Raw genomic sequence first — 138,300 nt, forward strand, 5'->3', positions numbered from 1 at the left:
GTGGCGACAGTGTAATATATGCTTCATGTGGGCAGTGGTCTGAATGAGCTGTGCCTGATGTATGCTTCTTCAAGCTAGTTCTGGATGGTGCCTTTTTATAGAACCTAGTTATGAGGAAGAGAAATGATCCAGTAATTGGAGACTTGTTTCTACCTCTGCCATTGACAAACTAGAAACGGAGGTGATGGAGTTGGCCTCTAGGTGTCTCGATGTCTTCGGCAGCCTGTAGGGAATCACTCCATCAAAACATTGTCTTTTGAGTGTGTGTGTGTAGTCAAGAAATGTGTATATTTATGGGTGATTATATTTGTATATGTTAGTATTTATTCACTCCACACCATGACATTAAATGTCTCTACTATGCGTTCATTCTCAATGCCTCATCTCTCTCAAGGGAGATTCCCACTGAAGAAGAGAAGATAGGTTGAGTTGGAAATGAGAAGCCTACGTGGAGGCATCCAACAAAAGCTGTGAGTGCCCCCAAGAAAAGGCTGGCATTGCCTTGTTCTTTGACTCCCATGAGGCAGTTGGCACCTGGGAACAGGAGGAGTCAGATTTCTGAGGCTTATCTGAGCCAGCCTTGTGGAGAGTGTAGTGGAGTTCCTCAGCCCTTATCCCAGCTTAGAACACTTGATCTTTCCCATTGCCCCACTGCTCCCTGAATATGAAAATGGAGCAGAGGAAAAGGACATCATTGGGTAGAGTCATGAAGGACGGTGGAGAGCAGTTAAAAATTGGCTAGGTTCAGAACAGTACTCTGGGACTGGGTTTGTGAGAGCCAGGCGCAGGACCAAGCCCTTGCTCAAAAGGATACCGCCCCTTCACGAGCCAGTACTGGCTCTCTGGTCTTCCGGTGCCATGCTGTTTCTTACTAATAGGAGGTTGCTTACTAAGTCAGAGTCCTTAGCTGTAAGAAACAGAGACTAATTTTGCCTGATAAGGGAGAAGAAGAGTTTTTAAGCTGGAAAGTTGAGCACCTGGGTGGGTCAGTCAGTTGAGCAACAGACTCTTGATTTTGGCTTAGGTTGTGATCTCAGGGTCTTGACCTAGAGCCCCGCCATCCAGCTCCACACTTAGCAAGGAGTCTGCTTCTCTCCCTCTCCCTTGGCTCCCCACCCCAACCTCATGCAAACATGCAATGGAGCTTTCTCTCTCTCTCTCTCTCAAATAAGTAAATAAATCTTTTTTTAAAGATGATTTTATTTGTTTATTTGACAGGCAGAGATCACAAGCAGGCAGTGAAGTAGGCAAAGAGAGGGAGAAGCAGGCTCCCTGCCGAGCAGAGAGCCTGACGAGGGGCTCGATCCAGGGACCCTGGGATCATGACCTGAGCCGAAGGCAGAGGCTTTAACCCACTGAGCCACCCAGGTGCCCTTAAATAAATCTTTTTAAAAATGTTTTTAAGAAAGATATTGCCAGGCAAGAGTTACCAATAAATACAAATCATTAAAGTGAAAGGTTTTTAAGAAGATATTCACAAGAGGAAAAGTAGATTTCTTACTATAAGATTACTTGCCAAAAGAAAAGACATACATTTACAGTGGAGAGATCTGGCAGTGATCATCCTAACCAAGTGATCAAATTTAGAATCACAGATAATGGAACACTATCAGTGATATACACAGCCCTGCCTGTGAAATACACTCCACAGGTGTGGAGCCTGCTTAGGATTCCCCCCTCCCTCTCCTTCTAATCCTCCCCCTGATCTCTTAAAAAAAAAAAAAAAAAGTCAATCTCAAGGATAAACTTTTAAACTTTTAAAAATGAGAAGTACTCTAGGCTAAAGGAGACTACAGAGACATAACCACCAGTTAAAATACTGAACCTAGATTGGATCCTGTTTTTGAAAAAAAAGAAAAAATGTAAAAGATACTCTCCTGCCGGAGGAATTTAAATATAGACTGTATTCCAGATAGTATTGTGAAATTAATATTAATTTTCTTGGGCTTGGTAAGTGTCGTGGTTCTGCAGAAGATGATACCTGGGCTTAGGAGATGTGCTCTGAAAGTATTTAGGAGTAAGGGGTCAGGAGGCAGACGGCCTCCAGGCAGACAGCATTCAAGTGGTAGAGCAAAAATGAGAACCAGAATGTACACATAGCCGGCAGAGGAAGGCATAAAGCAAATACGGTGAAAGAAGACTGGTTGCTGAAGCTAGGTGGAGGTAAAGTGAGCATTCTTCAGAGAGGGTGGAGGTTATCAGTGATGAGAGGGAGGCCGAGAGCATAAGGCTGAGCTTGCCGGAGCAAGGCCTGACTCACCTGACGCAACTGGCCAGGTGAGAACTCACCTTTGCGGATGGTGCCTTCCTAACCACCAGAGGACAGTGCTTTTATCTGCCCCCACTTCTGCACCAGGAATTTACCCTGAAAACCAGCTGGGTAAATCCCCCGTCACCTCTGTTGCACCAAGCGGCACACACCTGGGCCACGCACCACCCCAGCAAACATGGAAACGCTACCCATGGGAGTTTTCTCGGTTGGCTCAGATGAATCAGTCCTACAGGTGGATCTGTTGGTGGAGGCTAGTTCTCACGCCCGCGTCCTGGTTGCCAGGTAACCTGGGAATTGGCATATTGATGCTTGTCTCGGTGAGGCTAGCAAAAGATGACAGGCAGCCTTCGATCTAATTGGTGTTGGCTCTGCAGGGTGAGAATGTCCACAAAAGAGCTGAGGGTCCAGGCTCTATCCTAGTCCTACCCATGACTGCAGCGTACCTCCAGGTGAGAAGAACCATTCTGCCCACTCTTTGCCAATTCCATACACAGCACTTCTTTAATGTCGAGTCCTGGTATAGGAGTTTATTTATGAACCAAGTATGGGACTTATTTATTTGGGCACGTTGCCTTGTTTGATTATCAAGTGACTCTCTTAGCTGTTTTCTGTTAAAACGCCGAGAGGCCTTGAGCCATGGATTGTCCATAAATTATAATGTATTATGACTATTATGACTATTATTGTTCACAGTGGTTCAAAAATATACTCTGTCTCCTCAGAACGTATAATCAAGACACTGCATACAGGAAAGTTTTTAAGTCTTTGTGTTTTATCCATTGAAAATCTAAGAGAATGGCAGTGAGGTTCTTCTGGCAGTTGGTGATAGATTAAAATACAACTGAATTCATATTTACCATGACCTAATATTAATATCCATTAACGTATCTTATATTGATAAATTCAGAAAGGGAACTCGCGGTGCTCTCTCGGAGACTGCTGGGAAGCAGCTTCCACCCGTCCATTTGTCATCATTACGGGGAAGAGCTATGGTCCACAGCTTATCGTCTGTTTATGGTAGTGAATCCAGCGAAGAAGGCGAACCGGGCAGTGAGGCTGCTGGTTCTCCGTCCTGACCCCTGTCTCAGGGCGTGGCAATGTCACACATCCAGATCCTCAAGGCACAAACCTAGAAGGCATCCCTGATACCTTCCCCTCCCTTACCACACCCCACGACCCAATCCATCGCTAACCCTGTTGACTTTAACTTTGAAATCTCTCTCAAATCCAGGCGCTTCTCCCCGATCCCTTCAATAGCAGTCCATCATTTCCCCTGTAGCAACGGCCCACAGACCTCCTGCTCTCTCTTCATCTGCAACCTCAGGGGCCTTTTAAAAATGGCAATCAGATGGTATATTTCTCTGCTCTCTTCTCCCTAACCAACCCCCCCGCCAAAAACACCTAAAAATTGTTTCAGTGGTTTCTGATTGCCTGTACAATACAATCCAAAATCCTTAGTGCTTTGTTGGCTGTGGTCACTCCCCACCTCCTCAGCAACCCAGTCCCATCTGGCCCGCCTCTCCCCGCAGGGCCCTGGGCTTCAGCAACCCCTGCCACCTCCCAGTATTTTTCATGCTCCAAGCTCCTCCTCCTCTCCAAACCTACACATGGAGTGTTCCCTCCGCTTGATATTTGTTCCTTCCCCACCCGTACCCACTCCTGGGTATGCCATCCACAAGCCAGCTCTGTTCTACATTCCCACAGTGCTCTGTCTTTCCTTTTTTTGCATCCATCATTGAAATTACACACATGTTGGGGTGATTGTTCACTGACGTCTATTTTCCCCGCTACACTTCTATTTTCCCCTGCTATAATGGCAGCACCTTGAAGTCTGGCACAGTATTTCAATCTCTTTGCATCTGCACCTCACACACAAAGCCTGGGCATAGAAGGTGCTAAGTAGGTATTTCTTGAATAAGAGAATCTAGGAACAAATGAATGAGTGGAAGTGACCACATTCTGGTCCAAAGGAATAAGAAGACCTAGATGACATTGAGATGGTGCTGTGGGTTGACCACAGTCCTTGAACCAGGATTTAGAAATAAAAGCCATGTATGCTGGTCTCTTCTGGTTTTCTCAGGGCTCCCTCCCTATCTCCCCCCACACCCCCCACTTCCCCCCAATAAGAGGCTGGGTGGGTCCTTTCAGATGTAGATAACTCTAGAGATTTGAAAGGTATTTGAAGGCAGTATAAGCTGACTCACAGACCTTGGTAAGATTTCATTCCATCCTTGGTTCCCGTGATTGAAATTTCCATAGCCACCTCCCCTGAATTGCATTCAACTTCCCTAAATGAGATTTTATGGGAACTGATTGTGATTAGATAAATGGGTGACTCCACTAATGTATAATACAATTTTCCATTACAGCGTATGTACAATAATTTACATTTCTTGTTTCGTGGTGTGATATTTATGTGACATATTCTGGATGAGACCCGGCTGCTGTTTACATAATGATCCTGCTTTTTCTCTTAGAGAAGATCTGGCTTTCAATTTTCTTTTTGTGCTGCAAGGTATTGTCTTTCCAAGATAAACATTGTATATTCTAGGATGTGCAGGTGAGAAACATCAATAAAGTAATAATCTAGATGGGTTTTAATAATTCTTATTTATGCCACTGGATTAGGTAAAAGAATGGTTCACCTTTCATAAAAGGTTGGAATAAAAATGTCCCTAAAATTACAGTAAATTTTTTGTGATCTGCTTACTATGATCAGTTCTGTGGCCAGGTGCCACTGAGTAACAAAAATGAGGGCTTCATCCAATATATTTGACCATTAATAACATAATATTCATCACCAAAACACTGGTCTGAAGTTGAAATGATGTCAAGGGAAAATATCTTTCTTTCTGACCTTTAAGTCTGCATGAAACACATGCTTTTATGCAGCTAGCCCCTCCCAGTTAGACAAGATTGACAAAGGAGAAAATAAGTCTCAATTAAATGCATCTCAGATAGATAGCTCTTCTTTTTTATTTTTTTTTTTAAGATTTTATATATTTACTTGAGAGAGAGCAAATGAAAGAGAGAGAGAGCACAAGCAGGGAGGAGGGGCAGAGGGAAAGGAGAAGCAGGTTCCCCACTGAGCAGGGAGTCCAATGCAAGACTTGATTGCCAGACCCTGGGATCATGACCTGAGCTGAAGGCAGATACTAACCAAATGAGCCAACTAGATGCCCCTGAAAACTCTTTTTAACATAGGGAAGGACATCACAAAGGAGAGAGATGAAATGAGCCCAATTTGGGGTTCAAGACCCCACAAGTACCAGGATATATAGTCTTGAAGCCAGGGGGCCACAGCTGGTACTGGGGGTCACATCTGGTACCGGCAGCCCTCCAGCCTGCTTCAGCCAGAGCAGCTCTCCTTCTATCCATGTTCTGTACTGGTGCTCCCAGTAAGAGCTCATTCAAAAAGGAGACCTGGCTCTTTTTAAAACTTAATCAGGAAAAGAACAAAGACACTTAACAGTTCAAGAGCACCGTTCTAGAAGTCAGCTCTCTGAGCCCCATTTCCTCATTGACAAAACGAAGAGTTTGTGTGTAACATTTTCTCCCATTCCCCTATTCCTCAGTAGGTACTGTTTTATATTCCAGGCCAAAACGCTAGTGTAGATGTGGCTATTATTTGGTATAACAATCTAATTATGCCATGTTATCAAACAGCATGCTTGCCTCCCTTTTAACATAACAAGGGAAGTAAAACATCCAGGCGTGGAACTGGCAATATATCAACAGAGCTGGTCTCAGATATAAAATGCTCACTTTAACATCGGTCACTGGGAAGTAGTCAGATAGCCCTCGCAGATTTTAGACTGCAGGGTAAAATACTGTAAAAGACTCCTTAAGACTTGACCTCATTCAGATGAGCCCAACACTAGATTAAGTTGCAAAAAGACCTATAATTTTACTGTAATTAAAAAAATCTTTATCATTTGGGATAGTGGTTTTTTAGTCATGACTTAATCTAGCACTTAGCAGTTTGTTGAGTTTCTCCTCCTTTCTGCAAAAAACATAAAAACGAAAACAAAAAACCCCACAACTAAATGATTATGGCAAAACCATAAAATCAAATACTGTGCAGCCATTAAAACAATGGGTGCATATTTGTTGGCATGAGAAAATGTTCAAAATATATTAAGTAAACAGGGCAAATAACAAAGCAGTGTATATAGTTATTACTTCATTGTGGGGGGAAAAATTACATATTTTCATGTACCCATAGGAAAAAGTTCTGAAGGATGGCCATAGTTATCTCTAAACAACAGGATTATAAGTCATCATTATCTTCCTCTTTATTATCTTCTTGTGTTCTGAAATGTTTTTCAGTATTGAGGTGAGGGGAAGCAAATTTGGAAAAAAGGGAACTTCACTAATTTCTTACCCCATATGTTATTTGGAAAATGTACAGTTCTTTTTTTTTTTTTTTAATTTTTTTTTTTTTAAAGATTTTATTTATTTATTTGACAGACAGAGATTGTAAGTAGGCAGAGAGGCAGGCAGAGAGAGAGAGAGGAGGAAGCAGGCTCCCTGCTGAGCAGAGAGCCCGATGCGGGGCTCGATCCCAGGACCCTGGGATCATGACCTGAGCTGAAGGCAGCGGCTTAACCACTGAGCCACCCAGGCGCCCCCGGAAAATGTACAGTTCTTTAGAAAAAGTGGGTGATCAAGAATTAAACAACTTTCTCTGTAAAGAGCCAAATAGTAAATATTTTAGGCCTGAGGGCCATGCATAAATTTTATAGCCCTACTCAAAAGCCTCCATAGACAACAGGTAAATGAATGCATGCACCTGTGTCCCAATAAAACTTTACAGAAACAAGGATGCCCGGGTGGTGCAGTCACTTAAAGATCTGGCCCTTTGTGGGGTGCCTGGGTGGCTCAGTGGGTTAAGCCTCTGCCTTCCGCTCAGGTCATTTTCCCAGGGTCCTGGGATTGAGCCCCGCATTGGGCTCTCTGCTTAGCAGAGAGCCTGCTACCTTCTCTCTCTCTCTTTGCCTGCCTCTCTGCCTACTTGTGCCTCTCTGCATACTCTGCCTACACAGACTTGTGATCTCTGCCTGTCAAAGAAGTAAATAAAATCTTAAAAAAAAAAAAAAAAAAAAGATCTGGCCCTTGGTTTGGGCTCAGATCATGATCTCAGGGTCCTGGGATCAAGCCCTCAGTGTGGAGTGGACTTGTTTTCCTTGTACAGAAAAAAGAAAGAACAATGCTTCCCTTGAAGATTTGTGTGAGAAGGCACATGTCATGAAACAGTGCACACAGTTAAGTGGTTGTTTCCTGCCTTCTTTCTTTTAATAGCACAACTGGGTGGCTCAGGTCATAATCCCAGGGTCCTGGGATCGAGCCCCACATCAGGCTCTCTGCTCAGCAGGGAGCCTGCTTCCTCCTCTCTCTCTGCCTGCCTCTCTGCCTACTTGTGATCTCTCTCTGTCAAATAAATAAATTTAATAAAATAGCACAACTGGGGAAAAAAAGTGTGTTAAAGTAAGATTTTTTTAGTAAACTACTTCTAACACCAACATTTATCCACAACAGAACTATTTTGTAGTGGGGCACCAAGGTGACACAGTTGGTTTACCATCTGACTCCTGGTTTCCAATCAGGTCATGATCTCAGGATCTTGAGATCAAGCCCCAAGTCAGACTCCACGTTAGCCATTGAATCTGCTTAAGATTCTCCCTCCTTTTCCCGCTGCCCTTCCCCCACCTCTCTAAACAAAACAAAACAAAAACCTATTTTATAGCTAAAAGAAGAATTTATAGGGCAAACTATGAAGTAGGTTAAGGAGAGGCAAAATGACCTGGTTGGAGGCCTCTAGTTCCTCCTTCACTGCTCCAGGCTGACAATGACTACAGAAGGCTTTGAGCAGGTACCGTACCTTTAATTTAAAATAAGTACAATATATCTAATAAGGTGCGTGTTGAATATACCCTAAGATAAAAGTCATCCAGAACTAGAAGCATTGAACACTGGCTCCAGTACTTTCAGACAGGCTGACTCACACACCTCCTCTGTGAATGTGTAATGGGCATCGTCAAGGATTCATACTAACAATCACTGAGACCCTTAGCTGCTGCTTTTCTTTCCTGGGTGTTGGTAATGATATCTGTTGTCCTGCACCTCTCTCCCTAGCAATAGAAAGTGGGAGGGACATTTTACAAATGATCAGAATATATCAACCCCTCATTTATTTACCTGCAAAAGTAGTTCTTATTTGTGAGCTCAAAGCTCTTTGACCACTCACCGTACTTCATTAGTTTCTGTCTCTATGTCCAAGAAACATGTCTTTTATGTTTTTTAAATTTTATTTATTTATTAGAGATCATGAGCACAAGCATGGGGGCGGGACAGAAAGAGAGAGAGAAGCAGACTCCCTGATGAGCAAGGAGCCCGATGCAGGGCTCGATCCCAGGACCCTGGAATCATGACCTGAGCCGAAGGAATTAGAGATCATGATTCACGTAGGTGTCAGGGCCAGCTCTGGTGGTCTGTATTCAGCTACACTGCTTAAATACAATATTGAAATCCAAAATAGGTCATTGGTGCTTATTCCTGTTCGTTTTCAGAGAAACAAGGTCTGTAGTAAGCAGCTAGCCCTCTTCAAATGAGAAGTGCTCGCAGGAGCATGATGTCCAGTGGTCTGTAGGTGGCACAAGCCCGAGGGACGTGGGGGTGGGGAGGGGAAGGGACAATGGCTGGCATCCAGCACCAGCTCCTAATTACCGAGAAGGAGTTGTAAGAGCTGGCTTCGGCTGTGGGCGCTTGGGCAAATTCATGTGATCCCGGATAGAGACATCACTAGAAAATCTAGGTTTCTCCTGGGAATCAAAAACCCAGGATGAGAATAGTTCAAGATAACAGGGGGGCTGCATTGAAAGGCCAAACTACATAGCGTTCTGTCATACAATAAACAGTTAACCGATGTTTCTAGTTAACCTCTAGAAACTTACACTCTAGCCCGACATCTAATGTAATGACATACAACAGTATCAATGAAAGGATGGAGGAGATAGAGAATAACTCATGGGGGGCGTGATGCTGGGAGAGGAGAGACAGGCAAAGAGGAATGGTTTGGGAGGGCTTTTTAAAGGAGAAAATGGTGCCTGGGGGTTAAAGCGTCTGCCTTCGGCTCAGGTCACGATCCAAAGGTCCTGGGATCGAGCCCCACATCAGGCTCTCTGCTCAGCAGGGAGCCTGCTTCCCCCTCTCTCTCTGCCTGCCTCTCTGCCTACTTGTGATCTCTGTCTGTCAAATAAATAAATAAATAAATAAATAAATAAAATCTTTAAAAAAAAAGGAGAAAATGTTTGATCTACGCCTTGACAGATTTCACCAACTAGACAAGGAGAAAAGGAATATTTCCTGTAAAGGACCAGCATGCGTGAAGTTCAGAGGCATGGAACTTGCCAGATTTGGGGGAGAACAAATAATGTCTTGTGCCTGGAATGAGGGCTGACTGCAGATAAAATTCAGGAACTAGAGAGAACGTGTTGTAAGGGGTCTCTGAACTTGGCCAAGGTGTTCAAATGCAATCCAGAAGGCAATGAGGTTGACTGAAGCTTGCTTGTAGATTTTTTTTTTTTAAGATTTTTATTTATTTATTGAGAGAGAGGTAGTGAGAGAGAGCATGAGCAAGGAGAAATCAGAGAGAGAAGCAGACTCCCCATGGAGCCGGGAGTCCAATGCGGGACTCTATCCCAGGACTCCGGGATCATGACCTGAGCCGAAGGCAGTCGTCCAACCAACTGAGCCACCCAGGTGTCCCTTGCTCGTAGTTTTAAAAGATATCTTCGCACATGTAGCTTCAGGAGTGGGCTTCACTGCATGCAGACTTTAAGGGATTTGGAGAAGACTAAGGCAAACCTATTTTGTTTGTTTGTTTGTTTGTTTGTTTTTATAAATAAATTGTACCAATACTGTTTGAAGTATTTTTGCATCAACTCCCTTAATCCTCACAACAACCCTCAGAGGTAAATACTAATATTTTCCCTGTTTTATGGAGAAGGCAACTGAGGCATGAGAGGTTAAGTAACGTGTCTGAGGTCACACAGCAAATAAGTGGTAGAGGCAAAATAAAAGCCCAGGAAGAAGGCTGGCTCCAGGGTTTTACTCAAAACCTGTCCACTTAGTTACCTGTCTTGGGCACTGAGCCGAGCGTGCAGCTCATGGTAAGTCTTTGGCAGATGCTGGCACTGACCTAACCTCCCGCTGCTCTCCCCTCTCTCAATAATTGTCTTGTTAGTATCATCCCATCATCTCTCTACCTTGAAGCATCTGCTGGAGGTCATGAAGGAGAACAAGGAGCACCTACTTTTCATTTATTCTCTTTCGTGGGTATTCACCTCCCATTTACACTGTGTGAAATGGTTTCAACAAGGCAGATCCGGGGGCTTAGTGAAGAAATTTAAATATACCCATTTTTATATTTATATATGGGTTTTGGTCATGGATTTTTTTTTTTTTAATTCTGCGAGCTATCCTTTGAAAAAACCCTTTCAACTACTATTAACACTTTTGACATGAATCTGTAAAATTGATTCAGACAGTTTGCCAAAGCCGCCAGTCTTAATTAACGACTTACTATAACCTCCTGTTTTATTAGATCTATATTTCTAGTATATTGGCACATATATTAATGACTGACCCGTGAATAAACTGACAGTTCTTAAAATGATATGAGATAACTTGTCTCCTTACGGAGAATTCACTTTTGCCTTGAACTTACAGTAAAATGATTATTAGTTCAGTAAATTATGACTCCAATGTTCTGATGATCACCTTAGCAATAGAAAGACCATCTGGATTTCATTTCTTGGTGAAATTCTATTTTGGATGAGTCTGTGGTTAATCACATGCTCTAGCAAATAGAACTAGCTTCAGAGTCATAAACTTTTCATGCAGAAAAACATTCACTGAGGATCTGCTAGTTTCCTGTATTAGTGATATCCAAACCCGGTTTAACAATACTTTACAGTATGTTCCGATATCTTAAAGGATATGTGTGTGTGTGTATATATATATATATATATATATATATATACACATATATATATTCAAAATTATTTGGAATTTTATTTAACTTTCAATAAAATGCATAAGTAACATTTTAGAATGAGATTGACTCTAATAAAATAAACAATGAAAAGGAGCTGGTTATCTACTTTCTAACTTGAAGCAATTTGTTTTATTCCCACAAAAGGGGGCACCAGATATGCTAAGCTTTGTATTTATGTATTTCACGGACAAATTCTGGTTGAGAAGTGGTAGTAGAAGCAAAAAGTTCTGAATTGCTGTTGAATTACAATATGTCCCAGGCTTTCTTTCCCAGTGTGGTGCCTATTTTTTTTTTTTAAGATTTTATTTATTTATTTGACAGAGAGAAATCACAAGTAGATGGAGAGGCAGGCAGAGAGAGAGAGGGAAGCAGGCTCTCCGCTGAGCAGAGAGCCCGATGCGGGACTCGATCCCACGAGTCTGAGATCATGACCTGAGCCGAAGGCAGCAGCTTAACCCACTGAGCCACCCAGGCGCCCCAGTGTGGTGCCTTTTTGAAAGGTAAACTTTGAAATAAGTGTCACAACTCAGACAACGAGGGTAATATACAGAGCTGAGATTTTTCTTTTGAAATTCACCCCGACAGTGTGAATCAGGCCTACAGTAAAGTAGTCAAATGCATAGAGGTTACATTGTATTTGAGGGTTATTCCCAAAGGCGTAGCACAATTCAAGACTAGCTTTCTCTAGAGCAAACAATAGCTATTGTTTCCTAGTCGGAGTGGCGCCACCACGTGGCAATAGCGCAAACACAGTTTTACAAGTCACTCAACCTGGAGGCTTCAAAATTAAGAAATTTTGACACTTTTTTTTTTCCCATTGAGGAATATCGCATGATTTAAAACTTTCTGCATAAGGAGAGAGTCAACCTCTATGTTCATATTATGTGATTTCAAATTAGCATATTTCGAATTCCCATGAAATGTGGCCATGTTGTGTTCTTATACAGTCAAATGCAGAGTGATGAAGAAAATGCACTTTGGAGCTAATTAGTCTGATTTGAACTCCAGCTCTGCTCCTTACTCTCTGCAGACCTTGGGCAAATTACTCAGCCCTTCCAAGTCTCAGTTTTCCCAGCTGTAAAATGGGGACAGTATTAGTACCTATCCTAACGGACTGTTATGAGTATTGAGTTACTTTAAAACACTTAGAACAGCCTGGCTAAGTAATCTAGAAGCTTTTTGTTATTGCTTTTCTATTAATTTCATTAAGCTTGAAGAGACTTTTATAAGTTGTCTGTTTCACCTTTCTAACTCCATTCAGGGTGCGGTCTAAACCAACTCATGAGAGATCAACACCAATGACCAAGTTAAGAGAATAGACCGCTGCTATTTTTTACAGTTTAAAAATCAGTGTCATACCATGAACTGATCATTTTAAAACAAATCAAAATAACTTCAGTGTTTTTGTGTCAGATTACATCATTTAAAAGCACGATTATAAATGACTGAGCTTCAACTTAAATGACTGAATTTCAACATTTTAATGAAATTTATTCTCCTAGACAAAAGCTTCTCAAACTTTAATATATGTGCTAATAACCTGAAACTCTGATCGAAATGCAGATTCCAGTTTAGTAGATCTGAGTGGTTTCTGAGATTTTTGCATCTTTTACAAGCTCCCAAATGATGCTGATGAGGTTGGCCTTTGGAGCACGCTTTGAGTAACGGCACTCTAAATCACTGAAATTCATTTCCATTTCCCATTGTTATTATCTTCCCTTGTCACTCAGAAAAACATGGTAATTTAATAAGTCAGAGAAAGCCGCAGGAACCAAGATAATATCTTGTGTACTCTTCACTTACTCTGGTGGTGGCAGCTAAGGGAAGGCTAAGTGCCTAAAAGAACTGGGGTAAGTATGTAAGGACCAAGGTTTATCACAGTTGCTGAGTTCTACCAGGCCAGAATTACCAGGGAATTGGAAATGGGGTAGCTCACATTTATATAGATCTGCCTCCTATGTGAAAAGTAGAAGGGACTGTACAGAGCCCCCTGAAGGCTGAAGCAGGGACACCATCCTCCTGGGGACTATACAGGTTGAGAATCATGACATGTACATAATCAGCCTTTCTAACCTACCCAGAAGGAAGATAAGGGGTTTGGTATTTGTGAAGCAATGCCAAAAAATGCTGTAACTTTAAAAATTCTTTGGAAATCCACATAAGTGTATCTAAAATAAATTAGTTAAGACCGAGGCAAACCAGATACGCTGTTATTGTCAAAATCAGAGATTAGAAAATGACAGTTCAGGGGCACCTGGATGGCTCAGTCGGTTAAGCATCTGACTGTTGGTTTCAGCTCAGGTCATGATCCCAGGGTTGTAAGATCGAGCCCTGTGTCAGGCTCCACGCCAGGTATGGAGCCTTCTTGGGATTCTCTCTCTCTCCTTCTGCTCCTCATTTCTCTCTCTCCATCCCTCTCTAAAAACAGGAAAAGAAAATTACAGTTCAAAAACCAGGAGATAATGAAAAAGACCTGAGAAACTGAGAGCTTTATGGGGAACGTATTGTAAGGTTCTGATAGCATCAACTTACACCAAATGAACTTTAATTTCCAGAAGCTCAAAAAATAACTATAAGAGCATCTATGTGCTTATTTTTTTTTTTACAGATGCAACATTTATGTTCTGTAAAAATCGTATCTTAGCAAAAGGAAGTGTTATAAATATATGTACATGGGAAAAGATTATGAAGATGTACCATAAAATGTCGAGAATAATTAACTGACGGGTGATTTTTATTTTCTTTTTGTTTACCTGCGCTTTGTTCATATCCCATAATCAGTGCATATTATTTTTGTAAAATGGGGAAAATTTTACTTTAAAAAAGAAAATCATCTCCCAAATGCAAATGCTTTATTTTTTTTTATTTTTATTTTTTAGGCAAAGAAGAGGGGAAAGGGGCAAAGGGAGAGGGGAAGAGTGAAACTTTTAAAAAAAATTTTAGGTAGTTAACATACAGTGCATTATTGGTTTCTGGAGTAGAATTCGGTGTTTCCTCACTTACATATAACACACAGCAAGTGCCCTCCTCAGTACCCATCGCCCACCTAGCCCTCCCCCCACCCACCTCCCCTCCATCGACCTTCAGTTTGTTCTCTGTCATTAGAATCTCTTATGACCTGTTTCCCTCTCTCCTTTTTTCCTTTTGCCCCTACCCCTATGCTCATCTCTTTTCTTTCTTGAATTCCACATACGAGTGAGATCATATGGACTTGTCTTTCTCAGACTGACTCACTTCACTTAACATAATACACTATAGCTCCATCCACATTGTTGCAAAATGGCAAGATTTCAGCTTTTGATGGCTGAGTAATGTTCCAGGGTGTGTGTGGGCGTGGGTGGGTGTGTGTGCGCACGCACATTTTCTTTATTCATTCATCAGTCGATGGACATTGGGTTCTCTCCATAGTTTGGTTATTGCTGATGATGCTGCTGTAACGTCACGTTGCATGTATCCCGAATCTGTACTCTCATATCCTTTGGGTAAAATACCTAGTAGTACAACTGCTGGATCGCACGGTAGTTCTATTTTTACCATTTTGAGGAACCTCCATAATGTGGGAGAGAGAGGATCTTCAGCAGACGCCACGACCCTGAGATCATGACCTGAGCCGAAGTTAAGAGTCTGACGCTCAACATCTGAACCACCCAGGCGCCCTAAATAAAAGTACTATAAAAATTTACTATTTAGCAATTGGAAAACTTTATACGATACAGGTAACCCTTGCTCTTCAAAAGTCCACGTCACACCACCCATTCTTGAAAGACCTACATGAATACCTGTGCTCACTAATCAAAAGAAATCCGAAGAGTATTTTGCTTTTTCAAAACAAGGAGAAAAACAAAAATAGCGTTCCGGGGGATTCACAGTCAGCCTTCCCAGAGGCAGGCTCACCCCGAGCGGCGAGAATGGCGCCACCAGGCTGCTTCCCCGGGAACTGCTCTCAGCAGCTCAGCCTGAAGACGCTGAAGCTTCCAACCGTGTCAAACCCGCGGGCTTTATCTTGATTTATTTTGTGCATCTGTCAGCAAGATATGTCCTGAGGTATCAGAAAAATCTAAAAGAGGTTATTTTTTGGCCTGGAAATGCTAAAAAAGATTTCCATGTAAATTAATGGTCACTTGATGCCGTTTTGGCTTACAGAGGGTTTCATAGGCATGTTCCTCTTTCAGATAGCAGGGGAAACCTATGTAACCATAGCTCGTGATACACCTCCCTATACTTATTGCTAATGGCTGAATTACTGAAATATAATTTGATTCATTTTTAAAAAAGCAAATACTAGTATCCAAAATAGTGTCATAGCATATTGAGAATTTCGCCTGCTGATAATTAATTCTGTGTACTCTTTGGGTTCTAAAGGACCCTACAGAAAATCTGAAGTTAGAAAACTACCGCATTTTTGTTCGTGTCAGGTTCTTGTGGCTCGTTACTATGGCTCCATTTCAAGTGCACCTGAGCCTTCAACACTGAATTTCTTAACTTTCTTGACTATAGAAACATTTCCAAGGCACACTTGCAAGAAAACTGCTTCAAATTGGAATCCTTCCGCTCGGGTACAATCAGGCAAACAGCCAGCAGAATTTATTTAACCTTCAGCCAACTGCTCAACCAACTTGAAATTATTGATAGCCCATCAGCAATGATCAAGATGGAGAGGCTAAATGAAGAGGTGCCTTTTTTTTTTCCTTCTCTCTCTCTCTCTCTCTTTTTAAAAAAAAAAAAAAAAGAGAGAGAGAGAGAACCATTGAGAACCATTGAGCTGGTAACAGGACTTGAAATGCCGTGTCAGCTCAGCTCGCATGGTCAGGGAGCTCAGCTGCTGGAGGGAAATAAAACTGTTCAGTTACGGCCGCCCTCCAATCAGTCACAGGGGTAATGGTGTTTGGCTTCAGTCAGGTTGTATGTCAGCAAATATACATCTCTTCGACAGCCCCTAAGAGTGCCTTAAGATCATGCTTATTGTTTTATATAGATAGGGGTCGGATGCTGATAGATGGTGGTCATAGGCCACCGAAATAAATTTTACCATGTTTAGCAGGTAAAGTTAATCTCAATACTGGGGAATGAGAGAGCCGTTTTGATAGAATATTCATTCCATTGACAGTGATGGGACATTTTTCCTCTCTTAAAGCGTGGTGCAGATCATATGAAAGTAGGTATCTTCTGTTCCCTGCTCCTCAGCCCCCACGATGTGAGGTCCACGTGCAGAAAAGGGACCTCAGGTACAACTGGGAAATTTACTAAGGTTGAACTTTAAAGACCCGAGTTTGTTTGAAGGCGTTCTCCAGGAAACTGAACATACTGTTGCACTACCCTGCTATGGTCAGAGTGACACAGTCATCATATGCAGAATTCAAGAAACACAGGCTGTCACAGTGAATGTTTTCTGCCCTATCCTTAGTCCAAAAGAGAATTGGAAGCAGCATTATGGGGCACAAGGGTAGCCACCTCCTTCCAAACCTATCAAATGGTAGCAATCGGCCCCAGTATCCTTTTACCACTGAGCCCAGATGAAGCTCAGAACCTCAATCCAGTGTCTCCAGCACTCAGGTTAAAACGAGTTGGCTATCATCACACTAAGTCTTTAAAATCTGGAAACCTGCCTTCAAACGTTTTAAGAAAGATAGTGAATCTTCTAAGAGCTTCCCAAAGGACAGTTAGAGGCCAGCTCCTCTGTGAGAGCCTGTGAAAACAGAGTATGATAGGGTCCTTCAAAGACGATCTGCCTGTCTGCAAAAGATTTTTCTTGGGAGTGATAAATGAGACCCGGCAGAAACGGGACACTGTGCTCTTCATTGGAGAAATTAGAAGACTTTTTTCAAAGGATTGGATCCTTTTACCCCAGGCCAACAGAGTCGACTAGCAAGACTCACGGATCTGAGTCAGAGTGACTTCAAGAGCCCCTCAGAGCCAGTCTTCAGTAGGAACTCTTAGAAAGTTTGAAGGTGGAGAAGGAAAGAAGAAGTATTAGAATGTGAACCTCAGAACTGCCTTCATGTTTATGTTCTGGCAGATAAACTTAAAGAAACCAACCTACTCGCAGTGACTTCAGCCCTTGTAGGAACTGCTGTAGATGTGGGACTTGCCTCATCTCCCTGGCCTACTGGTTTATCAGACTGCGTTCCTCAGATGTTATGACTTAGAGCATGCTTGGAAATGAAAAGAAATAAACTAAATTCTCATTTTCTTTAATTTAGTGAGAGTAGGTCTTTGTTTTATTAACTTGTTCACCTTCTTGCTCACTACTTTCTTGAGGGTAAAGTGTTGCTCACATAGCTTGGGGTCTTGGGGGCAGATGGTGGGCACCCAGTTCAGTAAAACCAGTGAGTTCATTCTTTACTGCCTCCCTTTCACAAAGAAGCCCTAAATTAGGCTGCCATATGGATTTTAAAGCTTAGTCTACCTTAAAAAGGCCAATGTCTGCATCTAGGCCAAAGTATGTGCTTATCTTAAGTTCATGTTCCCTAAAAAAAGAAAAGCAAAAAAACAAGAGACTAGACAGTTCTAGAATTTGAAAAAACAAAACAAAAAACACAACACTTCTTAATATTTTGATCCAAAATTACTCCTTAAGCACAAGTTCTTTTTTATAATAAAAATGTACTCTATGGTGTTCTAGTAAGAAAATGTCCCACAGGATATAAAGGAAAGGCCATTCTGAAATGAGACTCAACAGTAGACTTTTTTTAAATGCCCTTTAAAAATGTTTTTAAATAATGAAAGTTAATTCTTAATGAAGTCCTGTCAAACACAAGTCCTAGAAGACTTGCCTTTGATGCATAAATTAAGGATTTTTAATTCACTAATTTAATGGCTTCCTTGAGGAAGAAACTAGCATTTAATGTAACCTCGTGTCACTTGTAGTGCTCAGCAAGCTGCCTTGAACCAGGGCAACACCAAGGACCTAGCCACTGATGAGATGAATGTGCTTGTAAGGACGTGCAAAAACCATTGGCTCTCTTGAGTAAACATTTCTTCTGTACTTTTGGGTTTTACAGTGTAATTGCCACCTTAACCAGAGCAAAGTTCCATTTTAGTCCCATCCATGAAAGAGTGATTGTAAATTCCATACAAGTGGGATCCAAATTCCTATCATTTTACTTGACTTTAAAATGTGGCACTACAACTTAAGAGTCTTAAAAATAGGCTCGACTTTCACTCATTAATTTCCCTTCTAGGGATAGTAAATAATAATGGATTGCATAACCATTCTATAAAAGAATGTCTATCACTTGGAAGCAACCTAAATGTCTACATATATTTGGTGAAATAATAATTGGCCTTTAAAAATTGTCTTGAAGGTAATCATTTAGTGACTTGAAAGATAATAACTATATATTACTTGGGTTTTGGTTTTTTTTTTAATCAACTTAAAAGTGACAGAGCAGGGGTTGGGTGTTGGCCGCATAGAGACAGCTTAAGCAGATTAAGAAAAGTGGGTTCTTGCTGTCAGAAAAGAGAGTTACAGATATAAAAAGAGGAAGGATTAGAATTAACCCTGCAGTGTTGAACTGAAATTGGAGATACTGGTGTGAGCTCATTTTATTCGAAATGCATAAACATAAAACTAAATATAAATGTATATGTGTATATGTATATTTCCTGATTTTGTCCACTCTTCATTGCCTGGGCACATCAACATTCTAGTAAAAGGGCATCAGCACTGGAGTAGCAGTAAGGACACCACTGCTGAGGTCTGGTGTCTATACCACTTTCCATTCAAAAGGGAGGATCCTTAGAGACATGGCTGATTCTAGGGCTAGGGCAGGGAAAAAACACAATAAGCCTGGAATATCTTTGTTCCAGAAAAAAAGGTAGTGCTTAGAGAACAATGGGAACATGTCAGAAAGACATGTAAGCTAGCTTGCAGGGGCTCCCACTGACCAAATTTGGGATAATTTAATTGTCAGAATAATTAATAACAGTAATAGGTTTTACCTCATTGAAAATAGTAGAAATCTGTGGATCCATTTTGTTATAAATTAATGAATGAATACATGGAAGAAGAAAAAGCTCTTCCTTACAGTAGAATGTCAACTAACAAATGTAGAAAAAATAATAGATGTAGAAAATCACCACTTGGTAACTATCATAGTAATAATAAATTTAATTAAGAAACATCAAGGAATGCTAGAACTAGCGGAAAAGTATTGGTTGAAGAATGGGATATATATGCAGCCTCAGAGTATCTGCACCCAAAATATTTATGAATTACAAAGGAAAATTAAGAAGTTTATAGTGGGAAAACCTGGCAGACACCCCCTTACTCAAGTAACAAGAGTCAGCCCTACCACTAATGAGCCAGTCAAGTACCATCTTATAAGAGCCCAACAGCTCTCTGAGATCTGCCTGCCAAAGATGCATCCGCTGCATCCAAATCATGAGGAAACATCAGACAAACCAAATCGAGGGACAGTTGACCAAAAATTAATGATCATAATCCTAACTAATAGTAAGGTCAATAACCATAATCTTCAAATGCATCAAGGTCATAAAAATCAAGTTAGGAATGGGGAACTGTCCCAGAATGGAGACTAAAAAGACAAGAGCAGAGCAACAACTATTTCTGGATTGGATCCTTTTTGTATAAAGAACATTTATTGGTAGTTGGGGCGCCTGGGTGGCTCAGTCGGTAAACGTCTGCCTTCGGCTCAGGTCAGGATCCCAGGATCCTGGGATCAAGCCCCACACCGGGCTCCCTTCTCAGCGGGGAGCCTGCATCTCTCTCTCCCACTCCCTCTGCTTGTGTTCCCTCTCATAATCTCTCTCTCTCTCTCTCTGTCAAATAAATAAATAAAATCTTAAAAAAAAAAAAGAACATTTATTGGTAGTTAAGTAGGATCTTTAGATGATGAGTTGATGAGTTTAGGCAATTCTTTGTTCTGTACTTCCAAAATTTCTTAAGTTTTAAAGCATTTCAAAATTTTTTAAAAAATGGATATAAAACAAAATACAACTACAATTCCATTTTGTACAAGTTGTACAACAGAATGTATGTGATACATAGAGGCCAAAGAATATGCATTAAATATAGTAATCTCTTGAGTAATGGACTGTGTTTGCTTACATTTTTATTTTCATTTATGTTTTTGTTCACCTATATTTTCTAGTTGTCAAAGAAATACTATGTATGGTCTTTACAAAAATAAGCAAAAACTTATTTTTGCTTTTTAATGTATATTCATGCACTTTGGTAGTTTCCACCCTTAAACGGATAGATTATATTACAAGACATAATTGCTTCATCTATAATTCAGTTAGCCTCAACAATATATAATGTACTTCTGAGACACTCAAGATTACCTCCCATTTCTAAAATGTGGAAAATAGTCATATTTGGGAAACATTTATCTTTTCTCTTTATTATATTGTCTGTTATTCATTGATCATATTCCTGAAAAAGAATCTTATTATAGTTGAAACACTGCCTTTCACATTTTTATGATAGAAACTTTAAAATAGATTAGATCTTCTAATTACTATTCCTCTGGATATAAAAATTACTAAAATAACTGTCTTTTGCTATTATGAGCGTCAACATCTTTTTATTGCTTTTCTTAATTTACTCAGGGTCATATTATGATTATAAATTTCATTTTAAAGAATAATTATAAATACTAACAAGACTGATTAATTAGTAATGTTGCCAGAGTACACAGTATCCCTCTTATTTAGCGAACTCATACTGAAAGGATTTATGATCCTGTTGAATCATATCCATTGAAATGAAATGTGTTTAATATTCTTATCTTTTGCAAAGGCAAAACACTTATACATTGGCCATGACTCTTAGAAGAAGAATCTTGAAAATGGATTTGAAATCATATCTATGAAATGGGATTCTTGATCAGATTCCAAAGAGTAAATTTGCACGTATGGACATTATTCACTTAATGTATAGAATCCAACATTGGAAATGTACACTAAGTGCATTTTTTGCATGAAGACTTCAAAAAACATCTCCTGGGTCAGGTTAGCTGGAAAGAAAATGAGGGCCTTTGTGATCTATTCAGACCCGGATGCACACATACATCTCCAGTTAACTGAAACAGGAATTCCCAGCATGCTTCCAGTAAAAAAGATATTTTTAATCATGTCATGGTATTTTGGCAGGTATTTTTAACTATGCAAGTCAGAATGTTATATCATGAATCCAGAAATTTGAGCAGCAAAACCAAGTCAGAGATACAGAGTTCTAATACTAACTTCAACACCCCTCCCTGGATAGGTCTCTATACCACACACTACCTTACTTACCAGATCTATAAGACAGAATCAATATTACCATGTGCAGAGGCAGAACGATTTGAACTTGGCTTATAAAAATTAAATCATACCATATATATAAACTCATACAGCACTCAGTAACACTTCTACTACACTACAGCTACTCCTCAAGCCAAAGTCTTAATCAGAGAAAGATGCAAGGTGAATCAAATCTGTCTCTTACAAATGTCCAGGGCAGTAACAAATTAAGATAGTTAATTTAAAGACTGTGTTTAAATTTAAGATTATTTTAGCTACAAATACAGAAAACCTAACTGAAAATGGCTAAAGCAAAGATCATCTACCAACGGTAACAGCCTCAAGGAGGCTGCAGGCAAGGCCAATTTAGTCCTTCAACAGTGACATCAATGATCCAGGCTCTTTCTGAATTAAGGCTCAGTAATCTTCAGTGTATTATCTGTTACCCTCAGACTTGTGCCCTCATTGTAGCAAGGTGGCTACTGCTATCCCAGCCATCAAGTTAGAGCTATGTCTGAAGGCAGAAAGGGCAATATTTTTCTTTTCCTCAGGGAGAAACACTTCACTGAACTTCACCAGCAGACGTCCCCTCAGGTCCATTGGTCAAGAATTATTGGATCCAGAGACGCCTGGGTGGCTCAGTGGGTTAAGCCTCTGCCTTTGGCTCAGGTCATGATCCCAGGGTCCTGGCATCAAGCCTACATCTGGGCTCTCTGCTCAGCAGGGAGCCTGCTTCCTCCTCTCTCTCTGTCTCCCTCTCTGCCTACTTGTGATCTCTCTGTGTCAAATAAATAAATAAAATCTTTAAAAAAAAAGAATTATTGGATGCCACGCCAATGCCCTAGTTACAGGGAAACTGGGGAGGTACCTTTCTGACATTGCAGCCTCTGAAATGAGAATCAGTTTTGCCAGCAGGAAAAAAATATGAGAAAATAGAATGGTTGTTGAGTAGACAAGAAATCGTGTCTACTATACTGTGTGTTTTCTGGTGAAAAGCATGTTTTCTTTACTTTTTAAAAAATATTTGGACTTTTCGTATAGCTTCAAGTAAGCATTAAGTAAATCTGTCAGTGGCAATTCAAATGCTTCTGAATGTGGTAGGTTTATGAGACCGTGCTTCTATTTAACTTTGCAGCCATGAGGAGGATGTTCGTTCGTGTTCTCCTGTGTTTTTGATGGGCTGACCGCGGAGAGCTGTATTCCAGTACCTCTGGGCTGATAACATCCTGCATTGACTAAAGATAGCAGTAAGTTTTAAGATAAATGAATTTTGATGAATGAATGAATGAATGAATGAATGAGATACCAGACTTGTAGCAGAGGTGATTTGATACTAAGTCATTGCAGTCCTATTTTTTATGATAATAACTAGCATTTGTATAACACTTTATAGTTAGAAAAGCCACTTATTCATATATCTTTCTTACTATCCACATAAAGATTGTGTCCATTTACTTAAATGAGTGAGGACAATGGGAGAGGCTCTCTATCTGGCACTCCAGAAAGCCTGAGACTAGACAGGTAAGCACTCAACCTCTGGAAACATTGTCAACAAGGAGCTGGGCCCCAGACACTGGCCTACAGCTCAGAACAGAGCTCCAGTCTCTGGGGGGAGGACTAAGAGCAGGATGAGACTAGTGCAAAGGGAAACTTTTCTAGTAGAAGATTAACAGATGAGGACTGGAATCAGGACAAAGGGAGAAATCTACAAATGAGACCTAAGACTCAGGGGTATACAATAAACCCAGAAGGTTCTAAGTAAACTTTGAGATGAATAGATAAATGAATTTTGATGAATGAATGAATACCAAATTTGTAACAGAAGTGATCTGATACTAAGTCATTGCACATGGATCTAGAACCTAGTATTATTCCTGGGAACTGGGGGCTGACTACATCTATAATGAGGGATCAAGTGCACCATTTGGGAATGAAAGGAGGAACAAAGCCAGTTAATTCGGAGTTTGCTGAAAATATAAGTTACCTGGGAAGCTTCTTAATTATGCAGGTTTTCAGCCATCTCCTTAGAAATTGTGATTCAGGATGTCTGGTTTCAGGCAGAGACTTTTTTTTTTCCTTTTTTCTTTTTTTAGACTTTATTTATTTATTTGACAGAGATCACAAGTAGGCAGAGAGGCAGGCAGAGGGAGAGGAGGAAGCAGTCTCCCCGCTGAGCAGAGAACCCAATGTGGGGCTCGATCCCAGGACCCCGGGATCATGACCTGAGCCGAAGGCAGAGGCTTTAACCACTGAGCCACCCAGGCGCCCCAGGGCAGAGACATTTTTAACAAGAATCCTAAAGTGGTTCTAATACTGTGGTCAATGGAATCGTCTCATATTCCTAATTAAACAGTAAACTCCCTAGGAGCCAACAGAATGCCTTATATTCCTTCTGTATCCCCCATAGACTTTAACTGTATGATGTAAATGTTCAGTATGCATGTCGATTGAAATCCCTGACGGTTTAAATTAGGTCACTTGGATTGACCATTTAGGATTATCGTAGAATCACCTGCTGAGGAAGTTAAAAGTACTCACTAGCTTAATGCTAATTGGTTACTCCCATCTTTAAGGTACTAGACATTATAGGGGAACAAGAGGTGAGTGGAGCAGAGTCTGCATTTGAGATAGTTACAAAGTAATGGGGTACAGGTGTAATTTCATACAAAGCAGAATTTGATGCATGTTATGATATGAATAAAAGTGCTGGGAGAGAGGAACAGTTAGGGAAGTTCAGCTATGCCTTGAAGAACAAAGAAAATTTCAGTAGATGTTGGAAAAAAGAAAGGTCATTTCACACAAAGGAGTTCACTCATTCATTCATTCAACAAATGTTTACTGAGCCCCTGTCATGTGCCAAGCACTGTTCTAGGGGTTAGATATAGAGAAATGCACCATACCATGTCCCTGTTGATATTCTAGGAAGGATGGGAGATAGCCAGTAAACAAATTAATTAGTAATGAGCTAGTATGCTATATTTGATAAATACAGTCTATCTCTTGTGTATGGCAGCTACGTAAAAACTGAATTGAAAAAGAGGAAAGGTGGGTGCAAGAGGGCCAGCTAGGAGACCAAAGAAGAGAGGAAGACATGACAAGAATCAGACATATTACATGACAGTAGAAACGGAAATAAATCAACTCAGTGGAAAACCTGTAACACGAATAGGATAGATAACAAGAAAAACAAATAGGAGCAAGTTAAGGATTTGGTGACCTACAGACCCACATCCTCACCCCCCATACTGTCCATTTTTACCATCCCTTGAGTACTGTCCCCAGAACTTCCCTGTCTTCCCCATGGCCTTTGAAATGATATGAAGGGATGGCAGCAGATGCTCCGTTCTCTCCACCGGGCAATCTGCTTCTATGGGGCAGATCCCCTTGGATCCCCTTTCCCAATTATCTGTCTGTAAGGCCACCTAGAGAGTATAGACCCAAGGCGCTGACTTCAAGAACTCATGTTGTATCAGGATAACCAATGATAAAACACAATGGCAGGGCACTATGGAAGCTAAGCAACTGATTAAACTGTTCTGTTTTCAACCCACAATATAGGTTTTTGGAAGAAGTATTGAGCCAAGTTGTTTTAATTGAACTATAAATGGCTATTACCTTTGTTTTCACTGTTATGCCCTAGATACTAACCATATATGAATGGCAAATGGAAGGAAAGGAAAGGAAAGAAACAGTTTTTTAGTAATTAAAGTGAGTAAGTAATCAAGCTGAATTTTTATGAATGGAATCAATTTGAATACTCTTAGGGTGTTTGATGGAAACATGTTAGGTATAAAATAATGAGCAAACTCTAAAAAGACCAGAAATTCCATTTTCCTGCAATTACAAAATAAATGTTTTTCAACATTTTACAGAGTACAACAGACATTCACATGTATCTTACATGTCCTGAAGTTTAGACTCCAAGTAACAACCTTGTGAAGTGGTCCCTGTTACCTCCTCATTTTTACAGATCGAGAAGCCATTCCATGAGTTCAAGTGACTTGCACAAGGTGACACTGCTAGGAGGTGATGGGCACGAACTCTAGGTTCTACATTTCACTCTTCTAAAGAGCCCCTCTTCCTCCCTATTTCTATGAATAATAGATCTGAATTTGTATATATATTGAGTTTGCTTAAAGCTAGATAAAACTAACTTTTAGATAGATAATCATCACCTCAGAAGTATTAAAGGGCTTTCTTGACAAATATACAGCTTTCCATGTCGATAAGATGCCAAAAGGTTATGGACAAGTTAGTCAATAAACAATTTTTGAATTATTCAAGTGTACCTTACTTTATCCATGATTTTCTAAAACACATGAGAGAATTTTATTATGTAAAGAAGCCCTCTTTTCCCTTCTTTCATAAATGATTTTTTTACCTAAAAACATAATCACAAATCAGGCTTACAATTGCCATTGCATTCATGAGGGTTTTTTTTTTTTTAAGATTTTATTTATTTATTTGACAGAGAGAAATCACAAGTAGATGGAAAGGCAGACAGAGAGAGAGAGAGGGAAGCAGGCTCCCCGCTGAGCAGAGAACCCGATGCGGGACTCGATCCCAGGACCCTGAGATCATGACCTGAGCCGAAGGCAGCGGCTTAACCCACTGAGCCACCCAGGCGCCCCAACATTCATGAGGGTTTTAAGTCATAAGCAATCAAGACCAGTGCTGGCAGTCTTAAGCAGAGAGATGATATTGGAAGGTTCTTGGGGGCTGACCAAATCAAACAGAAGGCTAGGGAGTCATGCTTGAAAGCTAGGCTACAAGAGAGCCAGGTAAACCAAGGCCATCCCACGGATGCAGTGGCCTTTCACCACCACACCCATAAGAATGACCTTGGCCTCCAAAGTTCCCTTTGCTTGTGCCTCCACTCAGTCAGGATCCAAAGTCCCGGGAGCAAATGCCTTGACTGCCTGAGCCTACCACGGCGCTACCAGAAAGTTAGTTGAGGAAGAACTGGGTCCCCTTAATTTCTGTTCATGTCCAGAAATGGGGGGGAGGGGGGAAAACCCTGGGAATTGCCCCCTCACGAAGACTAGCTACAAGGTTGAATTTGCCGGAAAGGGAGATCCAGACAGATGCTGAAGGGGGAGGGTGGAGTGCTGCGTAATGGTTTGAAAAAAAAAAAAAAAATTAAGTCCAAAATGTCATCACAGTATTGTGTATCATAATTAATGTGGCGAGAGGCATGAGAATATTTTCTGACAATAAGAGATTTAGTTAAATAAATTATAGTTCAGTTTATATAATAGAAACCCCTAAAACTATGAAAATGATGTTAAGGAAAAATATTTAATGATCTGAGAAGATAGTTATTAAACAATGTTAAGAGAAAAAAAATAGATTATAAGACAATATTTTAAAGAGGATCCTATTTTGTAAATAAGAACAATGGGGGGCGCCTGGGTGGCTCAGTGGGTTAGGCCGCTGCCTTCGGCTCAGATCATGATCTCGGGGTCCTGGGATCGAGTCCCGCGTCGGGCTCTCTGCTCAGCAGGGAGCCTGCTTCCCTCTCTCTCTCTCTCTGCCTGCCTCTCCATCTACTTGTGATTTCTCTCTGTCAAATAAATAAATAAAATCTTTAAAAAAAAAAAAAAGAACAATGGAAGGAGACCTCCCCCAAAATTAATAGTAGTTATCTCTGGGTAATAGAACTAAGAATGCTTATCCCTGTAATACAATTGTATTGTTTTTAAATTATTAAAAGCTAGTTTAATGTGCATATTTTTTCATTATAGATACCTCAATTTCTTTTGTTTAAATATTCATATCCATTCTTTGTCTTAAATTGTGCATATTGTATATGTGCATAAGTGTATATGGGGACGTATATATGCATAGATCGATCAGTTGATTGATAGATAGATTGATGTAGTCCATAACTACACCCACTTCCTTTCAATGTTTTACTAAAACTGCTCAATTGTAAACTTCCTGAGGACAGTGGCCATGTCCTCACTCTTTCGAATCCTACACAGCACTCACCACACACATTATACATATTAAGTACTTAGTTATTATTTATTATTGAGGGAAAATTTTACTGGCCAGTAAAAGAGCAATGTGCTTTTTTAAAGCACTAGTCATGTTTACATCCTGATTTCAGTGTTTAACAACTGTGTCCTGAGTGAGTCACTGCATTCTCTGAGCCCTTGTGTGTGAAATGGCGCTATGGTCAGAGATAATCTGGAGGTGCCTATACTCTTTGACTAAGGTACTCCCGTTCTCAGAATTTATTGTACAGGTAAACTTGCATTCTTAAGAAATAATGTCTTTATAGGTTGCTTCATTGTAGCCTTGTTTGTAACCACAGAAGTTCTTAAATAATGTAAATGTCCATCAATAAGGAACTGATAGGATAAATTATGGTATATGTGTACAATGACATCATGAAAGGGACTGGAGAAGATCTCTTTGTATTGACAGGGGAAAATCTCTACGATATATTGTAAGTGCAGAACTGTGTGTATAGTATACTTGCATTTATCTTTAAAAGAGTAGGAAAGAGGGGCACCTGGATGTCTCGGTTAGTTAGGCATCGAACTCTTGATTTCGGCTCAGGTCATGATCTTGGGGTCATGAGATGGAGCCCTGCGTCAGGTTTTGTACCAGGTGTTGAGCCTGCTTGAGATGCTCTCTCTGCCCCTCTCCCCCTCCGCTGAACCCTCCCTCTCACTCTCTAAAATAAATGAAATAAACAAATAAATGAATAAGTAAAATTTAAAAAATAAAAGGGCAGGAAATAATATATTCATTTACATTCATATGCATAAATTAGCTCTAAAGAAACTGATAACATTAAGTACCTGTGAAATGTCACAAACAACCGGTAACATTAATTGCATGTGGGAGGGTAGCTGAGAGGCTGGGGGACAAATGGCTGGGAGAGGTTTTCACTCTATACTCTTGTACTTTAAAATTTTTGAAATTTATGAATATATTCTTATTAGAAAATAAAGACTACGATTTAAACTGAAGGGATTAAAAATAATGAAACACTTATAAAATACTTAGCATGTGGCTGGCACTTAGATACCAGCGTCCAGCAGATAAGCTACCTACCATCTCTGTGAGTAGTAGAGATGTTAAGGCTACTTGCTTTTTTTCTCCCAACGTTAACGGTGCTCCCTCTGGTGGGGATACCAGGGATTGCAGAATAAAAATTGAAACCTCGAACTCATGATTAAAGAAATGGATTGTATACCTACATTCGTCTCCCTGAACCACTCCAGTCCGTGACTTTCCAAGGTAGCTCTTAACCTGGGTAGTCTGGCACCTGAATGCTTCCCATGTCACACAAAGAATGAATAATATAGGTGGTCACAGTGGCCCACGGTGCCGCTCAGTTTACATAGATCTGTGAGTGTATCTTATAAAACTTCCACATGGTATATTTTTAAATAGATAACCTAGAAATAAATGTCCAAATATTGTCCAATGATCGAGGTAACTCAACTGCTGCTATACAGCCACAAGCGTGATTTGTAATGAAGATGACTAATTCTAACAGTTTCCACCATGTAAGATATCAAAGGCAGTCAGTTGTACTATTCTCTGTGAGTTGATGTCTGTGTTGCTGAAGGAGTGATATTCCATCTACGTCAGAATTTTTCCTAATGTGGACCCTGGTGAAGCCTCAGGAATTTTTAAATCCCATTAGCACTGTCCCCACTGGAGGGGGAGCTGACTTAATTGGGAATCAGCACACATTTTACACCTCTTTGGGAGGAAAAAAAAACTCAGGACTTGGGTATGATTAACAGAAAACACTCTGTATGGCACCATGAGGAATAATTAAGCTATAAATTTCATCTGTTTGCCAAATGAGAAACGCCTTTTCTTAAAAAAAAAGAAAGAAAGAAAGAAAAGAAAAGAAAAAGAAAGAAAAAGATCCACACTTTTCCCCTTAACTTTATCTGTCTAGGTAAATATAATTAGGTAATGGATGATGATTTGTTAGCATTTTATTTCCTGTGTTTGCAAGGGCATTAACAGTGATCAGAAAGCGCACAACAAATATGGTCAGTTTCTGATTTTCAGAGGGAAGAACGTGACTTTTGAGAATCAGATGGGCAAGAAGCAGGCATTCTTGCAAATTAACTCTTCCTGTATTCTGAACAGGATCAGAGAGACTTTTGTCTTAGCTGATTTGCATGCACTAATTGCTAGTGCTGAGTAAATGTGGAGTGATCACCTACACAATTACATTCATAAATTAATATTTTTACTTTGCAGTTATTTACACACAGGAAGAAACAGTACAAATAATTTTAAGGCTGTGTCTACACTTACATAATGAAGTGGTTAATTAAAGTAATGAGCTAGTTAATGACAGGCCTAGAAATTTTTCATGAAATATCCATATAAGGGAGGAAGAAATGTCTTTGCCTGAATAATTCTCCTAATTGCCTCAACATTTGATTTCACTTTCTATGCACAGAGACAAGCCCTAAATGACACTTTGGTTATGAATCTGAATTATCCTTTGATTTCTTGTGGGCGGTGTAGATGCCAAGGCCACCTGCCAAGGTAATGGGACTAAACCAGAGGTGTCCAACAGAAAAGGTCCCCACCCCGGAAGCTTCGGACCCAGGCTGATGCAGGCGAGCACGTGGTGTCCTGAATATTCAGAAACAGAAGTGTAGGCTGGGTCTAGAGGAAATCAGTCCTCAACTATCAATACCAAGGGATCGCTTTATCACTCCCAATCTGGTGTGATCCACTCCAATGTTAGAGGGACCCATCCTTACTTGGGAGCTCTGATCCTTTGCTCCAGCAGACCTCTAACCTCAGGACGTGGATATGATTAACAGAAAATACTCTGTATGGCACCACGAGGAATAACTAAGCTAAAAATTTCATCTCTGTTTGCCAAATGAGAAACACCTTTTCTTAAAAAAAAAAAAAGAAAGAAAGAAAGGAAGTAAGAAAGAAAGAAAAAAGAAACCTAACCTCATTACTGGAGGCCAAATTACCACTGAATGCTTGCTTCACATCTGCACTTCGGTGCCTGCAACAAACCCTAATAACCTGGGTTTGGACAAGTGCCTCATTCCCTGGGAAAAAGAGGTAACTTTTCTCCACTTGAGTGAACAGCACCCCATCCACCCTGCTGCTCGTAGCAGAACTCTAGCAGTCATCCTTGATTCTCTGCTTTTCCTCCTGGTGATCTAAGCCACCATCACCTCTGACTTGGGTCAGCACAGCAGCCTCCTCACTGATCTCCTTGCCTCCCTCCGCTTCCCCCAGCTGCACCAGGATCACCAAAGCCTATTCTCAAAGCAGCAGTGAGAACGGTTCTCTAGAATGTACGTTGAATCATGTCAGTCCTCTGCTCAAAACCTTGCAATGACGAGAGCTTATACTGCGGAGTGCACTCCGGGTCCGGAAGCATATAGAGGAGCTCATTAGTTCGGCTTCTGTGGAATACCAAAGAGTAAAGTACCCAAGAAGTGGGGGACTAGAGCTCTTCTCACTGTGTGAAGCCAAGACTGGGGTACATCTCCTCCCCACTCCTCAAGCTCAAGAATGCATTGGTCCAGGGATATAATTTAGAGGAAAATGAGACTCTAGGGAGGAGAAAGGACACAGACAAAATTTCTCGATCTAAACCTAATCCAATATTGTAATTTGTTAGTATTTCCCTTCCCTGGTGTACACACCTTGTTTAATAATTCCTACACTTGAGTGTTGATGGGATATCACAATCATAATTAGGTTATGTTTTATGGAAGAGTTTCCTCTAAGAAAAGTAGATTATTTGGGGTGGACATGACCTAATCTCATAAACCCTTAAATGGGATTGGGCTCTGTTTAGAAAGAAAGATTTGAGACAATGAGAAGGATTTGAAGACAGGGAGACTTTCCGTTGTTGCATTTGAAGATAAAAAGGCCACCTGTAGAGGAATGAGAGTGGCCTGAGAAACTGAGAACATCTCCCAGTTGACAGCCAGTAAGAAATGGGAACCTGAGTCCTACAGCCACAAGGAATTGAATGGAGCCACATAAGCTCAGAAGAAGGCCCCAGATGGGAAAACAGCTCAACCAAAACCTTGATTCCCACTTTGTGAGACCCTAAGCAGAGAACCCAATCAAACTGTGTCTAGACTCCTGACCTACAGAACTGTGGACTAATAAGAGAGTATTGTTTTAAGCCACTAAATTTGTGGTAATTTGTTATGTTAACAACAGAATACTGTTTTATGTAGATTAGTTTAATGGCCATAAGTAGGTCTGATCCTAGTAGAAAGAATCCAGAAGTCACCACACCAGTTAGAAATTGCTACAATAATCTAGGATGAGATGTTAAGGCCTGGACTGAAGTGTTCACAGTCAAATGAGGAAGAAGAAACTAGTAACAGATTGTGAAGGAAGAATCCAGTAGACCTGGTATCCACAGAAAAACATACAGGAATGGTAAACTGCTATAGCAATGATTAACTGAATAATTCATTGGGAATCAATCATGAACCTCCTTTTGATATCTTTCTTGTGACTCTGTTGGATTACTATTGAAGTATTCCATTTGATTTTTGTGTGTGTTTGTATTAGGTTTTCAACTAGGAGACAAGATCCTTATGGACAGAATCATTTGAACTTCACTGAACTGACCCATGGGATCCAATGTTAAAAATATGAAAAGATTTCATTAAATTGTAAGGCACTTCACTGCATACCTGTCAGATTGGCTCAAATCAGAGCAGACTGACAATACCAAGAAGGGTGCAGAGCAACTGTAACTCTCATGCATCACAGGGGGAATGAAAGGTGGTATAGCTACTTTGGAAAACAGCTTGGCAGTTTCTCATAAAGTTAAAAATAGACTTACCATATAACCCAGAAACCATTCTTGGGTATTTAACTCCTCCAAAATAAAGACATATATACACACAAAGCCCTATACTTAAATGTTAGTAGCAGCTTTATTCAAAATCACCAAAAAATGGAAACAACTCAAGTACCCATCAATTAATGGATAAATTATCGTATAGCCATACAATGGAATACTACTCAGCAATAAAAGAGAACCAACTACTGATACATACAACAACATAGGTAAATCTCAAAAAGCATTGTGCTAGAAGAAAGAAGCCGTACTCGAAAGACAACATGCTGTCTGCTACCATTTATATGACATTCTCAAATGGCAAAACTATTGGGACAAGATGTAGGAGGTCAATGATTGCCAGGTGGCAGGGTAAGGTCAGGGAAAAGGGAACTTCTCAGGATAATATAAATATTCTATGTCTTGTTTGTGGTGGTATTTTCTCTTTCTTTCTTTCTTTTTTTTTTTTTTTTAAGATGTATGTATTTATTTTAGGGGCAAGGGGCAGAGAGAGAGGGAGACAGAACCCCAAGCAGACTTCCTACTGAGTGCAGAGTCCAATGTGGGGCTCAATCTCATGACCCTGAGATCATGACCAGAAACCAAGAGTCAGAAACTCAACTAACTGTACCACCCAGGTGCCCCTGTGGTGGTATTTTCAAGTCTATATACATTTTTCGAAATGTATGGATCTATACATCTAAATGGGGTAAATTCTAAGATGTGTAAATCACAAATAAAGCTTTGCTTGACCTTCGCTTTTTATCAGTCTCCCTTTGATCACGGATCCTAACAGCTCAGGATGATAAAGAGGTCTAAAAGCAAAGAGGACCTGCCAAACCCAGAGAGCATATTTATGCAAATGTACACCAGGGCTTCCAATATGTTTTTAGCACCACGTGGTAGCATTCCTCCCTCCTCTACTCTCCCTGGTGCCATGTAACAACAGCTGCTTAAACCCAGAAAGAGTTCAGAACTACTCCAAATACAGGACCCTGAGCGATGTTACCTCTACGTTCCATAACTCAGAGAGGTCTCTTTCTGCCTATAGACATACACCAGTATCTGTGACAGGTCAAGTCTTAGGAAGGCCTGTGTAGCTTTCCCATGTTCATGTTCCTACTGATGTACATGCAGACATAACTGGTAACTTCCTATCTTATTTGCCCTGACTTGAATGTAATTTCTGTATAAAGAGAGAGAGTGGACTATTCTAAAGTTCGTCTCTAATCTTAGGGAAAAGGAGGACTATTTACCTTGTTCTCTTCTTAACATTTCACACTCAAGCACACAAAACTTCTCCAGGTGCCCAAGTGACACTGTGGAGGAAAGCATGTCAAATGAGATTGGTGTCAGGTTGGAGCAGAAAGGAACAATAGTACTAGTCTTAGCAAAAACATCAAAGCTAACAGGTTATTAGAAATGAAAGCAGGGGAGCCTGGCTGTTTCTTGATAGAACATGTGACCCTTGATCTTGGGGTTGTAAGTTTGAGCCCCTACGCTGGGTGTAGAGACTACTTTAAAAAAATCTATTTTTTAAGAAAATAAAAGCACGGAGCACCTGGGTGGCTCAGTGGGTTAAAGCCTCTGCCTTCGGCGCAGGTCATGATCCCAGGGTCCTGGGATTGAGCCCCGCATCAGGCTCCCTGCTCGGCAGGGAGCCTGCCTCCCCCCCCTCTCTCTGTCTCCCTCTCTGCCTAATTGTGATCGCTGTCTGTCAAACAAACAAACAAACAAATAAATAGATAAATAAAGCAAAAGAGTTCTATTTGAACATGTGGCACCTTACGTGTTCAGAGAGAGGCAGGCATTTCCCTTCTGCTATGTTGGTTGTCTTGGGTTTCATCTTTAAATTTAAGACAGGGATATAATTTTTTTACATGATTATACACTGTTCCCTTTGAGAATAAGAAATTTGAATTTAAAATTAACAATATTTCCAATATGTTAAAAATTAACTACTTCCCATGTTCAATATTTTCTTAAATAACGATTGTATATAACAGACCATTCTGAAGTGTAATAAACGATGTCTTCTAAATTCTACTAATGGCACACATTACTTATGACCCTTTCTATAGCAATAGCCAATAAAAAAGATTATATTTTCAGTATATACATATCATTTTGAAGACTCTAACATTCAGAAGTGAGTCAATTTATTTAATTTATGGGAAGATGAAAACCATTCTAGGAATAACATTTTATGAGTCTACTCTCATCAATATCTGATACTTTAAATTTTCTTTTTAAACATCTCCATTTTCCATTGTCATGTTTGAATTACTTTTATTATTGTATTTTACCTATTTCAGTGTCTACTTCTTTTCTTCTATAAATGAATTCACCAGTTGAAGTCAAAATGAGCCTAGAAACCCTTGAGATTTAGAATACCCTTGAATTACCATAAATCATGCCATTAAGAAAAATCAGATACTGCTCTCTCTGCTAAGAATTATGGTTACATTTTTCTTATCATTAGATTTGACTTACTAAAAATAATCTTTTAACAGCAATAAAAATGGAAGTAACATACTAAAAATGGGCTATTCTTATTTTATCAATTTAAAATTTCTAAACAATTTGAATGCTGGTGCGACTGTATTTCCATCATTCCCTCTGCTTGTTTTGCTTAAGGAAAAAATATGCCCATTGGAAATATACATGGAACAGAATCTATACATAAATATATATAAAATGAAAATATATACATATATGCATATCAGCAGGCAGAACTGTAAAATGACTCAGTAAGACCTATAGTACTGGAGATGCTTCAAATACCAGTGATTAGAAATTTATCAGAGGTTTTTTTTTTAATTTAGAGAACAGCATAATTAATTTCAGATAAGTCTTTATCTGAAGGCTGGTCAATTAGTCTGGTCAATTAGTCCATGAAAACTTTCTTCTGGTTTTTCATTCATCAGTTATGCTGTCCCATTTGGCATTTTATAACAAATTAGAAGAATAAATCCAATTTGTTATGATCCAAGCATTGTGTTTACAGTGTCTAATTTAAACCCCAGATTGAAAGACCCACACATTTGCCTTCTATTTGAATGGATGTTGAGAAAAAATGAGAGAGGAAAAAGAAATATGACTTTGTTTCATAAAAACTAAATATCATCGAAAAAGTTAGTTTATTATCTATGGTTAAATATTTGACCCTCATAAAGAAATTGCATGATATGCTTTTGAATCACTTTCTATCATTAATTGCATTAAACCTTCAAGCTTTCACTCTCATAATTCTTTTCAATTCCCACTCATTCCTTCAATGAATTATTCCCTTTAACTAGTTCAGTTTAATTATGGGAATTTGGGAAATGTTCACTTTCCCAAACTGAATTGTGTACTCTTCATTATAAATTTTGTATTTCCATAGAATAAATAAAATTATTATTGCCCTGGTAGCCTAAATATGTTACAAGAGTAGATATTAAATGTGTTGCAGAATTTTTAGGATTAGACATCAAAGACAGGAATTGACACCAAGTTTTAAGAATTTTATGGTAAAGTTTTGTGATGCTATACTCTGGTCCCAATTCATGGCTGAGAAACTTAGAGCAAAATAACCTGATATGCAGATCAACAAATAAGTAACCAAGCCTGACATAAATGCCTTGTTTCTTATGAACATGTCTCACCTCACCTATAAGATGGTCAGCTTTTCTGGGACAGAGCCAAAGTAACTCGCCCCACATCTAGCATATGCCTAGTAAATATTAGGGAATAAATATTTGAGTTGTTTTTTTAAAACCAATGAATCTTTGCCACATATGTTTATTTAGCCCAGAATGTAGTGTTCTGCCATTAAAGATGTACCCCTACTAAGTTATGTGCACATCTTATGACTTCTACCCAAGTCTCACTAATCAACTACATTCAGGGGTGCCTCATTGGCTCAGTTGGTAGGGCATATGACTCTTGATCTTGGGGTCGTGGGTTTGAGCCCCATGGTGGGGATAGAGCCTACTTTAAAAAATCAAAAAATAAAATCTTTAAAAACAAACCAATTAATTTAATTTTCTATTAAGCCCCTGAGTTTGTTTCTTCAATATACCTATCATGGGGGACTGAGAATGCTTTTGCTGCCCTTTTCTTAGATTTTATGTTACTCTTCACAATACAGTACAAAACAGAACATTTTTTTTTTAGAAAACTTTTGTGCCTGACTTACTCTTTTTGCTTTGACATGAAATTTCACGTTTTGTGCTAGTAGAAAGAAATAAAAATTATTTTAAATGTGCGAATGAAATGAAGACCAACAAAAACTGTTCTCTGCATTGGATAATAGAGTTTTAATGTATTTCTGCTGTCGGTTTGGTGTATTTGTGTGATAATTTTATGTGACAGTGTAATTAAATTGTAAAACAATTCCCATTTCCTATGTATTTTATCTATTTATCATCATTTATTTCTTTACCTTCTTTTTCTGCAATAAATATTATTGTAAGGAGAGTTAAATAAGTTAAACCAATGCAATTACTTTTACAGATTGAAATTAACTTCATATATCAATTTGTACACATTTATACAAAGTACCTACAACTTGCCCGATATAAATAAATGTGTTTATTGCAGTATATTTATGATGTCACTGTGGTTTCCATGTTTGCCTTCCTTTTGAATGATGATCTATATGTTTAAACTTGACACTTTAACAGTATTTTCAAACAATTTCATTCATTATCAAATAACCATTTATTACACTACGGCAATTTCGTACAATTTACTGAACCCTTTAGACACTCCTAAACAATGATTTATCAACCAATATACAGATTTTAATGCTTATCACAGCAAATATAGACAGTAACATTAAGTAGTGACTTGACAAGAGGTAACTAAATTATCTTTTTAAAAAAATCTTGATGAGTCATGTTTAGTAATAGACTGTATGCTTTTATAGCTATACTAGAAATTAAGAGAATTATATTAGACTGTTCTATTCTTCATGCAGTAAGATGGCTAATTATAAAACCTGCATAGATGTCAATCATACAACCTCATACGTTGATTTTTAAAGGCAAGAAAGAAGGAAGGATATTTTAGAAGTTTGGTTGCTGACCTGGTTGGTAGCTTCCTATATCTGTGCTTCCCCATAGATGGGTTAACATTGCTGCTCAGAAAAAGCGCCTCTGGGTGACAAATCTGGAATGATCCGGATGGATCTTGTTGCGTGAAACCAGGGGTTACTTAAAATAATCCCATCTGCCTGCTGCACTCAAAACATATCCAGATCAGTCTCGTGAGGTCTGACCAGACCATCCTCCCTGGAGCAATCCCACAGAAGTTATGTTGTAAAATGTATTGAGGGGAAAATTCAATTTCTCCACCCAAAGGAACCAGGTAGGGGGCAGAATGTTATCTTTGTAGGATCACATAGTGGATTCAATGAAGGCTACCGTCCTCAAAGAAGCCAAGAGACAGTTTAGGTTTAAAAACAATTAACAAGGACAGAAAGGGAGGAGAGAGAAACAAGACAAGCTTCCTTTCAAGTAGGATCATTTACATGAAACATTAAACCTGATAAAGGTTTCTGACAGTGTGTGGGAGGGTCTGTATTTCTTTAGTTATCCACATCCAGAATGAATTAATTTGACACTAATTGCAGAAGGATTAAATTTATTCAATCTCTATAGACTCCTCCTTGGCTATTAAAATTAAATGAAGATAAAAATGAATTATTCTTTCCTAGATCAAAAATTAAACACCAAATCAATTTACGAGGACGTGGGGGACAATGGGCAGTGAAGACCACAACCTGTGACTTTTTGTTCTGAAATAAATTGAAATGAGAAGATTATTTTTTGATAGATGTATTAATTTAACAAAAAGATCCCTTATTTCCAAGGCCCCTGGGACACCTTTGGAAAGCATACTCAAGCTATAAGAACCTAAAAACATATCCGTTTCTACTAATACTTTTAAAAAATATATAGCTGTATCAAGAAATTGGCTTGCTAGAGAAGGTCTTTTTTAACAGTCAAAACCCAAAAAGAATTATTACAATGAAAAAGAGGAACAAGCTTCAAGTTGTCTCCAGATAACTTCAAGACCGCGGATGTCTGTCCCTCCACATCAGGTATGAACTGAAGCAGAAACTATTAGGAGGAGACAGTCTCATAAACTAAGCTGAAGGAACTCCTCATTTTCAGAATGCTCCTTAAACAAAAATGATCACCTCAGGGCAATGCCTGAGACTCCCCGAGACTCATCTCTTTCTTCATCTGCCCTTGTCTCTCCCAGTCTTAGAAAAAACACAGAGCCTACAAGGTGTGGCAGGGAATCCTCAATGGTCGGGTTGGAATTGTAAAGGAAATTTGCTGACTCTGAACTCCTGAGTTCAGGGTGCTATCTATTGTATTTTGCAAACCTGCAAATTATAAATACCCATTTCCCTGGTAAACATTCCGATCCTTTAAAGTATCTTTTCTATCACCTGGCATGGATTTGATGTATGCATTTGGATTGGAGGTTTTTATGTCATTTTTTTTTTTAAGGCAAGACAATAATATGAAAGATGTGTCATTTTCCTGTGTTTGTACTTAAACATCCAGGTGACATTTGAGTGAATTTCTAAAATGTAAGGAGAGGATAAACCCAGCTTTTGGCAAAATGCTCCAACCATGGTCAAATGAGTCTTTGGTGTACCATATGAATTAGTGACAAGGAAATTGAAGATCTGAGGAAGATAGGGAACTTGCCCAAGGTCACAGAGACTGTAGCCGGCTAAAGACTAGATGGCCGCTCCTAATCCTAGCCTAGTCTCTGGCCTTCCCTTGTAGTGTAAAGTTTATGTGTTAAACGCTCTCTGAAAAATAATTGCTTTAAAAAAAAAAATTAAAAAAAAAACACAATTGCATTTTAACGTGAATCAGTGTTGTAAGCTAATTAAGGAAAGACTAATAATGTAATTTCAGGCATTAGTCATCTTACTAATTCAGATTCGCTCCATACTTTCTCCTATTCCAAACTACACACAAAGCATACCAGGTACAAATTTTAAAATAGTGTTTGTCAGATAGAATAGCATCTTACATTTATATATATATGGAAAGTCCCTCATATTAATGGGTGACCTGCTGAAGAGTGAGTACTCCAAAAGAAAAAAAAAAAAAAAAACTAGAATTTTAGAGATTAAGGACCTTATAAAGATGATAATTCATGGCAAACTTCTGTCATTTCATGTCTCCCCATTCCATAAATACCTGAAAGTGGAAAGTGTCCTTCTTTTTCTCAGTAACTATAATTTGGTGCTTTAGCAATTATATAGGGGAAAAAAGTGTTTGTCTTTAAGCATCATAAGGGAGCCATGTAAATGAAAAATAATGTTACAGTATTAATATTTTCTCCTCAGTGGTACAGCCATTCATTAAAAAGAACTGGGGGGGGGGCACCTGGATGGCTCAGTGGGTTGAGCCTCTGCCTTTAGCTCAGGTCATGATCTCAGGGTCCTGGAATCAAGCCCCGCATCAGGCTCTCTGCTCAGCGGGGAGCCTACTTCCCCCCCTCCCCCTCTTTGCCTGCCTCTCTGCCTGCTTGTGATCTCTGTCTGTCAAATAAATAAAATCTTAAAAAAAAAAAAAAAAAGAATTGGGTTAGTACATTTTAACTGCATTTTTACCCGTGCCATTTTAAAATATCAATAATGATCTAGATTCTCTCAGTTGAGGTAGTTACTTTTAGGAAGTAAAATATTTTTGGAAATACATTTGTAGAACATTTAGCCTATTGCCATAGCGAATTAGATGACATCACCTTTTAATTTTTATATTTGTATTAAATTAAAGTGCATACACAGAGCATTGTTAGCATTTGTTAAATAAAAATGCCTCATACAGAACCATGCTAGCACTTGGCTTTGTTAATTAGAATACAGTTCCCCAGTGACCCAACGATTGTTTGTGTATTTTGAAATACACCTGTTTTGTTTTTGTTTTTGTTTTAAAAGATTTTATTTATTTATTTGACAGATAGAGATCACAAGCAGGCAGAGAGGCAGGCAGAGAGAGAGAGAGGGGGAAGCAGGCTCCCCGCTGAGCAGAGAGCCCGATGCTGGGCTCCATCCCAGGACCCTGAGATCATGACCTGAGCCGAAGGCAGAGGATTTAACCCACTGAGCCACCCAGACGCCCTGGGTTTTTTTTTTTTTTTTTTTTTTTTTAAGATTTATTTATTTATTTGTCAGAGAGAGAGAGAGGGAGGGAGAGCATGAACAGGAGGAGCGGCAGACTGAGGGAGAAGCAAGTTCCCCACTGAGCAGGGAGCCTGAGGTGGGACTCAATCCCAGGACCCTGGGATCATGACCTGAGCTGAAGGCAGATACTTAACCGACTGAGCCTCCCAGTGTCCCTGAAATACACCTATTTCCTTGAAACAAAAGATTGTATTTTGACTTTAACTTTAGGGTTTTTTTTTTTTTTTAATTTTATTTATTTGTCAGAGAGAGAGTGAGTGAGAGCGAGCACAGGCAGACAGAGTGGAAGGAAGAATCAGAGGGAGAAGCAGGCTCCCTGCGGAGCAAGGAGCCCGATGTGGGACTCGATCCCAGGACGCTGGAATCATGACCTGAGCCGAAGGCAGCTGCTTAACCAACTAAGCCACCCAGGCGTCCCTGTATTTTGACTTTAAAAATGCAGAAGAAATGGTAACTGCTTTGGTGAATGACAGTTTTATTATCTAATTTTGTATTAATCTGGTTGACTACAGAATAGTTCACCTTGGTTAGTAAATTCTCACTTTTATTTACCCAGCTCAGGAAGAATTTCAGAAGCATTATCTCTGGTAAAAATCATCATCATCATCATCATCATCAGTAGTCAAACTGCTTTTTTCTAATTGGAGGCTATCACTTATTTATATGTTTCTAAATATAGCTGTCATACTGAGAGAAAGAAGAGTGAAATCTACTTTCCCCTTCAAAATTATCTCTATTTTAGTAATAAACCAAGCATGGGATACTATGTCTCAAGTACTTTTGCAAGAGCATTAATTAAGAAGGGGAGCAGTTTTGTTTTTTGTTTTTTGGTTTTTTTTGTAATGACCCCTATTCAGTGTAGATGGGTCTCTGCCATCTTCTTTCGAAATGTCAGCCATGATCTCCAATTTATTGTTGCATTGATATGGCCAAATTTTGGCTTTTTATATGACAAAGTATATACCCTCAGATACCTTTAAACTCATATTTGTTATTCCTTTTACGACATTGCAGAAACAGCTTCACAGAAGACTTGAATATGGACTCTAAGATTTGTTCACATTATTAGTTTTAATGAGTAATCTAAGATAGGTCTAGACTCTTCTAACTTATGTTGAATAAAATGCACATCCTCTCTCATCTTCAACAAACATGGCTCACTCCAGATCTGAGCTCTTGCTCTCACATGACTTCTACCCATAACCTATTTCCCTGAATGAGGCGAATACTTAAAGTCCCATGGACAAAAATTCTCTGGCAAATTAGCCTAGTTTTCCTCTTGAATGGCCATAATCTAATTCTGCATGTGGAAATATTTCTTAAAAATGTGTGCTGCTGTTTCCCTCTATGTGCTCTGTGAAATGTGGAAGCATCTTGCAACAGTGATGTGTAATATATGTCTGCAATCCAATTTGATTTTCTGAAATGAAGCACAAATTCTCTCTGGAATAATTTCTTTTACTGGTTCATTGTCGAAAAGAAACTTGTCACCAAGCCAAAGATAAAACTGCTGCTGGGTTTAGTTTCAAATTTTAAAAAGTGAATAAGTGAAAAATATATATACATGCATTTCAGACTCGAGTTATGAATAATTAAATGAATATATAATTGTATCCAGTTTTACCCTCAAGCTCAACCAGCAAAGACATCTTCAGTCCATGTAAAAAGGATACTTCACATTTTTTTCAAAAATTATGAGCAAGCTGCCAAACAACACTGAATTTATATGCTCATAAGCAAGAATAACAATCTGTCTATAAAATTATACAGTGGGGAGTGCAGCATTATTCAAAAGTTTTGTTTAATGTACATTCTGCCTTCTAAAATTTGAATTTACACAAGCATTTTCTTAGTGTTGTCTGAAATGTCTTCTTCATCATCTCTCACCCTACCTCTCTGATCCAACGTTGTAGTGGGGGTGAGAAGCAGATAGACTCAGCACTCTCTAAATCTGTTTTGGCTGAGTGCTTTTGTTTTGATGTATGAAGTATGGCAAAGTAATGTGAATGATTTTAACACACATACCAAAGTATGTGTGAGTGTTGCCTCCTTCAAAGTGGTTCTCTCAGAACTTGTCCTAATAATGCCATTATTATGAGGGACATCTTTCAATCTCTTCTTTTGAAGCAATTATAAACAAATAAGTGATTGCTTTTCCATGTTGTTCATTATATTGGCTCTGAATAAATTCTTAGTGTTAAAAAAATATGTCCCCCTTTCGTGTGGTCAGTTTATTTTTGATAATGGCCATTCACACCCATTTATCCTCCCACTGCTGGGGCTCCAGTCATTGGAGAAGGGGCAGTTCCTAGAAGCCTCTGTGCATTTGCATACGCCATTCCTTCTGGCTGGAAGATCTTCCTTGCATTACTAAGCCAGAGATAACCTTCAGAAAGTCTTCCTTGACAGGCCCCACTTCCCCCGGGTCCCCTGCCGGCTGTTTAGCTGAACTTTGGAAATTCAAATGTCGCCTCAGTCCACCAAAGGGTTTTGCCATGTTTCTTTGCCCTTCTCCTGACCTAGTCCGAGAGTCCCTTGCAAACAGACACTCTGTCTTTATTATCTGTACCCTTGGGGCCCAATAATGGGACTCATAATATGTTCATTGCAAGTTTGTTCACTGATGGTTTGTGAAGGAATACAAATGTTTGTCAAAATGTTTGTGAATGGATACTTGAATAACATCGGCCGCCTGAGATGACCTCTTTGAAAGCAAACTTTCATTTGATTGAGTCCTCCTCAAGTTTAGGAATTACTGGATTATTCCATGAATGATGTTAGGCAAACTCATTTGTCATTTTGGCAAAATCAGATTCCCTACCCCATATCATAAGCAGACAGACAAAATTCCGATTGAATTTAATGTTACTGGTTTTTGAAAAAATGAAACTATAGGGGCACCTGGGTGGCTCGGTCTTTAAGCGTCTGCCTTTGGCTCAAGTCATGATCCCCGGGGGTCCTGGGCTCTCTGTTCAGCGGGAGGCCTGCTTCTGCCTCTCCCTCCCTATCCTGCTTGTGTTCCCTCTCTCACAATGTCTCTCTCTACCAAATAAATAAATAAAATCTTAAATTTAAAAAAACTTAAAATCTAAGCAACTATAACTACTTGTCTAATTTTACGTTGAGGAGGGACTATTTAAACATAACGCTAAAGCCCAAAACCACAAGGAAGAGGTTGATGGTGGTTCTGAGCAAATGTATCACTTTATAGATGTTATGTTCTAAAAGCACATTTTTTCTTCTGAATTCTTTTCCAACTTTTAAGATTCTGAATGTATGTCTATTCAAGGAGTCACACAGAAGAAAACAAGTGATTGTAAAAATACACCGAAGAGTGTCCAAAAAATCTGTAAACACAGGGAAAACTTTTTTTATTAACCTTTTTTAAAAAAATTTTTTAAAGATTTTATTAATTTATTAATTTATTTGAGAGAGACCATGAAAGGGCAGAGGCCAGAGGGAGAAGCAGACTCCCCACCAAGCAGGGAGCCTGGTGTGGGACTTGATCCTGGGACTCCAGGATCATGACCTGAGCCGAAGGCAGTTGCTTAACCAACTGAGCCACCCAGGTGCCCCTTAAAAATATTTTTTTAAAGATTTTATTTATTTATATGAGAGCAAGACAGTGAAAGAGAGCATGAGGGGGAGAAGGTCAGAGGGAGAAGCAGACTCCCTGTGGAGCTGGGAGTCCGAAGTGGGATTCAAGAAGTGGGATTCAATCCTGAAACTCTGAAATCATGACCCGAGCCAAAGGCAGTTGCCTAAACAACTGAGTCACCCAGGTGCCCTAATTTTTTTTTATTTTACTTTTTTCAGGCTAACAAATGCAACCATTGCTTACAGGTATTTCACCTAAAAGCTGAAAGAAAATATATGGAGCATCTTATTTGAAAATATAACTACTTTCAAACTGTTGTTTGAAAAATCAGTCTTAGGTTTCTGACTTTTTGGTTTGTAAGTATGGTTTTTAACTATTAAAAAATGGAGCAACCTAAATGTTCAATAAGGAATTGTTAATACATAAATTATCCATAATAAAAATGATGGTGTTGAGGAGTTCAAGATATATTTTTACTGACCTGAAAAGGAGTTCAGGATATATATATATTTTTTATTTTTTATTTTATTATATTTTAAGTAGGCTCCACACACAGCATGGAGCCCAAGTACTTGAATTCATGACCCTGAGATTAGACCCGAGTTGAAATCAAGAGTGATAGGTTTAACTGAGCCACCCAGGCACCCCGACAATATATTTTTAAATGAAAAAAAAAAAAAAGAAAAAAGAAAAAAAAAGATTATAAACTTTTAGGTACATTATTTTCATTTTTATAAAAACATATACGTTATTTATATTGTTACATGTATACAAAAATCTGAAAGGATATACATAAACATATTAGTAGTTACTATCTTTTTTGCCTCATCTATAGTTTCAAATGTTTCAACAATAAATACGCGTAATTCACGAGATGGGGATAAAAAGACAAATCTAGAATGGATTATTCATAACCAAAGCAAACACTGACCAAACTTACGAAACAAAATTTCTGAGATGAAAAAGAAACTAAAGATGGCAAGAAAACAAAAACAAAAACAAAAACAACTATGTATGATTTCAAATGATTTGCTGCCACCTTGTGAGGAATGCTCCTCATTGCAGGACAGAAACAAGCAAAATATGGAAATATGAAAATTCTGTAAGTGAAGATGAAATCGCTTACATATGCATGATCCAAGAAGTTGCTTAGCTAAAGCTCTGTTTATCAGTTTTGTTTTCTAAGCCAGCTATTTAACAAAACTGCTAGAACAGGTGGAAAATAATATCAAACATACATGATTACAATGTGTCAAGCACAGTTCTAGTAGATAGCGCTTTATCTCACAAAAATCCTAGGAAATAGATATCATCTTTACCTGTTTTTAGAGAGGAGACAGACAGTTTAGCCCCCTGCCAACTTTAGTCAATGTTGCCAAAACGGTGTAAACCCGGGAGCTGCGTTTCCGGTCAATGATTTAAATTTTTGAGCTTTCAGTTCCCCCTCAAGCACCCGCCCCCCCCCCCCCATTCTCAAATGCATTGCGCAGAGTTGACTGCTGCCTTTGTCGGTATTAGTGGATAAGAATTCCTAAGAATTCCGAGAGGGATTATTATGTTCTCCAAACTAATCTTAGTTCCTTAAAGCTGGGGAGCAGCATTGTTACTCCAAGTACGATGCACAGAGCTGGGTCCTTCAGTTACCAGTCCAAGGCCAGGCAGGAACAGAAGTTGAGAGTAAGCATTTGGAAAACTCTTTGGTAACTTTACAGGTAATATATAGCTGTTGACTCTAATGATAAAATGTTTCTAACATTTTTATCTTATCTTACCAGAGCATGGACCACAACTAACTGGTAATTCAAAAAATTAATCTGATCGGCTCCCTACATATAGTCTGGGCAGCACTGTTGTATTCACCCTCGAGAATTTTACAAAATTCTAAGGATTCTTCTGAGGTTTAGTTTCCCAAAATGAGGCTTCGGATATTTTCCCCTCCCGTATCTTCACCCATTTTATCCTATAAAATTGTTTTAATGATCACGAAAGCCAACATTAATGATGTAAAAATATCTCTGAGTCTCACGGGCCGAGAACCAAAGTAGAGAGATACCCAGGTACCAAGGTACCCAGGTGGGATGCGGGCTTGCACTCAGGCGCGTGCGCGGACGGCAGTCCGCGACGGTCAAGGGGGGCGGGGCAGAGGCTAGGCGGCTCGGAGAAGCCACGCCTCCATCTCCGCGGGCCGCCGCGCCTGAAGAAGGCCGGGATACTGTCACTTCCGTCGGGGCCGCACTCTGCATCCGGGTCAGCTGCTGCCGCAGCAGCTGTAGACTGGGGACTGGGCCCGGGTCTCCGCTGCTGTCCGAGGGGAGCGGGCTCCTCTCGGCGCTATCTCCTACGCCCTGGCCGTCAGTCCCACGTCGCCGGCCTGGAGGGGCGAAGAAGACGAGGGAGCCAAGGCTTCCTGCGGGGTGAGTGCGGCCGGGGAAGGCTGGGCACGGCGGGTCTGGGCTGAGAGCAGGCCTGGGGTGGACGTCGGAGGGGTGAGTGCCCCTCGGACAGCCTGAGAGAGGACGCTCAGAGGGTTATCCGACGTAGGGGGCGCCCGGGAACCTGCTCGCGAGGCGCTTCCCGGATCCCCGCCCAGTTTAGGCCCCCGCCCTTGGCTCGGCTCCTGTTTGCCTTTGCTATCCTTGTCCGCCCCCGGCCACCCCTTTTCCGTTTGTGCTGTTGTGCTCGGGATGGAACTTGCCCCCCTCTCGGCCCCGCTGCACACACCCTGGTCTGGGTGCGGTGACCGGCCACTTTGGTCGCGAACGTAAAACCAGCGTCCGTTCTGGTACAGAACAAAGAAACTCGGACGTCTGATGTGCCCTGTACCCTCGGGGAATAGACACGGAAGCGACATTTGTAATGAAGGCTTTCGTAGACTTTTCCTACGTTTAAAAGCCGAGTTCCCGCGTGGATTCAGACAGAACTTTTTACTTAATGGTTTGGGGTGTTCGGGGTGTATCTGATGCAGATGGAGATGTACTAGATCAGCTCCTGTTAACTTTATTCGCGTCTACAACGTTGCTTTGAAACTTCCCTTGTCTGCCTGTTGCGGGAGCCCTTTGAGAGCACGGCTTTTGCCGTGTTCATCCCGGCAGTCATAGTGCCTTCCTTAAAGTTAATTGAATGAAGTGTGTGATTGCATTTTAGAGTTGCTTTTTTTCCAGCCTCACCTTTTGATTAGATCTGTATTTCTCTTCATGCCTAGTTTCTTAACCTTTTCAATGAAACATACTCTTTTTATAAAATTTTATAAGAATTTCTGCAACTTGTAAATAACGTTGATAACTGAAATTACCCAATTTAGTTACCTCCTATACTATCTTCTTGATGAACTCTCACATCTTTTGCTTAGTTCTTGTCATTTTACATTTCTTCTAAACTATTCTCGTTCTTCATAATCTCTTCTATTGCAGCCTAACATTGTTGGGCTTATACAGGAAGTATGACCGGTCCACCTCTGCAAACACGAATCTTGAACTAGATCATAAGTCAGTACCTTTGTGTCCTTTAAGTGTTAGAGGACCTTTGAAGTTAAAGGTAACCAAATCTGGCATTACAGGCTTACTCTGTATAAAGTTCCCAGTGAACTGGAAACAGTGTGCTATATTAGAAACAGTCTCCATTTAATCTGGAAACCAAGAAGTGATGTCATTTGCCTCATATGTAAAACCGGGATAATAACACCAGTGTTTTTATTGGAAAAACATTGTTTTTGATGTTTTGTTGATTAGAACATATAGGAATGATGAATGTGCAAGTGGTTAGTAAATGTGAAAAGGAAAGTGATTCCCTTCATGGCCTCGGCAGCAAAGCCTGTAGGAGCAGCGATGGAGGAGGGCATCTAAAAAAGGAAGTATATATAGCCAGGACTGAAATATTAACCACAGCTGACAGTGGATTGAAAATTATCTTAAGCTTATATTGTATAAAGCAGAATACTAGTACAGTATGATGATAGTAGTATTCTACAATTACAATTTTATACAACAAATAATATATAACTACAATAAAGTGTCAGAGATCAATATTAGACTTCAATCTTCTTAAAGGTCTTAGAGCTTCTCCAGTATGTTCTACATACTGATCATAAAAGTACTGTTTGTAGGTGGCATAATTATCCTTTGCTTTATTTTCACAATTTTGAGAAAAGTCAGCAGCATTGTAATTTTTCTCGAATTTTTTGTGTTAACATTTCAGGTAGATTATCTCATTTTGTTCTTTTTTTAAATTGAGGTACAACTGGCATATAACATTATATTGGTTTCAGGTGTACATACAAACAATGATTCGATATTTTTATATATTGGGAAATGATCACCACAGTGAATGTATTTAACATTCATTGGCACACATTAAAATTGTTTTGTGATGAAAACTTTTAAGAATTATTTTCTTAGCACCTTTCAGATATGTAACACAGTATTAGCTATAATCACCGTGCTATACATTACATCCTTAGAATTTACTTTATAGCTGGTAGTTTGTCCCTTTTGACCCCCTTCACCCATTCGTCCAACCCCATCCCCTCTGGCAATCACCAGTCTGTTTTCTGCATCTTTGAACTCCGTGTGTGCATGTGTCTGTGTTTTAAGATTCCACATATAAGTGAGACCATATAATATTTGTCTTTCTCTGTCTGACTTAAGATCTGTCTGTCTGCCCCCAAGATCTATATCCATGTTGTCCCATCTGGCAAGATTTCATTCTTTTTATGGCTGAACAATATTGTGTGTATATACCACGATTTCTTTATCCATTCGTTTATTAGTAGAAACAGGTTGCCTCCATATCTTGGCTATTGTAAATAATGCTGCAGTGAATATGGGGCTGCATGTATCTTTTTGAGATAGTAATTTCTTTTCCTTTAGATAAATACCCAGAAGTGGAATTGCTGGATCATATGGTATTTCTATTTTTAACTTTTTGAGGAACCTCCATACTGTTTTCTGTAGTGGCTTTACCAATTTACATTCTTGTCAACAGTTCACAGGGGCTCTTTTTTCTCTATCATTTGCTCTTCCTTGTCTATTCAAGAATGGTCATTCTAACAGACGTAAGGTGACATCACATTGTGTCATTTCATTCTTTTTTTAAAGATTTTTATTTATTTATTTGACAGATCACAAGCAGGCAGAGAGGCAGGCAGAGAGAGAGAGAGGAGGAAGCAGGCTCCCTGTTGGCAGAGAGCCCGATACGGGGCTCCATCCCAGGACCCTGAGATCATGACCTGAGCCGAAGGCAGAGGCTTTAACCCACTGAGCCACCCAGGAGCCCCGTGTCATTTCATTCTTAAAAACCTACATGACCCTGCTCTCAAGGAAACAATGACAAGTGTTAAGTTAAGTGTTTAAGATTTTTCTGGACGTGTTTTGGTGATCTTTGCAAACATATAGACTGGCCTAAAGTATTTTCCTACAGCACTACCAGTGTTGCCAGCCTCATAGAGAAAAGAGAACATAAATATTTACAATGAAGCCCTTTTGTTTAAATGGAGAAGTGAAAGACTTGCCTGGGCATTTGCTTCTGCCATTAGTAAGTGATTTCAGCATAGATGGTGGTTATCAGCACCTATTCCAGCAGCACGATTAAACAACATAATAGTAAAGTTGCATGTAAGATTACAATTTATAATTTAGACAGTTGTAAATATGATTTTAATATTTAATTTTTGCTTATATTGCTGAGTTGCATAGGGCAATCCTCTTCTTCGTCTTGGTTGAATTTACCACCACATTTCCCTTGGTTGAATTTACCACCACATCTCCCTACTGACACAATTGTGTCAGTAGGTACTCCATTTTTCTTGATTATTAACTTCACTGAGGGATCAGCAAGTGTTCTGAATTTATCTGAATTGGTGTAAATAATCATGTGGTCTCAGAAACACAAGTATGTTGAGAAATCAAGCAATTCCTGTTGCATTAGGTTATTTTAACAAATGGCATCTTAAAGTGTTATTTCCCCATTCTAATTGACCAGATTTATGAACAAAAAATGGGAAACAGCCACAGTTAATTGTGAGTCAGCATTGTCCTGATTTCCTTCTCAGTGGTTGTGCTTATATTGCTCCTTTCTTGTTTGTTTCCTGTTCTTACAGCTGCTGATGATTAAGCCCTTCCAAGAACAATACTCTCTAAATTGTTTGAACTTTTTGTCTACCTAGTGTATTTTTCGCCTTACAGTCTGTGCTGAGATGGTCAAGAGTGAATCTATCTGTATCTCTCCTAGGTTCTGTTTAACTAGCTTAAATAATTATCCCTGAACTAAATATCCATGTCCATGTGCTTTGTGTATTGAAATCACATGCTTCAATACGATTTTGAAGTAAAAGTTTAATAAATCAGCTGAGAGACCTGAAGGACTCAGGCTTTCTATGTTGAGAGGAGTTTTCAAGTGATAGACTTATTCAAGTGGTAGGGGAACTAAAGGACATAGTTTGTCTTATAGAATTTCACAAGTTACATACTTTCTCTTGCAAATAATGAATGATTTTACCAACAGAAATTGATAATTGCATGTGTGTGGGTTGCCCTAAATATTTTCATTACACTTTTTGAGGGTAAAACAACAGGAAGCCTGTTGAATAATGTAGTTGAATAAGAAAAATAAGCCCAAGGGGTAGAGCAAAACAAAGCCTGCTATCCAGTGCCCTACCTTAAAATATTCAGATAACTAACATTTACAGGCTTATGTGCCAGACTCCATGCGAAGTGTTGGGAATGTAGTGATAGCAACTTTCAATCTCTGCTTTTAATTTTGAGATACTGAATGTTTTTCTGTGTATGGAGGGGTATTTTTTTTAATTTTTTTTATTTTTTAAAGATTTTATTTATTTATTTGACAGAGACAGAGATCACAAGTAGGCAGAGAGGCAGGCAGGGAGAGAGGAGGAAGCAGGCTTCCTGCTGAGCAGAGAGTCCGATGCAATGCGGGGGGGCTCATCTCAGGACACTAGGATCATGACCTGAGCGGAAGGCAGAGGCTTTAACCCACTGAGCCACCCCAGGCACATGGGGTATTTTATTTTTTTTTTTAAAGAGAGGCAGGTGGGGGGTGGGGAGCAGGCTCCCCGCTGAGCAGAGAACCTGACACAGGGCTCGATCCCAGGACCCCAGAGATCCTGACTTAACCCACTGAGCCACCCGGGTGCCCCCACCTGTGGTATTTTAAACAGACAGCAGGAACATCCGATATTTTTCCAACACCTGCAAAAAGGTGAGACAAAATAACATCAACTTTTTCTGATTATTGAATTTAGGAAGTATATTAGTTTACTTTAGAGTGATTATAAAAGACTTAAAAAATTGAAAAGTACTGTGAATTAAAAATTTGGAAGAGACAGTTTGTTTTATTAAAGATTTATTTATTTATTTGACAGACAGAGATCACAAGTAGGCAGAGAGAGAGAGAGAGAGGAGGAAGCAGCTCCCTGCTGAGCAGAGAGCCCGATGTGGGGCTCGATCCCAGGACCCTGGGACCATGACCTGAGCCAAAGGCAGAGGCTTTAACCCACTGAGCCACCCAGGCGCCCTGGAAGAGACAGTTTTAAAGCTTTAGTAATAGAGTGTTTCAGTCTCACATGAGCATTAATTTCTAAGGGAATAAGCATTAAGTATTTGGGTTTGTTGGCCACAATTTGGGGATCTTTATACTAGTTCTGTGTCCAGAATATAAGAGATTGGTAGGATAGGTATCTCTTTTTTATTTATTTTCTTCTCTACAGAAGTTGCCATCAGAGAACAATCAATGAAGTGATCAGTGAAGACTGTGTTGAGGTGTAGACTGTGTATTAGAAACAGAATGTGGTAAATTAAGTTAAGATCACTGTAATTTAGGTGTGTTTTCCAGTAATTTATCAACATTGCCCGGCTCAGTGTTTTCCCAGAGAATTAAAAATGACTTACTCACATATATAAATACTGAGTTTTCCAAGCAAATATATTGGTGAGGAATAGAGCATTGGCCATTTTTTCTGTCCTTGAAAGTGGGTCCTCGAAAATTTAAACCTTTTGAGAACGTGTGAAACCGTTCCTTGAGTATAAGTAAGAATTCAAACTGAGAAGAGAGCCTCCCAGTCTTGGCAGAGATATAAATTTAGTTTACCATGTAAAAATCTAACACTTTTTAGAAAATTATCAGTGTAATTTTGTTGTTGTTCTAAGCATAATGCTTTTTCTGTATAGCTTTGTATATCTTTTGAGCATTGTAATGGCAGCAGATAAAGCAATTGTAAATCATGACCACATCTTTGTTTTATTTTTTAATTTTTTTATTCCAGTATAATTAACAGTCTTGTATTAGTTTCAGGTGTACCGTGTAATGATTCAGCAATTCTGTGTGTTACTCAATGCTCATGATGAGAAGTGTACTCTTAACCTTCCTTCACTCTTCCATTCATTTCCTACCCGCCTCCCCACCAGTTTGTTCTATGTAGTTAAGTCTGTTTTTTATCTATTTTGTTCATGTTTTGTTTCTTAAATTTCACATATGTGTGAAATCATATGGTATTTGTCTTTTTCGGATTTTTTTCACTTAGCATTATAGCCTCGAGATCAATCCATGTTGTTGCAAATGGCAAGATTTCATTCTCTTTTTTATGGCTGAGTAATACTCCAGTGTGTGGAGGCATCATGTCTTTGATTTACAAAACTAATTGAAGTGAATGGCTGGCACCATTTGTTTTATTTGAAAAGTATTTTTAAAATTATATATACATGGTTTTAAAAGTCAGATAGGTTAGGATTTACTATGAAAAGTATCAGTCATTCTCCCCATCTCACTTTCTTTCTTCTTCCACTGGGACCAATCACTTCTTGCTTTGTTTAATACTTGTAGTGTTACTTTTTATCTCTTAAGAAATGCATGTTCTACTGCTTTAAAAAAAAAAAAAAAAAACTTCAGTCATCTATTGACTTGCTTTAATGCAGCTGAACTAAATATTAGCTCATTTGTACCTCTTGTGCCCCTAAAGTTGTCACAGTTTTTGTGACATTAACCCGCTGATCTTTATGACTTCTTAAATGATATACTTAAACTTCCAGGTCTTATTCCATCAACCAAACCAATCTCTGCATTCTTCACTTTGTCAAGTGAGAATGTCAGGACCAACACCCCTCCTTGGACAGACTGAAACTAAAACTGAATGGCCTAGGTGAGCATGTGTAATTGCATGAACAGAAATAGTCACTTAAGTCCATGCCTGAAAACTTATGCTGAACTACATGGGAAAAGTTTAGTGTAGATACAAAGCAAATCAAAATGTAGCATTCATTTACTGGGTAGTTACTGAGTAGCCTTTTTTTTAGTGACTCTGGAATGATGGAATTGAAACTACAGAAATGGAAGTATAGAAAACTGTGCACATATTAATTATGCTTCAGTTTAATAGTGTTAATTACAGGGAGACCTGATGGCTCCGTGGGTTAAGCCTCGTCTTTGGCTCAGGTCATGATCGTAGGGTCCTGTGATCAAGCCCCACATCAGGCTCCCTGCTCACCAGGAAGCATGCTTCTCCCTCTCTCTGCCTTTTCCCCTGCTTGTGCTCACTCTCTCTCTGTGTCAAATAAATAAATAATATTTTTTAAAATGTTAATTATAGGGCACCTGGGTGGCTCAGTTGTTTAAGAAACTGCCTTCAGCTCAGGTCATGATCCTGGATTCCCAGGATCCAGTTCCATCCACATCAGGCTCTCTGCTTCTACCTCTGACCCTCTCCCCTCTCGTGCTTGCTCTCTCTATCTCAAATAAATAAATAAAATCTTTAAAAAAATTAATTATATGTCAGTTTTTAAAAGATGCAGCACACATACCACTTGGCTTTACTGAATCATGAATGTAAATACAATTTGCTAATGTTCAATTTCTAGGATCAGCTTCTATCCAGAAGACAGAAAATTTAATTATGGGTCCAGAGTAAAGAATATACTTACTTTTGTTCCTTGTGCCTCACCCCCCCACACCTCAGATTCTTTCTACATTCTTAAAATTTAAATCACAACCTGGGACACACATGCATATATATAACTGAAAGCAGATATTTTTACCACACAATACCCTTACTACAAATGGTACTTACTTTACTAGAATATATATACCCTGATTTTCATTCTAATTCTTTTTTTTTTTTTTTTTTAATGGTAGTTGCAACCCAATAAATTGATTCCATGACCAGGGTGGAATGTGAATGAAGATTATTATAAGATTATTGCACCTTTTTAGCAGATAAAAAGGAACATGGAAAATATGTTGTCACAAATTTTCCTCTTTTCCCAGGGCATTGGCTCTCCGGATTATCAGGAGATTGTAGTTGATATTGAATCTAAGCTGAGGATGGAAGGTGTGGAACTTAAAGAAGAATGGCAAGATGAAGATTTTCCAATGTGAGCAATGCTTTCAAATGAAAACAGATTTAAAACAAAACTTCAAAATGTCTTTACTAAGATGTCACTTATTAAGTGACTATTGAGCTTCTTACAGAAACCCAGTGTCAAAAAGTGTTCGTTTGATACTAGAAAATGGAAATTCCTTTCCAGCAGTTAGATGAATTTTCCAGTATCTTATTTTCCACCAAATATATATGTGATCTTCCCATAATCTTTATTTTTGTTTTCAACATTTAAATGTAAAATGTTTGCTGTTATAAAGAATGCTTAAATGTGGTATTTCTAAATGAGTCTAAGGGCTTCCTGGGAGAAGGGATTCTTTAGATGTCTGTAAGAATTGTTAAATTTCCTGCTTCTATTTTAAAAGAAAGCTTACTAAATAAGGGTTTTTTAGATTATCTGGCCAGCTACTTTGACACGTTTGCATTTGTAGTTGTATTTGTATGGGTACCACTATGTTAAGAGAAAAAGGGCAAAGGCAGACCATTGTGCTTTCATCCCATCTTGGTCCGAAGACCATCTCAGGGCACAGGAAGGTCCCTTAACAGTGGGAATATGGACAGCTGGTGGAAGTACCAAGTCACTACATAGCACATGGTGATAATAGGAATAATACAGAAATGCTGAGCTCAGAAGAATTGTAGCCCTCGTTGCCATCCTCTCACGTGAGGGACCATTTACCTTCACCACACATTGTATTTATTGTATTTCACATTAAGCTCATGCATTTGAGTTCTATTTTTTTTAGGTTGTTTGTAATTTTTAGGTTTGTTTTGTAGTTATACTTAAGAGCAGTTACATAAGGAAGTTATATCTACTTTTATGTGTTACTTACATAAATATGTAAATCATCTGACAGTCTGAAAATTTTGTCTTTAAAAGTCGTTTGTAAATTACTGAAGCTTAAGAAACCACTTTATTCAGTTTTCCACATAATTGGTTCTATGAGATATTTTTAATAGCTCTTTGAACTACAAAAAAGTTCTTTTAATTTGTGAATTAAAAATTTTGTCTGTATTTTCTAGACCTTTACCAGAGGATGATAGTATGGAAGCAGATGTATTAGCTGTAAGTGGACCAGAGAACCAGCCTGGTAAGAACTTGGCACTTGAGTTTCAATGAAATGGTGGACTTTGTGCTATTTTTTTTAACACATTCTTTGTCAAGGAAAAAAAGTATACTCACTTTTTATTCTATTATACCGAGCCAAAGAGTAAGTGAAGGTTTAAGAAAGCATTTTTTGAATGCTTTGGAAATTTAACATGCAAAAACATACCCTTGGGCTTGGGAAATTTCTATAGTAAAAGGTTGAGAGGAGATCATTTTTAGTGGTAAGTTGACTGTAATGTTTGCCTCTATTACTTAAAAAGATATATCCTTGCTGGAATGTGTTGTCTTTCCATGATGTAGAAGCAATAACGATCAAAATCCAAGGTTTGTAAATTAATGCTTTGGAATTATGTTTGATTCATGTTATTTTTCTCAAGAATGAAGTGATTAGAATTTTTCTCTAAATCGGGGCACCTGGGTGGCTCAGTCAGTTAAGCATCCTACTCTTGATTTTGGCCCAGGTCATGATTTCAAGGTTATGAGATCAAACCATGGGTTGGGCTCTGTACAGGGTGGTGGGGGGCTACCTAAGATTCTTCCTTTCTCTCTGCCCCTCCCCCTGTTCACATACTCACACTCTCACTCTCTCAAAAATATAAATATATTTTTAAGATTTTTATTTATTTACTTGAGAGAGAGGCAGAGAGTGTGAAAAGAGAGAGCGAGGGAGAGAGAGCTCATGAGCAGGGAGAGGGACAGAGAATGGGGGAGAAGCAGACTCCTCACTGAGCAGGGAGCCTGATTCACGGCTGGATCCCAGGACCCACCCTGAGATCATGACCTGAGCCAAAGGCAACTGCTTAACCGACTGAACCACCCAGATTCCTTAAAAAAATAAATATTTTTAAAATTTTTTTCTCCTATTCAACTTGAGCAAGTAAACATTCCTTCTAATCTGTTTTTCACTTTTTTTTTTTTTTAACCCATTCCGTGCTCGCTAGAAGTTAATGGAAATAAAGTAAGAAAGAAACTCATGGCTCCAGATATTAGCCTGACCCTGGATCATAGCGATGGCTCTGTGCTGTCAGATGATTTGGATGAAAGTGGGGAGATTGACTTAGATGGCTTAGACACGCCATCAGAAAACAGTAATGAATTTGAGTGGGAAGGTAAATGTTTCAGTGTTTTATCTGATCTTTATTAATGAATGTTTGTCTTTCTATACATATGTTTTTTGAATAGTAGTCTCATATTAGGATAATTGAAAACTTAAAACTTTATCTTGGAACCTAAAATCAATGATTAAGGGATTTTGTTGACATATGAAGTTACTTTTTTTTAAAGTTCCTGCTATATTTTGTTACTAAGATGGGAAATTCTGCTGGCACTGAATATTCTCATGGCTTTCAAAACTGTTTTTAATAGGGTGGCTTTATTTTCTGTCTTAATTGCCCAGTATTGTGAAGTTATGTTTTTTCATGCTGCTCCCAAAATACTGCTTGATCATTATGGCATGTTCTTTTATTTAGTCAATCAGCTAAGAAAAAAGCTTTGAAGAGACATGTAACATAGGGAATATGCTAAAAGTAGTTAGGGGTTTGCAGAGAGGGAGCTTTGAAGGGAGTTTTTTTAGGGTGATTTTTTAATTAGGTTTGTCTGATAGTACTGCACTATGTAAACAACCATCTTGAATTAATGTATACTCTTAGTCCCCAAACTTTATATTCCTTATTATTAGTTATTTGGAATTCAAAGGAATTGGCATCTGTTTTGCTTTGCATGTTTTCTTTAATTAGATAATTTCTGTGTATAGTATCTTTATATAGTTGTTTGTATATTCCATCTTTAGAATGATTTTTACTTGAAAGCAGTGTTTTAGCCCTATGTGTCTTATCTGCAGTAAAGAGTAAGATCCTTGATATACTGTATCTTTGTTCCTTTTCTCTTCCCTATTTTACTGGTTCAATAAGCAGTCCAGTAATAAGCAATATTTTAAAAAGATACTGAAATAGTTTTCTGCCTATGTGTTTTGTCTCTTCTTTCTTTAATGCTGCTGTAGTCATTTCCTGGAAGGATATTTTCCGTTAACAGCTTTATCTTGGAAACAAACAACTAACATGCCGTAGGTTCCCCTCCCCCCATCTTTTGGTAAGGACTACGATACTAAAATTTTGAAAATCATTACTTCATTTAAAATCCGCTAAAGTGCAATCTTGAACTATAAATTACACCTAATCATCGGTGCTTCTGCTTTGGCTAATGTCAATTTAAAATAGACGTTTGCATGTACACATCAGAATATTATCAGTAAATTTCTGCTCAATAAACCTGATCAAATGAGAAATAATCATTGACTGGTTAACCACTTTCTATCTGGTATTACAGTGTTTGGGGAATAATTTATGTGCTCAAGAACAAAAAACCAATTTGCTCTCAGTTACTTTAAATAACCCATAGTGGTAACTCCCAAGAATAGTGTTGTAAATAGAATCTGAACAGCATTGTAAGGCCAGTGTACTAAGATTCTGATGGCTGTATGCACATACATTGCACTGTGAATTGCTTTCTGAAATAGCCAATACAAAAAAAGTTAACCATAATTTCCAAAAACATAAAATGGCTTCATTATCAATAACAAGCCTTTTCCTCTGTTACAGAAGTAGTACTTAAAATTCCATGGAAGGTATAATGAAATATTCTCTGAACAATCTAATTAGATAGTAAAGTGGTTAACATGTAATTTGATTTTTACTGTACAAATAACAATTTGTGATTCAAAAACCTTTTATTTTGACAGATGATCTTCCAAAACCCAAAACTACTGAAGTTATTAGGAAAGGCTCGATTACTGAGTACACAACAGCAGAGGAAAAAGAAGATGGACGACGCTGGCGTATGTTCCGAATTGGAGAACAAGACCACAGGGTTGATATGAAGGCAATTGAACCCTATAAGAAAGTTATCAGCCATGGAGGTAAGAGCTATCAAAGAGCATATTTTTTAGTGCAATATCAGAAATGTAAATGCCTAAAGAAACTCTATCTTGGGTTAAAAATGTATATATAGTGAACATTTATCATGTCATTTTAGAAACAACAGGTTTGAAGTAAAAGGATAAAACTAAACTTAAAAATCATTAGTACATGCACACAGTATATTCAAAAGGTATAAAAATATACAGTGAAAACTGTTTTCTACCTGACCTCTAGACAACCCCGAAACTGGGGCTTTCTCTCCTTTTTTATGCATTTATAATTTATATATAGTGAAATGGTATAAATCTTTTTTGTAGCATTTGCAGTTTTTCCCCAGCTTCATGAGATATAATTGACATATTGTTAAGTTTAAGGTTAAAACATGTTGATCTGATACAATACATATTGCATAATAATTAGCCTTTCTTTTTGTGGTGAGAACATTTAGGATCTATTCTCTTAGCTACATAATACAGTATTACTGTATATAGTCGTTACGCTGTGCATTAGATCCCTACAACTTACTCATCACGTAACTGTAAGTTTGTACCCTTTGACCAACATATCTTCTTTCCCCCTAGACCCTGGTAAACACCATTTTAGTCTCTGTTTCTAAGTTCGGTGTTTTTAGATTCTGCGTATAAGTGATACCATACAGTGTTTGTTTTTCTTCTTTCTTTTTCACTTTGAATCTGAAAGGTAGGATTCAGTGAGTTTTGACAGATGCCCATATAACCATATCACCTACAGCTAGACATGTAAAACATTTTCATTGCCCCCCAAAATTCTCTCAGACTCCTTCCCAATGAATACCCCCCCTCCAGTAACCACTATTCTAATGTCCGCCCCCATGATTACTTTGGCCTGTTCTAGAATTTCGTTTAACTGGAATCATATAGTATACCCTCTTTTGTTGACTTTATTTTTGCTCAGCATGTTTTTGACATTTATCCATGTTGTTGCTTGTGTCTGTTGTTCATTCCTTTTCATTACTAAGTAGTATTTCATTGTATGGATAAACCACAGTTGGCTTATTCATTTTTCTTTTGATGGACTTAGGAGTTGTTTCCTATTTGGGCCATTATGATTAAAACTGCTTTGAACATTCTTGTACTTGTCTTTTTGTGTATATAAGTAAAACCTGGCATTTTAAACTATGACTCTTATTTTACATTAAAACCCTGAATAGGTATGCCTGGGTGATTCAGTTGGTTAAGTGTCAGCCTTCTGCCTTTGGCTCAGGTCATGATCCAGTTGTCCTGGGATATTGCCCCACATTGGGCTCCCTGCTCAGCGGGGAGCCTGCTGCTCCCCCTGCTTGTGCTCTTTCTCTCTCTGGCAAATAAATAAATAAAATCTTCAAAAAAAAAAAAATCAAACAATAAAACCCTGAATAAATCATTTAGTTTTACCATAAAGTATAGAACTAGTCCATTCCACATTTTTATGGAGCACCAGCTTTGCATATTTGTAGGATATCCAAAAATACAAGGCTTCGTTTCTTAAATCACAAGTCAGATAGGAAAGGCTATGGGAGTATGATTATAACTTCTAACCATCCTGACCGTGCCATATATAGAAGTTTACCTAGACACTGTAAATAGCGTCAGAACGTTAATGGTAGTCAAAATGCAATCACTCTCTAGAACATTTCTTTCCTTTTTTTTGTTTTTGTTTTAAAGATTTTATTTATTTATTTGACAGAGATCACAAGTAGGCAGAGAGGCAGGCAGAGAGAGAGGAGGAAGCGGGCTCCTTGCAGAGCAGAGAGCCCAATGCAGGGCTCTATCCCAGGACCCTGGATCATGACCTGAGCAGAAGGTAGAGGCTTAACCCACGGAGCCCCCCGGTGCCCCTCTAGAACATTTCTTTTTTTTTTTTTTTTTTTCAATTTTTTATTTTTTATAAACCTATATTTTTATCCCCAGGGGTACAGGTCTGTGAATCACCAGGTTTACACACTTCACAGCACTCACCAAAGCACATACCCTCCCCAATGTCCATAATCCCACCCCCTTCTCCCAAACCCCCTCCCCCCAGCAACCCTCAGTTTGTTTTGTGAGATTAAGAGTCACTTATGGTTTGTCTCCCTCCCAATCCCATCTTGTTTCATTTATTCTTCTCCTACCCACTTAAGCCCCCATGTTGCATCACCACTTCCTCATATCAGGGAGATCATATGATATTTTTCTTTCTCAGCTTGACTTATTTCGCTAAGCATGATACGCTCTAGTTTCATCCATGTTGTCGCAAATGGCAAGATTTCATTTCTTTTGATGGCTGCATAGTATTCCATTGTGTATATATACCACATCTTCTTGATCCATTCATCTGTTGATGGACATCTAGGTTCTTTCCATAGTTTGGCTATTGTGGACATTGCTGCTATAAACATTCGGGTGCACGTGCCCCTTTGGATCACTACGTTTGTATCTTTAGGGTAAATACCCAGTAGTGCAATTGCTGGGTCATAGGGCAGCTCTATTTTCAACATTTTGAGGAACCTCCATGCTGTTTTCCAGAGTGGCTGCACCAGCTTGCATTCCCACCAACAGTATAGGAGGGTTCCCCTTTCTCCGCATCCTCGCCGGCATCTGTCATTTCCTGACTTGTTTATTTTAGCCATTCTGACTGGTGTGAGGTGATATCTCATATCTAGAACATTTCTTATTACGGAATCCTAATTCAAGAAAGGGGACCACATAGGTTAAACAGATTGCGGGGTTTTTTTTGTTTTTTTTGTTTTGTTTTGTTTTTTATGTAGAGTCCTTTCTACTTAATTTACTTTCTGCCAAATGCATTCCCCTCTGTATTTCTATAGTCTTCATTCATCTGAAAGCAAATCACTTGAATGTTTGCATTTACATTATTCCGCCTAATTTAATTCTATTCAGATGAAGAAAACAGGATAATCTGGATCAGGAAGTTCACAGTCTTGCATTAATTCAGCCAGTTTATAGGAAACAAGTTGTGAGACCTGCCTCATGGTTTAAACCTAGTATCTTTCAAAAAGAGCGCTTTATTTATATTAGGGGGAAATAATTAGGACCATTTTATGCTATTGAATTATAGCAATGTGTTTTGTGACTAAGAGATTGAGATAGATGCTAGTGTACTTGAAGTGTTTAAACCTTTTCAGTGCATGTTTGTAAACAATGGAAATGAAAGTTAAAACAATGTTACTAGATACGAGAGATTATAATAAACATATACATTTTAACACTTTTTCTTCAGTTAAAATTGCCAGAGATGTTATTGTAGTTTTCATTATTCTAGAATCTCCAAAATGCTAGGCATTGTTGAGTGTAAAGGTATTTTTTCAGAAGCATCCACTTTAACCATAAATTGCATAAGAGTGTTGCAGATGTCTTCATATTATGCCTGCTTGGATTATATCACTTCTTTTGTCTATTTACTAAAATAATACTGGCTTTCTGATTATGCTACTTTAAATGGGTTTCTGGTTTTTATGCCCACTATTTCCTCTTCAGATTTTATTCTCATTTTGAGAAGAGGGGATTTAAAGATCTATAAGGCTCTATAAGGTTAAAAACGAAACCATGTTTTTTGATCAAAAAATTTGTGGAACATGAACCCCACTATAATCTGTCAGCTGTACAGATTTCCTCTGCAAAAGTAAAATTATGCTGGTGTTTTTATCTTTGACTTTATTTTCAGGATATTACGGGGATGGATTAAATGCCATTGTTGTGTTTGCTGTCTGTTTTATGCCTGAAAGTGGTCAGCCTAACTATAGATACCTGATGGACAATCTCTTTAAGTAAGTATACCTTCACAGAAAAATGTGGACAGAATTCTCGGTTAATTAGATCTCCAGTTTAAGGAAGTGAACTTTGCCTGGGAGAAGATTATAATTATCCCCATTCCAGTTCTTTAAGTCCTTATTCTTTGGCATTATAAAAGTATGCATTTTCCAACTCAACAGGAAAATTATCAGTTTAAAACTGGAATGGATATTTCAGATTATCTGTTCTGACTTCTTTATTTTACATTAAATGTAAAGAAATTATTTTTATCTCAAAATCATATGGCTAAATGCATTTACTCCCAAAAAGCCAAATGTAACTGAACTGACTCAATTCTATTTCCACAGAGTCATTCTATTTCTTAAGTTAGTGGTATTTTAAAAAAAAAAACTTACTGGGAAAATTTCAAACTTATATGAAGGTAAAAGAAGTGTATTGAATATTTGTGTATGAATCAAACGCTTCCACAGTTAATAGGTTTATACTTCATTCCCAAAATGTATACTCTTCCATTGTATAACTTTGAAGCAAGTCCCAGAAATCATGTCAGTTCATCCATAGACTTTTAAACGTGTATTTCTAGAAGGTAACTCTTTTAGAGTTACATATTCATAATACCAACTATAACAGTTCTGAAATTTTAATTGGTTTTGCTGTCATTGAAGGGAAGGAAGAGCATTATATAATTTGGATAATTTTCTTGGTTCTGCAAAGTAGTATTTAAGGCTTAAACTCAATTTGTCTTTATAGGTATGTTATTGGCACTTTGGAGCTATTAGTAGCAGAAAACTACATGATAGTTTATTTAAATGGTGCTACAACTCGAAGGAAAATGCCCAGTCTGGGATGGCTCAGGAAATGCTATCAGCAAATTGATAGAAGGTATTGTAAATACACATTGAAAGCTAGTCTGAATAATTTTTTTTTTTTTAGAAGAATTTTCTTTTTTTTTTTTTTTTAAAGACTTTATTTATTTGACAGACAGAGATCACAAGTAGGCAGAGAAGCAGGCAGAGAGAGGAGGAAGCAGGCTCCCTGCTAAGCAGAGAGCCCGATGTGGGGCTCGATCCTGAGCCAAAGGCGGAGGCTTTAACCTACTGAGCCACCCAGGCACCCCAGTCTCAATAATTTTTGTAATAGCTTTATTCAATTTTATTTCCTGTCGTCACCTAAGGGCACTATAAATTATACTTGTAAATTTTATAACACGTTTCTGTTTTCTCAGTTCAGTATTTTAGAATATCATGAAAAATTAGTTTTGATCTGTTTAATAAAGAATAATCCCTTAAAACAAAACTATAAAATGGTCCTTTTTTTCTCCTTATTTGTACCACATTGAACATTTCCCTATAACTTGTATTTTAGGAAAGAATGGAGAACTTAATATATTTCCTATTTTAGTACATTCTGAATTTTGCCTAACTCATAGTGCTTAGCATATTTTATGGTTTTTAAGATGCTTAGCCATAATCTTACTTTGGAATGAGCTCTAGGGAGTGTATTCTCCTCAACAGTTAGTCATCAAAGCTAATGGGAGGAACTTCGAATCTCCAGTTGGTTTGATTTAAGCTATAGCTAACTTGAACTAGTTTAATGAACTCAGATTCATTAATAGCTTTCTCTAAATACCTAAACATGGCATGGGCTAGTTCTTTACGATTTAATTCTTAATGGTCACTTTACTTAAGTGTGGAATATGCATAATAAAACAGCAGGGTTTTTTTGGTCATTTTAAGTCATTCAGGGTAATGCCGGTAATTTTTATTCAGAATTTTAGACTCTGATTTACATTTCCTGTTCTTGTGGCATAATGCCTTTCATGGTGTTGAGGAAATGAGTACCAGTTCCCCTCTCATCCTGAAAAATGAAATTTCGTATTCAGTATTGTCCTCTACCCCTGGTTGACAGAATTCTAAAGACAAGTGAATATATCTAGGAGACATTTAACAACAGGCTATACTGTGGACATAAATTTAGCCAAATGCAGTAAAGCTCATCTCGTAGCAGTAGAAAAGACCATCAGAATTCAAGAGTGTATTTCCTTGTCTTTAGGAATATCATATCTAAATGAACTTCTGGATGAGGAGTGTGTGTGTGTGTGTGTGTGTGTGTGTGTAAAGTTGCACATACTTAATGATGTCTTACCTTTTTTCCTAGCATTAGAATTTATAGAGCTTTAAAATTTTTGTTTCCTTTCCTTTCCTTTTTTTTTTTTTTTTTAACTCCAGGTTACGGAAAAACCTAAAATCACTAATCATTGTACATCCCTCATGGTTTATCAGAACACTTCTAGCTGTCACAAGACCCTTTATTAGGTAATTTTCTGAGAGTCATTGACTTAAAAAAAAAAAAAGAAACAAAACACCAGCTCCTTATGTGAATTTCTTGTCAGTTCTGTTGGTCAGAATATTGAGGTAATTATCTTTATTTTCTTCCATAGCTCAAAATTCAGCCAAAAAATTAGATACGTCTTTAATTTGGCAGAACTAGCGGAACTTGTCCCCATGGAATATGTTGGCATACCAGAATGCATAAAACAGTATGTTTTGTTTTATTTCTTTAATTGTATTGGATCTTTATATATTGATGTGCAAGAGGTAAATATTTTTCAATACTCCTCCTTTTCACTTCCTGTATGATAAATATTTTGTAACTGCTCTTGTTTTTGTAGCTAAGGAAAAGGGAAAGAAGCCATTTTCCAGCACCTTCCCCATACTGTTTTCTTCAGGCCATCACCTGAGGAAGCAGGAAGGATTATTTCTGGTTGTAGTTAATTTTTATTTTTAAAGACTATTTCTTTTTAAAGACTATTTGCAATCTTAAGAGGTGATTTCCTGATCAGTCAGTACTAAAGAACATTCTCCATACTTGAACATGCTGTTCTCCAAATTTGAGTAAATTCATCCATGCGCTGAATAATCCTATTACTGGCGAAATATATTATTTATATCAGCCTAATCTTGGTTCATTCCAGTGGCTGGAATATGTTCTGTTTACTGAATTCACTTCCCATCTAATTTTTTAAAAGGATTTGGTAGAAGGCTGTTAACATAAATCCTTGAATATCGCTCTGCTGTAGTGTCGAAAAAGTTTTTTGGTCTACTGATTTGAGGTTTAGTCTGTTGAATGTGTAAAGCGAGATTTCTTAGATCAATTTTGACTTTCTACATAGTATGTTAAATAGTTTTGGTTTTGCCTGCAGACTTATATGAGGTTATTGTCAGTGCCTTTTTTTCAAGTTTTGTTTATCTTCATAACATGTATATTTACTGAAATAACTCTTCCCTACCAAGGTATGAAGAAGAAAAGTTTAAAAAGAAACAAAAAAGGTATATGCACACCGTGACTGGGTTGCATCTAGACTAGTCCATTTGCATTGCACAGACTAACTCTTCCTTATTGGTTGGTTAGCTTGTAGACAAAGATAACAGCATTTGTAAATATAAACATACCCCAGAATTCAAATATAGAGTGAATCTGAAGTTCTTGATGCTGAATATGGCTTGGATTCACCCTGTTCTAACATCATGTATTAATGCCCATGAGGAATTAAAGGTCGTAGCCCCTCCTTACTCCTTCATGTTACAGGTACTGATTGCAAAACCAAAGAAACTGCTAAGAAAACTATTTGGAAAACCAATTACTTCTAAGACTTTTTTATTTGTTTCACCATTTTACTTATATGTCTAACTAGTGCTTTTGATAAATATATATGTACTCTTCTAAAGAAATAGTTTATTTCCCTGGGGTTTATGAGTATATTTGCAATGCACATATTCTTTGGCTAACCAACATTGATTTCCCTATACGCTTAAACGGCCTGCTAACCAGTCAAATTCTACATATGATAAAATACCTAAAATTCAGTAATATACTGTTAAATAGTTAAACACTCTGCTTTCCATCTTTAATTTTGAATACTTCTGCTTTGAGCATAACAAACTATTAGCTATTAATATCTCGGCATAGAAGATGAAAGGCAAGGTATAAAAGAGTTACCATTTTATTTTTATTTTTATTTTTTTTTTTTAAAGATTTTATTTATTTGACAGAGAGAGATCAAAAGTAGGCAGAGAGGCAGGCAGAGAGAGAGAGAGGAGGAAGCAGGCTCCCTGCTGAGCAGAGAGCCCGATGCGGGACTCAATCCCAGGACCCCGAGATCATGACCTGAGCCGAAGGCGGCAGCTTAACCCACTGAGCCACCCAGGCGCCCAAGAGTTACCATTTTAAATAGCAATTTAGAACAGTGTAGGATTTGGAGCTGACTTGTTAATGGATTTTTTTTTTTTTAAATAATGACAAATTAGCAAAACAGCTTTAGTATAGTCTTTCTTATTGTATGTAGTTATTACCATTTTGACCATTCTAAGGAAACAATTATAAGGAACTAATTCTTTGAACACATTTTGACTGTGTTGATGAGCAGGAATTCAGTTGACCATGTGATGGAACCATAGCTCTACATTTTTATAGGACACTTAACAGTTTAATGAACATTTTTACATAGAGATGTGGATGGTAATTTTAGATATTGCTGATTTTTTTTTTCCCTTTCTAGGCACTGGTGTACACTTGCCAGACAAATAACTGAAATTAAAAATACAATCTGTAACTGTATAATGAAGCCAAATGCTTCATGGATTTCAAAATGAATTGCCTTTGTTGATAAAATCCGCTGTATTGTGCCTTTTTACAAAGTTCTTAGTATTTAGTTACCTGGAATTTAGGCATCAGAAAAATAGTGGAACTATACTTTTTATTTAATATATTGTTTGATACCTATCAATACTATTTTATCTTGAGTTTTTCTTTTTTTTTTTTTATTTTTGTCTTGTTTAACTGTAATAGAATCACTACGTATATCTTTCAGACACTTGTTAGTTTTGGCATGGTTTGTTAGTCTTAAAAAAAACAATAAATCACTGTCAGCTTGAAGATGGTAACATTCAAGTTTTAAAAATAAAGGAGCTTTTTTTTTTTTAAGGAGAATATTTTTTAAAATGTAACAGAGGCTGTGTGTGGAGGAGCTGACTTAAGGTGACATCTCTCTGATGAGTACCGGGCATGAGGAGGATTCAAAACTCCGTGTGCACACACGGTAGTGTCAAATGTTGTAACTGTTTCTTTCAAACGATTCAGTGCAAGTGTGGCCAGAGAGAGTGCAGCTGTTAAAGTGTTTGAATGTAGTTGAAAAATCAAGTAATTGTGAAAATAGTTCATAAGAACTAATTTAACAGATTTCAGATGTTGAAAAGACCGGATGTATATTGCATGCCTTATCGAGACTATATACCTCTTATATTTTTGATACCAGCATAAAAAATGTCTTTAAATGTTATTAATTTGACTTTACACAGACCAAGACTTTTAGGTTTCATTCACTGATGTTCAGGTGCTCCTAGTAATGGGTGGTGATGATCAAAAATTGGAAACAAGTGTGAAGAGTATCTTCGTATATTGTACCAAGTTTTAAACTCCCCTCCATCAGTAATTCAGACTAGTAAAAAGAGTAATAGACTGTTGCATATTATTTTTAAAGTGTTGTTTATAGTTGTGTTGTAATTACATAATTCTTCTAATCCCCACTTGCCTAAATTTTGGTCTCTATGCAACCCACTCTAATTCAGTTCGATTTTTAACCACATCTAGATATTTCCAATTATTTGATGGCTTCATGCTATAAAAATAAGTGAAAAGCATTTACATTCTATGTGTACTAATAAAAAATTTTGGAGAATCATTTCTGTAAATATGCATTTTTATCACTGAATTTAAAAACATGGATCATTTGGTGACATTTTAGTATGTCAGTTAACAAAATCATTTTTGAGGGAGTTTTCTTGCCACTCTCTAATCAATTAGATCCCAGCCATGCTACAGTTTAAGATTTTAATATACCTGTTGCAATTTAACTTTTAATAAAACTCTGAGCTTTTGTATGTACAGTATTCAGTAATCTTCAAAGAAACAACAAGCACATTTCTTGTCAGTGTCCTCTTGTCTTTAAAAATTATCTTTCCTGGTTGGGGAAATGTTTGGTAACCTTTTTACTATGTCTGCTTCTTTGCAAAGCTTTGTTTTTAACAGAATAATATTCTATGCTAAAAGTAGTCACAATTTTTAGAAAATTGTTTAGTTGCTAGTGTCTTATTATCTCTATTGTTTTTCATTAAACAGAGTTGATCAAGAACTTAATGGAAAACAAGATGAACCGAAAAGTGAACAGTAAGTTTGGTGTCTAGTCCAAACAAGACTGAAGAATGTGCTGATGAAGCAGTGCTCTTTTTTGCATTTATAATGCATTTATTGGCCCTGATTTTTATGTAATCTGTTACAAAATTGACTCTTCCTTACTGGACTTTTGTATAAGGGACTGTTCACTGCTGTATTGGTTTGCAAATCTCTTGAATTTAGCTCCTTATTAGCTAATTATATTGTAATCATTTTGTATTTTATATTGCTAAATAGCAGAGAACCACACTTTATATAAAGCAGTTTTTGCATTTGTTTGTTGAATGATGCATCATCTTCAGTAAACTATTTATATGCCTAAATGGTAAAGGAAAGAGATAATATATATTTTTGTTTCTGAGCAATATTTTTTAATGTATACCTGTCTTGTGGAAGAATATGCAGGTAAATAAGACCATGATTTGTAAAGTGCATGTTTGAATTTTTGTTCTTGTAAATGGTTAGATACATTTCCTGGGTAACTTAGAAAACAGAGTTGCTCATAAGGTGAGGGACAGTTAAACTGGTTCTCATGAATACCCAAAGGTCATGTACATAATCTAAGAAGATTAAGATTAATACTATCCTAAGCTTTTTTTCCCCCTCATTTATTACTGTTTCTTAATTCAGAAGCACAGATACAAATGTATTGCACACATTTTCCTTTTTAAACTTTAAAGACAAGTCAAAAAGCCATTTTTAGAACTACACAATTTAAGAGGCTAAGAAGTGGGGTTTGTATATATGTATATATGGGATGTTTTATCTTCTGGCCAAAAGTCAGAACTTTATAAAAATTTTAGGTCTGTTCACTAATGTGAAATAAGCTTGTGTGTCCAGGGTATCACTCTCCAGAATATGTGAGTGCAGTGTAGTATTCAGAGAATGTGATGAGTTACTCACTGTCACTATTTTTCTGTAGAAAATAGGGGCTGCTTTTTAACTGCTCTCAGTGTGGGCACTTTACCAAAATACTTCTGTAGCGGTTACTGAAACTTGATAGCAGAGGTTCAGGTGTTTGACCTTGTGGAATCATGTTGACAGTACTGTAAATTTAAGTTATTTTATAAGTCTTAGAGCATCATTACATTATGCTGTTTTGGACAATATGGGATATAAGCATATAAACTTTTCATTTAATTTGGTAAGTACCTTGACTCTACATTGAAATACATTGTACTGAGGTGCCCAAACAGAACTTAATAACCCACAAAATCATCCTAAAACAACAGATTGATCTGATAGTATCATCTGGTTGTGTGACTCATACACACGTGGAAAAATTAGTATCCTCCAAATTTAAGGGTACTACCACACCCCAGCCCTTCCTGTAAGGTAATTTATAAAAGAATGTGCTAGAATAGCAAAATGAAGCAGATGAGAGCTAAGCTTTTAGGATTTATTCTGCCCTAGACTGAACACACATATGGCTTTTACCATTGCCATTTTTCATACAAAGTTTCTACTAAAAAAGAGAATTTTCCTTTACTTTTTGTCCTCTTTGGTTATAGACTTGGCATGCTAAACTAAGTCCAGTTATGGGCGATGCTGGAGGATTCCCAGGATGAGGTGTTCCTCAGCAGTCTTCTAACTTAACTTGAATCCAGCAGCCATAGGCAGATCCTAAACTGATGTTATTATATCAAATAAAGCCAAAACCATTATTGCTTGCTCAAACCTTAGAGAAAGTTTGTGTGTTGAAAAAGCAAACTAACAATAACAACTTAGGCATTCCTTCGGAATTTACCATGTGAGAATTATGAATAAAGGATCAATGAATTTAATTGTGATTAGAGTCTATATTCATAGAGCTCTTTAAGCAGTCTTTTCTCTATACATATTTATCCTGTTCAAAATTTGCTGAACTTCTTACATAGGTTGTTTTCCTCCACATAAAGTACACAGTTCTTCAGGGTCAACAGTTTATTGCCTTTATTCACTTTTGCTTTTGCAAGCATTGCCCCTAACTATAGATACAACTTGTTGCAAAAGTGGTGCATGTTCCTAAATATTTTTTTAAAGTACAAATAACCTTTAATCTGTTAGAACATGAAAATTCAGAGGAAACAGTGGTAACACTTGGGATATAATGAAAGGCATGTGTTGTGAATCAGTGGATTAAAAGACACCTGCTCTACCCGACACCTTAATGGAATCTGGTATAGGGACAGGTCCCCTAATAAATGTTTCGTAACTGTAAGGCTTAAGATCATAACTAATAGGTTAGAGGAAAAGCATTTAGGAAGTTTGTTATTTGTAATTTATCACTATGTGACATTCCTCCCATAGCATTCAATTTTAATTTTCCATTGCTGATTGAAATGAAAGTACATAAAATTGTATTATTTTATCTGACTCCTGGGGTCATGGATCTAACTTAACTGGTTTAATTTTATTTTTGCCACTATATTTTGTTATACTTGGTCTCGAGTGTCTCTTTTTAATCCAAAGTTTCTCATACATATAATTTACCTTTGTTCTGCTTGGTTATATTCCTAGTAGCACCAAGAAAACTGCTACATTGGCCTCCTACTTGAAGCTTAATAGCCTTTAACTCAGTTGATGGCATGGAAGGATAGGATCCTAAGGAGGGCCTAGTGGGGTAGTTTGAAAGGAAGATAACAAGGAAGTAAGAGAAAGAACTTTAGAGTTTAGAGTGGCTGTTATCTCAGGTGGCACTGAATGTGTCCCTGTTAAGGGAAGTACCGTGTATGGCAGCTCTTTGCACCATCTAACAGGCTTTCTTGTGTCCAACAGGAAAACCTGCCGTCTTCACATAGAATATGTGAAATAAGACTGGAGTGAAGAGTGCAAAGGCTGACAATACCTCTAAAGAGAATTTATATTCTCTCTGCTTTGTCTCTTCACACAGAAGCAAATTTGAACAGAGAGGGTCAACAATTACAATGCTCAGATTAAAGTTTAGGGCTAGATTATTTTTCATATTTTATGAAACAAACATTAATGTAGTCTTCCAAAATGAATAGCACTATTTGGTAACTGCACTGAATACTGAAATTTTCTGATTGTATATCAGTAGCTAGAATTTCTTCAACTATAACTTCAGAATTTAAAAAAGTCAAGGATCTGATTTTTGATAGAAACTTCTTGTAGATGATTATAGTGTTATTATTTGGCTATTTTTATGTGAGAGCTCAGGGAATTTGGAAGTATTTGATTTAGTGCAGAAGTGGCTTTTTTAGATTTCTTCAATTGAGAGGTAAATTAGCATTAGGGTGTTATTGGTTAGAACAGGCCAGTTTCTTGTTGAGATCAGTAAAGGTGTGTATATTAGGTGACAGTAGCTTCATTTTTTTCCCTGTGTTATATGTGGAAATGGCTAACATTGCTCAGTCAGAAGGGAGAAGATAGGCTGAAAATAGAAATTTGCTAATTCATTCCATCATGTTTTCTTTCTTACTTTTTTTCAAATATTTAGATATTTAAGAAATGGATCACAAACCTCAAAAGGAAGGAATAGAGGAGAGTTAATATGCTTATTAGTTACACCACCTATTCTGTTAGAGTTTATCCTTGTCACAGGGAACAGGAATTGTGTTATTGGAGTCACTAGGAGAAAGCCTGAAGAGTTTGGACTCACCCAAGAAAGTCAGCTAGTACGGGAAGTGGGAGATTTTCTACTCAGTGTTCTAATAGTACAGAAGAATTACCTGGGATCCTTTCACTCACCTCTACCCCAGTCACAAGATTCTGAATGAATAAGAATCAGATCAGTTTCTTTTGAAGTTCTAAATGGTACTTGAAAATAAGTATTGTGTTGAACATGAGGAGTGACACTAAAATTTGAACATAGCTGTTATTTTGTTGCAACTGTATATGATAGATCTATTTAATTTCTTATGTTTTGAGAATTACTTTTAAGGATGCTATGAAAAGTTTGCATAAAGCACTTAAAAACCTGATGAAAATCAAGGGTTTAATTAAGGTTTCAGATCGATAAGGAATAATGTTGCGCTGTTTGCTTCATATAGCTGTCTGATTCTATCTTGTAAGACCTTCTACAGGAGATTAAAACATGTACATTTTGGAATCTTTGTGCTTTCACAATCAGTGTGGCTAAGGAGGAACTTGGAAAATAATACCAATTAGCTATTCCACTGCACTTTTTATATACACGAGCTTTCTAAAGTTACATCCCATAAACCATTTATTTACATAAACCTAGCTAGCAAATGTTGGAGGTGTGTTCAGGGCCACTGACTTGCACAGTCCATAGGACACTATTCACATAGAACACAATTAATTCAGAGTGATTTAGACACCTACACACTTGGATACAGATTTCAAAAATTCAAGTATCTTTTTTAATATAAGTTCACATGCTGCCATTTAGACAGAGTGTGCTGTGATCATTTCACTGCTATTCAGTTGATGTTGCCTGGCTTGGTGCTGTCATTTTACAGCGTGAGAAATTCAGTTCTGATGACTGTGCAAGATGTTGATGTGATCCCTGTAAGAAATAATAGGGTTGTCGTGATTTACTAAGGAGATGTAATATTTTGTTTTCCTTTGACTTGTTAGGAATATGGTAACTTGTGTCCTGATTTGTTGCACATCATATTTTTGCAACATTAATGAATTTAAATAAATTAATTGGAAAGTTTGTTTTTGACTCATTTTTATCACTTTTTTTGGGGGGGGGGTCTTCTCTTAGGCTACTAAATGTTTACACTGAGTTATCTCATAAGCCTTTCAAATAGTTTAAGACTTTTTCTTTTTCTGTAGTCTGGGTGTTACTTCCTATTCTTCAAGGGCATGAAGTATTCATCCTGTTTTAATTTTAAACGTTACCTTAATTATCACACTTTGTATTTTATAATTTAGAATCATTTTAGTAGTGGATAATCCAGCAATAAAAGTTCAATAAGTGGCTGAAAACATGCCATAAATGAGACTCTGTTCTGCTTATAGGCCTGCTCAGAGAGTGAGTCTACTTGGTAACACTTATGTATTTACTCCTTAATCACTGTTCAGCTACTTAATGGCAAACAGCTGTACACATATTGCTGCCTTTAATCCACATTTAGGATACCATTTGGATTTTTATAAACCCATATATATTGAAATGTTTGTCTTCCATTAGGTACAAATTTTAAATACAAATTCTCCCACATTAAAATTCTTCAGGAATCACAAGCGCTTGCTGGGCTAAGTGAATTGCAGCCCTGTTTTGAATGGTAAGTCCTGCTCTAATCTTCACAATTTGTCTTCAATTTAGTATTGCAACGTCTTCAACAGTATTACCTAGAACATACTTAAGGCATAGAGTGTGACTGCCCTAACATTCCTAATTGTGTATCTAACAGTGGATAAGATTAATCTCTCAAAGTTAGAATTCCCTTATGCATGATTTGGCAAACCTGGTGAATTACTCGGAAAGGAAGCAAGTTCACCTGTCTGGGGCTTGAAAGCCGCCGGCCCCACGCCCCTCCTCCCTCCCCACCCCACCCCACCCTCCCCAGACCAGTCTGGAAAGGCGCGTCGGAGCGGGGCTGGGCGGGGCCTCCCGGCCCACTCGCATGCTGTCACTTCCAGGTTCGGGGAGCACTTCCGGGTCGTCGGCACAGCTCTGCGGCTCCTGCGGCGGCCGAAGAGGTGGTTGGGAAGTGGGTGCTTCCTGCTGGACGGCTGGCTGCTCCGCTTCAGTCCGCTCCGCGGCGGGAAGCGCCTGCCCCACAGGTACTTGGTGAGCCGGGCCCACGCTCCCTGCGGTCCCGAGAGGTGGGGCTGCGGTTGGTTGGGTCTTGGAGGGCTGCGCGGAGGGCAGGGGCCCAGGGTGGGCCCGTTACCGAGTTCGCTGCCGGGTGGCCCCCGCGGCCGGTACCCGCGAATGAAAAGTGCGGGAGGCGGCGGGAGGCGGTGGCGTCCTCTGCCGGGAGGTTTGTGGTCGTCGGGGCGCGAGCCGAGCGGTCCTGGGGAAGGTCCTCAGCCCAAAGCGGGAATTTTAGTTAGGTGAATGTCTTTACGCATCTTGATTTTGTCAAGTATCAGGAGCGCGCATTCCGTGAGTGTCTCATTCCTATGCTGCTTCGCTTATTTGAAGTCTGCCTTGAACTTCCAGCCAGCTCCCTCAGGGTAATGAATTTAAACAGGACCAGGACTACAGAGTTAATTCCGAACGTGGAGCCCTTGTAATTTTCTCAACTGCAGAATGAAGGAGCACGAAATTGATGTGGCGGATACCAGATCTAACAGATTTGAATACTGCATAAGAAATTTTTAAGAATCTAAGATCATTAAAGCAAGTAACTTTAACATGTATAAATAACTTAGAGCTCCTTTTTAAATTAGCATTTATTGAGGTATAATTGACACATTAGTTTCAGGTTCGTGTTTTCGTTTTCGTCAAATAAATAGGAGAACCGGAATTGCTGGATCATTTGGTGGTTCTATTTTTAATTTTTGAGGAACCTCCATACTGTTTTCCACAGTGTTTGCAGCAGTTTGCATTCCCGCCAACAGTGCACAGGGGTCTCATTTTCTCTACCTTCTCGCCTGCACTTATTTCCCGTCTTGTTAGTAATAGCCATTTTAACAGGTGTGAGGTGATATCTCATTGTGGTTTTAATTTGCATTTTCCTGAGCATTCGTGGTCTTAAACATCTTTTCATATGTTTGTTGTTGACCTGTATGTGTTCTTTGGGAAAATGTCTGGATCTTTTCTGCCCGTTTTTTAATTGGCGAGTTTGCTGTTGAGTTGTATGAATTCTTTATATATTTTGGATATTAGCTTCTTATTACATACATGATTTACAGATAGTTTCTCCCATTCCAGTATGTTGCCTTTTTTTTTTTTAATGAACAATTATGTTTATTTAGTATTACTTTAAACCTCTTTGTTTGGCTGTATGCCTTGTGTTCAAAATTCCAGTTTCACTTGTCCTCTCTCTTTAATACTTTTATATTGTGTATGTAGCATATATATAAAAGTCAGTATTTTGAATGATTCAAACCTTCTATGTCTGTTTTACATTGGCTCCCTCTACTATATTGTGTCCCCAGCCTTACAACTACAAATCTGTTCTCTGAATCTACATGCTTTTTTTTTCCCCCTTTCTGGTTTTCAATTCCACATGTATCCAGTATCATACGTATTTGCCTTTCTCTCACTTAACTTCATTTAATGATAATGCCCATTCTATCGATTCCTGCTATAAATGGCAAGACTTCATTCTTTTTATGGCGGAATAATATTCCATTGTGATATATTCCCCACAGTTTCTTTACCCATTGATGGACACTTAGGTTGCTCCTATAGCTTGGCTATTATAATGTTGCAGTGAACATATATATTTCTTTTCGAGTTAGTGTTTTCATTTTGGGGGGCTAAATACTCAGTAGTGGAATTGCTGTATCATATGGTGGTCGTGTTTTTAATTTTCTGAAGAACATCCACACTGTTTTCCATAGTGGCTTTACCAATTTACATTCCCACCAGTAGTGCACAGGGGTTCCCTTTTCTCCATATCCTCACCAACGCTTGTTATTTCTTGTCTTTTTGATAATAGTCATTCTGACAGATGTGAGGTCATACCTCATTATGGTTTTGATTTGCATTTCCCTGATGATTAGTGATGTGGAGCATCTTTTCATGTGTCTGTTGGCCATCTGTATGTCTTCTTGGAAAAATGTCTATTCATATCTTCTGCCAATTTTTAACTTGAGTTACTTGTTCTTTTGCTCTTGTTGTATGAATTATATATTTGGGATATTAATTTCTTATATGATTTGCAAATTTTTTTCATTCAGTAGGCTGCCTTTTTGTTTTGTTGGTTTCCTTTGCTGTGCAGAAGCTTTTTAGTATGAGGTAGTCCTACGTTTGTTATTTTTGCTTTTTTTAATTTTGCTTCCAGTGTCAAATTTAAAAAATTATAGCACCAGTGTCAGGGAGCTACTGTAACTGTGTTTTCTACTAGGAGTTTTATAGTTTCAGGTTTTACATTCAAGTCTTTAATCCGTTTTGAGTTGATTATTGTATATAGTGTGTAAGTTAGTGGTCTGGTTTCATTCTTCTGCATGTGTTTGTGTAGTTATCTCAAGACCATTTATTGAAGATACTGTCCTTCCACCCAGTAGATGGTCTTGACTTCATTCATTGAGCATCTGTGCATGGGTTCTTTATACGGGCTATTAGATTCTGTTGATGTGTGTGTCTGTTTTGTGCAAGTACTATACTGTTTTGATTATCATAGCTTTCTGATCTTGTGGGATCAGGGAGAATGATTCCTCCAGCTTTGTTCTTTCTCAAGATTGCTTTGGCTATTGAGGGTTTGGTGGTTCCATACAAATTTTAGGATTGTTCTGTCTCTTTGAAAAATACCGTTAGGATTTTGATAGGGATTGCATTGAATTGTAAATTGCTTTGGGTAATAAGAATATATTATTAATATTAATTCTTCTAACCCATGAGCATGGAATGTCTTTCCATTTATTTTGTCATCTTCAGTTTCTCTTATTAATGTTTTGTAGTTTTCAACATACAGGTATTTTCTCTCCTGGTTAGATTTATTTCTAGGTATTTTGTTCCTTTTGATGCAGTTGCAAATGATTATTTTATTTCTCTGATAGTTTTAGTTATCTTACCTTTTCCTTTCCAGTTTGGATGGCTTTTATTCCTATTTCTTGCCTAATTGCTCTGGAAGGACTTCTAGTACTTTGTCAAATACAGTAATTGGGCAGGAATCTTGTCTCGTGATCTCAGAGGCAAGGCTTTTAGCTTATTGCTGTTGACTGTGATGTTAGCTATGGGCTTGTCCTGTGTGGCCTTTATTATGTTGAGGTATGTTCCCTCTAAATCCACTGCATTGAGAGTTACCATAAATGGATGTTGAATTTTGTCAGATGCTTTTTCTGCATGTATCGAGATGGTCATAGGATTTTTATCCTTTATTTTGTTAATATGGTTTATCACATTGGCAAATTTGATGCCATTGAACCATTTCTCTACCCTCAAATAAATCCACCTTGATCATGGTGTATGATCCTTTTAATGTATTGTTGAATTCAGTTTGTTAATATTGAGGATTTTTGCATGTATATTCATCAAGGATATTGGCCTGCAATTTTTTTTTCTTGTGGCATCCTTGTCTGGTTTTGGTTTCAGGGTAATACTGCACTCTTCAAATGCGTTTGGAAGAGTTTTCCTTTTTATTCTTTTTTAATGATTTATGTATTTATTTGAGAGGGGGAGAGAGCACGTGACTAAGCGCCCAAGTTGGGGGAGGTGCAGAGGGAAAGAATCTTCATTCAAGTAGACTCTCCACTGAGTGGGGAGCCCAATGTAGGGCTCAATCCCATGACCCTCCTCTTCTGTTTTTTGAAAGAGTTTGAGAAGGACTGGTGCTAATTCTTCTTTGAATGTTAGATAGAATTTATCAGTGAAGCCATCTGATCCTGGACTTGCATTTATTGAGAAGTTTTTGTTTACTGGTTAATCTCCTTATGTGTAATTGATATATTCAGATTCTCTATTTCATCACTGTTCAGTTCTGTGCTTTAAGGAATTAATTTCTTGTAGGTTGCCCAGTTTATTAGAATATAATTGTTCATAGCAGTCTTTTAAGATCCTATTTCTGTGAAGTCAGTTGTAACATGTTTTTCATTTCTGATTTTATTTGACTTTTTTCCAGGTGAATTTTACTAGAGCATTGTCGGTTTTATCTTTCCAAAGAGCCAGCTCTTTTTTTCATTTGGAATTGCTAGTTCTTTTAAATCTCTATTTCACCTCTTTTTTTTTTCTTCCTTCTGCTTATTTTGGGCTTCATTTATTTTGTGTGTGTTTTTAGTATCTTGAGGTGTAAAATTAGGTTGTTCGTGAGACTTTTCTTATTTCTTTTTTTTTTTTTTAAAGATTTTATTTATTTATTTGACAGACAGAGATCACAATTAGGCAGAGAGGCAGGCAGAGAGAGAGAGAGAGAGAGAGAGAAGGAAGCAGGCTTCCTGCTGAGCAGAGAGCCCGATGCGGGACTCGATCCCGGGACCCCGAGATCATGACCTGAGCCGAAGGCAGCGGCTTAACCCACTGAGCCATCCAGGCGCCCCAGACTTTTCTTATTTCTTAAGGTAGACATTTATCAATATGAATTTCCTTCTTACAGCTGCTTTTGATGTAGCCAATAAAATTTTCTTATGTCTCAAGGCATTTTTTTATTTCTCTTTGAATTCTCCTTTGACCCATTGGTTATTTAGTAACATGTTGTGTAATCTTCACACATTGTGAATTTTCTGGGTTTCTTTGTGTAATTTCTAGCTTTGTGCCATTGTGCTCGTATAAGATGTTTGATATGATTTCAGTCCACCTAAATTCATGTTTTGTGGCCTAAACTGTGATCTATCCTGGAGAGTGTTGCATGTGCACTTGAGAAGAATGTGTATTCTGTTGCTTTTGGATGGAAGGTTCTGTGTGTATATATGTTAAGTTCATCTGGTCTGACATGTTCTAAGAGTGATGTCTCCTTACTAATTCTCTGTCTGGATTATCTATGCACTGATGTAAATGGAATATTGAAATCTATTATTGTATTGCTATTTATCCCTTTAGGTCAGTTAATATTTTTTTTAACCAACTGAGCCACCCAGGTGTCCCAGTTAATATTTTTTTTTAATATGTCTAGGTGTTCCTATGCTGAGTGCACCAGTATTTCCCAATATTCTGTTCTGTATTGGATGGACCCCTTCATCATTATGTGACACATATCTTGTCTTATTACAGTCTTTATGTTTAAGTCTGTTTTTTCTGATATAAGTATAGTTGCATTAGTTTTCTTTTGGTTTCCATTTGCATGGATTATCTTTTTCCATCTTTCACTTTCCATCTGTATATGTTCTTACATGTAAAGTGAATCTCTTGTAGGCAGCATATAGATGAGCTTGGGTTTTTTTTAATCCATTCAGCCATTCTCTGTCTTTTGATTAGAGAATGTAGTACATTTACAGCTAAAATAACTACTGATTGGTATGTACTTATAGCCATTTGTTAATCGTTTGCTGGCTGTTTTTGTACTTCTTTTCTTCCTTTCTTCTTCTCTTCCTTTGTGGTTTGATGACTTTAGTGGTATCCTTTATGTTTTGTGTTTTTACTATAGGTTTCTGCTCTGCGATCACCATAGGCTTACATATAACAATTTTTGTCTATAATAGTCCTTTTTTTTTTTTTAAGATTTTATTTATTTATTTGACAGAGATTACAAGTAGGCAGAGAGGCAGGCAGAGAGAGAGGAGGAAGCAGGCTCCCTGCTAGAGCAGAGAGCCCGATGCGGGGCTCGATCCCAGGACTGTGGGATCATGACCTGAGCCAAAGGCAGAGGCTTTAACCCACTGAGCCACCCAGGCGCCCCTAATAGTCCATTATTTTTAAGTGTAAGTAACATACAGTGTTAGTTTCAGGCATACAGCATATTAGTTTGACAGTTTTATACATTACTCAGTCACCACGATAAGTGTAGTCACTGTCACCATACTGATGTTATTACAGTATTGTTGACTATATTCTTTATGCTGTACTTTTCATCTCTGACTTATTTTATAACTGGGAGTTTATACCATTTACTCCCCTTTATCTATTTTGCCCATTCTTGCCACTGGCCTCCCTTCTGGCAACCACTAGTTCTCTGTATTAGAGTTTGTTTTGTTTTGTTTTGTTTTGTTTTGTTTTGTTTTGTTTTAGAATCCTCCTGTAGGTGAAATCATATGGTATTTGTCTTTCTCTGTCTGATTTATTTCACTTCCCATAATACCCTCTGGGTTCATCAGTGTTGTCACAAATGACAAGATAGTCTTTTTTACAGCTGAGTAATATTTGTTTATACTACAGTTCTGTAGGGAGTTTTGAGTATGATTGATACAATGTTACATTAGTTTCAGGTGTACAGCTAGTGATTAGGCAAGTTGATACACCTTATGTTCACAAGGGTAGCTACCATCTATCCTGTTACATTGCTTTTCAGTATCATTGACTATATTCCTTATGCTGTACCTTTTATTCTCATTACTTACTCATTCTATAACTAGAAGCCTGTATCTCCCTCTCCCCTTCACCCATTTTATCCAACTCCTCACCCCTCTTCCCTCTGCCAACCATCAGTCTCTGCTTACCCATCTGAGTTTGTTTTTTGTTTATCCATTTGTTAGGTTGTGTGTGCGTGGGTGTTTTTAAAAAATCCTTTGTTTCCACTTGTGAGTAGAATCATATGGTATTTATCTTTCTCAGTCTGAATTATTTCTCTTATTATAAGACACTCTACCTCCATCCATGTTGTCTTAAATGGCACGATGCCATCCTTTTTTATGTCTGAGTACTAGTCCATTGTGTGTATATATACCACATTTTCCTTATCTGTTTTTCTCCAGATGAACACCTGGGTTCCATATCTTGGCTATTGTAAATAATGCAGCAACAAACATAGGGGTGCATATATTTTTTCAAATCAGTGTTTTTAATTTGGGGGGTTAATACCTACTACTGAAATTACTGGATTATATGGTATTTCTGTTTTCTTTTTTTTTTTTTTTGAGACCCCCCATATTGTTTTCCACAGTAGCTGCCCCAGTTTTCATTCCTGCCAATGGTACAAGAGCGTTCCCTTTTCTCCACATCCTCTCCAACATTTGACATTTCTTGTTTTTGATACTAGCCACTCTCATAGAATGAGTGAAGTGAGATCTCATGGTTTTGATTTGCCTTTCCCTGACGATTGGTGATGTTGAGTATCTTTTCATGTGTCTATTGGCCACTTACTTGTATGTCTTCTTTGGAAAGAGGTCTATTCAGGTCTGCCTAATTTTTAACCAGATTACTTGATGATTTGGTGTTGAGTTATAGAAGTTCTTCATATATTTTGGATATTAACCCCTTATCAGATATATCCTTTGCAGAAATCCTCTCCCCCGACCTCACAAGGTTGCCTTTGGTTTTATTGATGGTTTCCTCTGTTGTATAAAAGCTCTTTATTTTGGTGTAGTCCAGTAGTTTAGTTCTTGCTTTTGTTCCCTATGCCTGAGGAGACCTATGCATAAATAAGCTGGTAAGGGTAATGTCCAAGAGATTACTGCCTATGTTTTTCTTCCAGGTGTTTTATGATTTCAGGCCTCCCATTTAGGTCTTTAATCCATTTTCTGTTTATTTTGTGTATGGTGTAAGAAAATGGTCCAGCACCATTTATTGAAGATTTACTCTTTTGCCTGTTGTATATTCTTGCCTCTTTTGTGATAAGTTAATGGGTTTATTTCTGGGCTCTGTATTCTGTTCCATTCACATGTCCTTTTTTATGCCAATACCATAATGTTTTAATTACTTTAACTTTGTAGTATAGACTGAAATCAGGAAGCATGTTGCCTCCGGCTTTGTTCTTTGTTGGGATTGCTTTAGCTATGTGGGTTTGTGTTCTGTATAAATTTTAGGATTGTTTGTTGTAGTTCTGTGGAAAATGAGAGTGGAATTTTGATATGGATTGCATTGAACATGTAGATTGCTTTGGGTAATGTGGGCATTTTAACAGCATTCTTCCAGCTCATGAGCATGGAATATCTTTCCATTTATTTTTGTTGTCTTCAATTTCTTTCTTCAGTATTTTATAGTTTTTGGTGTACATGGCTTTCACCTTGCTTAAATTTATTTTTAGGTATTTTATTCATTTTGATGCAATTGTAAATGGGATTGTTTTAATTTCTGATAGTTCATTGCTGACTTAGAGCTATGGTCTAAATAGCTCTTAGACTGTTGCCAAAAGAGTATGACACAAGATTTGGTACTCCTACTTTGTCAGGTGTATATCTCCATTGGGACCTCTCCTTGTGCTTTTTAACTCTCCCCCACCCACCCACCCACCCACATACTCAGTTTTTTGCCCTCATTAATTTACTGAACAGATACTTATTTGGCTTCTGTTATGAGTCAGTTACAGGTACTTGCTTTACTTAAGTGAACAAAACAGACAAAAGTCCCTGTTGGAGGATGTAGAAAGTAATTACATAATGTGTTAGGTGATGGTGCCATCAAAAAAGGAAAAGGGGGATTGGGAAGTTCCAGAGTGGAGGTGGAAGTTGGTATTTTAAGTACGGCCATCAGTGTAAGCCTCATTAAGTACATATTATACTTGAAGGAATTACAAGAACCAAGTGGATGTGGATGCCTGGAGGAAGAGTATCCAGGTAGAAAGAGCCGCCTTTGCAAAGGCTTACATAGGGAGGTACATGTCTTGTCATGTTCTAAGAATAACATGGAAGACAGTGTGTCTGTAGAAGGGTGAGAGCAAGGGAGAGATCCTAGGTAGCCACATTTTTGTAAGGATTGAGAAAAATGGAAGCCATGGGAGTTTTGGAGCTGAAAAGAGATATGGGCTGCTAGATTGGGATTAAAGTGTAGGGACAGCAGGGAAGCAGGGCAGCCTAGTAGGAAGCTGTTTCAGTAATCCAATTGCAGATGACCATAGCACAGACCAGGGTGATAACAGTGGAAATGATGAGAAATGGATGGATTTTGAATGCATTTTGAAGATAGTTTACAGGATTTTCTAGGGATTGGATGTAAAGGTGAGATGAGGGGAGTAGGGGAGAATTTCAAAGGTTTTTGCATAAGCCCATCGAAGTATGGAGTTACCTCACCTAAAATAGGAAAGACAAAAAGTAAAGATGTTGAGTAGGCAGTTGGACCCAGGAGTTCAAGGGCAAGGTATAGGAAAAGGATGAATCTGTGAGCTTAAGAGCACAACCCAGAAAGTGTCATGCCCCAGAAGCTTAGCCAAGATCCTTTATCAAAGAGGAAGGAGTAATTAGCTGTGTCAAATGATTAAGTCTGGAGAGGAGTGAGAATTTTGTGTTAGCTTTACTAGTGCCATTGGTGACCTTCACCATCTGTTTATTTTGAATGTTGGAGGCAAAAGCCTATAAGGAGTGAGTCTATGATGAGTGAGTAGAAGAGAAAATGCGAGAAAAGGAATGAGAAGGCACTGAGTACAGACAACTCTTAGGAGCAATGCCGCACAAAGAAATGTAGTGCAGCTAGTGTGGAAAGGGAGTTGAGACTTTATTTATTTATTTATTTAGGAAGATGGGATAAGTAGCCACCTGTTTGCTGCTGGCAATAATCCATAAAGATGGGAAATTTGGCGGTAAGGGAGAGGAGGGCTAATTATATTGTTGGAACGATATTCTTGAGTGTACTAGAGAGAATAGGCTTGATGCAGAGATAGAAAGATTGTATTTGCATAGCAGCATGGATAGTTTGGCTATAGTGACTGGCAGGCAGGCAGAGTATGTGGTTACAGATACTGGTAGATGGTTTGATGCCATTTTGAGAGTCTGGAAGTTTTCATTGCTTCATTTTCTTCAGTAAAGTAGAAAACTTTGTATTATACTTAGACAAATTTATAATATTTGATAATAGTTTTAGACATAGCACCAAGTGACTTACTAACGAATACTTACTGAATACATACTCTTTACTAGGCATTGTTCTAGATGGTAAATATATAACTGAACAACGTCCCCATCCTTATGGAACATCTCTTTTAGTGAATGGAAACAATAAGCATATATATGTCAGCTTCAGTGAATGGTATGAATGAAAATAAAGTAGTATAAGGGGTAAGAGAGGTAGTTCCTTTTTATAGGTTGGCCACAGAAGTTTTTTCTGATGAAGTGACATTTGAGCAGAGGTCTGAATTAAATCAGGGAGTGAACCATGAAGGGATCTGGTAAGAACATTTGAACCAAAAAGGACAGACAGTGCAAAGACCCTAGTGCAAGACTATCTTGCCGTACTGAAAACCAGCAAGGGACCACCAGTATGATTGCAGCAGAGGGAATGAAGGAATAAGTGGCAGAAGGTTAGTTCATTGAGGTAATGGAGGACCACAATCGTGTTTTTTACTCTGAAACAGGATGCTGCAATTGGAGGTTTTGAATAAAGGGGGATTGGGGTAATTTGTTTTGATTTATTTTTGAAAAGGCTCAGTGTGGCAGCTGTAGGGGCAGGGGTTTTACTGGCCATGGTAGAAACCTGGAGACCTCTTGCAGGGCTATCATAGTAATCTTGCTGATAGATGATGGGGATTTGATGGTGTAGTACTGGAGATGGTAAAGATTGTCAGCTTCTGGCTATACTTAGAAGAGCTGGAAAGATTGACAGATTAGATGGAGAGTGAGAGAGAAGCTAATGTCGAGTGAGAGAGAAGCTAATGTCGAATGTAAAATTGGGGGTGGGGGGACTACATTTACTGTTTACTAAGGTGGGTGAGGTGAGGGTAGAAAGGGTTTGGAGGGACAGTACCAGGAATTCAGTTTTTGATACATTTCATTTGAGCTTCCTAATTGGTATTTCCATTCATTGGCAAGGAGGCAGCTTTATATAGGGCAACAAGGGGAGAAGGACTGGAGATAGACATTTGGGAGTCATCAGCAGATAGCCTAATACTAAGGGAGTTAAAGCATCTAGAGAAGACCTAAGAAGCCTTAGGGCACTCAAGTAGAAGTCAGGTACCTGCAGAGGGATGGGCCAAAGAAAACAAATACAGTAGTATCCAATGAGTTAGGAGGAGAGAATGAAGTGTGGGGCCCCAAAAGCCAAAGAAAAGGTTTCAAGAAAGCAGAAATGATCTCATATCAAGTGTTCACAGGTATATAATGTGAAGACTGATAACCAGTCATTATTTTTGCTGAGTTTTACCTGATAACTCCCTGTATATGTCTCCTGTCCATCTCTAAGCTGAAAGTGCCACGAGGTCAGGGATCTTGTGTATGATTTGTAGCTCAGTATTTGTTGAATCTCTACTACTGTCCCACTCTTCAAGCCCTCATCTTCCAGTACATTCACCCTGGCATCCCTCCCATTGGAACAAATACATTCATGCCATCTTCTTCATACTTAGACCTTAATACTGTGGGACAACTTACAGTTCTCTCTACAGACTGTACCATTTTCATACCTTTCAGCCTATGATGATCTGCTTTTGCTTGGCTAAAGTCTAGCTTAAAGAATCAGGAAGCTTTTGTTAACAAGTTCACTCAGTCCACATACACTATGTACGTCTGTCATGGTGCTTATTCTCTACTGAGTTAATTGCTGTTTTGTATATCTGTTACCCTCTGTAGAGTATAAGGTTTTTAGAGTCCAGGAGCATATTCTATCCATCTTCCTCCTGCCTAGCACAGTGCTGTCTTCTTGGTAGGCACTCTATAAATACCAAATGTTAATTAAGAATAAAGAAAATGAAGTGCAGGGCATTCACATGTGAGCCAAACATTGTCTGCATCACTGACTGATGGTAAGGAGAAAGGAATAGTAGTACACAATAAATTGATTCTAGATTAGGTCAAAAGGCAGACTTTTAAAAGAAATGGTAAGGATGTACCTTTTAATAAATATATCTATGCTTTGTATAAAGGAGTATAAATGCCCATGTCAAAGTAACAAAAAAAAAGAAAAATAATTTTTAATCTTCTTTGTGTTAATTATATAACAGTTTGCAATTATTACAAGTTATAATAGCATATATTAGGATGTATGAAGTAGACTATATTCCATTCATGGTTTATAATGTTTAATATTTTCATATTAAATTTTTAGGACATCAATGCAAGCCTGAATAAGAAAAACCAACTTCTTTCTCCTAAGCCATGGCATATCAATTATACAGAAATACAACTTTGGGAAACAGTCTCCAAGAGAGCCTTGATGAGCTCATACAGGTGGGAGACTAAAAACCAACTTTTACTTAGATGAGTCTATAATAAGTTTTGTTAGAGCCCTTCTTGCAGGCAAAGTAATGAGGTTAAGTACCTTGGAATCTTTGACCCAGCAAGTCAGTAATTATCCCATCCTGACTACAGGGCAGAAAATATAATGAAGATCAAATGACATAGTTTAACATGCCCAAATTTTCAAGGATTTTTGTTAAACATAAAAATTGAGATTATTGGTTTTCTCTTACTTATAAAGCATAGTCTCTGTAGCTTTAAGATAATTTTGGACTATTTGATAGTCTTTGAGATTTAAATTTTAGGAGAAGTAAACTTTTAAAATAAACTCATCTAAGAACATAATAAGTATTTCCATTTGTTTTCATAGATTTTATGAGCTTTGATGAGATTGGGTTTTTAAAAAAATAGATTACTGGGCCTGGTTTTTTTTTTAAGAAACTGCATTCCTTCAGTCGCTGAAATGCCTCTTTCCAGACACTGTAAAAGAGTGATAGAGTCTTGTCCTGGGAGTGCAACATCACTTCATGTCTTCTTCTCCAAATTATGTTTGTGTTAAGATAGTGCAAGAAAATTTCTTCAGGCTTTTACTCCTTAATTGTCAGTATGTTAAAGAATAAGGGAGTCTAGATTAAGAGGCTCTGGTTAACCTCAGTTAAATTTTAGATGATAATTCATACATATTTTGTCTTTAATGTCCTTCCCTAAAAGGATTTATGACCTTTACTTTTTCTCAGTCTCAACAGATCACCCCCCAACTTGCCCTTCAAGTTCTACTTCAGTTTGATAAAGCTATAAATTCAGCATTGGCGCAGAGGGTCAGGAACAGAGTCAATTTCAGGGTAAGGATATTTTATTAAATCTAAAAGCTTGCACTGGTGGTTAACAACAGTGCTATTAAGGACCCCTTCATATTTAGGAATCATAAAAGGAAGCGACGGTTTAATTATACTTTACTTTTAAGTGACCTCCATACTAAGTTTGTCCACTTAATGTGAGACAGTTGTTTTTAGATTTTTATTCCATTGTTTCACAAATAAGCTTATGTATGTTTGGCTGCCTTCCCTGAAGAGTTACTGAGATTTCAAGAGCCTGAACCATTACCTGCAGGATTGAAGGTAAGTGACAAAGTACTCCCTAAAGCTCACTTCTGTTTTTCAAACTCTGATCTTCACCCATTCCATGGAAGTGCGTTCATGTTGCCTCCCACCGACTCTTATGAAGACCTAAACTGGTCTTTTCTGGTAGCTTGATCTCATTTGAACAGTAATCCCAAACTGAACAAAATTGTCTTTCTCAACTTGATGGTAAAGTCAAACTAAAAGCCCACTGAAAGTATCATGGTGAAAGAAGTAATTTTACCACATTGATACGGATATTGGTGGAGTCAGATATGTATCAGTGTACAATGATATTTAGTTATATGTAATATTTATGCTTAATCATAAGGGATACCATACAGTAGAAATTAAAAGGTTACACTATATGAAAAGAACATAGAGATTAATTCACTTTTAAGAGAACCAGAGCGTTTGGGGGTTTTCTTAAAGTTTTGAGCTAAAAACTTATTCAGCAAACACTTCAGTGCCTGTTACATACCAGGCATTGTTGTGGATATTGGGTTGGCAGAGAACAAATTTAGTGAAGGGATAAAGCATGCATGTTATGGAATGTTTCGAATGCTTAAAAGTTATCTGGAGTAAAATATATCTTTATAAAATTTTATAAATATGTTCTTGAATTTTTAACAGTAATGATTTTGGCAAAAGTAGGTTGCTGTTTTATACAACCATGTGTACAAATCTGCCAAGATGCTTTAATTTGAAATCAATCCATGTTGATACCTGATAGTTTTCTAATTGTATTATTGTCACTCTCCAGTTCCTTTTAGCTAAATTTCTGTTGCATAATGTTTGGTAAGTGTGTGTATTTTTTAAAAATTAGCTTTGAGATCTGACTTTACCACTCTTGTTTTTTCTTTTCCTACTGTTCTAAGCTCAGGCTTTCATTACCTACCTCTCCCATTATGGCAGACTTGATCAATTTTATGTCCAGAAAGTTTGCAAATAACGTGTTTTGCTTGGTGGGACATATGACAAAGGTAGAAGAGATCACACATTGGTCATTTCTAATTTTCAAAGGCATTTGGCTAGATCACATTGAAATCCATATTGTAGTGAATTTTACTGACCCCGAGGGCTCATTGAAACAATACTCTTATAACGTGGTAAATTTTTTTTTAAATCCTCAAAAGAATTTCATATAACTGAGATCATTTAGTAGAATGTTACAGGGGGAAAAATCTCCTTGAGTATGAGAATTAAGATTTTAATAATTTCTAATTTTTAGGAAGAACATTTCTTTTAAAGAGTCAACGTATGCTTTTGATAGAATGTATGCTGGCAGGTGAGAGTTGTAATTAATGTTAAATACTAAACTTCTGATAGTAAACATTAAAAGATTTAATGGTCAAGAAAAATCACCCTCTAAATTCCCTGTCTGTTCCATTTTCTACAATAAACAAGATATCTTAACTGTAAGAATGTTGCCCAGTTGTAGATTAATGTTTAAAAAAGAAACCTGTATTTACTAAAGGTGCATTCAAGATACTGTTTGCCAGATCAGTTACTGTGGAAATCAGTTACTTGACCAAAGCCCAACATCAGAATTATTTTTTAATATTTATCCCTCTTTCTCTGCCTCAACCTTCACTTGTTCTAGTGCATTCACTCTCACACACACAAAAACAACACACAACTTAAAATATATCATCTTGTGTTCACATTTTATTAAGCTTTTGTTGGCTCAAAAGCATTTAATATAGCAATAAAATAAGTGAAACATTTATATAACAATTTCAATATATATTTGAAAGTGAATCGTCACACACTAGGCATAAGGCCCAATGACATGGCCTTGTTCAGATAATTGGCATAGCTGTCCCTAATTAGGTATGACAGTAACATTACACACAAGTTCAGGGAGGCTAGAAATGAACATTAAAATTGGCATTTGGCTGTGTAGTCTTCCAAAGACTCAGACTAGAGCTAAGGAGATCTACTTTTTTTTATAATTCTTTGTTAACCTAATAAGACATAATAGTATGTCTTACATGGTTTTCCATGCATTAATCTTACCACTCCACTGAAACTCTTCTTGCCATGCCATTGCTAAACCTCATGCATAATTTGTGATATTATTGATTAGTCCTGGCTTCCATTCTCTGACTCCTCTCTTTCTCAGACCCTTTGTAGTTTAATTATTGGTATTCCTTACATTTAGCTAGGGCTCCACATAGTCTCTGAATGAATGCTTCCAACCCTGTGGCTCTAAAGTCAATGGGCTTATGCGCCCAGGCTTTCTTCTACACACCAGCTGCTTATTGCACATGGTGATTTAGAGTGCACTGTTACTGGAGCCAGAATCTTGAGGGATAACAAATTTTGTCTCCCCACCATGGCAAATTGGTTGAGAAATTTTTATTTTTATTTATTTATTTATTTATTTTTAAGATTTTACTTATTTAGAGAGGGTGGGAGATGAGCAGAGAGACAGGGATAAGCAGACTCTGTGCTGAACGCAGAGCCCAACAAGGGACTCAGTTTCATGACCCTGAGATCATAACCTGAGCAGAAATCAAGAGTCAGATGCTCAACCAGCTGGGCCACCCATGTGCCGCTCTCTCCACTTCTGTTGACCTCTTTGCTGCTGCAACAAAGCCACTCTCACCTCTCGCATTCAGGCATCTGCTGCCTCAGCCTCCAGTCCAGTCTGCCTCCAATCAGCTCTTCCTGTTATCAGGAGAAATGCAAATCTGATGATACTACTTTGTTCAAAATCTTCATTGACCTAAGTAAGACCTTTAGGACAGAGCAAAAGCTTTCCAAGGTTCTCCAGGATCTTCAGAACCCTTGGGACTTCCTGACACATTTAGTTTTCTGGAACTTACTGTTCCCTTTATATATGTGTTTTCCTTTCCATTGTCCCACCTCTCCCTTGACTTTTACTCATTTTTCAAAACTTAAACTTCAATTTATGGGAGAAGCCTTCTGTGCCCCATGTGTTCCATACCCTTGGGTGCCCCTAGCTTATTACTCTTTCATGATACTGCTATACTATATATTTTCTTACTTTAATACGCTACCCGAAGCTTGTTGATGACAGGAATCATATTTGTATGCTCAGGGCCTAGCACAGTCCAACAAATAGTACTTACTCATGTTTTTAAAATTTCATTAAGTCATTCATAGCCTTTATAGTTTCCCTGATCCTTCTCACTTGATAGAACACTAGATACACTGTAGTGTATCTAGTGTAGTTTTTACTATTATGGGTACCACTGCAGAGAATGTTTTTCTGAATTGAAGGTTTGGGGCATATAAATCTCTTATCAATACTACATTTCCTTTGTGAAGATTCCATGTGTAGGTATGTCTCAAGTTTTTATTACATTCAGTTGATGTCTGTCCATGCACTTTCACCTTATTCTTCAAAAATTTCCTTTTAATGTTTAAGCACATATTCCTGCTCCTAAAAAAAAAAAAAGTCATTTGCACAGGACAGTAATGTTGTCGTTTTGGGGGCTAATAAAGTAATTCATCTGAGTGAAGCACAGGTTGAAAACTGAATGTTTCTGGATAGTCCCTGCTTCTGCACAAGTTTGGAGTTAACACATACAATAAAATGCAGTAGACCTTGAACAACAGGGGTTTGAACTGCATGGACCCACTTAGATACAGATTTTCTCAATAAATACAGTACTGTAAAGGTATTTTCTTATCTTTCTTTTCTGTAGCTTTACTGTAAAAATACAGGATATAATGCACGGAATGTTACAAAATGCATTAATTGACTATGTTATTGGTAAGGCTTCTGGTCAACAGTCATTAAATTTGGGTGGAATCTAAAGTGGTGTGTGAATTTTCTACTGCAAGAGCGGTGAACTTTTGTCATGTTGCCACAAGAGGGCAGTAGAAGTACAAATTTAAATTTCCTTTCAACTTTTCCCTCTTTCAGGTAAGTTGCAGACTCTTTAATAGTGCTGAAAATAGTCTGCTAACTACAGTATATAACTCTTAGTAAAGTTACATAGGGTGGTTTTTTTTAAATTATGGGGTGAAGATCTTAAGGTAAACATTAAATTGCCTGCTGTTTTAAGAATTAGGTACTTGGTAGCTGAGTTCTCAAATTGCTTTGGGGGGAAAAATGACTTCATGGTATGTCTAAATGTTTTGTTTTAAAGGGCTCTCTAAATACATACAGATTCTGCGATAACGTGTGGACTTTTGTATTGAATGATGTTGAATTCAGAGAGGTGACAGAACTTATTAAAGTGGATAAAGTGAAAATTGTAGCCTGTGATGGTAAAAGTAAGTGTTTACCTAATTACTGTGAAAGCAAAGCTGCTTGAAATCTTGTTCTTGTGAGTCTTTAGAAAATCTTTGCCTGAAATTATGGGGGGAAATGGCTTCCATCCCAGCTAGATTCTGAATTCCTGATCTCAATTCTCAAACAGTCCTCTCAATGACTTTAGGTGTGAACATTTCATAGGACATGTGGACTGCCTCCACACATTAAATTTCTGTGAGTTAAAAATAAGCAGGGGAAGGGATTTTTTCCCCCCATGTTAGTTGCAAATTTGAAGTGTTTAATTTTTGAAATTTATCCTAATTTCTGTGTTGCTGGATGCCTATACATGTTATATTTTTAAAGTAATAATTTAAAGATTTTAAAATAACTGTAAGGACCTTATCAGGTATAATTGTAAATTACCATTCCTGATCTATCTGTGCAGATACATTTTCTGTGGCAGATCCAGGACCTTGTTTAAGTCAAATGTTTCAAAACCTATACATCTTTCTCTTCCATGATTAGCTATTTCTTTTTTGCTAGTTATATTTTAAATATATTTTTACTTTATGATCTGAACCATTTGTGTCTAAACAGCTGTTCTGAAATCCAGAAGACTATAACTCTCTAAGAAGGGGAGTTTTGAAAAGCAAAAGAAATAAGCTAACCAATGAAAAACTGTAAAGAAGATAGAAAAGCATAATTTGCAACACCATCTTAATACTTAACTTTCTAGTCTTATGTATCTGTTTTTACAGTGATATACATCCACATGTATACACATTTGCCAATACATCATTTTTCAGGGCTTCATAAAATTATACTTTTGCCCCCCCACTTTTTCCCCAAAGAAATAGTCTCTTTTGGGTATCGGAAAGTGTCCAAAACTTAGCAACATTTCAATGACTTGCACTTTTCAGGTTAGCTAGGAGTAATCATTCTTAAATCAACTTTAAGCAAAGATGACTTTTTAATATAGTTATCAAATACTTTGCTATAATGACAGAAAATATGTAACTTTATAGTTTTGGATTACAAGATGTTAACATTTCTGCATGTCAAACAATGTATACTTGTTTTGTATTAAGTTTTTACCAGACTCTGGAATTTGGGCATTAATTTATAACTTCTATATCTCTGTCAAAAGACCAGCAGTAGTCAGTAAAACTTGTACCTACAGAAAGTGTTCTCTGTCTGTACTTCCCAGTAGCCGCATATGGCTCCTAAGCATTTGAAATGTGCTAGGGCAACTAAGAAATTTTAATGTTTTATTAACTAATAGCCACACATAGCTAGGCAGTGGCTACCATGTTGGACATTACAGATACTCTTGCCTACAGATGCAAGATGAGCTGTTTTTTCAAAATTCAGTAGATGAAAAGTAGCAAATCAGCCTTACCTATTGCCATAGCTTCTGAGAAGTTTGCCCTACTTCCAGCACATGGTATTAACTGATCTCTGTTGAGTGTTCAGGAAGAGCTTCAGTTGTGTTCCACGTATGCTGTCAGCAGAAAAAAAATACAATCTTAGAATGTTTTCTTTCCAAAAGTAAAATATAAAAAGTTCGGCATTTAAAAGTAGAAGTTCAAGTAACAGAGAAACTACCATTCCTTAGTGACCAAATAAATGAGTGCTACTATGAAGTAAGCCCATTTTTTCTAAAAGTCAGTTTTCTGACATAGGAAGAGTGATAGTGGCTGGAATTTTGGTATGTGCCTCACCAGGAATTAAAATACAATTTTCTTCTGAAAATTGGTTTAAATTTTGGTTTAAAATTTGAGGACAGTAGAGGACCTGATAGAAGAAATGGTCATGTAATAGCCCTAGGAACCAAACCAGTATAACTTATATAATGAACCAAGTAATACAGTTTGGTTTTTCAGTAACATAACTATGGAGAATTAAGAATTATCCTCTTACCTATGCCTTAAATAACTTTCAAGTTCTCAGAGCAGTTCTTTGATCAGCTTCCCTCAGGTTTACCTTCTCTACTTCCCCAGCCCTCACACCACCATTAGTTCTTTTTTTTTAAGAGATTATCAAAGTATTTAAATTTTAAACTGCTCCTTGAATTTAATCTTTCTCTCCTGTTTCCTAGATACTGGCTCCAATACTACAGAATGAATAGAAAAAAAATGGCTTTTTTATGCCATCTTCTGTTGTTATTCATCACTTTTTGAAGAGAAGCATAGAAGAGACTTTTTTTATTTATTCTAGCATTGCGGAAATGACTACACTGTGCTATATATACTACCAGAATTCCAATAGGAAGAAGCTTATAACTATAGCCTCTTACATTACTTTTTCAGCATGAAGAAACAGAAGTTTTTTTTAACAACAAACATTGTTGCCTTCCTAAGAACATTCTTGAATAAATTCATTTTAAAACTCACTGTGAGTAATAAGTGGTACAGCTATTAAGCTAGCAATATGAGGATATTAGATAAGCATTTGCACCATCTGCCTTACAAAGGAAATTAGGAAATGCATTCTCTTCACTGAAGGGAAGTGAGTTTCATCAGTAGGGCAAAACCAAATTCTGGATTGGGATAGGTCTTTTTTAAAAATATAAAACCGAAGTACAATTCAATTAGGAAAAGTTAGACAATCTTTACACAGCTTCCATAACCAAAACAAAACTAAAAAAAACCTAGCAACATGAAATAGTCTCTATATGACATGTAAATAATTTGTTAAGCTAGCCATATTGGTCATATTTCATACACTTTAAAATTATCTACATCTTGGGGCGCCTGGGTGGTTCAGTGGGTTAAGCCGCTGCCTTCGGCTCAGGTCATGATCTCAGGGTCCTGGGATCGAGTCCCACATCGGGCTCTCTGCTCAGCAGGGAGCCTGCTTCCTTCTCTCTCTCTCTGCCTGCCTCTCAGTGTACTTGTAGTTTCTCTCTGTCAAATAAATAAATAAAATCTTTAAAAAAAAATTATCTACATCTTAACAGTTACTACAGTTACTAGACTTCCAATAAAAAGTCCTACCAAATATATGCCATATCTTTGTGTACTCAAAAGAAGTTTCTTTGTCAGTCTAAGTATATATAATGAAGAATGTGGCTTTTCTAAAGTATCAGAGGAAGAATATTGGGCACCGGTAGGTTAAGTAACTGAAATTTAGCAGCTGATGATAGATGAGTCAAGACCAACTACTTTTAATAAGGATCTGACACTTTTATCGTTTAGTGAGGGTAGGCTCTCGAGGGTCCCATCCAGTGGTCACCTGCAATTAGTGTGCCAAAGCCACACTGGGATGAAAAATTACCTTTTTCTCTCTCTCTGAAAGTTAATGCTGCCGCGAGATAATAGAGTTGGTGGTAATCTTCAGAAAAACAGCTTTTTACAAACCTATTAAAATGTTAAATAGCTTTTTGTATTACACATAGTCCCCCTTTTTTATTTGTAGAAGCACATTGTATATAACAAGTGTCATTTTTTAAGCAACCACTACTCAAGTGTGATCACTTTTCGCTTTAGTACCACAGACTTTGTAAGATAATAGCAAGCAACTTGCTATTACAAGTGAGACTAAGTGCTATATGTGTGACCTAGCTTTTCCTGGATGAGTGTCACAACAACCCAGAAGAACTTTGTTCCCTTTTTACAAATTAAGAAACCAACTCAACCTCTCTGTACCACCGAAGGGTACATAATTAGGACTTTCCTCAATTGCAACTAATCACAACCAAAGCTTTTTTACTTTGGAGGTTCAACATAATGCTTAAGGGATAGGTGTGTTGATAATAAACAGTAGTGGTAGAAATTTCTGGTTCTTAAAGAGTAAGTCATGATTTAAACTTTTTTTTCCCTAGTAATAGTCACTTATATCTTACAGAAGGAAGAACAGGGCTGGAGTTGTACACTTGTTTGGGAATTTAAAATCCTGTAAATGGTATTGGTAGATTGTGTTTCTGAGAAATGGAGAAGCATTTCTCCTCCCCGGGTGAGGACTTTGGTGTAAATGTGGCTGACTGACCTGACCTACTAACTGGAGTGATAATGACATAGGCCATGCTCTAGGTGCTTCTGTAGTATTTCCTCAGCATGTTAGTGTAATCCTTGACTCCCACATGACCATTTAACGGTTATCTTTGCAGCCCATTCTCGTCATCAGTTCCAGGGTTCTCTTCCTCGCGTTCCCCACCACCCAGCATATCATCTGCTCCAGTCAAGTTTGGTTATATTGGTTATGTCCATTTCTTGCGGCTTTCCTTCTACAAATACGTATCCTACCAAGCCTTCAAAACTTACTGATCTCCTCTTACAAAGGAGTCCTTTAAATACTTGAAAAGACACCACAAGCGACTGGAAGAACGTGGTCTGTTTCACTGCTCACTCAGGTGCTCAATCCAGGTAACGTCATTGGAACTTCATTCCATCAACTGAAGGCTGTTCTTGTGCTTAGGTTAGTCACCATAACCTTTTGCCTGAGCAGGGCTGCAGTAACGCTAGCTCACGTTTCCTCCTGTCCGTTCTCATTACTTGCATATACCTCACACAGCTGACATTTTTATTGTGGTAGGTGTTCTGATGGTCCCACACTTTACTGGGATTGCGAAAGGATCACAGCAAGAGCTCACTCCACTTTGTGCTTTCCCAGCTGGCCACAGGCTCCAATGATAGTAAGGAAGAAAAGGAAGAATAGGAAGAAGAAAAAATCCATTAGTTTTTCTACTGTTAGGACTAAGGGTAAAAGCTGGGCTTTTGTGGTAATGTAGAATCAGTCCACTATAGATGCATTACTAATGCTACTTTAACACCCGAATAGTGGGCAGAGTATCCTCTTTGACTTTAGTGGGTTGGTTATTGTTTGACTTGTTTATTTTGATCTATCTTCAACTAATTTTGAAAAAAACAAATTTCTCTCTTGGTAGACGTCAATTACAGTGTGAAGGTAGGTTGCCCTCAGTCTTAATTAGTCAAATTATTTTCAATTAGTAGGAATTAGATTCCTACTAATAGTAAAATTTTGAAAATTTACATACATGTGTCATGAATATATATATTTTTTCAACTGGAGAGGTCATTATTTGTAGCCTAGTTATGAAATTTGGACTCAGTAAAAGAGCACAGGGTAGGGGAAAGGAGAAGACAAGAGTTGACACGAGAATGAGAACACAATACCAGAGGTTGTTAAAGCTGGACAGGGGAATTCTTAGACAGCCTTGAATGGTCTTTGGGGAGGGGAGACACATGAAGCAAAGCTGAAATAATGCAGGAAGATAGGAGCATCCACTCAAGAGTTAAAATTTGGCCTAGAGAAATACTTGTGGGAATGCAAGACCTCCAGATCAGGGGAATTTCACCCAAAAAAGTCAAAAGAGCTGAGAGTTCGGGGTGTTAACAATTATATGGACATCCATCCAGACCTGCTGGCCACGACGTGATGAGGTTCACAGATCAGAGACTTCAAAGTTGATGGAAGCTCAAAGATCAACCAGTGAATCCAACCTCATTCAGTGCATTATGAAGTTAAGATCAAGAGGGTTCTGCTTCTCTAAGCCCAAAGTATAAAACCCCAAAAGCTATCAAACTAGGGTACATGAAAATACTAGGTGTCCTTTACAGCATCTCTTATTTAAACATCTTAAGTCCTTGCTGATGGATAAATGTGTGTATTTCTACAATGGAATATTACACAGCCATCAAAAACCCCCAAGTCCTGCCATTTGTATTGATGTGATTGGAACTGGAGGGTATTATGCTAAACAAAATAGGACCATTATCAGGATCTCACTCGTGGAATTTAAGAAACGAAAGAGGATCATAGAGGAAGGGAAGGAAAAATACGATGAAATCAGGGCATATAGGTGGCTCAGTCATTTAAGGATCTGCCTTTGGCTCAGATCATGATCCTGGAGTTCTGGAATTGAGCCTCACATTGGGCTCCCTGCTCAGTAGGGAATCAGCTTCTTCCTCTGACCTTGCCCCCTCTCATCCTCTCTAAAATACATTTAAAAAAATAAAATCCTAAAAAAAGAAAGAAAGAAATCAGAGGGAGATAAGCTATAAGAGACTCTTACTCATAGGAAACAAACAGGGTTGCTGGAGGGTTTAGGGGGAGAGGGATGACATAACTGGGTGATGGACATTAAAGAGTGCATGGGATATAATGAGCACTGGGTGTTTTAGAAGACTGATGAGTCACTAAACTCTGTCTTCGAAACTAATAATATACTACATGTTAATTAGTTGAATTTAAATTTTAAAAATATATTTTTAAAAAGTCCCTGCTGCTGTTCATGTAGGAGCATATTACATGGAGTTGTCCAAGTGAGAATCTAGTTGATCAAAATCCATGCTTGCTACTAAATATTTTTAAAATTATATGATGCCTGGCATGTCAAAAACAAATGAGGGAAGTGATGGGTGTGAGGGGGATATTAATAAAATTAACCATGCGGGGTGCCTGGGTGGCTCAGTGGGTTAAAGCCTCTGCCTTCACCTCAGGTCATGATCCCAGGGTCCTGGGATCAAGTCCCGCATCAGGTTCTCTGTTGAGCAGGAAGCCTGCTCCCTCCTCTCTCTCTGCCTGCCTCTCTGCCTACTTGTGATCTCTGTCAAATAAATAAATAAAATCTTAAAAAAAAAAAAAAAGTTAACCATGCATTGATAGTTGTTAAAATTCAGTAATAGGTAAATGGGATTCGTTGTACTCATCTATTTGAATATATGTTAGAAAATTACTTCCTCCCCCCCCCCCCCCGCCCCAAAGACAATGCTTGTACTATGTAGCATTGGGCCTAAAATATTATATTTAGGGCTTGTTTTTTAACCCTAGTTTTCTGTGTCCACATCTTGCCATCATAGCTTTTGGAACCCACATAGCAATCTCATAACTCACTTTCAGCTTCTCTAGACAATAATTGCCATCTGCCTTCCAGGACCCTCCAATAGATTTTAGAGCCTTTGTCAAACCACTCTAAAAACACCCTCTAATTTGGTGAAAATTCACCCAGCTACTTTGTTATTTTACATGCTGTGATAGTAAAAGGATCTTAATTTCCTAGTACATAGGTTGATAGGATTTGCATGGGGTTTGGGACAAAGCACTTCACTTTATAATAAGTACAGGAATGTAGCAACGTGCAGGAAAGAATGCATTCAGTTAGTTCAACAGCACTGTGCAGGAAGACTCAATAATATTCTGTCTTGAATGTCTCAATTCTTACTTTCTGATTCTGTGAGCCTCTGAAAGTTCTGTTCCAGGCGAAACTGGTTCTTTTGCCACTGGGCAGAGATTAGAGATTGTGCTTTCCACTTCTGGAAATGCATGAGCAAGTAACCAAAACTTTGCCTAAGTTAAGGGGGTGGACACACATGCTCTATGCTTTTTTCCCTGTGACTTTACTCATTCTGTTTTCTTTTTTTTTTTTTTAAAGATTTTATTTATTTATTTGACAGAGAGAAATCACAAGTAGGCAGAGAGAGAGAGAGAGGAGGAAGCAGGCTCCCTGCTGAGCAGAGAGCCCGATGCGGGACTCGATCCCAGGACCCTGAGATCATGACCTGAGCCGAAGGCAGCGGCTTAACCACTGAGCCACCCAGGCGCCCCTCTCATTCTGTTTTCTAAGATGAAGTACCACAAAACACCCAAATAAACAAAGCGTTCTTATGAACAAAGCTAAAAGCATTATGTTCCCTCATTTCAAACTATATTAGCAAAAATACAGTAATCAAAATAGTATGACATGGAAATAAAAATGCACACATGGATCAATAGAGCAGAGAGCCCAAAAATAAACCCGTGCAAATACACTTAGTTTATGACCAAAGAGCCAAGAATATACGCATGGAGAAAGGGTAGTTTCTTTAATACATGGTGTTGAGGAAACTGAATAGCCACATGTGAAAGAATGAAGCTCAACCACACCACTATCTTCTACCATACACAAAAATGAGCTCAGAGGCACCTGGCTGACTCAGTAAAGCAAGCACCTCTGGATTACAGGACTGTGAGTTCAAGCCCCACATTGAATGTGGGGGATTACTTAAAATCTTTAAAAAACCTCAAAATGAATTAAAGACAAATGTGAGACCTGAAACCATGAAACTCATAGAAGAAAACAGGTAGTAAACTCCTTGATATCAATCTTGGCAGTGATTATTTTGGATCTAACTCCAAAAGCAAAGGTAACAGGAACATCTGGGTGACTCAGTTGGTCAAGCATCCATCTCTTGGTTTTGGCTCAGGTCATGATCTGAAGGTCATGAAATCAAGCCCCATCCATGTTGGGCTCTGTGATCAGCATGGAGTCTGCTTAAGATTCTGTCCCCTCCTCTGTTCCTCCTCTGCCCCTTTTCTCTCTCTCTCTCTCTCTCTCTAATAGATACATAAATAAAATCTTTTTTAAAACATACTAAACAACAAGGCAACCTACTGAATGGGAGAAAATATTTTCAAGTCATATATTTGATACAGCGTTATGACTCAAAATATATAACTTGTAAAACTAACAGAAAGCGGTCCAATTTTTAAAAATTGGGATTTAGAATAGACATGAGAGACATACAAATAGTTAACAGGTACATGAAAAGGTACTCAGTATTACTAATATCAGGGAAATGCGAATCAAAATGACAATGAGATATCCTACCCCATACCTGTTAGAATGGCTTTTATCAAAAAGTAAGTGTTAGGATGTGAAGAACTTCTGTGCACCATTATTAGTGATAATGTAAATTGGTAGAGCCATTATGGAAAACTATATGGAAATTCCTCAAAATATTAAAAATAGAACTCCCATATGACCCAGTTATTCCACGTGTGGTTATTTACCCCATGTTCATTGCAGTATTATTTAAATATCTGAGACACAGAAATAGCTTAAGTGTCTGTTAATACATGAATAAAGAAAATGTAATATATTTGTGTGTGTGTGTGTGTGTGTGTATATATATATATATATACATATATATATATATATAAAGTGTGTGTGTGTGTGTGTGTGTATGCATAGATACAGAGACTAGATCACAGGAAGTAGGTATAGGTGGGCAAAATGTTCAAAGACGGTCAAAAGGTACAAACATCCAGTTATAAGTCCTAGGAATGTAATGTACAAGATGGTGACCATAGTTGACAACACTATTGAATATTCGAAAGTTGCTAAAAGAAAAATCATAAAAGTTCTCATCATAAAAACATAAATGTGTAACTGTGTGGTGATAGTAGATTGGGGTTTAGATTGGGGGTTAGATATTAACTTGTAATTACTCAGGTAATTAGAAGTTAGCAGAGTTTCAGAAAGGAATTAATACAGTGTGGTCCCCTAGAATCTTCATGGAGTACATAAGAAGAATGACACTCTGCAATTACAAGATGAAGGTGTACTTCATCTTGTACAAGATGACACTCTACAAGTACAATAAGTGACTGGGGATTGAGGGTGGTTAGTTGTAAACAGCAATTCCCAGAGCTCACATAGGACCAGGAGCCAGAGTACAGAATCCTCAGTAGTCATCCAGGGTATTAAATAGAGATCCCAGAGGGATCATGCCTTATTAATAGCCATAAAATATCCTTGGAGTGAAGGCTACTTTAGCTTGGACCCACTCTAGCAAAGATGCTTTAAATACCAAACTGTGGAAAGAGCCAAGATACCCTTCAACAGACGAATGGAAAGAGGAGATATGGTCCATGTATACAATGGAGTATTATGCCTCCATCAGAAAGGATGAATACGGGACACCTGGGTGGCTCAGTTGGTTGGATGACTGCCTTCGGCTCAGGTCATGATCCCGGAGTCCTGGGATCGGGTCCCGCATCGGGCTCCCAGCTCCATGCGGAGTCTGCTTCTCTCTCTGACCTTCTCCTTGCTCGTGCTCTCTCTCACTGTCTCTCTCTCAAATAAATAAATAAAATCTTTAAAAAAAAAAAAAAAAGAAAGGATGAATACCCAACTATTGTATCAACATGGATGGGATTGGAGGCGATTATGCTGAGTGAAGTAAGTCAAGCAGAGAGAGTCAATTATCATACGGTTTCACTTACTTGTGGAGCATAAGGAATAACACGGAGAACATTGAAGACGAGAAGAAGTGACTTGGGGGAAATTGGAAGGGGAGATAAACCATGAGAGATTGTGGACTCTGAGAAACAAACTGAGGGTTTGGAGAAAAGGGGAGTGAGGGGTTAGGTGAGCCAGGTGGTGGGTATTACGGAGGGCATGTATTGCATGGAGTACTGGGTGTGGTGCATAAACAATAAATCTTGGAACACTGAAAAAATAAAATTTAAAAAAATTTACAAGATTCAAAGCTGATCCACAAATAACTGTAAAACAAAGCCTGACACTTAAGTAAACAAAATCCAGATCCTCAATAATGTAACAGACATAATGTCCTGCATCTAATCAAAGCATTATGAGACATATAAAGAAGCAGAAAAATGTGACTGATAAAACTAGAAGAAAAAGTAGTCTATAGGAAAAGACCCAGAAAAGGCAGGGATGATAGAGCCAGCAGATAAGAATATTAAAACAGTGCACCTGGGTGGTTCTGTCAGTGAGGCATCTGCCTTGGGCTCAGGTTATGGTCCCAGGGTTCTGGGATCGAGTCCCTGCTCTGGGGTCCATGCTCAGCAGGAAGCCTGCTTCTTCCCCTGCCTCTGCCTATGGCTCCCCACTGCTTGTGCGTGTGTGCGCTCTCTCTGTCAGATAAATAAGTAGAATCTTAAAAGAAAAAATAAAAAAGGTTAAAACAGCTGGCTTTGTACAAGTATTAAAAACATGAGAAAAAATGTTTTAATCAAATGGAATAGAAATAAAAAATAAATGCAATAAAACATTGGATAAATTAATAAATTAGACACTACAGGAGAAAAAGTTAGTGAAATGGAAGACTTAGCAATAAAATCTATCCTGAATTTTCTTTTTGTCATAAAGGGTGCAAAATGAAGAAATAATGGCCAATTTTAAAAAATTTGATGAAAACCATAAACTAACAGTGAAGAAGCTTCATAAACTCCACATGAGATAACCATGCACGTATTAATGTACTTGCTGAAAAACAGTGATAGACATTTTTTTAAAATAATAGGAGTAAGACTCACTACATTACCACAGAGATAACAAATACCACAGACTTCTTAGAAACTATGTAGCTAGAAACAAAATCTTTAAAGTGTTGAAGACCATTTTACAGCCAATAAGACGGCTATTATCAAAACAAAACAGCACAAAATACAAGTGTTGGTAAAGATATAGAGAAATTGCAGCCCTTGTGCACTTGCTGTGACTCTTTAACAACGGTACAGCTACTATGGAAAACAGTACGGCAGTTGCCCAAAAATTTTAAAGTAGAAGTCCCATATGATCCAGCATTTCTACTAATGGATATATACCCAAATGAATTAAAAGCCGAGATTGAAGAAATATTTGTAGACCAATGTTCATCACAGCATTATTCAGAAGAGTGAAAAGGTGAAGGCAACCCCAGTGCCTATCAGTGAATGAATGGATAAACAACCGTTACATACACACATAATGCAGGATCATTCAGCCCTTGAATGATCTGTGCCCCAGCACAGATGAGCCTTCAGGACCTTGTGCTAAGTGAAATATAAGCATAGATATTGTGTGATCCCACTTCTGTGAGGTACCGGGAACAATCAAATTTAGACAGAATGGTGGTTACCAGGGCTGGGGGGCTGGCAGGATTAGTTGTTATTTGATGGGTACAGAGTTTTGTTTTGCAAGAGGAAAAAGGTTCTAGGCTATTGGTTGCAAAACAGTGTGATCCACAGTGAACTGTACACTTGAAAATGATTAAGATGGGGGCACCTGGGTGGCTCAGTGGGTTAAAGCCTCTGCCTTCGGCTCCTGTCATGATCCCAGGGTCCTAGGATTGAGCCCCGCATTGGGCTCTCTGCTCAACAGGGAGCCTGCTTCCTCCTCTCTCTCTGCCTACTTGTGATCTGTGTGTGTCAAATAAATAAAAATAATAATAATAATAAAAGAAAATGGTTAAGATGGTAAGTTTAATGTGATGTGGGGGTGCCTGGGGGGTGCAGTCAGTTAAGTGTCTGACTCTTGGTTTTGGCTCAGGTCATGATCTCAGGGTTGTGAGACCGAGCCCTGCATCATCAGACTCTGCACTCAGAATGGAGTCTACTTAAGATGGTCAGTCCTTCTCCCCACAGAGGGCGCATATGCTCGCTCTATCTCCAAAATAAGTCAGGGAGCCTGGGTGGCTCATTTGGTTAGAACTGTACCTTCTGCTCAGGTCATGATCCCAGGGTTCTGGGATCAAGTCCCACATCAGGCTCAGTGGGGAGTCCACTTACCCCTCTCCCTCTGCCCTGCTCCCTGCCTATTCTTGCACATGCTCTCTATCTCAAATAAATAATTCTTTTAAAAAATTGTTATGTATATTTTGCCACAAATTTTTAACCTTTAAAAAAGTAATGCTTAGAGGGGTGCCCGGGTGGCTCAGTCATTCAGCATCTGCCTTCAGCTCAGGTCATGATCCCAGGGTCCTGGGGTCAAGCCCCGCATCGGGCTCCCTGCTTGGCAGGAAGGCTGCTTCTCCTCTCCCACTCCCCCTGCTTGTGTTCTCTCTCGCGCGGTCTCTGTCAAATCAATAAATAAAATCTTTTTAAAAATATTAATAACAATGCTTAGGGAAAAACCTGTGTCTTCTCTCTGCCTCTCCTGGCGGTCTGTTCTACTTGAGCCCCACCGCTTCTAAGGAGCTTTCCGTCATCTTTCTGTTTCCCATGTTTCTCAAATTTCCCTGAATTCCTGAACCGCCCTATTAAGTATTGAATTATCTACTCGTCTTGACAATCTGTAGGACCCCTGAAGAAAAGACTGCCGTCAGCTTGTTTGGGGGGGCCCCAACTGTACCCGTGTTAGAGGAAGTGTATCAGTCAGTGTCCAATCTGTGAAAGAGAAACCACATTATTTCAAACGGAAGGAACATAATACAGGGAGTTTGTTACAAAGGGCTTCCAAGGGCTGGAGGAACAAAAGAGAAGAGGTAAGTGCATCTGACTACTAAGGAGGCAGCATACCATCACTTCTACTGGAAGGAACAAAAAAGCAAACAGACCCATGGTCACCACCACCGAGGCCCCGACTGGGGAGCCACACTGCCTGACCAGCAGCCAGGAGGCCTACCCCTGTGAGCCGCCGCTGCCGCCGTGCTGGTCCAGCCCTCCGGCTCCCACAGCTGTCCTTCCGTTGCTTGTGACACTCTTGGAAGTTGTACAAAAAATGGTTTCTTCTCCCCGACAACAACTGCCTCTCAACAGTGGGACGAAACAGAAATCCAGCTGCAGGGATCTGGGGCATTGTGGCTTGTGGGTCTCCCGCTGCAACAGCGAAGAGGAAAACATGGAGGAGGTGATGCAGAGCTGAAGGGGCACCCAACCCTCAGCACCCTCCTGTACCTACTCAGCATAAATACTCATTCTTTTGCCTCTTTAGAGATTTACACACACACAAAAACCTTCTGTACAAAATACACTTAATCTGTCCCCCAACAGAAAGATGAGGACCCCACCAGTCACTGTGAATATCTGGGTGATGATAATTCTAGTTAAGTCAAACCAGCGCCCCACCCCCAGATGTGCTGAAATCTTAAGACTCAATGGTAGATCAGTTGCCACCAAAATTTTACATTTAATAGAAGAGAGGGGGAAGGTAATTAACATGTACAAATACATAAGAAAGAAACAACTGGCATAGTCCTCATTTTTATAAATCAAATAGTTATCTCTGATCCCTTTTTTTTTTTTTTCCTCCCCACAGCCCATATCATTATCCTGTCGCCCTCAGTCAGAATCTTAGCTGGCTGGGGTTCTTTACCTGCTGGGGAGACCTTACACTTAATTCCTGAGGGATTGAAGTCCTTATTGATTCTGGCTTTGTAGAGTCGCTGTGGCCTTCCATTAACTTTGAACAACTGAACATGGAAGCACTATGGAGGCACGCCAGAGAGCTGTCTCCATTGTTGAGCAACAGTCACATTTCCCTCGATAATCGAGATCAAGCACCCCAGTCAATACAATAAGCGCCTTTTCCCATTGGTTCAGTGACACAAGAACCCAAAATGCCCAAATGGGAATCTCATTTCCAGTTCCTTGAGAGCACTGTTCATTTCCTAGTGGACAGATTTCCTCCCTTGGGAACCCAGCCAGCAGATCCTGAAATTGTAGGTACAGAAACCAAACTTCTGGGAGTGGGTTATTAGATTTAATTTTGAGAAGAGTCATTCTCACTGTCCCCCAACAGATTCCTGCATCCTGTGATTCCTTGTGTCCACTGACTAACAAAGATCATTCCTAATGCCCAAATTGTGGTTCATAAATACCATTCATACTTCAAACAAACAAACAAACCCACCTCCTTGCAGAATGGCTGATTAAAGGTAAGGGATGAGAAATACATAAAGAACCTGGAAAGCCTTCTCATATCAGGAAGTAAGGCAGTCATAAAAAAACCACTGGAGTCCTATCAAAAAGACACACAGCTTCAGGGATTTAAAAGCCCAACTTTAAAGGGCTTTCACCAGCTTTAGTGGGCTGTATAATGGCCCCCAATGATATTGGGTCCTAATCCTTGGAATATGTTCCTTATACAGCAAAGATTTCTCAAATGTGATTAAGGAATTTGAGATGGGGAGAATATAGGATCATCAGGATATGTCCTAAATGCAATCCAATAGGCCTTTGGAAGAGGGGTACAGAAGATTTGCCACACAGAAGAGAGAGCCACATGACCATGGAGGCTGAGAGATTGGGGTGATGTGGCTGCAAGCCAAGGACTGCCAGCAACTGCCAGAAGCTAGAAGAGGCAAGGAACAGGTTTTCCCCTACAGCCTTCAAAGGGCGCGTAGCCTTCCTGATGCCTTGATTTTAAGCCAGTGGAACTGATTTGGGGTTCCTGGCCTCCAGGACTATGAAACAACACAATTTCTGTTGTTTTAAGCCACCCAATTTGTGGTAATTCTGTACAGTAGCCACAGGAAAATAACACAGCGGTGCTTGGGTGGCTCAGTAGGTTAAGCCTCTGCATTCAGCTCAGGTCATGATCTCAGGGTCCTGGGATCGAGCCCCGCATCGGGCTCTCTGCTTGGCAGGGAACCTGCTTCCCTTCTCTCTCTCTCTCTGCCTACTTGTGATCTCTCTCTCTTTCTCTCTGTCAAATAAATATTTTTTAAATAAATATTTTTTAAAAGAAAATAATATACTAGCCAAAGATGGAGCATTGTGAGCATCAAAATAATTATTTTTAAACCATGCATTCAAAATGATACCAGTATGCACTGGGGTGCCTGGGTGGCTCAGTGGGCTAAACGTCTGACTCTTGATTTCATTCAGCTCAGGTCATGATCTCAGGGTCCTGAGTGCGAGCCCCCCACAGGCTCCATGCTCAGCAGGGAGTCTGCTTGGGATTCTCCCTCTCCCTCTGCCCCTTTCCCCCACTGCACTTTCTCTCTCTAAAATAAGTAAATAAATCTTTCTAAAAAATGATGCCCTCTCTATGTACACAAATTTGTCAGTAGGTAAACTATTCAGTGTTCTAAGAACTGACAATGGGAAATAACTGTACTTTAGCAGAAGGATACAGTTAGAGAAGTTTTGCTTTACAGAAAAATTTACAGAAAGAATTAAGATGTCTCCATTTTGCAATCCATTATGAATTAGCAGCAATGACCATCAATGGCTACCAAGACAATTAGGTAAGAGAAGGTTATGGGGAATTCACAATCAGGCTGGCAACGTCCAAACCCCACAGTTCAATCAATCCCATCACTTAAAAAAAGAAAAAAGAGAAAAGACATATGTGCTTCCTGATGGGATGCAACAAGAAATACAAAATACCATCTATGACATTTTCTTGACAAAATTTCAGAACTGAGCCTGCTGCAGCCTAGATCTAAGTACCAGTTTGCAAGAAACATTTGGGACAGGAATATGTTCAGTGATCAAAACTGATGGCATCCTATCAGCAGAATCCCAAATGTAGGGAACTACAGAGGGAAAAGACCTAGAGCTTGTTCAACAAATTGCCAAAAATACAAAAAAAAAAAAAAAAAGTGGAAGGAGAAATCTATAATTAAAGATCTAAGAGAGTTCAAATGTCACCATTTCCTTAAACCAAGACTCCTTGAAATAGAACTGACCCCTCACTTCGAAGCTGTCCCAGCACATGAAGAACATGACTCGCCAGGCACTCCCCTTGGCATCATTCCAGCGTCATCCCATCCCCCGACCTTACCCCTGAAATTTCACGGCCCATCATTAGGATCACGCCCTTGCACCTAACAACTCTTTCGCCCCTCTCCCGTCCATGCTGGGGTAAATCACAAACCTGGGTAAACCCTGCTCTGTATGCTTGTACTCTTGCGGATGAATGGCCGATTTCTTGTTAGACTCACTCTCCCTAATGCCATTGGATCCGTAACGCGGCCTGCCATCCTCTTTCACCCCTCGGTCTGGCTTCTCGTCCGGTTTCCAATTTGATCCAATCATACCTTCTCCTCTTCCCAAACACTTCCAGTATCTCCTCCATCCTCATCTGCTAAAATCATCTTGCTCTTTATTTCACTGAACAAAATAAAGGTAATCATCAAAAGAGAACTTCCAAGACATCCAAATGGCTAATAAACATCGGACAAGCTACTTAACATCACTAGTCATCAAATGCGAGGTAAAACCACAATCTGATACCACCACCACTCACCAGAGCACCTGCAACAAAGCCAGAGGGTAATATAGGCATTCCTCAGAGACAGTGCGAGTTGGGCCCCAGACCATTGCTATATAGCAAATATTGCAATAAAGCAAGTCAAATTTTTGGTTTCCCAGTGCATCTAAAAGTAACAATTATGCAACACTGTGGTCTGTTGGGTGTGCAACATTACGTCAAGGAAGGAAGGAAGGAAGGAAGGAAGGAAGGAAAAACATACCTTAATTTGAAAATACTTCGTTGCTAAAAAATAAAATGCTAACCAACCTTTGAGGTTTCAGCCAATTTTTGCTGGTGGAAAGTCTCTGCCTTGATAATGGCTGCTGACTGAGCAGAGTGGGGGCTGCTGAAGTTGGGGGTGTCTGTGGCAGCTTCTTAAGCTAAGACAACGATGAAGTTTTCCCCTCAGCTGACTCTTCCTTTCACAATTTCTCTGCTGCTTGCAATGCCGCTTGACGGCGTCTCACTCACGGTACTTTTTTCGACATCAGAGTCTGGCCTCTGGCTGCTGCTTTATCAACTGAATGTGTGGCATATTCTAAAGCTTTTGGTGTCATTTCACCAATCTTCATGGCATCTTCATCAGTAGCTTCCATCTCAAGAAGCCGCTGATCCCCATAACAAATGCGAAAATAATGAAAAAGTTCGAAGGACTGCAAGAGTTACCAGCATGGGACGCAGACATAACGTGAGCAAATGCTGTTGGAAAAGTGGCACCGCAAGACTCCCTCAACGCAGAATCGCCACAAACCCTCAATTTGTGCAAGAAACAAAAACAAAAAACAAACAAACAGAAACAGCACAGTTCAGGGAAACACGTGAAAGCAAGGGATGCCTGTGGGAACGAGGAAGCAAATGGAACTTTCACACCTTGCTGGAGGGAGCTGAGTGGGTAGGTCGTGTTGTAAAACGACATGACACTTCACTAACGTCCAGCACGTGGATACGTAGGGCCCGGAAGCTTCTCCCCTAGCTATGTACCCAACTGAGACATATGCGTGTTGTCTATAAAACGGGTTCCAGAAGGTTCGCAGAAGCCTGACTCAGACAAAAGCTGGAAACAGCCCAAATGTTCCTCAACACTAGAAGGGAAGAAGTATGGTACAGTCGTGGGATGCAGTGTTACATGGCAGGGAGAGCAAGTGAACTACCGCTATACCCAGCAACACAGGTAAGACTCACACGGAGGCGAAAGAGCCATAAGCAAAAGAGGATATAGTACTTACAAGATATGCAAAGGCAGACAAGGTCATCTGTGGTGTCAGGACTGCAGTTGCCTTGGCAGCAGCCTGGGGAGAACCTGGAAAGGGATACAGGGGCACTCTGGATTGCTGATAATGTTCTGTTTCCCGACCTGAGCCCCAGTTGCACAGGTAGGTTCGCTTCGTAAAAATTATTGAGCTGTAGATTCGGGACTTTTGTATTTACACCTCCGAGAAAATGTTAAAGGAGTAAAAGACACCCCACAAACTGACGCTACCACACGGACCCATCTGTGGGCAACCACGCCCAGCCTCCCTATCGTCACTCCTGTTCCTGGGGGTGAACTGTTGTTCATGCTTCCATCGAAGACAGGCCTTGCCTCCTGCGCCCCCACAGAACTACCCCCTCTCTTCACAAGGATGACAGTCTGGTCCCCCGTCTCATTCCTATACCTTTTCTCTGGACTGGATCTTTCCCATCAACCTACAAACATGCTATCACTTTCCTCATTTTTGAGACCACCTTCTCAACCCTCGGTTACTGTAGTTTTTTCCCCTTCTCTAGGCTAAAGCAAAACTCAAACAATGATCTATACTTGCTGATTCCAGATTTGTTCTAATACTCTCTTTGAACCACTCCAGTCATATTCTCACCTGCACGCTCCACAAACGTGGATCTCATCCAAGTCACTTCTGCATTGTTAAGTCCAACAGTCACTTCTTCACCCTCATCTTCTGTGACTTTCAGCCGCTTTAGGCATGACCATCAATTCCTTCTTTCTCAAATCACTTTCTCCTCTATGCTTCCAGAACATTCTACCACACTAGCTGCTCCTTTCCAACTTTCTTTTATTAGTTCCGCCTTATCTCCCTGACCTCTCATTTTGGAGAGCCCCAGAACTCATCTTCTATATGTTTTCTTCTATATGTTTTCTCCTTCGGGACTTTCATCCAGTGTCACGTACACACTGTGTAAGTGGAGGAATGCCAACAAAGGGTCTCCAGCCCAGATCTTTCTCCTGAACTCAGGTTCCTCATGCATTCATTTCCTCAGCACCTCCGCCCATTTCTAATTTTGTATGTGCAACATCAAACTCCTGTCTTCCCCAAGAACCCACTCAAAGATTTCCCATCTTGGTTAATGGAAACTCTATCCTTCCGAATGATGATCAGGACAAAACCCTTGGAGACATTTTCAACTCCGCCATCTCTCAGAAACAAAGTCAACCTGTCAGCAGATCCTCAAACAACCTTCAGAGCATTCCCAGAATCTGACCACTCCCACTATTTCCACTTCTTCAACCCTAGTCTAAGCCACTATCACTAGGTGCCAGGATTATTGCTATAACCTCCTAGCTGGCCTCCCTGCGACCCCCGCACTAAACTCCCCACCAGCCCGTTCTCGGTGCAGCATCAAAATGTCAACCAGATCCAGTCAGTCTTCTGCTTAAAACCTTCCGGTGACCTGTTTCGCCCAAAGACAAATTCCTTGTAGTAGGTTACCAGGGCCCTCACGGTGAACCCGTCTCCCTGCACTTTTACCTCTTCTCCATGTACACTAGCCTCTTTGCCATTCCTCAATGGAGGCTGACGAGCTCCTGCTTCAGGGCCTTGCAAGTCTCCTTTTGGAGACTAGAATGCTCTTCCCTCATTTATTCTCAAGGATCATTCCTTCATCCTCTTCAGATCTTGACTCGAATGCCACTTTCTCATCGAGGGCCTCCCTGCCCCCAACATTCACTATGTTAAGCACTCTGCCTCTGCAACCCCACTCTCCTAAGGTCTCTATCACTTCCTTCAACTTCTCCCTGTGCCGTCTCCTTCCAATAAACGTATGTCCGTATATAGTACTTATCTGTTTGCAGTCAGTTTCCTGCTAGTATGTGAACAACAGGGGCATGAGAATTTGTTTTGCTGATTGCTATATCCCCCAGCATCAAGAACAATGCCTAGTAAGTAGTAAGAGCTTAGTTAATATTTGTGGAATGAACACAGGAGTCATATCAATCCTTGTCGTACACTCAAGCTTCATAGAAATGGGAACTATATATACAAAGCAGCTTTGTCATAAATGACTGAATGGAAAGGCAAAGAACAGGCCTTCAGCCCAATTAAGGTACTTAAAGCACGCAGTGTACTTTAATTGCTCTTCCCATTTTTTTTAAATTTTCTTTAAAGATTTTATTTCTTTAACAGAGGGAGAGAAAGAGCGAGTGAGCTTGCGCACAAGCAGGGGAAGCAGCAGGCAGAGGGAGAAGTGGGCTCCCCGCCGAGCAGCGAGCCCGACCCTTGGATCATGACCTGAGCGAAGGCAGATGCTTGATCGACTGAACCATCCACGTGCCCCTGTTCTTTCCATTTTTTTCTTTTTTTTTTAAGATTTTATTTATTTATTTGACAGACAGAGATCACAAGTAGGCAGAGAGAGAGAGAGAGAGAGGAGGAAGCAGGCTCCCCGCTGAGCAGAGAGCCCAATGTGGGGCTCGATCCCTGGACCCTTGGATCATGACCTGAGCCGAAGGCAGAGGCTTTAACCCACTAACACACCCAGGCACCCCTATTCTTTCCATTTCTAATGCAAATACTTGATCTCCCCAAATTAATCAGGCCATCTGTTTCCAAACAATGTTGGGACTGTTATCAACCACCTTTTCTTCCTTACTTAAATTCTCACTCAGTCAAGAGCAAAGATTACAGTAGGCAGAGTGCGCAACAAAAATACAGTTATTAAAGCAATGCTTACCAATTCAAAGAGAGGAAATATTCAGGCCTTGAGAGGTAATACAAACATCATTGCTCAACTCATTTATGATTTTTCTTGATCAGACAAAGGTTAAAGCAACAGATATGACTCAGAGGGAAGGAAAAATCAACAGATACGATGGTTTAATCGTATGATTTATAAAATACACTAAACAAATGATGGAGAAATTTGACCCTTCTGATAGGAAGACCTCAAGTTATTAAATGAAAAGCACCTCCTATTCACTCAAATATATTTCTAGAGACAATCTCTATGCTTGAAAAATTCCAACAAATTATTCCCCCCATAATGAAAAGTTCACATTTTTATCTTTTTAATTTGTATTTTTAAATTACAATTTACTTCCCAAGAACACTTAGAGAAGAAGTTGACCATGAGACCAAAGACCTGCGTTCTCTTCTCAGAACACATGAACTCAGGGGAGCATTTCTGTGCACTTCCCACAGCAGCAGGGCACCACCTTCCAAACCCCACCCCCTCAATCAGAGGAGGAACAAGGACAGTCGCAAAGGCTAGTAGGTGGAGAGGTCCATGATCCCCACGGCTGGGGACAGACCTCACAGGGCTCATCTGCTGAACACACATTTCTTCACTGGTCACTTCTGGTGGGGCTGGAAGGAGGTAAGGAGGGCGCAATACTGCAAGGTAGGTAAGTAAGGTGTGGCAATGCCTGTTACCAAAGGACTGCAACCTTATAGAAAGTAACAATTTATTAAGTAGAAGACGCACTGTGTTAGACACAGTGATCACGCGTCAGAGTACGTGGGTTGCAGGGAAAGTCGATTGAGGAAAAAGTTAAGTGACTCACAATCAGAGATGAACATAGTGACATCATGACCTCATTGGATCATTCAACTTGCATTAACCTGTGTATATATCCCTTTTCCAGAGCACAGGGTGTGCAGAAGATCAGCTATACTAAGATACACCTGTCTCTTTATAGAACATCCCTCGCCCCTCACAGAAGAGTCTGACTTCCAATCGTCTGACACTTGTGTCTGGAGCTTCAGAAAGAAATCTTTCATTGAGTAACATTTACGGGGCGGAGGGAGCGGAGAAATACACACACAACTGTCTGCCCATGAGGAAATGTACAAATCCAAGAACTACACACAGTGACGCTTCCATTCATATACACAAGTAAGAGTTTGGACCAACGAGGCCTAACTTGGGATGCCCAGACTTCCTGCTTTAGTTAGACAGTCCTAGTCCATTCTTGCTGTTTGAACAACATATGGCGACCTTATCTAAATCGCTATTATCTTTGTTACAGAACATTAAGCTTTGGCTGTGAAACGGGCAAAATTAGTGCTGTAACTGCCTCCGAAGTTTATACAGGTGGTCAGATTGGTTGAATTGCCCTGCTTTTTCCCTTACAGACAAGTCATGAATCTGTCCATGTAAGCGAAATGAGGCTTTTAATAATGAGAGAATCAGTTCTGTCCCTCTGTACTCGTCTGAATCTGTTGTCTAGACACCTCGCCATGTCATTCTGGAATAACGGAGATCCTCTTGCCAGCCACCAGGGATTGTAAATGTCACAAGTAGGTACGAGAAAAAGTTTTCCACTCTTACCTTATTTCTGGCTTAGAAGACAAAAAGCAGAGGTAAGGGCTTTGAATCAAGAGCTATTTATTTTTAAGTGAATAATACAAAGGGCCCTCTCTTTCCATTGAAGTCCCACCCCATCCCTACTACCGAGTCTCGAATCATTAGAACCAGCGTCTCCACAGAGTAGAAAAGCAGACACCAAGCATTCAATGGAAATCCAGGGCCCCCTGCCACAGTGCCCTCCCTTCCTCTCCCAAACAGGTGGATCTTACTCTGACTCTGTGAGAACGTCAGTGGGGGAGCTATTAGGAATGGGGTGAGCGCACACCCAGCATTCACCTGGGACTGCAACCCCCTGACTTGGGGATGCCAAGGATTCCAGAGCCCTGGTCCCCCTCCCCACTGTCCCAGCACCCCCTAGGAATGTTTGCATGTTTTCTTGTCCCACAGGTAGCACTGCTCTGACAGGGCATCTCAGAGATCAGTCCCGTAGATGGCCTTATAACGTAAGTACTCTTCTAAGCACTGAAGAACGTTGTCATCCACCTTCGGGTCAAACTTGTTAGCCAAAAGGTGATGGTTTTGAAGAATCCAGTGCAGGTCCCCAGTCCCATAAACACAGACAGACCGCTGGTGGGTTCCCGAGCAAGGTGCATACGGTGCCCCCCTACTGACATCTCCCTCATGGCCCTGCCACTTGACCAGCCTGGCAATGGCTGTCATGTCGGAGATGTGAAACTTGGGGTGGTAGGGAATAGAACCCGGCATCCACGGTGCGCGCTGAAGGGTGGCCCACAGATGCTCGTCAGGGCTATAGGTGTCTTTCACCCACTCAATCAGTCTTCGGGACTTGGGGTTCTCCAGGACATGCTGGACAAAGTCTCGAGAAGCCACGATATAGGCATTCCCCGTGAACATAGGTATATTATCTGGCGGGGGATCCTTCATCTTGCTGGTTATGGACAGTGTGTCTGTCACCTCATAGTGATAGGTCCAGCGAGACCTTTTGTACTCCGTAGGCTTTTCTGACTCCATACTGTTCTTCCCGTTCAACAACTTGAGGGCCAGGACCATCTCGGCATTGGTCTTTATAGGAAAGTCTGTCCCACACGTATTTAGCAAGTATTTCCATGGCACTGAGCTCTGGAGCAAGTCCTCCATACAGTTGAGGTCGGCCTGCACCCTGGACCAGGAGGCATAAACCACCCGAACCAACTTACTGGCTATGAAGACATTTGGGAAGCATGACACAATTGCCTTGACTGCCTCTTTGAAAGTTTCTGGGGATTTCTCATCCACATGGACACAGTATACGTTCTGAGGAGCATACAAAGCTCGCAGCAGTCTTTCGAAGTTCTCTATCTTCTCATGGACCACCATAGAGTACGCGATAGGGAAGTCTAACTCTTCTTTGCTCAGAGGGAACCGCAGGAACTTCCGCTCAGTCTTAAAGTGCTCACAGTTCCTGGTCATGTTCAGGTAGTCAGTGTCTGTGAAAGGCTCCCGCTTCTTCTTGACCTCCAGGTTGTCCAGGAGAGCCTCCGTCACCGCTTGCTGGTCCCCTCGGATGATTCCAGAACAGTTGATGGTTCTCTTCGCTGGCAGCTTCAGGGACTTATACAGGATGTCCCTACAGTGCTGGCTCTGAAAGACCCGGGACTCCAGATCCACGGAATCAAAGTCACATTTCAGTCGGAGAGAAAACCTCAGAGCAACCACAGCCAGCAGCATATAGCAGCCCAGGGCCCACAGGTGATGCTGGCGGCAGAGCCGCTTCTTCCACCAAACCATCTTCAAGGAATGAGAAACCAGTGGAGCTGGGGCACAGGGAAGGAGGAGGAGGATGGGATCCTTGGACAGAACAAAATGCCTTCGATTACAAATGAACCCTGAATGTATTCACAGGAACACCAAGCTCAACTCCAGAGGGATGGCAAAAAGGTATTTCTTCTCTATACAAATATCCTCAGTCAAGACCTGCCTAGGAACCTCTTACCCCTGGCTTGTTGACAGAGGTCTATAATCTGACCCTACAAACAAGCCGTTCATGCTGGGATCGAGGTCTGGATCCACCTCCACCCCAAGAGACAAGGAAAGGGCACAGAATAGAGTACCTGCTGCCACTGGGGTGTAATGAGTAAGAGGAAATCCCTGCCTGCCTCTCTTTCCTCCACCTACCCCCACCCCAACCCCCGCCAAAACCCTGTTTCTAGTATAGCTCTTATCTGGGGCTGAGAATTTCTAATCAGTTTAGGGAGACACTCCATGAAAGTCAGACTCTCAAGCATCTGTTCTAGAAATCCAAAGATCCAAAGCCTCTTAGAAGAAAATGTACCGGGGCACCTGGCTGACTCAGTTGAGAGAGCATGAAACTCTTGATCTCAGGGTCATAAGTTTGAGTCCCACGTGGAGATTATTTAAAAATAAATAAACTCTTAAAAAATAAATAAATAAAAGTACATTTCTTGCTCTTGTTTGGCAATTCGTGAATTGGGCTGTTTGCACCCCATAGAATTCACTGGGTAGATGTGGTATCTAGCCCACCCTTCTTTAACAACAACAAAAAATTTTTTCTTGAAGAAGTACAAAAAAACTGGATATGATCCAACAAATGCATTGTAATCATTCATATAGATAACCCAGTCGATCCAAATTCAAAATATATCTACAGTCAGAGACACACAGAGCTATGCATATATAGTAGTTAATGTTTGCTTTGTACGGGCCAAAAATATTTCTTGACATTGTCCAATTTAATCTTTGCAACGTACCTGAAGTGTAGTATTCCTAGGCCTCTTTCACAGATAGGAAAACAAATGCTAACTAACTTACCAAAGGTCATGTATATTTTAAGACGCAACTAGGGGACTTAGCCCCACACCCCTTCTCCCCAATTTTTTTTTTTGTCTGCAAGCCCAATACTTCTTCCTCCAAACCACAGTCACCTTTTAAATAATACAATACAGGGTTCTGGATCCCATCAAAGAAAACCAGATGCTATAGAGAAAAAAAAAATCCTTACTAGAAAGAAACAAAATGTGACAAATCCTCCTGACAAAGACTGTTTTCCCTTGTCATGTCCTCTTTCTAAGCATAAGGATGTGTCCTTCTTGTTCCTAACTTTTTACAGGAAACTAAGAAGAAGGAAAAATGAAAGATTAAGAAAATTCTCACCTTTTTAAAATAGCTTTGCTCTTGCTTAGGAAAGATTACTTGCCAGGGTGTGTGTGTTTCCAAGGGAAGATTGATTGGAATCCGTGGAAGCAAATGTGAACACCATATCCCCTTCTTCTAACCCCTCCAAAATATGGTATCTGATATTCACGGGATGTCCACGACCCGTCTCAGGCTCCTTCTCAGTCTCTGCAAAGGAGAGAGCAGCAGGCGGCTCTATCACTCACCTTCTAGCTTCCTGCTCTCAGACTTGAGCACAAGCTGACGAAGAGTCAGGAGCACATTCTCAGGCACTAGTCATTCAGGGAGGCGAATAAGGCAGGAAGAAAATGCTGGCTGTATATATACAAGCAGGTTTTTTTTTTTTTTTTTCTTTAAGATTTCACTTATTATTTGACAGAGAGAGAGCGAGCACAAGCAGGGGGAGCAGCAGGAGGCAAAGGAGCAGCAGACTCCCTGCTGAGCAGGGAGCCCCCCACAGGGCTCAACCCCAGGACCCTGAGATCATGATCTGAGCTGAAACCAAGAGTCACCCAGGTGCCCCGCAAACAGGTATTTCGACCAGAACAGCCAGTTTGTAACCTGCTCTCCTGCCACAAAACTATTCATAAACACCTGTCAGTGCTCACACAAAAACTTGAAAGCTTTCCTGCCCCTTTCCCGCTTAGCAGGAACCATAGAAACACAGGTATTCCCTTGCTTTCTTTTGGCCTGGAAATTAAGTTACTCCTCTTTTTTCCCCTGAACATTACAAGAGTGAAGCAATAAAAAACAAGACCAAAAAAAAAAAAAAAGACACCCAAAACCCAAAAAAATGAAAAAGCTTTTTTTTTTAAACCTTAAAAAAATCCTTAAAACCCAGTTTTTTCTCCAATGCCAACTGATTTAAAAAAAAAAAAATCCATTTGCCTGCCCTTCATTACTGTTTATTGTGAGCTGTATAAATACCCACAGGCTTCCAGTTCTCACTCACTAATGTCTGTGAGTCTAGGGTCTTGGCAGTGGAAGAAATGGACCTTCAGTGAGAGCCCCACGAGGTGGGAAACGCCTTCTTCAAAGCCGCTGTCACTGGGGTTTGCCAGTTTCTCTCCTGAACCCAGCCCCCGCTCTAACAAAGCAGCATTCCTGGCCAAATATTTGAGAGAGCAAATTTAATATAAAGAACTTAAGTAGCTATAAAGTTAAGTAGGTAACTGCAGGGCAGAGGGAGGGCGTGTTAGGACACCCTAAATTAGGGAAGTAGCAATTGCTGGAGGTAGTTACCACTCCCAGGCTGGAGGAATGAAGACAAGATTTGGGAATTTTTTAATTTAAAATTTGGGAAGATGGGTGCCAACAAGCTGAAACGCAAGACCTCTGAGATGAGTACGCCACCAACTACTCAATGGGGACTGGGGTCTCTGTCCTCAGAGGGCCGCTCCCAGGCTGAGATCCCAACCTCTCCTGAGGCGGCTGACGTCTTTGCCCACCGTTACTGTAACTGGATTCAGTGCAGTTACATAAAGAAACTGCCTCTGGGAGGTAAACAGGCGTTGACATGGTGATGCTCACAGAAGCAGGAAGTGGACAGGAAGCCAGCAGGAAATCGCGCCTTCAGTCCTACTGGCTCCCTCCAGCGCCCCCTGTTGGCCGAGCCTAATAGGGGGCAGAGCCGGTGATGCAGAAATCCTAGCTGATTCCAAAATGTGGGCTTCGTATGAGGGCAACAGCATAAGAACGGAGATCAATCAAGTTACCTTATTCCTACAGGAATTGTTTATGCGGCTTCCAGTACAGCCTAGGGAACTTAGGTCTTTTCTTTTTTTAGGCCTCTTCTTCCTGCTTCTGACTATAGATGGAGACAGACCAATGGCGGGGGAGCTATATAGGGTCATCTGTGCTCCCACTTTTACTGGCCCCGCTCCTTGGGCTCTGTCTTCTCTCAGCTTCCATCATTCAGAGTCTGTGTGGCTCTCGGTTTTGAGCTGTGACATTTCTGAGGCAAACATGGTTAAAGGGCAAATGCTGGTTCAGGTATCCGAATCTACAAAAATCTCTCCCATTTCTTTCTATGTGACTTTTCTTCGATGGGCCCCCTCAAAGTCCCACCTTCTTTCCCATAAAAATCATATCACAGAATCTCTCAGTAAAAAGAGAACATTCTGAATATTTGATTAAGGTAACCAAAATAAGTATCCACTCTTGTTAAATATATGCTAATACAATATTAACACATAGTAAAATAAGACAAAAATCGGAGGGAGGCAAACCACGAGAGACTCTTAACTCTAGGAAACAAACTGAGGGCTTCCTGAAGGGAGCGGGGTTGGGGGAGGGGGTAACTGGGTGATGGACATTAAGGAGCTCATGTGATGTAATGAGCACTGGGTGTTCCAAGCAACAGGTGAATCGCTAAATTCTACCCCTGAAACTAATAATACATTGCATGTTAAATGAATTTAAATTAAAAAATTAAACTGTAGATAGAGCTTGTTGAGATATTCTACATATTAGTAATACCAAGTGGGTAGTATTTACAGGCACACCTGGGTTTTGGCAAGAGAGCAAAGTCTGAATCCTGGCTCTATCACTTTCTAACTGCAGGATCACAGGTAAATGATGTAATCCATCTATGCTTCACTGACTTCCTTTGTGTAACTGGGACAGATACCAATACCTATTTTATAGGACGGTTGTGAGGATTAAACATGATAACACATGGCTTAATATCTGGCACCAAGCAGGCCATTGAGGAAGGTCACAGACGCTCCCAAGCCAGCCCTCAAAGGCCTCTTATACTCACAGAATAGCTCATAGCTCAAGAAGGGTACTATTAGCATTCTTGAACTGTGGACCAAGCAACAGTATTGATGCTGGTAATGTGGCCAGAAGGGTAGACCAGCAAAAAGACTTGAGCTCATCCCCTTCTCCATGCCCTCCCTGTTACAACTGTGTTGTAAGTGGTGGGCAGGAGCACTGCAGAGAGGAGGGGTGAGCTGCAGCTGAGACCAGGAAGGGCAGGCAAAGGGGACAGGATGCCTGGAGGTACAGGAGAGTCATGAGCCAGGCTACCTGTAGAGATCCCTTGGACAGATATTCGGCATGGTCACAGCTTCCACACTTTAAGTCCATGCTGGCCTTGAGGAGGAGGTAGAGCATAGGCAAGAGGGAGGGCTCAGTCCCGGAATGCCTGGGAGCCAGGCTGTTTTCAAGGCAGGAACCCGGACCCGGGACCCGAAGCCCCGTCATTAGGACTTCTTTTACCCCTGCTGACATAAGAAAGCAGAGCGAGAGGATCCTGGAGGCAAAAGTGTCTGAGAGTTCAGGATGACAGGAAGATAGCTAGAAGTCCCAAGCACTGAAAATGATAACAGCACTCACCTTTCTAGACTATCAAAAATAAAAGCAACATGAATCCAGATCATAAGATTGTCCAACACAGGTCTGAATTCCCACGATGACCGTGGCTATCTTTGCTACTTCAGAAAGCAGTAAGACTCAGGAGTTGAGACTCCCCACTGGGCAAAAAGCTTTGCTCGCATCCCCTGAGCTCTGAATCATAAATCCTTACAGGTCTGTGGGAAGGGCCGGGACTTCTACCAAGAATGGAATGGAGAAATGGAATGGAGAAACTAAGTCGGGCTCATCAGGGTGAATCTGGAAGACTCCAGTGGAGTTTAGCATTAATGCAGATGGAGGGTCGGGGACCCCTACTGTCTTAACAATAGGGTCAGAGGAGGGTCAGGGTAGCCAGAATCCAACCCCTGTATTTATTTTTTTTTTAAGATTTTATTTATTTGTCAGAGCGACACAGAGAGTACAGGCAGGCAGAGAGGCAGCCAGAGGCAGAGGGAGAAGCAGGCTCCCCTCGGAGCAAGGAGCCCGATGGGACCCAGCCCAGGACGCTGGGACGGTGACCTGAGCTGAAGGCAGCTGCTTCACCGACAGAGCCACCCAGGGGTCCCAGAATCCAACCACTTTAAACTGGATTCACAAATTGGCAGATTTCCCCTTCCACTTATTCTACGGGATGGTGTTTACCTCCGGGAGGTATCAGCTTCGTCTTCTCATTAGGCTGCAGCTCCCGGATATCACGTCCTTTCTCGCTCGGCGCCCAGCACGGTCGACATGAGAACTCTAAGGCTTCCCAGGAGAGAACCACCACGCAGGGCCCGCGGACAGCAAGGGCCACGTCCCTGACTGATGGAGAGGAGAACGTGACTCAGGGAGGCAGACGGAAGAACAGATAAGCAGGCAGTAAGCCAAGTTAATGTGTTACCGATCCGCCCGAGCAGGGGTTTGAAGGGAGCCTAAGGTTCTGAGGAAGACAAGGTTGCGGTGCTTTGAGCTTCTATCACAGGTTCTAGGTCAGGGGGTTCCTGGGGGAAATGGGGCTGTGCTATCCGGCCAAACAGAAGTGGTTAAAAGACCCAACAGGACCAACTCTGTCTCCATCAGGGCTGGCAAGCCTGCTCGCCAGGCCCTCCCCCTGCACACGCCCCACAGCCCAGAGCAGAAGGAAACAGCGATTCAAGAAAGAAAAAAGACACCCCCTCACCCCACAGAATTCAGTCTATACCTATTTATTAAACGCAGAGACTTTCCAGAGTCGGAAAGAAAGCCATGTCCTCAGGGGAACACAATCCCACAGGCTCCTTCCTGCTCACAGTCCCAAGGCAGACCGTCTGCTGAACTGTGAAGGACGTATGTGCTCCCGCTGTCCCCAGGCCCCCAACTTTGGGTGGGGCTGCCCACTCCTCAGCACACAGACCCAGCGGGGAGCCACAGCCACGTGTTCTATGGGCTCAGTCCTAAACCTGTCAAAAGGCACTTGACCTCTGCGGCATCCTGGGCTCCTGACTCAGCTCTGCCTTCCCACTCAGCCTAGGGGGGCACCCCGCAGATGGTAGATTCCCCCCAAATGTTTCCTGAATGGACAGCGGCCTCTGTGTCCCTGAGAGGGTGCTCTAAGTACTAGAGTCTTAGAACTATGGCTTACGGCTCCGAGGCTGTCCCTTGACCAGGACAGTTTGGAGGTCCTGCGGTCCACGGACCTGCAGATTTCTTACAGTTCAGTAAAACAGGATGCGTGTTCTCTCTTCCTTACGAGGTTCCACATAACCTTTTCTCTTCTCTAGCTTACTCCAGAGTAAGCATACAGCATACAATACTCACAACATACAGAATACATGTTCATTGACAGCTGATGTTATCTGTAAGGCTCTGGTCCACACTAGGCTCTTAGTTAAGTTTTGGGGGTGTCGGAAGTTAGACGTGGAGTTTTGACTGTGTGGTGGGAGGAGGGGCAGCAACTCTAAGGCCCAGTGCTGGTGAGGGTCACCTGTAATTACTGGAATTACTGGGTCGAGACTCCTGGATGTAAGCTGTGCACGAAAATGGGATCCAGCAAGCTGAAGAGAACCAAAATCCGAATAGGAGTCAATGGATTAATTTTGCTTAGGAAACGTCCTCCAAAATAGCCTGCCAGGGGTGCCTGGGTGGCTCAGTGGCTTAAGCCTCTGCCTTCAGCTCAGGTCATGATCTCAGGGTGCTGGGATCGAGCCCCACATCGGGCTCTCTGCTCAGCAGGGAGCCTGCTTCCCCCTCTCTCTCTGCCTGCCTCTCTGCCTACTTGTGATCTCTGTCAATTAAATAAATAAAATCTTTTAAAAAAAATAACCTGCCAAAAGAGATTCGGGAGCATGTTAATGATGGGATCAAGGTGCCTCCCACTGTGTCCTTAAGAAGGAACCTAAATGGAACCAACAATAAATGGTACATGACATGGCAGTGCTTCCCGCATTTACCCCACTTAACAGCTGTTGACTGAGGAGGTTGCTAAGATTAAATGCCAGAGATACAGAGTTAAGACAGTATCTACTTTTGGGGCACATGGGTGGCTCAGTGGACTAAGCATCTGCCTTAGGGCTAAGATATGATCCCGAGGTCCTGGGATCGAGCCCCAAGTCAGGATCCCTGCTCAGCAGGGACCTTGCTTCTCCTTCTCCTGCCCCCCTCCCTACTTGTGATCTCTCTCTCTCAAATAAAAAAATAAAATCTTAAAAAAAAAAGTCTCTATTTTCAAGGTGCTCATAGTCTTATGTGAAAGAAATATGTGAAAATAGATAATAATGCCATGTGTGAGTGCAAACGGAGGTATGCAATGGATATACCACATTCCCAGAAGTTAAAATGTCCAGAAAGATGCCCCTTTCCCCCCAGCTCTTGTGCTCTGCCTTTGGCTCAGGTCATGACCCCAAGGTCCTGGGATTAAGCCCCACGTTGGGCTCCCTGATCAGCAAGAAGTCTGCTTCTCCCTCTGCCTCTCCCTACCTCTGCCCTGGCTTGTGCTCTCTCTGATAAATAAGTAAAATCTTTTTTAAACAAATTAAAAATTCAAAAAAGAAAAAAAAAGTTCCAAGATTTCCAGATAGTATATAGAATTTTTTTAAGGTTTTAAAAAATTTATTTTTTAAAAGTTAACATGTGCATAAAAGGAAATTGAAAAACATAAGAAGCAAAGAACAAAATCATCCATAATCACAAGCAGTTTACAGTTTGACTTCTAGGTCCCACGTGTGTATCTACAAAAGTAAGCATTTTATTTTATTTTATTTTATTTTAAAGATTTTATTTTTATTTATTTGACAGAGAGAGATCACAGTAGGAGAGAGGAAGGGAAGAGATCACAGAGAGAGAGGAAGGGAAGCAGGGCCCCTGCTGAGCAGAGAGCCCAATGTGGGACTCGATCCCAGGACCCTGAGATCATGACCTGAGCCGAAGGCAGCGGTTTAACCCACTGAGCCACCCAGGCGCCCCAAAAGTAAGCATTTTAATGTAATTAAGATTGTAGTTATGTATCGTGCTTTTTTACACACCATGAATATTTACCATTTCAAAGTCCTCAAACTATGAGTATTTCGATAACCAAGAATACACTAGACCATCTGAAAGAAAAAAGTGTAATCCTGCCTTTCTTGACGACAAAGATTTCAGAAAAGACAAAAATGGCAACAGGCCTCTAGATAAAAATACTGGCAGGGTTACCATTAAAATACTGCATTCCCTTAATGTTCAATTAAAACAGACATAAGTAAGAGTACACAATGTATAATGCTTCTAAAAGAATTCATTATCCAATCTAGACTATTCAAATATTAGCAATGGGGTATGTTTCCATTGAATCACTTAATGTATTCCTATAGTACAGCCAAAGAGAGACACACACATTAACAGTTATTACAATGTAAGTATGAACGCATCCGCATACAGCTCTCCCTCTATACTTCCTCCTGCCCCTCTGCGGCCAACCTAGTAAGTCCTCACATTTCTGAGACAGAGTAACAATTCCACGTCCAAGATACTTCGTTCCTATCAATGATAAAAGAAACTGATAAATTGGTTGACTCAGTAGCTGTACATTTTATCATACATTGTCACCTCAGGACATCCAAAAAGCTTAGATGTTACAAAATAATGACACTTGTCCACAACAAACACAGGTACTTCATCAAAATGCACATCCAGGGACGCCTGGGTGGCTCAGTTGGTTGGACGACTGCCTTCGGCTCAGGTCATGATCCTGGAGTCCCGGGATCGAGTCCCGCATCGGGCTCCCAGCTCCATGGGGAGTCTGCTTCTCTCTCTGACCTTCTCCTCGTTCATGCTCTCTCTCACTGTCTCTCTCTCAAGTAAATAAATAAAATCTTTAAAAAAAGATAAAAAATTTAAAAAAATGCACATCCAGACCTATGGTTATAACCTAAAATGGTCTTCCATATGTGGAGATAACTAGCAAAAAGCCCTTCCCTTCACCCCTCCTCTGCTCCCTCCACCATTTTAATGACCAAGCATAGGACTACATCTAGCTCTAAGAGGTGATTGACAGTCCCAGAACAGTCCTTCCTACAAACTAACAAAAAGGCATTCATAAAGGGAGTATTTTACTACCTCGACTTTTAATATACTTTGAATATTAGGACTTGTTTATCCTTTGACACACAGCAACATTAACTAAAACGCACATACAGAACTTTAAGACTCATGGGCACAGAACCCTTTGCTCCTCACTTCCTTCCCTGCCCCCATCCCCTAGTGACCCCAGTGAACAGTCAGCATACACTCCAAGACATCAAGTTTAACAACTCCATTCCCAAAATACAAACATTCCTGTAAATTAACAAGAAAGGGTGTTGCTACTCTACTCCTAACATGTGGTTCACTTTCAAACATCCAGAAGACTAGATGTTTCAAGTAAGGATTTATTTAAAATTTGCCCACTACATACATAGTAGCATTGAAAGAATATTCTGGCTTAGAATCCTTCCTCTTCTCATTTCTATCAACATAGTGGAAAGTATAAGCCACTGTAATGCTTAGAGGGGACTTTAACATTTTTATGATACCTAAGTGAGAAAGTTCTTTTTAGTATTATACCAAGACCATAAGATTAAAAACAAAACCAAGACAGATCTGACTATAAAGAAACCATAAACAAAAATATCACTGGAAGTGAGAAATGGGACTCCTGGGGAAGTTCTTCAAAAAGGAGAGGCTAGGGGCACCTGGGTGGCTCAGTGGGTTAAGCCTCTGCCTTCGGCTCAGGTCATGATCCCAGGGTCCTGGGATGGAGCTTCACATCGGGCTCTCTGCTCAGCGGGGAGCCTGCTTCTCTTCCTCTCTCTCTCTCTGCCTGCCTCTGCCTCCTTGTGATCTCTGTCAAATAAATAAACAAATAAAAATTTTTTTTAAAGGAAAGGCTAATATCAGAAAGGATAAATACCCACCATTTGCAACCACTAGGATGGAACTGGAGGGGGATTATGCTAAGTAAAATAAGTCAATCAGAGAAAGACAATTATCATATGGTTTCTCTCATATGTGGAACATAATAAATAGCACAGAGGATCATAGGGGAAGGGAAAGAAAACTAAATGGGAAGAAATCACAGAGACAAACAATGACAGACCCTTGACTCAGAAACAAACTGAGGGTTGTAGAAAGGGAGATGGACAAGGGAATGGAATAACCAGGTGACAGGTATTAAGGAGGGCACATAATGTGATGAGCACTGGGAGTTCTATGCAACTGATGAATCACTGAACACTACATCAAAAACTAACGATGTACTATATGTTGGCTAATTGAATTTAAATAAATTTAAAAAGAAAAAGGAGAGACTGAGCCCTTCTTCTTTTCCTTCTTTGGGAAGTCATGAATGCAGATGTAAATGGCTGGAGCTTCAGCAGCTATCGAAGACTTAAAGGCAACATTGAAAATGGAAGCCATGAGTTGAAAGTAATGCCATGGCACCATTTCACCAGTTTTGAACCACCTACTTCTAGGTTTCATTTATAGAAGAGAGAGAGATAACTCATGTAGCCACTACTTTTTCGTGTCTCTGATATGAGCAGTCATTCACAAATTCCTAACTCATACAGAAGCTGTTTCTTAAGTCAGGGACATTTAGAACCATAGGTATGAAAAAGGGACAGATTTCAGGGGAGTAAGGAGAAGGTGGTCTGAAGCCTGCAGAGTACAGAACAGGAGCTCTAATTCCCATTCTCTTTACCGCCACCTCCTTCATCTCCACACCACCATCATCATCTCTTGTTCCTTAGGAAAAACACAGTTCAGGGGGCACCTGGCTGGCTCAGTCAGGTAAGTGTCCGACTCTTTATTTCGGCTCAGGTCATGATCTCATGGGTCATGGGATCAAGCCCTGTGTTGGGCTCCCTGCTCAGTTGGAGTCTGCTTCTCCCTCTGCCTCTGCCCTGACTCGAATGCCCACACACATACTCTCTCTCAAATAAATAACATCTTTTTTTTTCGAATTTTTATTTTTTATAAACATATATTTTTATCCCCAGGGGTACAGGTCTGTGAAGTGCCAGGTTTACACACTTCACAGCACTCACCATAGCACATACCCTCCCCAATGTCCATAACCCCACCCCCTTCTCCCAACCCTCCTTCTCCCAGCAACCCTCACTTTCTTTTGTGAGATTAAGAGTCTCTTATGGTTTGTCTCCCTCCCAATCCCATCTTGTTTCATTTATTCTCCTCCTATCCCCTTAACCCCCCATGTTGCATCTCCACTTCCTCATATCAGGGAGATCATATGATAGTTGTCTTTCTCCGCTTATTTCTCTAAGCATGATACCCTCTAATTCCATCCACGTCATCGCAAATGGCAAGATTTCATTTCTTTTGATGGCTTCATAGTAGCCCATTGTGTATATATACCACATCTTCTTTATCCATTCATCTGTTGATGGACATCTAGGTTTTTTCCTTAGTTTGGCTATTGTGGACATTGCTGCTATAAACGCTCAGGTGCACATGCCCCTTCAGATCACTACGTTTGTATCTTTAGGGTAAATACCCAGTAGGGCAATTGCTGGGTCATAGGGCAGTTCTATTTTCAACATTTTGAGGAACCTCCAGAGTGGTTGCACCAGCTTGCATTCCCACCAACAGTGTAGGAGGATTCCCCTTTCTCTGCATCCTCGCCAGCATCTGTCATTTCCTGACTTGTTAATTTTAGCAATTCTGACTGGTGTGAGGTGATATCTCATTGTGGTTTTGATTTGTATTTCCCTGATGCCGAGTAGTATGGAGCACTTTTTCATGTGTCTGTTGGCCATCTGGATGTCTTCTTTGCAGAAATGTCTGTTCATGTCTTCTGTCCATTTCTTGATCAGATTATTTCTTCTTTGGGTGTTGAGTTTGCTAAGTTCTTTATAGATTTTGGACACTAGCCCTTTATCTGATAAGTCGTGTGCAAATATCTTCTCCCATTCTGTCAGTTGTCTTTTAGTTTTGTTAACTGTTTCCTTTGCTGTGCAAAAGCTTTTGATCTTGATAAAATCCCAATAGTTCATTTTTGCTCTTGCTTCCCTTGCCTTTGGCGTTGTTCCTAGGAAGATGTTGCTGAGGCTGAGATCGAAGAGGTTGCTGCCTGTGTTCTCCTCAAGGATTTTGATGTATTCCTTACTCACATTGAGGTCCTTCAACCATTTTGAGTCTATTTCCATGTGTGGTGTAAGGAAATGGTCCAGTTTCATTTTTCTGCATGTGGCTGTCCAATTATCCCAACACCATTTATTGAAGAGGCTTTTTTCCATTGGATATTCTTTCCTGCTTTGTCAAAGATTAGTTGACCATAGAGTTGAGGGTCTATTTCTGGGCTCTCTATTCTGGTCCATTGATCTATGTGTCTGTTTTTGTGCCAGTACCATGCTGTCTTGATGATGACAGCTTTGGAATAGAGCTTGAAGTCCGGAATTGTGATGCCACCAACTTTGGCTTTCTTCTTCAATATTCTTTTGGCTATTCGAGACCTTTTCTGGTTCCATATAAATTTTAGAATTATTTGTTCCATTTCTTTGAAAAAAAATGGATGGTATTTTGATAGGAATTGCATTAAATGTGTAGATTGCTTTAGGTAGCATAGACATTTTCACAATATTTATTCTTCCAATCCAGGAGCATGGACAGTTTTCCATTTCTTTGTGTCTTCCTCAATTTCTTTCATGAGTACTTTATAGTTTTCTGAGTATAGATTCTTTGCCTCTTTGGTTAGGTTTATTCCTAGGTATCTTATAGTTTTGGGTGCAATTGTAAATGGGATGGACTCCTTAATTTCTCTTTCTTCTGCCTTGTTGGTGTAGAGAAATGCAACTGATTTCTGTGCATTGATTTTATATCCTGACACTTAACTGAATTCCTGTACAAGTTCTAGCAGATTTGGAGTGGAGTCTTTTGGGTTTTCCACATTTAGTATCATATCATCTGCAAAGAGTGATAGTTTGACTTCTTCTTTGCTGATTTGGATGCCTTTAATTTCCTTTTGTTGTCTGATTGCTGAGGCTAGGACTTCTAGTACTATGTTGAATAGCAGTGGTGATAATGGACATCCCTGCCGTGTTCCTGACCTTAGCGGAAAAGCTTTCAGTTTTTCTCCATTGAGAATGATATTTGCGGTGGGTGTTTCATAGATGGCTTTGATAATATTGAAGTATGTGCCCTCTATCCCTACACTTCGAAGAGTTTTAATCAGGAAGGGATGCTGTACTTTGTCAAATGCTTTTCAGCATCTATTGAGAGTATCCTATGGTTCTTGTTCTTTCTTTTATTAATGTGTTGTATCACATTGATTGATTTGCAGATGTTGAACCATCCTTGCAGCCCTGGAATAAATCCCACTTGGTCGTGGTGAATCATCCTTCTAATGTACTGTTGAATCCTATTGGCTAGTATTTTGGTGAGAATTCTCCATCTGTGTTCATCAAGGATACTGGTCTGTAGTTCTCTTTTTTGATGGGATCCTTGTCTGGTTTTGGGATCAAGGTGATGCTGGCCTCATAAAACGAGTTTGGAAGTTTTCCTTCCATTTCTATTTTTTGGAACAGTTCCAGGAGAACAGGAATTAATTCTTCTTTAAATGTTTGGTAGAATTCCCCCGGGAAGCCATCTGGCCCTGGGCTTTTGTTTGTTTGAAGATTTTTTATGACTATTTCAGTCTCCTTACTGGTTATGGGTCTGTTCAGGTTTTCTATTTCTTCCTGGTTCAGTTGTGGTAGTTTATAGGTCTCTAGGAATGCATCCATTTCTTCCAGATTGTCAAATTTGTTGGTGTAGAGTTGCTCATAGTATGTTCTTATAATTGTCTGTATTTCTTTGGTGTTAGTTGTGATCGCTCCTCTTTCATTCATGATTTTATTTATTTGGGTCCTTTCTCTTTTCTTTTTGATAAGTCTGGCCAGGGGTTTATCAATTTTATTTATTCTCTCAAAGAACCAGCTCCTAGTTTCGTTGATTTGTTCTGTTGTTTTTCTGGTTTCTATTTCATTGATTTCTGCTCTGATCTTTATTATCTCTCCTCTCCTGCTGGGTTTAGGCTTTCTTTCTTGTTCTTTCTCCAGCTCCTTTAGGTGTAGGGTTAGGTAGTGTACCTGAGACCTTTCTTGTTTCTTGAGAAAGGCTTGTACCTATATATATTTTCCTCTCAGGACCACCTTTGTTGTGTCCCACAGATTTTGAACCTTTGTGTTTTCATTATCATTTGTTTCCATTAATTTTTTCAATTCTTCTTTAATTACCTGGTTGACCCATTCATTTTTTAGAAGGATGCTGTTTAGTCTCCATGTATTTGGATTCTTTCCAAATTTCCTCTTGTGATTGAGTTCTAGCTTCAGAGCATTGTGGTCTGAAAATATGCAGGGAATGATCCCAATCTTTTGATACCGGTTGAGACCTCATTTAGGACCAAGGATGTGATCTATTCTGGAGAATGTTCCATGTGCACTGGAGAAGAATGTGTATTCTGTTGCTTTGGGATGAAATGTTCTGAATATATCTGTGATGTCCATCTGGTCCAGTGTGTCATTTAAGGCCTTTACTTCCTTGTTGATCTTTTGCTTGGATGATCTGTCCATATCTGTGAGGGGAGTGTTAAAGTCCCTGCTATTATTGAATTATTCTTGATGTGTTTTTTTTATTTCATTATTAATTGGTTTATATAGTTGGCTGCTCCCATGTTAGGGGCATAGATATTTAAAATTCTTAGATCTTCTTGTTGGACAGATCCTTTGAGTATGATATAGTGTCCCTCCTCATCTCTTATTATAGTCTTTGGCTTAAAATCTAATTGATCTGATATAAGGATTGCCACCCCAGCTTTCTTCTGATGTCCATTAGCATGGTAAATTGTTTTCCACCCCCTCACTTTAAATCTGGAGGTGTCTTCAGGTCTAAAATGAGTTTCTTGTAGGCAACATATAGATGGGTTTTGTTTTTTTATCCATTCTGATACCCTGTGTCTTTTGATTGGGGCATTTAGCCCATTAACATTCAGAGTAACTATTGAGAGATATGAATTTAGTGCCATTGTATTGCCTGTAAGGTGACTGTTACTGTATATTGTCTCTGTTCCTTTCTGATCTACCACTTTTAGGCTCTCTCTTTGCTTGGAGGACCCCTTTCAATATTTCCTGTGAGCTGGTTTGGTATTTGCAAATTCTTTCAGTGTTTGTTTGTCCTGGAAGCTTTTTATCTCTCCTTCTATTTTCAATGGTAGCCTAGCTGGATATAGTATTCTTGGCTGCATGTTTTTCTCGTTTAATGCTCTGAATATATCATGCCAGCTCTTTCTGGCCTGCCAGGTCTCTGTGGATAAGTCTGCTGCCAATCTAATATTTTTACCATTGTATGTTACAGACTTCTCTTCCCGGACTGCTTTCAGGATTTTCTCTTTGTCACTAAGACTTGTAAATTTTACTATTAGGTGATGGGGTGTGAACCTATTCTTGTTGATTTTGAGGGGGGTTCTCTGCACCTCCTGGATTTTGATGCATATTCCCTTTGCCATATTAGGGAAATTCTTTACAACAATTCTCTTCAAAATACCTTCTACTCCCCTCTCTCTTAATTCTTCGCCTGGAATCCTAATTATTCTAATGTTGTTTCATCTTATGGCGTCACTTATTTCTCGAATTCTCCCCTCGTGGTCCAGTAGCTATTTGTCCCTCTTTTGCTCAGCTTCTTTATTCTCTGTCATTTGGTCTTCTATATCACCAATTCTTCCTTCTGCCTCATTTATCCTAGCAGTGAGAGCCTCCATTTTGATTGCACCTCAGTAATAGCTTTTTTTATTTCAACTTGGTTAGATTTTAGTTCTTTTATTTCTCCAGAAAGGGCTTTTATATCTCCCAAGATGGTTCTCTGATATCTTCCATGCCTTTTTTGAGCCCAGCTAGAACCTTAAGAATCGTCATTCTGACATATTACCAATGTCTGTATTGATTAGGTCCCTAGCCTATGGTACTGCCTCTTGTTCTTTTTTTTTTTTTTTTTTGGTGAATTTTTCCGCCTTGTCATTTTGTCCAGATAAGAGTATATGAAGGAGCAAGTAAAATACTAAAAGGGTGGCAAAGACCCAGGAAAATATGCTTTAACCAAATCAGAAGAGATCCCAAATTGTGGGGGGGATAAAGGGGATAAAAAGAGGTTCAGGAAAAAGAAAGAAAGAAAGCGAATAAAGAAAAAATATAAAAAATAAATAAATAAATATATATATATATATATATATATATATATATATATATTAGATAAACTAGTTTTAAAATGTTAAAATAGGGACGCCTGGGTGGCTCAGTTGGTTAAGCGGCTGCCTTCGGCTCATTTCATGATCCCAGTGTCCTGGGATCGAGTCCCACATCGGGCTCCTTGCTTGGCAGAGAGCCTGCTTCTCCCTCTGCCTCTGCCTGCCACTCTGTCTGCCTGTGCTTGCTCTCGCTTCTCTATGACAAATAAATAAAATAAAATCTTTAAAAAAATGTTAAAATAGAAAAGGGTAAAAGTTAAAAAAAATTAGCAGAAGAAGAGAAAAAAAATTGAAAAAGAAAAAAAAATTAAATTAACTGCAAGACTAAAGAATCATTGGGAGAAAGCCATGAGTTCCGTGCTTTGCTTTCTCCTCCTCTGGAATTTTGCTGCTCTCCTTGGTATTGAAACCGCACTCCTTGGTAGGTGAACTTGGTCTTGGCTGGATTTCTTGTTGATATTCTGGAGGAGGGGCCTGGTGTAGTGATTCTCAAGTGTCTTTGCCCCACGCGGAATTGTACCGCCCTTACCAGGGGCCAGGCTGAGTAATCAGCGTGGGTTTGCTTTCAGGAGCTTTTGTTCCCTGAGCGCTTTCTGAGGAGTTCTGGAGGACGGAATGAAAATGGCGGCCTCCTAGTCTCCGGCCCAGAGCTGAGAGCCCAGGGCCCCATTCCTCAGTGAGCCCTCAGAGAATAGCGCCCAATTACTCCCGTCTCCCTGGACTCCGGCCGCATTCTGAGCTCACCGAGCCTGCCACCGGTTCAAGGTAGCCCCGAGCTGTGAGCTTACTGTTGGCTCTGTCTCTGTAGCCGGCTTCCCCATTTTAATACCTGCGAGCTCTGCAACACTCAGACACCCCCGATCCTTCTGTGACCCCGTGGGACCTGAGGCCACACTGACCCCACGTGGGCTTCACCCAGGTTTAGCCTCTGGAGCGATGTCCCTCAGCAGAACAAAATTTTAAAAGTCCCGATTTTGTGCTCCGTTGCTCTGCCCCTTGACAGGGCCTGGCCCCTCCCCCCACGGTCTATCTTCCCGTCGCTTTGGATTCACTTCTCCACCAGTCCTACCTTTCAGAAAGTGGTTGATTTTCTGTTTCCAGAATTGCTGTTCTTCTTCTCTTCGATCTCCCATTGGATTAGTAGATGTTTGCAATCTTTAGATAAGCTATCTAGCTGATCTCCTGCTACCTGAAGTAGTCTCAGCCTGCTACTTCTCCTCCATCTTGACCCCTCCTCTCAAATAAATAACATCTTTAAAAAATTAAGATATGGGTATCCCCTGTTTTCCTCATACTACATTCCTACTTTACTTTATGACATACCTATGTGTGTGTTAAATTCAAAGAAGATTTTTACTTTTACAAAAAAGACTGCTATTATACTATTGTAGATCTTTCAAAAAAAAATCAAAATGGCTTAACAGAAACTTTCAGAAAGCAGGGGATACTCTTCCCTTTACACCATGTGGCTTATGAGAGTTTTTCCTGGGGACACTCTATTTTCACACAGTTGGAGGAAACATGTACTCTCGTGGGTTCTAGTCAACTTCCCATTCATGCGGCCATACTTATTGTCATTAGTGCAATCTTGAAAAGATAAAGGGCATCTAACACCAAGCTGATTTAATTATACTTATGGGAAATTTTTTTTAAATTAAGGCACTTCTTCACTTGTTGGTTCTGTGAAAGAGCCAAAACCAGGAGAGGTTAGAAGGTGGTACTTGCAAAGGGAGATAGAAGTGCCACTGGGAGGACTGAGGGCAGGTAGAAAGCAGAAACACACAGTGACAAGCAAATAGCATTAATTGTAGGACAATCAGGAAAAACCTGCTACACAATCAAATGAGTGGCAGAATAAGAAAGCCTGGCCTTTGTGGGGTTAAAGCAGGTGGGATCCTAATGCCAAAGGAAAGACATACATACAAACATAACACTCCTCTGGAAGGTGTTGAGTGAGGCCTGAAAAGTTTAATTGGCATCCCATTCTCCGTAACCATGCACAAAAACATTTTCTTCTGTTCTCTGCAATGGAAGCGAATGGGGAACAGGATGATATCCGGGATTTATGCACAAAGTCAATTTCCAGGGACTGTCCAGGGCACATTCAAACTGATCACCGACTTCTACAAAAATATTCCTCTCCCTCACCATGTGATTTTAATTAGCTACCTGGCTTCTCCAGGCCTCAGTTTCCTCCCTGTGTTGAAACTCTGAACCCTAAGCCTTAGCCCTAAACCCACAAACCCTGAATCTGAAAGACCAGCTCTTTCAATTCAGAAATTCTCTGATCCTGATGCCTGGCTTCTCTGTCCTGGGAGCAGCATGTCTCAGCCATGGTTTAAGAACCCTTAACTGGCAGCAGAGCTCACCAAGGAAGGAAGGAAAGAGGAAACAACTACAAGTGAGGGGCCAGCTGGGAAGAGTCTGGAAATGGAAGCCCATGTGGAAATGAGGAGGCCCCAGCCAGGTCAGTGACAATGGGGATAAGAAGAGTGAATAGAGGAAGAATTGAAAAGCACTGCAGGGATAGATCTGAGGAGACTTAAAAACCAAACCTGAAAGCTTGGAGACTTCTGACCCAAAGTTCACTGTGGTGACCCCAGGTCACACCAGCCCAGAAGGGAAAAGTCAGTCATGCTGAAGTAGAATTTTCACAAAATGTCAAAACTGACTCTTCACACATATACACCGAACATGCACCAAAATCTTATTCGACTCACTCACTAACGAGAGAGGGGAAGGAAAAAGGTCCGTGTGGCTCAAAGAACATCCCGAGAAGCTGACTATGTGTAGACATTTATAAGGAAATGTTAGAACAAAATTTCTAGTTTAGACACAGAACCGGTCAATGCCCCTGAGAGGATAGAAGATCCTAATAGTGGGGATTTGCCTTCTACTGAGCAAAAATGAGTGGCCTCTCTATACAACAAGACCTGGAAATTACCAGGTAAGTTCACAGTGTCTGAGGCCTTAACTAATAGGAAATAGGAAAACCAAATACATGCTCATTCTTCTAAATTAGTGGTTTTCAACCAGGATAGAGTTTGTCTTCCAGGGGACACTTGGTATTATATGGAGGCATGTTTGGTCATAATTCAGCACGCTGGTAGCCAGGGGTGGGGAGGCCCCAGGCGGGGTGGGGACGGGGGTGATTGGCACCTCATGAGTGAAGGTCAGGGGTGCTGGTAAACACCCTACAGTGCACAGGACAGGCCCCACAACAACAAATTATCCTGCCCCAAGGATCAACAGTGTCAAGCGTGAGAGGCCTTGCCCTAGATGTTTACCCCTGAAGGGCTAGTTAAAGAATGCATCATCATTGTGAGAATATGCTGCCCAACTTTTTTTCTTATTTATAAGTTTTATTTTATATTTTTTAAGATTTTATTTATTTATTTATCTGACAGACAGATCACGAGTAGGCAGAGAGGCAGACAGAGAGAGTGGGGGAAGTAGGCTCCCTGCCGAGCTTAGAGCTGGATGCGGGGCTCGATCCCAGGACCCTGAGATCATGACCTGAGCCAAAGGCAGAGGCTTAACCCCCTGCGCCATACAGGTGCCCTGATAAGTTTTAAATACTTTTTATTAACAGTAACAATCAGCCATCTGCCTTCAAAGGAAAGTAGGGTTTTGGAGTTTGGTTTTGTTTCAGATATTATTCTTTTTTACAGAAAGAGAGATAGCATGAGCGAGCAAGCAGGGGCCAGGAGGGGCAAAGGTAAAGAATCCCCAAGCAGACTCCCCACTGAGCACGGGGGCCCTGGTGGGGCTCCATCCCACAACCCTGAGATCATGACCCCTGTCAAAACCAACTGAGTCACCCAGGCGTCCTGAAAGTAGACTTCTTTTTACAAACATTTCACCCAAGTTTTTTTTAAGGTTTTCCCTTAACCAGAAGGACAAAAGAAAAAGTCACTTATACAGAATGTCCCTCCCTATTCATTGGGCATTTGGTCTTATTAAGCTTGTATAGCAGGTGCTGTTCAAAGACAGGATTTTTTTAGGGAGCATGAAAGTACCTGTAGATTTCTTTAAAACAAGAATATTTAACTGAAAAGAAAGCAAGAAACCAAAAACATGCTCTGATGTAAGTGGATGAAGCTGTGACAAAGGTACATGTCACAGGATGGACAGAATAGGAAGAAGACAGTTATGCCAATGCCACTCCAGCAGACCCAATACGAACACATCACCTTTCCTCCCATTCCTGCTCCAGCATGAGAGTTCCAAACCTCTGCCAACACCACTGTCCCCTCAAGCACCAAGACCAGACCTTTCAATTACATCTCGGGGTCTTCCTCTTTCCTTCCCATCTGCAGGAATTCACTCACTCAATAAAGCATGTATGGAGCAATTATTGGTAGACACTGAGCACAGAAAGAGGAGTAGGCAAATTCATCCTTCAGCAGGTTGCCAAGACCCTTGGATTCCTCCTTGATTAGCTCTCCATCCTTACTTCTCACTCTTCTTCTTGTTTTCTCCTTACTTCAGGCTCTGAAGCCACAGGCTTCTATTCTTCTGCCCCCAGTAGTTTCTCCTGCCTTCAGATCATCACCCTGAAGCATAGTTCTGCCCACACAGATGCCTGCTAAAACCAAATCTGCAGGAACTTCCCTCTGCGTGCGCTCTGAGTATAAAATGCAATCACCTACACTCCGCAATCAGGCTTCTTCACACTTAACTCCCAGGCTTCCTCGCTCAGATATACTGCCTCATAAAGCACCATTCATGGCTCCCAGGAGAGATGGCAGCTTATTTTTGACAACTCCTTCATCTGTAGGTATCATAAGGCACCAACCAATATCTCTGTCATGCTAGATAAATGTTTACTGGCTCCAAAATAAACATTCCTAGTGTGAAAACAAATTATGATCATCTACAGCATGTCTTCGTGAGACAGTTTTAGTAGGTTTTTCATTTTAAAAATAAATTTTGCTACTTCTAAACATTTAAAGGTATAGCTTTAAATTTAAAGTAATAAGTTCTTTGGGGGGGATACACAATCTATTGTCTATGACTGTGACTTGTATTTTAACCTGACAATGTGGCTGGAACAGAATGGATAAAATGGAACAAAATGGAAAACAATATATACTTTAAATTACTACATATTTTCATGCAGTTGTGAGGCAAATCATTTGGTTACATTGGTAAGCAAATTCAATTAGTATCTGGTAACTCCTATGAATAATTATATATAATTTAGGCAACCTAGAAGGAATGAATAAATTCCAAGAAACATAAAACCTACTAAGACTGAATTATGAAGAAATAGAAAATCTTAACAGACCAATTACTAGTAAGGAAATTGAATCAGTACTCAAAAGCTTCCCAACAAAGGTCCAGGACCAAATGGCTTCCCTGATAAGTTCTACCAAACATTTAAAGAAGAATACTTACTCTCCTCACAGTATTCCAAAGTTAGAAGAGGAGGGAAAACTTCCAAACTCATTTATGAGCCCAGCATTACCCTGACATCAAAACCAGGCAAGGACACTACAAGAAAAGAAAATTACAGGCCAATATCCCTGATGAACATAAATGCAAAAACCCTCAACAAAATATCAGCAAACCAAATTCAATACTTTAAGAGGATCATATATCATGATCAAGCGGGATTTACTTCACAGATTCAAAAATGGTTCAACATCCACAAATCAATCACTGTGGCACACCAAATTTAAAAACTGGAAGATAAATATATGATCATCTTGATATGGAAAAAAATTCCTGATAATATTCAACAATGTTTTCTGATAAAAACTTTCAACAAAGTAGATTTAAAGGGAGCATACTTGAACATAATAAAGGCCATATATGACAAACCCATAGTTAACATTTTACTCCACAGTGAAAAGCTGAAACTTTTCCTCTTTGAGATCAGGAATAAGACAAGGATTCACACTCTTGCCACTTTTATTCAACATAGTATAGAAGGCCTTGGCCACAGAAATTAGGCAAGAAAACAAAAAAGGCATCCAAATTGGTAGGGAGCCAAACTCTGTAGAAGACATGATACTATATACAGAAAATCCTAAAGTTTCCACCAAAAAAGCATTAAAACTAATAAATGAATTCAGTAAATTTCAAGACTTATATATAGAAATATGTTGCATTTCCACATATTAATAGCAAAG

At 39.4% G+C, this 138,300-nt stretch overlaps 3 protein-coding genes and 1 long non-coding RNA gene across 11 annotated transcripts; 2 read left to right on the forward strand and 2 right to left on the reverse strand.

Moving 5' to 3' along the window:
- The first annotated feature begins 46,352 nt into the window (after positions 1–46,352).
- On the forward strand, positions 46,353–73,236 carry BNIP2 (BCL2 interacting protein 2). 3 transcript variants are annotated; one of them, XM_082733782.1, is made up of 11 exons: positions 46,368–46,624; positions 54,480–54,586; positions 55,615–55,682; positions 56,641–56,808; positions 58,437–58,613; positions 62,293–62,395; positions 63,132–63,263; positions 64,610–64,696; positions 64,822–64,920; positions 65,675–65,710; positions 68,559–73,236. In XM_082733782.1, exons 2-11 carry the CDS (start codon positions 54,537–54,539, stop codon positions 68,608–68,610), a joined length of 972 nt encoding a protein of 323 aa, XP_082589908.1. In that variant the 5' UTR covers positions 46,368–46,624; positions 54,480–54,536; the 3' UTR covers positions 68,611–73,236. The 3 variants fall into 3 exon arrangements, 2 of the variants coding, with proteins under 2 accessions (XP_082589909.1, XP_082589908.1); XM_082733783.1 differs by lacking the exon at positions 65,675–65,710 and having other exon boundaries at positions 46,353–46,624; XR_014312497.1 differs by lacking the exons at positions 64,822–64,920; positions 65,675–65,710 and having other exon boundaries at positions 64,610–64,795.
- Positions 73,237–73,721: 485 nt separating this feature from the next.
- On the forward strand, positions 73,722–94,071 carry GTF2A2 (general transcription factor IIA subunit 2). 2 transcript variants are annotated; one of them, XM_082733785.1, is made up of 6 exons: positions 73,722–73,810; positions 74,169–74,312; positions 86,200–86,321; positions 87,068–87,172; positions 91,573–91,699; positions 93,778–94,071. In XM_082733785.1, exons 3-6 carry the CDS (start codon positions 86,250–86,252, stop codon positions 93,801–93,803), a joined length of 330 nt encoding a protein of 109 aa, XP_082589911.1. In that variant the 5' UTR covers positions 73,722–73,810; positions 74,169–74,312; positions 86,200–86,249; the 3' UTR covers positions 93,804–94,071. The 2 variants fall into 2 exon arrangements, with proteins under 2 accessions (XP_082589911.1, XP_082589912.1); XM_082733786.1 differs by lacking the exon at positions 73,722–73,810 and having other exon boundaries at positions 74,169–74,585.
- On the reverse strand, positions 92,336–109,132 carry LOC309866239. Its single transcript, XR_014312513.1, has 4 exons — positions 108,655–109,132; positions 108,010–108,245; positions 104,812–105,005; positions 92,336–93,180 (listed from the first exon to the last, which is right to left on the reverse strand). It is a non-coding gene; the product is annotated as an uncharacterized lncRNA (long non-coding RNA).
- A 4,836-nt stretch (positions 109,133–113,968) lies between these two features.
- On the reverse strand, positions 113,969–121,489 carry GCNT3 (glucosaminyl (N-acetyl) transferase 3, mucin type). 5 transcript variants are annotated; one of them, XM_082733769.1, is made up of 3 exons: positions 121,099–121,489; positions 117,079–117,267; positions 113,969–115,755 (listed from the first exon to the last, which is right to left on the reverse strand). In XM_082733769.1, exon 3 carries the CDS (start codon positions 115,693–115,695, stop codon positions 114,379–114,381), a length of 1,317 nt encoding a protein of 438 aa, XP_082589895.1. In that variant the 5' UTR covers positions 115,696–115,755; positions 117,079–117,267; positions 121,099–121,489; the 3' UTR covers positions 113,969–114,378. The 5 variants fall into 5 exon arrangements, with proteins under 5 accessions (XP_082589895.1, XP_082589898.1, XP_082589897.1 ...); XM_082733772.1 differs by lacking the exon at positions 121,099–121,489 and adding an exon at positions 118,548–118,617; XM_082733771.1 differs by lacking the exon at positions 121,099–121,489 and adding an exon at positions 118,517–118,605.
- Positions 121,490–138,300: the final 16,811 nt, after the last annotated feature.

This window comes from Mustela nivalis, assembly GCF_964662115.1.
Source record: "Mustela nivalis genome assembly, chromosome: 6".
In the NCBI taxonomy this organism is placed as follows: Eukaryota; Metazoa; Chordata; class Mammalia; order Carnivora; family Mustelidae; genus Mustela; species Mustela nivalis.

What these genes read in the sequence shown, in the direction of transcription:
- BNIP2 (XM_082733782.1), top strand. Translation starts at nt 54,537, where the DNA reads ATGGAAGGTGTGGAACTTAAAGAAGAATGGCAAGATGAAGATTTTCCA. An exon ending in CAAGATGAAGATTTTCCAAT is followed by an intron (nt 54,587 to 55,614) that starts GTGAGCAATGCT and finishes TGTATTTTCTAG; the next exon opens with ACCTTTACCAGAGGATGATA. An exon ending in GTCACAAGACCCTTTATTAG is followed by an intron (nt 64,697 to 64,821) that starts GTAATTTTCTGA and finishes TTTCTTCCATAG; the next exon opens with CTCAAAATTCAGCCAAAAAA.
- GCNT3 (XM_082733769.1), bottom strand. Translation starts at nt 115,695, where the DNA reads ATGGTTTGGTGGAAGAAGCGGCTCTGCCGCCAGCATCACCTGTGGGCC.
- GTF2A2 (XM_082733785.1), top strand. Translation starts at nt 86,250, where the DNA reads ATGGCATATCAATTATACAGAAATACAACTTTGGGAAACAGTCTCCAA. An exon ending in GCCTTGATGAGCTCATACAG is followed by an intron (nt 86,322 to 87,067) that starts GTGGGAGACTAA and finishes ACTTTTTCTCAG; the next exon opens with TCTCAACAGATCACCCCCCA. An exon ending in TGTAGCCTGTGATGGTAAAA is followed by an intron (nt 91,700 to 93,777) that starts GTAAGTGTTTAC and finishes CCTGTTTCCTAG; the next exon opens with ATACTGGCTCCAATACTACA.